General features: G+C 39.1%; 9 protein-coding genes and 1 long non-coding RNA gene across 30 annotated transcripts; 4 read left to right on the top strand and 6 right to left on the bottom strand.

Annotated features, from left to right (window-relative positions):
• Positions 1 to 2,608: 2,608 nt before the first annotated feature.
• mydgf (myeloid-derived growth factor) lies at positions 2,609 to 12,154 on the bottom strand. The gene is made up of 6 exons (XM_042417779.1): positions 11,761 to 12,154; positions 10,175 to 10,225; positions 10,019 to 10,080; positions 9,635 to 9,716; positions 6,363 to 6,435; positions 2,609 to 4,311 (listed from the first exon to the last, which is right to left on the bottom strand). The coding sequence occupies exons 1-6, from the start codon at positions 11,920 to 11,922 to the stop codon at positions 4,232 to 4,234; spliced, it is 510 nt and encodes a 169-aa protein (XP_042273713.1). The 5' UTR covers positions 11,923 to 12,154; the 3' UTR covers positions 2,609 to 4,231.
• Positions 12,155 to 18,506: 6,352 nt separating this feature from the next.
• On the bottom strand, positions 18,507 to 24,285 carry loxl5a (lysyl oxidase-like 5a). Its single transcript, XM_042417171.1, has 7 exons — positions 22,627 to 24,285; positions 21,636 to 21,744; positions 20,476 to 20,613; positions 19,648 to 19,804; positions 19,387 to 19,482; positions 19,096 to 19,211; positions 18,507 to 18,993 (listed from the first exon to the last, which is right to left on the bottom strand). Exons 1-7 carry the CDS (start codon positions 23,597 to 23,599, stop codon positions 18,987 to 18,989), a joined length of 1,596 nt encoding a protein of 531 aa, XP_042273105.1. The 5' UTR covers positions 23,600 to 24,285; the 3' UTR covers positions 18,507 to 18,986.
• Positions 24,286 to 32,667: 8,382 nt separating this feature from the next.
• On the bottom strand, positions 32,668 to 36,522 carry LOC121900393 (muscle-specific beta 1 integrin binding protein). Of its 3 annotated transcripts, none has more exons than XM_042416692.1 (8): positions 36,303 to 36,522; positions 35,392 to 35,482; positions 34,753 to 34,801; positions 34,315 to 34,489; positions 33,678 to 33,749; positions 33,428 to 33,534; positions 33,135 to 33,220; positions 32,668 to 32,949 (listed from the first exon to the last, which is right to left on the bottom strand). In XM_042416692.1, the coding sequence occupies exons 1-7, from the start codon at positions 36,326 to 36,328 to the stop codon at positions 33,135 to 33,137; spliced, it is 606 nt and encodes a 201-aa protein (XP_042272626.1). In that variant the 5' UTR covers positions 36,329 to 36,522; the 3' UTR covers positions 32,668 to 32,949. The 3 variants fall into 3 exon arrangements, with proteins under 3 accessions (XP_042272626.1, XP_042272625.1, XP_042272627.1); XM_042416691.1 differs by having other exon boundaries at positions 32,668 to 32,952; positions 36,303 to 36,520; XM_042416693.1 differs by lacking the exons at positions 34,753 to 34,801; positions 36,303 to 36,522 and having other exon boundaries at positions 32,668 to 32,952; positions 35,392 to 35,477.
• A 6,636-nt stretch (positions 36,523 to 43,158) lies between these two features.
• Positions 43,159 to 55,820, bottom strand: atcaya (ATCAY kinesin light chain interacting caytaxin a). Of its 2 annotated transcripts, XM_042417881.1 has the most exons (13): positions 54,133 to 55,820; positions 52,360 to 52,460; positions 50,404 to 50,462; positions 50,045 to 50,293; positions 49,401 to 49,574; positions 49,181 to 49,283; positions 48,934 to 49,065; positions 48,078 to 48,164; positions 47,532 to 47,630; positions 45,870 to 45,905; positions 45,681 to 45,731; positions 45,492 to 45,547; positions 43,159 to 43,825 (listed from the first exon to the last, which is right to left on the bottom strand). In XM_042417881.1, the coding sequence occupies exons 2-12, from the start codon at positions 52,434 to 52,436 to the stop codon at positions 45,514 to 45,516; spliced, it is 1,101 nt and encodes a 366-aa protein (XP_042273815.1). In that variant the 5' UTR covers positions 52,437 to 52,460; positions 54,133 to 55,820; the 3' UTR covers positions 43,159 to 43,825; positions 45,492 to 45,513. The 2 variants fall into 2 exon arrangements, with proteins under 2 accessions (XP_042273815.1, XP_042273816.1); XM_042417882.1 differs by lacking the exons at positions 52,360 to 52,460; positions 54,133 to 55,820 and adding an exon at positions 51,427 to 51,743.
• A 749-nt stretch (positions 55,821 to 56,569) lies between these two features.
• zfr2 (zinc finger RNA binding protein 2) lies at positions 56,570 to 77,638 on the top strand. Of its 10 annotated transcripts, none has more exons than XM_042417878.1 (19): positions 56,570 to 56,690; positions 59,468 to 59,723; positions 60,706 to 60,820; positions 61,965 to 62,189; positions 63,787 to 64,121; positions 64,378 to 64,566; positions 64,795 to 65,035; positions 65,400 to 65,578; positions 66,119 to 66,238; positions 66,940 to 67,085; positions 67,944 to 68,070; positions 68,212 to 68,417; positions 68,767 to 68,935; positions 70,297 to 70,471; positions 74,061 to 74,149; positions 75,162 to 75,257; positions 75,425 to 75,536; positions 75,680 to 75,777; positions 75,880 to 77,638. In XM_042417878.1, the coding sequence occupies exons 1-19, from the start codon at positions 56,638 to 56,640 to the stop codon at positions 76,051 to 76,053; spliced, it is 3,105 nt and encodes a 1,034-aa protein (XP_042273812.1). In that variant the 5' UTR covers positions 56,570 to 56,637; the 3' UTR covers positions 76,054 to 77,638. The 10 variants fall into 10 exon arrangements, with proteins under 10 accessions (XP_042273812.1, XP_042273811.1, XP_042273809.1 ...); XM_042417877.1 differs by having other exon boundaries at positions 60,703 to 60,820; positions 61,962 to 62,189; XM_042417875.1 differs by having other exon boundaries at positions 56,571 to 56,690; positions 59,468 to 59,708; positions 61,962 to 62,189; positions 67,917 to 68,070; positions 75,425 to 75,551.
• A 166-nt stretch (positions 77,639 to 77,804) lies between these two features.
• On the top strand, positions 77,805 to 87,376 carry matk (megakaryocyte-associated tyrosine kinase). The gene is made up of 13 exons (XM_042417880.1): positions 77,805 to 78,022; positions 78,249 to 78,291; positions 79,568 to 79,681; positions 79,779 to 79,894; positions 80,265 to 80,484; positions 81,641 to 81,734; positions 81,924 to 81,989; positions 82,147 to 82,246; positions 82,454 to 82,538; positions 83,082 to 83,155; positions 83,462 to 83,654; positions 83,982 to 84,068; positions 85,959 to 87,376. The coding sequence occupies exons 3-13, from the start codon at positions 79,568 to 79,570 to the stop codon at positions 86,160 to 86,162; spliced, it is 1,353 nt and encodes a 450-aa protein (XP_042273814.1). The 5' UTR covers positions 77,805 to 78,022; positions 78,249 to 78,291; the 3' UTR covers positions 86,163 to 87,376.
• LOC121901165 lies at positions 81,794 to 103,303 on the bottom strand. 7 transcript variants are annotated; one of them, XR_006097188.1, is made up of 5 exons: positions 100,430 to 103,303; positions 90,864 to 90,951; positions 87,981 to 88,088; positions 83,487 to 83,642; positions 83,085 to 83,153 (listed from the first exon to the last, which is right to left on the bottom strand). XR_006097188.1 is itself a non-coding variant. In XM_042417885.1 (3 exons), exons 1-2 carry the CDS (start codon positions 102,408 to 102,410, stop codon positions 101,427 to 101,429), a joined length of 804 nt encoding a protein of 267 aa, XP_042273819.1. In that variant the 5' UTR covers positions 102,411 to 103,303; the 3' UTR covers positions 96,524 to 97,466; positions 100,430 to 101,426. The 7 variants fall into 7 exon arrangements, 2 of the variants coding, with proteins under 2 accessions (XP_042273819.1, XP_042273818.1); XR_006097189.1 differs by having other exon boundaries at positions 87,981 to 88,078; XR_006097187.1 differs by lacking the exon at positions 87,981 to 88,088 and having other exon boundaries at positions 100,430 to 101,917; positions 102,124 to 103,303.
• On the top strand, positions 97,473 to 109,396 carry rx1 (retinal homeobox gene 1). Its single transcript, XM_042417883.1, has 3 exons — positions 97,473 to 98,934; positions 105,307 to 105,560; positions 106,612 to 109,396. Exons 1-3 carry the CDS (start codon positions 98,631 to 98,633, stop codon positions 107,107 to 107,109), a joined length of 1,056 nt encoding a protein of 351 aa, XP_042273817.1. The 5' UTR covers positions 97,473 to 98,630; the 3' UTR covers positions 107,110 to 109,396.
• A 7,494-nt stretch (positions 109,397 to 116,890) lies between these two features.
• Positions 116,891 to 123,545, top strand: LOC121900388 (fizzy-related protein homolog). Of its 2 annotated transcripts, none has more exons than XM_042416683.1 (14): positions 116,891 to 117,018; positions 117,687 to 117,804; positions 117,906 to 118,034; positions 118,244 to 118,307; positions 118,556 to 118,683; positions 118,889 to 118,971; positions 119,084 to 119,267; positions 119,380 to 119,445; positions 119,537 to 119,639; positions 119,817 to 120,001; positions 120,090 to 120,323; positions 121,151 to 121,255; positions 122,644 to 122,736; positions 122,820 to 123,545. In XM_042416683.1, the coding sequence occupies exons 2-14, from the start codon at positions 117,736 to 117,738 to the stop codon at positions 122,859 to 122,861; spliced, it is 1,485 nt and encodes a 494-aa protein (XP_042272617.1). In that variant the 5' UTR covers positions 116,891 to 117,018; positions 117,687 to 117,735; the 3' UTR covers positions 122,862 to 123,545. The 2 variants fall into 2 exon arrangements, with proteins under 2 accessions (XP_042272617.1, XP_042272616.1); XM_042416682.1 differs by having other exon boundaries at positions 116,892 to 117,018; positions 118,553 to 118,683.
• Positions 123,546 to 124,186: 641 nt separating this feature from the next.
• On the bottom strand, positions 124,187 to 129,419 carry LOC121900767. Of its 2 annotated transcripts, none has more exons than XR_006097056.1 (4): positions 129,293 to 129,419; positions 128,247 to 128,346; positions 127,938 to 128,045; positions 124,187 to 124,476 (listed from the first exon to the last, which is right to left on the bottom strand). It is a non-coding gene; the product is annotated as an uncharacterized LOC121900767 (long non-coding RNA). The 2 variants fall into 2 exon arrangements; XR_006097057.1 differs by lacking the exon at positions 124,187 to 124,476 and adding an exon at positions 124,909 to 127,856.
• Positions 129,420 to 129,758: the final 339 nt, after the last annotated feature.

The raw sequence follows: 129,758 nt of genomic DNA, 5'->3' as shown, positions 1-129,758 counted from the left end.
TGAAGAAGTAAATCTTTAAAAGAAAAAGTCTCACAAATCTGTAGTTTCATTTTTAGAACAGCAGTAATTTTCTAAAACAGCAGGACACTAGAGGAGGAAATAGTGCGTTTGGCGGTGAATAAAATATTAATAAACGATGGAAGACTGAGCTATCAGGCTTTTGATACCAAGAAAATACTCGTTGGTGTTTGTCTTTTTGTGGGATTTGTTGACATTAAGAAAAATATAGAACATCACAGTTTTCTGCTTAAACATGAGTCTACAGCTCTGTGCAGCTGTAAGGCACAGAGGTGCTTTGAGGTAAATGCTAACGTCAGCATGCTAAAATGCTCACCATGACAATGTTTAACATTAATGATGTTTAACTTGCTAGTTTGTTTACTATGTTAAGCACCTAAGTTTAGGGTGTTACATAGCATGCAAACATTTGCTAATCAGCACCTACCACACAAAGTACGGCTGAGGCTGATGGGAATGTCATTAGTGTTGCATCAACCAAAGTATTGGACAAAGTCAGAAGGAATAGTCTGAGGATTATTGAGTTATTACACAGTAAAAATCACTGGGTCAAAACTTTACCCAGTTTGGGTCAATTAAGCACCAGTACAACATTACAACATAATACAACAAGGTTTACCCAAAAGTAATAAGTTATTTTGACCCAGTACACACAACAAACATTAGCCTAAAACTGTTACAAATGTATTGTTTCATATAATTTTAAGTTATTATCAATCAATAACAAACCATGACATGTAAATTTAAGTAAAGTAGATTATTTAGTTTGTGTAAATAACCCAACAGTAAATTAAGATAGCACTAAAACACCAGGTGCTCAAGCAGTAAAGACTGATAATTACACCTTGAGGTGGATGGGCAGAACATGCCTTTACTTGAAGAGTTTGCCAACATTTACGTAAACAGTGTCACGGCTCTTGATATTGTTGTATTTGTCGTCAGTGGCTTTCTGGGTAATATTAACCCAGTTTTGTGTTGGTGCTTGTCCCAAATTGAGTAAATTTTGACCCAGTGATTTTTAGTGTGTACAAACCCTCCTGTGGTGAACATGAATTTCTGTACCAACTTTCATGGCAATCCATCAAATAGTTGTCAAGACTTCACTCAAAACCTGCTGGCTGGTTGCACGAGATGAAAAGTCAGTGGATCACCAAAATCAGTAGGATTCATCATCTTGGGACCATAAATGTGTACAAAACTTCATGCTAATCTATCTATTATTTTTAAAAGAATATCTTTATTGAAAGTATGACATGAATACATTATCATAGGAGAGTAAAGACTATATGTTTTTCCCCCCAGAACCCTCCCGTGTTCATCTCTTCTCCCTCCAAATCCATCTGAGAGTTGTTGACATTGTTCTGTACCAAAGTGGTGAACCGACCAATGAATGAAATGGCGTCCCCTACTACAGCGCTAGTGTGATTAAAAGTGTTTCTTTATTTAATGCACGCCATCATAATCTAAGCCAGTGTTTGGCAGCATCAAGTGTACATATTTTCCTGATGCTTGTACTGTAGATGAAAAGTTGAAAGTAAACATCTCTACTGGTTCCAGATGGTAAACAGTAGTGACATATGGGCACAGAGGCAGCTCTGAGTCTCAGAGACAGAGTGAACTGGTGCTGAATAAAGAGCTATTGTGCTTCAGAGACTCATTACTCAACGGAACAACCATCTTATGAGAAAAGTGTCAATTCTTCTTTCCCCACAAGGCCACAAACAGAGTTTGTTATAGTCACAGCTTTGCTATAAGATGCTTTACTTACAAGTAGGAGACTCTGTGGGAGTTTTTTGGCACGGCCTGTCATGTACATGATGTTGTTGTTGAAACTCAGCTCTTCCAAAGTGCTACTAACACAATAGAGTCTGTCAACATGAAATCCTGACGTTTCATAGTTACAGTCATGGCTATATTTTACATTTAAGTACTGGTAAACCGCATGGTTTCAATAAAACATGGCAGTTCCTCTATCATAAAATTCAAACCAACTGATGCCAATTTGAGGACAATCAAGATTACTGATTTTCTTTTGGCTTAACATAAAATGAATAAATCCCTCCTGACTCTATATCTCTATAAGCCAACAAAGATCAAAGCCCTATACATTCCCATATGCGCCGCTGGATTTAGTAGATCCTCACTGCAAAGCCTTTTCCCCCCAGAAATTAAGAAGAAACAATGGAAACTCTTTATCTCATGGAAACATTTATCCGAGGACAATATATGGTAATTGAGTACGTTTACAGAATACATTTTCTTCATAATGCCTATTTTAATATATAAGTTTCATATGAGGTCTCATTTGTATGCTGAGAAACTGGCTTTTTTATATGCTGCATAAAAACTGAGTTTAAATTAAGAATATATTAGTGCTGGTGCTAAAATTGCTGTTACTTTGGACAGATATGACAGGGGCATATAAATGCTCTCCGCATGTTCACTGTGGCCCGGCGGTGACAGTGCTCAGAATATTTAATGTGTCTTCGCTGGCACTCAAATTTCTCCTTACTTTTCATGTTTACCCTTTAACAAGGCTGTGGGAGGTTCAATCAGATTATGACTGACATAACAAACCAGAAACAGTGAGTTATCTCCAGAACACTGACAACGCGTCTTTATTGAAACATCCATCACGTATCATCATGAATCAGAAACCATCAAGAAAGTAGAAAAAAAAAAAAAGAAAAGAAAATAAGTAACATCTTGTGTGTTTTTTTTCTATTCTGGCTCAGCATCTGGACGTGGTTATTTCCTGTTGTGTGACCCCAGAGGGAGCTTCGTCGGTGACAAAAGGGACACAGACGTCCCTGCTGAGCATTTCCTCGAGCCATGACGATCACCTCTAGACAGATGAGAGAAACCGAACCCAGACCCAAACAAAGGTACGAGTCTCACAAGTAATCCCACCACAGAAACAAATCAGCAAAATCCTCAAATCTGAAATCAATCCACCAGAACTCGTCCTGTGGACACTTGTGCGGATCTAAAGAGGGCTGGATCAATGTCAGGAAGATAAAGGCAATCCTACTCGCTACATAAGAGAGCAGAGACAGCGGGGAGACGAGCAGGACGCGTAATAATGATGTACTTCAGAAACCTGCGCAGGATCCTCGCTGATCCACACATGTGGCACTGAAGGATGAAAGCAAAGGGTTCAATAAGGGCTCAGGAATACGTGATGGCATCTATACCAGCCAAATGTGTGTGCGCACTCTATATTTGAGTATTTTTGGGTTAAAGCTCAAACAACGTTAGCGTGAAGTCATTGAAATACTTTAAAATTAGAAAGGAGAATATTACAAATAAGGGATAGGTGCAGCACCTGCTACTCGTGTCTAATTAAAATGATCACAATTTAGGTAATTTTCACTAAAATAAAAAACATTTATTCCCATTACTTTGTCATATTTTCTAAACTTGGGAATTTTACAATGAATTCACATTTACACTGTTTAAGATTTATCAAAAAAATTGCAAAAATACAGTCATCATGTGTATATCTTTCTCTTAATACCATGTTATGAAGCTGCTATCTGCTGTATTACAAGTATCCCTTCTGGCCAAATACATAACAAAAACCTATCACAAGTAGTACTCATTGATGATCGAGGGCGAGGGGGGGGGGGATCAAATGCGCTGCTTATAGTTATCTGGAGCAGATGAAGATAAACAGAAAGATGAAGAAACAGACCGAGGTTTTTCTCCTCAACAGCGGCTCAGAACAGGGAGAGAGATTGAGGAACATGTAATTGTTTATGTGTGTGCGATGATATTGGGGATTACACAAGATGGATAAATCCCTCCCTACTCTAAATATGTTATCTATACTCTATAAGCCCCCAGTCTCCAATCCTCTATATACATTCACTACATCACCAGTGGATCAGAACAGATTTATTCTCTGTAAGTCTTATAGCTTCAGAATCAACTACTGTATGGAAGCACTTTCTCTTATGGCAGAATTTAAAGTAGGACTATTTTTTTGAGGGTAAATCCGGTGTTGTAAGAACATACCAGGTGATTAATGTACTGACATACAAAGCGTTTCCAAGACAATATCATCATCCAACTTCAATTTTTTTGGTTGTTACTCAGGAAGAACTCCAAATCCATCCTTCATTGAGCTGTGACGCACAGGCTCAAGTCAGAGCTCCCTCGAGTGCTCTGATTGGTCAAAACACGACCAAAGCCAAGTCAGACTCCCGACCAATCACAGCTCATCGTGTCGTGTCCGTCCGATGGCAGTCAGTTTCGAGAGTTGAGCGTTGAACTTTCCGCTTGTGTGGGTCACTAGAAGTCAGAGAGGAGGGAAAATTACCATCAGAGACGACGTTAAAAACAAAAAAAAGGACACACAGAGTCACTAATGCAACCTAATGAACCTGAAACCCGCCGGCATCGTCGTCCAACTGCACAAGCAGCAGTTTCAGACCTGCAGTTCCAGTCAAACCTGCACGGCCCATTGGCAAGGAAAGTTACCGCAGCAGGAGATGTAGATGTGCTCCATCTACAGGTAAACATAGTAGCAGCTGCTGCACTTTCAACACTCGTAACACCTGCAGGCAATTAGTGCTTTTTGTGGCTGCTGCATGTGTGTGTTTGAACTTTACACATTAAACCTGAAATGGGTAATAATTTTGTTAATTGGAGCATTGCTAAATTCTGATCATTACTTTTTATTTGTCCAAAGAAAAAGAAAGATCAAAGGAAACAATGAAAGAATAAAAGAAAAATAGTTACTCAGGTTGACTAAATTCTGTCTTTACTTGATATGATGATACTTGAACTATAAACTGAGGTTTTAGTAAATTAATTCAATATTTGTTGTTTATTAGTAGAAAAAATATTTTTTTCTTGATTGGTTACTGTTTTTACAGTCAAAGGGCACTTAGACTTCTGTCTGATGTCTGAAAATGTGAAGTTGAGCTCACAGATGAACAGAAAGGAAATAAAAAGTACTTTCAGTAACACAATCTTAACATTTGTGTTTTACAGCCAAAAGCTGAACTGCATTTATATTTGTGTGTCTGGTGGATGTTTGTGCAACAGAATTATGTTTCTATATACAAATAATTTTTATTTTAGCAAACAGGTGGTGCCTGTGTTGAATGTTAAACCTCAAAAACACACAAAAAGCTAACAAGAGCAATAAACCTGCAACACTCACTGCTACTATGCAGCACAAATGTTAAAAATGCAACTACTGTCAAAATGTCAACTACTAGCAGCGTATTGCTGCCACCATTACAAAAAAAGTGTCATTTCTTGTTATAACAAGAAACTTTCCTCATTTGAACACAATTCTTTTCATGTTGCAACAAGATAGTTTCATGTTGTAATGACCAATTTTTCTCATAATTACTAGCTGCATTATTCTGTTTTAACAAGAAACGTTTCTTGTGGTAACAACACACAACTTCATCTTGTTATATCACTAAATGTTCTCATAATTCTTGTAATTGACTTTTTCTAGCTGATGTAGGCAACAGTATCATCTCTCTAGGCGCTGACTGTCTTGTATTAACAACATATGGAAGTTTCTTGTTATGACAGTTATAACAAAAAGTTTGCTTTAATGAGATACATTCATTTTATGAAATGAGAAAGTTTATATAGCGATATAACAAGATAGGTGGTAGTGGTAAGTTGTTATTTCAAGAAAAGTTTCTTGTTAAAACTGAATAATTTGGCATCTAATAATAATGAGAAAAGCACGTCATTATAATTTGAAACTATCTTGCTAAAACGTGAAAAGGATCTCATTAAAATGAGAAAAGTTTCTTGTTATAACAAGACACTGAGTAAATATTTTTTGTCATGGTGGCAGCAGTACTAGTGGCTCCCCCTTGTGGAGAATCCGCAGCCTGCGAACGTGCAGGTTTGTGAGTGAGTTACAAGCCGGTTCATTGATTTTCGTTACATCTAAAAAGCCATTTACCTTCTGTGGTTAAGGAGTCTATCGCTAGAAGTCATGACTGGAAGTGTTTTCCACAGATGGGATTATCTTTAAGTCTGTGATAGTCTCTGAGTTTTGGAGTCTGTGAGTGTCTAATTGCTGTTCAGTGTGTCTTGTCAAATCCTGCTAATCACAGTCCGGAACTGAAGCCACGGTGGGGATTTGTGCAGAAACTGAATAACAATAAATAATGCTACAGGGACGAACAGCATCCCACTCACAGCTGGAGCGTACGCTTTAGAGGGAGATCAGTGGGAAACTCGCAACGTGATGGAGGGAGGCAGAGAGAGAGGGAGAGAGAGAGAGGGAGAGAGAGGGAGAGAGACATTGACATGACAAGCAGAGGGAGCTGATTGAACACTAGGAAATTCAATCAATTTCTCACCTGTTGATTCTCCTACGGTAAATTCCTCCGGCTTCAAAGGCACGTCACTCTGTCCCGCCGCCGCTGTCTGCGACTGGAGACAGCAGAAGTGATGAAGAGGAGGGGGGGAGGAGGAGGAGGACAGGGAGGAAGACAGGAAAAAAAAAAACAAGGAGAAAAATAAACAAAACAGGATGAGAACTGTCTGTTGCGACGAAATTGCAACCCGGGGGAAGTGGGAGGGTGTTGACGACAAGGTCAAGGAGATGTTGTGTGGGGGGTGGGTGGCGGGAGTGTTTGTTTGTTTGTGTGTGTGTGAGGTTATTTTTATCCCAGTCATTTAGCGAAGTTACTTTCTGTGCGTTTGTCTTCTACTTGCAGGGCACGGAGCCAGAGCGGGAGGAGGAAACGTGCGCTCTCACTAATGACAGTGTGTCAGGACTGTCCTTGCTGGGGGAAGGAGGCGTGTCAAGGTGTGCTTCACTTCACCGACGACCACATCAGACACGGCAGACCTCCGCTAAGTGACTGAGCTCAGAGAAGAGTCTGGACATTAACCTTCCACGAAACATTATACGCAAAGACACGACTCTCAGTTTGACTTCAAGAACAGAATAAAGTTTCAGTGTCACTTTTTCTCTGCCTGCGGTTAGTTTGTCAAAGATGATGCAGGCTTGGATGTACAGTAGTTCAAACCATCATTCATGGATCTAAAAATGTACAGGTAAATGTGGAGCAAATTATTGGTTTCCATGGAGACATAAGTATTAGCGGAGTTGATGTAGACAGCAGATTGCAAGTGATTGCATGCTTTGTTCAGTTGTACTCAGGACTGTGTGGTCAAGCACATTCTGCACTGCTCCGTCTCTCGGAAGATGACAATTAATGTTGTGTAGCCAGATTTCTGAAAGCTAACGGAGGTCTAAAGAAAATCTCGTCACAATAATTTCAGAAAACTAAACTTTAAAAAAATCTTGAAGCAACGTTATTGGCCATGAGTTTAGTATAAGCAGTGTATGAAACCAGCAAACAGGTTCTTCGAAGCATAATTTCAACAGATGAAGTAAAACGAATTTCTAACTCACATTTGTGCTTCACGAGACGGAAACAAGAGAAAAGTCTGTCTGGTTGAGTTCGGTGACGCCTGATTCTGTTTGTGAATCATAAAACATTTTAAATGACTACAGACTGTCCAGAACCAAGAGACACGATCACATCACACCTGTTTCAGCCTCTTTACATCGGCTCCCTGTTTGTTTTAGGACTGATTTTAAGATTGATGACCTTTAAGGCTCTTCATGACCTGGCTCCAGATTATAGTTTAGACCTTTTAATCCCTTATGAACCTTTGTGTAGTTTAAGATCCTCGGGCAGAGGTCTTCTGTCTCTTCCAGAGACCAGAATGAAAACTAAAGAGTCTTTGCCATCAGGGCCCCGAGGATCTGAAATGACCTGCCCGAGGAAATAAGGCTGTCTGCTTATTTTACTGGATTTTGTTTTTAATTTCATGTTTATTATTTTCAATTTTGCGTTTTACTCCCTTTGTGTTTTATAATGTGTTTATTTTTTTATAGCTTTTAGTTTGTTTTAATCTCTGTGTTTTAAATGTTTTTATTGTAAGCACTTGTAACTGTTTTGAAAGGTGCTATATAAATAAAGTTTTTTATTATTATTATTATTATTATTATTAAATGTTCTTTATTTTTCGTACTGTAAACAGCTATAATAAAAAAGATAAACAACACCTGAGTCTGTATCTTAATACATTCTGACTTTCGTTTTTAAGATATTTTCATTTTAGAAAAAGGCTCAAAAGTTTCCTAAAAGAACTGGGAACTGTAGTTTTTAGTAAATAATGTATTTGTTGGGGATGATTTTCACCTACAGATTTGTTGCACCTGTGTGTGTTTCCAGCTGCTTTTAATATTTTTTGGACAATAATGGACGTCTATGATGAAGAAGAATAGGCTTCATCAGGTTTTGGCTACACATGCAATATTTGTTAGTGATCAATTTATTTTTGGCTTTGTTCTTTTCGTGGTGTAAGTAAAATACAGAATAGCACCAGACTTATCCTTTAAGCTGTACCCTAACACGCTCTATTGGGGCTGCAACTAATGATTATTTTCATTGTCGATTAATCTGCTGATTATTTTTCTTGATTAACTGTTTAGTCTATGAGTTGTCAGAAAATAGTGAAAAATATGCATTATAATTTCCCACAGCTCAAGGTGATTTATTAAAATGTCTTGTTTTGTCCGACCAACAGTCAAGATATATTTGGTTTACTGTCATGTAAGACACATAAAAGCAACAAAACTTCAAATTTGAGAAGTTGGAAGTAGATTTTTTTTCTGCACTCTTGTTTAAAAAATGACTAAAATGATTATTCAATTATCAAAATAGATGATTAATTTTCTGTTGATCTAACTAACTAATCAATTAATTGACTAATCATTGCAGCTCTTTATTGCATACAGATACACTGTATTACATGCATATTATATTCATGTGTGTTATTTTACATGTAAAACAGATTTTTTTTTATCTGTAGTTTCAGAAGCAGCAGAATCCATCTCACACAAACACTCTAGAAAGGTAAAGTTAAGCCTGACAAAGTGTTGCTGTTCTGCTGGTGTATAGGTGGATCGTTTATTATTTGCAGGCAATGCAAAAATGGTCATCAACTGTGTTTTGCCTCGATTTTCTGACACTTGTGCAGACTCTGTAATTTCTAAACTCTGAAACGATTTTTAGGCACAGGAGAAGCTTTAATCTCAACACTGACGGGGTGCCTGACACATCCCAGGTAATATCAAGGAAACGCTCTCATTACAGTTTGTCTTTGTTAGGCAGTAATGTCCTGTGAGCTCTCTGCTGTCCGACACAAGCTCAACTCCAACTAATCACACAGCAGGAGAAAAGCTGAGGAGCTAAAACTGAGAAGAAAGTTGATCATGTGTTCCACCTGCAGTGTTATAACTAGAGCCTGCAGGTTGTGGTGCAATTTGTCTTCCAACAAATTACAACAGTGAGGACCTCGGCTGTGCATTGATCAGTTTAAAGAAAGACATGCATTTAATTAATTTCATTTTGTTTATGTCTGAACAACATCGAAACAACAGTGCTGCCTTTCAAACTGACACACAAGCTCTAAGATATAATTGGCTGATATATAGGCCACATTGTATGTGGTTACCTTAACACAAGAGTTTTAAAAAAAGAGTTTCTGTGGTGTTATATGAAACCCAGCAGCTACAAAAGAAGAGCACCAGTGTTTCTTTTATACTTACGTATGCATTGGCATATTCGATTTTGGTTCCCTTCAGTTCTGCTTTGAACTGAGTGAAAAACAGGTATGATTTCCCCTGAGGCCTGACAGGAATGAAAAAGGAATATTTGTTATCAACATTAAGTTATTTGCATACATTCATACACTTATTAAGTCAGACATGAATAACTTAAACCATATTGTTAGAAATTGTTGTGTTATTTCTCTTCTCGTCTCTTCTGTGACTGTCACGATGAGCTAAAAATCAAAGAATGACTCAGTGGAAACAGAGACAGGCGAGACAGATTGTTACTGATGACACGCTGGTCGTCAGGGTCACTGAGCTGAAGCTGAGACTCTGTATCCTGTGTGTGTGTGTGTGTGTGTGTGTGTGTGGTAACCTCACCTCCACACAGAGCAGGAAAACAGTCTGTCGTCATCACTCAGACCAACACTCATCAGCCATTGCTGTTTGGCACAAAAACAGAAGAATATTTAAGCACAATACTCGCTGTAATTAAATATCAATAACGTGATGCTGGACAGAAACAGAGACACTCACCTCATTGGTTCCTCCTTGTGAGGCGTACGTGAATGAGCATTCATATTCCTGCTGTAAGAAGACAGCGTGTTAACTTTAGTTTTAATCAGAGCTACAAAAAAGTATTTAAATGACAATTTCCATTAATCGTGTGTGTTTGTGTTTTGGTTTAAGTGTCAGCGTATGAAGGAGAAATGTTTTTGAGCTATTTTCTATTTAAAAGGGATCAGTATGCTTCGAATGAGGGGCTCATCAGATCATCTAACAGCATCTAAAACTCCCTTTTTTGAAGGCGGTATAAGTCAGCTGCATCTAATAGACAATCTAACAATAATGCCCCCTTGTGCAGAGATTGTCCAGGCATGTGGAGGTGAGAAAGCAGGCAGAACTTCTCTCTCACACTCTCTTTTTTCATTCTTCGCACAACTGCTTCTGTCAGTTTTCGTGTGTATAAATTGTCAAAATGTGTGCGCTGTTATATCCATGTTATGAACCACAAAGACACACTTTCATGCAAGTTTCTGACTTTGAATGAGGCCATTTGGAACAGGTATAATAGGCATATTTAGACACGTTTGGATGACAGATTTAGTCAGATGAAGTAGTTTAATTGTTAAAATGCAACTAGTGTTAACTAATTTGTTGATTAACCAATTAGCTGATCCAAAGAAAAGTCATTGATTTGATTTCTTTTAATGCTCAATTCATTGTGTTTGTCATTTTTCAAGCAAATATTATTACTAAAGATAATTAACATTTTGCAGTTTCAGGGAAATATCTGTACTTCAGATTATTTTACATTAATTGGACATCACTTTGTGCTCTGACACAGAGGCATTAAAAAGTATTATTAACTTTATTAATGGCTGCATATCATGAAAGTGTGCCAGCTCAAGGGCTTTAGTGTGAGGGCTCAACCCAGTAAGCCACAGCAGGTTTGCTGGGTTATTTAAATGGGCAGAGCTGTCATTACATCTGTTGCACCTGTGTGTTTCCTGCGATGACAAGTCAAAATGACTGTTGTGTAAAACTATTGTGATGGTTGTTTGTTACTATTTTTGCCTATTTTATGGACTGATTAATTAATGGACAAAAATAATCAATGGACAATAATAAAGCGTTTAGTTGATTTTTTTTAAGTTATTTTGTTATTTTAAATTTTTTCTTTAGTTTTAAACAATACAAACCAGTGTGTCAGTATGTGAAGCTCTCAGCCAATCAGAGGAGCCGTTGTGGCAGCGACGCACAGCGACGTGGCAGCTGCTCAGAGGCTGTGTCGTCATCACGCTCAGACGCTCAGTATGTAGTTTTTTCACTTATGTTGTTTTAATTAGCAAATATGTTGAATCTGACACCGATTAATGAATGAGACGCACCGTTTAAACATACAGTGAAGCTCCTCGTGTGTTTATTTGGTGTTATTAGTCGGTTAACTGTTGATTAATAAGGAACAATGGAGTGAGTTAGCCTCCACGCACATTTACAGACTCATGTAAACGTTTAGATGTGTTTTAACTGTCGCTATGTATCCGGGGGAGTTTGAAAATGAAAAAATGCAAAAGCAAACTGTATGAAATGACAGATAATAGTTAAATACAGTCACTTACAATGCCCTGGCTGAACGTGTGCACCACTCCTCCCGGTTTCACGTTGAACTCCACCGTCTTCGTCCGTTCAGCTGACGCGCTGACCGGGACACAGGCTGATATCAGCACGAAGACCAACAGAGCTGCTAAATTCACAGCACAAAAGTTATTCGGGCTCTCCATCTCTTCCTCCTCGGATTTGGGTACCCCGGGTTACCTGGTGTCCCGTCGACGGTCAGTGTCGTCACACCAGGAAATCACAAAAACCAACCGAAAACTGTCGTGTCTAGACGGTAACCCTGGATTGACGAAACTCTCCCGCTTAAAGCTATTCTTGTCTCGCTGTTTATGATGTGACAGTTCTGTGGTTAAGGTCTGGTTATGTTTAGGCACAAAGGACACTTGGTTAGGGTTAGGGAAAGATCATGGTTTGGATTAAATGATCACTTGAAATGTGGTGAGGGTTAAAGTTTCTACTTTCACACAAATCTCGCGAGAATTCGCGCGAATCTAGGGTTACCACTTAGACACGATCAAAAACGTAAACTGAGGTCTAAACCATAAAAAACAAATTTTCACTTATTTGTCCATGTATGTATTCCAAAATACTTTGGATTGATATTTCTATCAAGAAAACCAGTCAAGTGGTCATGCTTTATGGTAGTTATATTTTAATTTTTTTTTAAAATAACTCAATGGACTAATCCAGTTGTTTATAATTTTAGGCCAATTCCATATACATAAAATGAAAGGGACCAATAGAAAACCGATCGAGATATGAAATTGAAACTGCAGATCATCAGTTTTTCCTTTGTATGTACTCTGTGACACTCTACTTGCTCCTCTCACGAGAGAAAATATTGTGTTTGGTATTAACATGAAGGACATTAAGACAAACTTGATATTGAACAACCTGTTTCTGTTTTTAAAAGGCACCTTGTGGACGATCGTCTCAGTGCTTTGAGACTAATGAAAAGAAAACATGAAGTCTCTCCTCAGAGCTTATGAAAAACTGAACATATATAATGACCTCTAGAGCAACTATGGAAGAGTGCAGACATATTATTATTATTAATTTATTTTTAAATTGTATTTATTCTCTATTATTATTTACATTATCATATTATTATTTTATATAATTTAAGTTATCTTTCTGATCTGATGTGCCTTGTATATTAAGAGGTGTTTGTTATGGCTTCTCTGCCTTGATCTGTGTATATGAATCCTTTTTGATTAAAAAAAATATTTATTTTTTATTACTTATTTACTAATTTATTCTCCTTAATTCTCTCGTATCTGGTATATCTAGAGTTACACCTACCAGAACCATTGCTTCTGCACATACTTTGCACAACTTTTCTATTTTTACATCCCACAAGTCTGGTCATGTAGCCTAAGTACTGTAATGTTTATAATGTTTATAATGTACATAGACTAAATTCCATTTACTTTACTTTTTATTTAGTTGTGTTTGTTACTCCTAGTCCTTATCTGTTACCTTGTTATCTGCACTGCTGGAAGATGCGAATTTCCACTCTGGGCATCAATAAAGTTTTATCACACTACCGTTCATGGCCACACAGTGTCGCCCTCATTCAACCAAATTTACACTGTGTGTGTGTGTGTGTGTGTGTGTGTGTGTGTGTGTGTGTGTGTGTGTGTGTGTGTGTGTGTGTGTGTGTGTGTGTGTGTGTGTGAGTGTGTGTTCATGCCATTAACGGGACTATTAATAAACTAAACTTGGATTTATATGAGAGCACTTCAGTAAAATCACAGACCATAAAAGTGTAAAAATATTTAGTCTCAGTGCACATTTAAGTTCATTCTTGAACTTAAAAAAAAAAAAAATCCCAACTGGAGGCTCACTGAGCTCACACATTAACAGATCCATCGTCCATCCATGCCAATTGAGCAAACTACATCCACTGATGAAGAAAATATGATGCAGCTTAAAGCCCAGAAAAAGCTAGTAAGTGGACCTTGAGTAGTTTTTTCAAACCACAGTAACGACACAAACTATTTAAAGCATCTGACATCAAGAGGAGAAACTCTATAGGTTTTTGTTTGAGGTTTAGGTCTGTGTCTGTTTGTTTAAGTCATGTCTGAGAACTTCTTCCTATAGACGGAGGGCTGTCGGGATACTATAGACCCTCTCACACATGCACACACACACACACACACACACTCTGGTTAAATCTGTGTCTCTGTGTTTTTACTGCCTGGCTGCAACCCAGGAAGTCATATGCAGGTGTAAAGGGGAGAGGGCAGAGTGCACATCTCGTCTCCCCACATTTATGAGGTGCATTAACATGCCACTGAAGTTTCTTGTCTCATTATGAGGTACTTCAATCAGTTATTCTTCACCGAGAGTGGTATCGAAAGTAATATCTTCCTACATTATGATTAAAATGGAAACAGACAAATGGAGGCTATTTAAAGAGCTCATCATAATGTCCCTGACGTCTGATTCTTCATCAGAGAGTGTCGAGGTTTTTTTCTTCACCCTCAGCTGCCTGGTTAAATCTGCCGTGTCATTTTGATGAATAAATATGCATTCACAATCAAAGCTGGTAGAGGTTATCACCTACATACAGAACACCAACCATTTAAGAGCTGTCTAGTAGGATCCAGGAAATAACAGCACAGCAAGTAACAGAGGAGAACTTTTGGTACAAATAAGTATGAAGTTTGAGTCAGAAAAAATATTTAAAAATTGCAATGATTTAGAGAGACGCATTTGAATTTATTTCAGTGTAGTGTAGTCAGTGAAAATGAAAGCAAATAGAAATCCTTTCAAGCACTTAAATTGATATAATTGAGCTCATCATGTTTTGTATCTTTTACTCTACAAAATAACTGTGATAAGCCTTGAAGGAATGAGCAGTTCTGAATATTTGTGCCTCTTACTCCTTGTAAATTTTTTTTCTACTGCACAAAACATGTAATATATTTTCCTTGTCTACAACGGCTCCTGTACATGTACATTCCTTCCTCTTTTCACAGTAGAACAACATTTTGTACTACAGGAGACATGAACAGTCTCATGTCTGCATGTCTCCATGTATGTGTGTGTGTGTGTGTGTGTGTGTGTGTGTGTGTGTATGTTTACATGTATGTCTCTGGAGCCATAAAGCGTTTTTCTCGTGAAGTGTGACACATGAACAGATGTTTGGTATGAACGGAAACACCCCGACATTGGCTGACACCCATGTGCAAAACCCATAAAACAATACGAGCATTTAGAAACTAAATCCAGACCAAAAATAACTAGATGGTTTCACTTGAATAACCTGAACGCCCCCTTCTCCTCTTCACCATCACCTCCTCCTCCTCCTCCTCCTCCTCTGTTCGCAGCCTCATCTGGTTGGCCTCCCTTCCCATTCCCTCTTCCTGGCCCAAAAATAATACAATAACAGGATTAATAACAGCATGCATTCACTCCTACAACCTGTGGAGTATTTTGATATTTACACAGCAGCTCTGAGGGGAAAAGCACAGAGGTCGTTAAGCATACATTCTTCTATTTCAAACAGGGAAAATCTGTAATGATGAGTATATGGTCAGACTTGAGGAGTCCTTTTCCTGCCCAGGTAAACATTGTTCCCTCTTTCAGTGGGTCAGACACTTAGCCATTTAATACCATGAAGAGAGAAATATATTCAGTCATTTCCACTGTGTGTGCACACAAACAGCTTTTTCTCTTTGCTATAAACAAACAATCCCGGATAAATAAATACAGACCACATTTTCAGACAGAAAACGGAGCATTAGCACTGAGTTGGCGTCAAAAATCTTTTCACTAATGATGCATACTCATATTCCAGACACGCTAGAGAGTGTTAAAAATCAACAGTTCAGTGAGTCAGTGGTTATATATCTGTAGATTTATACACACCAGAGTAAATTTAATGCTTTTAATAGATTTGAACAGCTGCTACAGAGTTAAATTAGCTCTGTGGGTGGAAAAACAACTTTCCAATCTGTCTCCATCGACTCAAAATTCCTCTGTACCTAGCTGATCAGCACATTAGCTTTATGCAGTTGAATGATTTGTCACAGATGAGAAATGATGATTGAACTGATATTAAGAGTTCATACCTACCTGAAACAATGCTGATTTATATCAACACAGGCATAATGTTTATTACACTGTCTGAGTTGGATTAACCTCCTCATCCCCAGTGACTCTTCAGCAAGACCATAAATTAAAGTTTCCACTAATATAAAATGCATAAAGTAAAATATTTGACACAAAAAATGTCTAAAATGCAATGAAATGCTATAACCATAAAACAAACCATACAGTATCAATATTTTTATATTAACAATGGATCAAATGACGATGTGTAGATGAAAAAGGTCACTCATAGTGAGAAACCCACACACTCTCGACTGTGCAGTTCCCTTCAGCTCTACGACACATTTTAGCCTGTCTAAGCGAACTGTTTTGATTTTCCAGCCCACAAACTCTCATCAACCCCGTTTACAGACTCTGAGGAGAGCAGTGAAAAAGCTCTAAAAACCCACGGTGCACTATTTGTCCAGCAGCAAACAAACAGACAGACAAAATTAGCAACTAGCTGGTGAACACAGTGGTGCATTTCACCACTAAAGAGCAGATATTTCCCTCAGGAGGTGGTGGAGACCAAAACAGAGCTAAAAAGCAGAGTTAATATTGGACTGACATTCTCCACATGGACATAAACATGACTCCAAATGAATATTAATGTCACACTGTGCCTGCTGGATGTGTAAACAGATTTTTTTTGTTAACATAATCATTATAGTAACTTTATAAGGTGATATTATGTCAATATTGTGTTTTCAGTTTGTTCCGCTGCCCCCAAATGGCCACGAATGCAGCTTTAATATAATTGTAATATAGTTTAGGTGAAGTGGTAAAACAAGAAGATACAGAATAATTGGATTACTATGTGAGAAGATATATAAAAAATCTATTCAAAGGCACATTTAATTGGAACATCAGGAGAATAAAGGTTTAACGGGTCAGTATTGACAGTTGTGCAGGACGAGGAACAAACTGACCGCCATCATGTGTCACTGCAGTCTCGCCTGTTGGCTCTGACACTTGTTGACTGAGAGTCTCATTCAGGCCTCTGGGCACAGCCTCACAGACACTGAGCTCAAGATAAGGATGGTTTAGACGGGGTGCTGCTTATGTCAGCAGTTTGCAGTCAGGTTTTCCTGGCCATCTGCAGATCTGTGGAATTTCTCTCCTCCCTGCCATCTCCAGCGGGTGCAGCTCTGCCCATCCTGCACGCCCTGCAGGCTTAGCACGTCGGCCTGCCCTGAGCAAACAGCACCTGGAGTGGCGGAGGAGGCTCTGCCCTGACCCTCTGTCACACTCAAATTCACATCAGTGGCTCACCTCGAGGGCTCTCTGACCAAAGATGGTTTGGGCTCGACAGAAAAGCCATGTTTGGATAAGAGGATGAGTGAAATCTGGGGTTTTTTTGAAATGGGTTCAAGCCCAGTGTGATGTGGATTTATGTGGTGTATGTGTTTAAGAGAGATTTTTCCTCATCTCTGACACTTTCACATCTTTTACAGCCTCGAAACCTTTGACAATTTGTTCAACGCTCCTTCTGTCCCTAATTTGTGTGAAATAAGAGGTGTAAATCATCAACACTAAGAACCTTTCCCAGCAAACAAGCACAAACTTACACAGCAACTGAGAAACCCACAGTTCATGCTGCCTACATATCTGTAGTTAAGTGAGTCAGTTGAGCAAGTCAAGAACAGTAATAGATGCTTTAAAGTGTTTGAGAGAACAAGCTCCATGACTTCAGCTTCCACCTCCCTGCGTTTTCATCTCATAAACATCCTGAAATTGTTTCTTTGTTGTGTCGTGCATGAAAGTTGCCGATTATCTTCCACTTCATGAAGTGGAAAGACCACAAAAAAGGTTCCTGTTGAGCCACAGATCTCTCAGGTCAAATTGTTTTATTTCCACCTCGTCAACGACAAAAGTTAACTCGAATAGAAGCGTTTCTCAGTTTCATACAGAATGATGGGAGCTATCGTCTTATACAGAGTAAGAGAAAAGTAAGAAGCGAGAGTCCAAAGCCTTAAAACTTCTTACCTTTATGCTATAAATTTGACATTATAAGACTATGCGGTCGTATATTTGTGCTGGACTGGAAAGACTTCTGTTAAAAAAAGAGCAAAAAGCATGACTTGTGTTAAGAATAGTTGTGGTGATTATTTATACATTTCCACTCACCAGTCAGACAGTGTTCTTAATAAATCTGGTGACAAAGTGCAAACAGAGCGAGACATTCCTCGACACCTCACACGGAGTTATTGCCAGGTGAATAAATGTTTTCTCACTCACCTCCTGTAACACAACATGACAGACACGCACAGCAACAGGCTCCTGGTGTGAAGCCGTGTTTCTTTTGCTAAGTGGAATCCTTTCAGATATTTCTCCGAGGTGTGTTATTCCAAAAGCATTTAAGAAATTTACCACTCGGCACACTTATGGCCCTCAGCTCAGTTCATACGTATATATATAAAACAGGCAGACTGTGTGGAATGACTTCATGTTGTTAAATATTTGCTCACGTTACCACGTCATTTTTGATCACGAGGATGTTAAGAGAAAAAGCTAAGAAACAGTCTTCAATGGTTCTTTTGTTTCCAGAAATTCAAAAACTCCTTTATTAAAAAATATAATAAAAATTCAGAACATTCAAATACACTTTCACTTAAATGTAAAAGAACAGACTAAAAATTTGTGCTCGGGTAATATGTAAAAATGCATTAAATCATGCATGCAACATTACAAGAAACACATACATGAGTATCTGTTCTTTATATTTTAAAAGGCGTCATACATTGTTCACTTTGATACATATTTTGTCAAAAGTAGGTATATTTTCTCTGCCAAGGCAAAATGCAAATAAATTTCAGGGGAGAAGAGCGCCACTGTTTTCTGTGAAATAAGCACCATTTCAGTTGTGCAATCTGATTGAAGGGATTTAAAACAGCTTGTTTAAGACTTTTTTTTTTTACATTGTTATTTATGATGACAAGTTTTCCTCAAGGTTACAGCACACATACAGCCAATAGTACAGCCATGCATTGCTTAAAAATCCATTGATAACTTAAGATAACTTAACATCTAGTCCAGCCTGGCTGTAGCTACAATATATCATAAATACAAAAGGATTCATTTAGCTGCAGTTAGCAAGAAATGATTGACTTATTTATTCTCTTCGGTCAGGTCAGCTTCTGTGAAACAAAGAACAAACATCAGTGATGAGCTCTTCTTTTTGTTTCTGTTTTTAGTTTTTCAGTTTTTAAGGAGTGATACGACTAATGAGTTCGACTTACACATGGATCCTGCAGTTTCTTGCTTGTACGTAGCTTCCTGTGTATCTAATGTCGCACCGCACCTCATTATTGGAGAAATCTGACTCCTGGACAAGCTGAGAGGGGTTCACTGTCACCTGAGAAATATGGAAAAGACATGAGTCTAAATAAATAAATTGCAGCGTTGCTCACTGCTACTCAGTTCTTTTAAATTCAATTTGACTTCAGTTGTATGAAAAAGTGCTGTTGTCTCATCATTAATCAGCTGCTTATATATCTTGTCCGATTCATTAATCAGCTCTAAACTCCCACCTTGAGTATGTAGTTTCCTGGCGGTACGTCAGTGATGTCAATCCACTGACAGTCGATGTTGGCATGATACGTATCATAGCAACCAGGACCAAGCCCCTGAGGGAAAGCCAATTTTATCATCTGATGACTTAAAGAATGAATCTGTATTTAAAATGTATCCATGGCATAAATTCATTCCACATTTAACAAATCAAACAACCAAACAAACATGGAAGGACGGTTGGTTGGTTCAAAGGACATAAATAAACCAAACAGACCAACCTGTGTGTGGGCAGTGCAGGCGAAGCGCCGTCGTACCCCCGGGTCACATGATGTGTCCTCCAGACAGAAACTGGCCTTGTGTCCCTCAGCCACCTTCTGTCCAGTGGAGACGTCCAGCAGGTCATAGTTACTAAAAGCCTCCATACTGTGGTAGTGCCTGAGGACAGAGAGAAGAAAGAAATATATATATAATCATCATAAGCTCATCAGTACCAACAAAATACACAAAGCAGGGATGCTTGACAGACTCTTCAATAATAAAATATAGGATGAGTTCTTCAGAAATTATTTATCTCCTAAATATCTTTCATTATTTGCAGGTGGATTAAGGAAGGATTAAAGACAGCCATACTTATTTCACTGGAAAGGTGACGAGCAGTGACTCAATTTAAGAGACATATTCAAGTGGAATAAGCTACTACAAGCTCAGGCTCGCAATTGATAAATATGATTAAAAAAAGACACTGAAGAGTTAACGAATAAGTGAAAGACTGTCAACAAAACTGTAGTGTGAGTTAGTGTTTCTCATTGCTGTGTGTAAATGTTTGATTTCCTTGTAGATTTGTTTTCACTTTATTATTTTATTCACATTTTGACTTTGCTTTACATTTGATTTCTCTTTGTGAGGACTGACTGCTAATATGGATCCTAATAAAACAAAGAATAATAAGCAAAAGTAGACGAACACTGGACAAAACTAAATCATTAAACTACATGAATTATGATCACCTGTCTGTTGCAGTAAAACCTGGGACTCCAGGTAAGTCTACAACGCTGTACAGGGACTCTGTGGTGTGTTTATATATATGTATGTAACAGTGAACTCACTGATGACAGCTGTGCCATTCCCACTCATGTCTGGGCTTCACTGGAAGGAAGTCTGCTGTTCCTTGGTTCTTGACACGCTGTGGGAACCGCAGCAGGACTCTGTAGTCCAGATCTCTCACACTTGGATGGTATGCAGACCTGGAGGGAAGAGAAATGACAGTCAAGTTTAACTTAAGCATCTTTACTATGAGCTGACAGAGAGAAAACCTATAAAAGAGTTTATAGCTGTGACTCTCTAATATCATTATTTGTTTGTGGCATCTTTATGTCACATTATAATTAACATATTCTTCATATTTTACTGCACACTGAACCTCATCTTCTTCTCACTGACCAGGTGACATAATTTTATGATTTACTGTTGAAGTGACAGAGGTGGTTTCTGGTCTTGCCTCAGGAGGTTTTTGCATTCACCTACGGAATCCTTTGCTTTTCATTTCAAAGCTTATTTTACTTGGCAAAGTGGTTGCTCAGATCAGAGGAGAGAACCTCAAGTGGTTGCCAGGTTTGAGTCCAGCGGCTCTGTCACTCAACTGTAACTTCCAAACAGGACTCAGGCCAGCACACATCCTAATGTGGCAGCCTCAAAGGAATCCTCAACAGTTATCATTATATTTTTTTCTTTATTTACACATGTGTACCCCATTGATTTTTGTGTTTAAAGTTGTCTAGAGCAGCGGGTCTCAACCTTGGGTCCAGGGACCCCCAGGGGTCCTTGAGGGGTTTCCAGGGGGTCCGCAGAGAAATGGGGAATATTTAACTATTATTTCATTGACTAGAAGTTAGTCCAATGAGAGAATGTATAAGAATTACTATTCTGTTCATAGGTTTCACTGTTAATCTGCCAATCTACAGTCTAGACAGTTATTGAATAATTAAATCTTATCAGATGGACTAAGACTACATTTATTAAAGACTATTAAAGACGGGTCCACTGCCTGATGTGTATCAATTTGGGGTCCTTGACACCAAAAAGTTGAGAACTACTGGTCTAGAGGAGCTGCTGAGTTATAAAAATTCACTCATACCAAAGACAAAGTGCACTGTATAAGAGGAAAGATTAAATTATTTACTTACAGAAATCTTTTTCTCTGATTAATTAATCAGTCCTACTTGACTGGCAGATTTATGCAGTGTAATGATAAATAAAAAAAGTGCACCTGGACAGACAGTTCTCCTCACCCGCACAGCGGAGTGAGTACATCTGCGCTCTCTGGATGTAAGAGGCAGCCTGGATGTAGTAAGGGTCAGGAACCAGGTCTGGGAGACCTGCAGAGAAGATCAATCAACAAGGTTCATACACAAAAGGACTCAGTCATAAATGTAGGGTCATTTACTTTTGGTTAAAAGTTTTGTAAAATTTGGGTTTTAATCAGTTAAATGAGTCTTTAATCTACAGTGGAGAAGAGGTGGAAGCTTTTCAGTTCTACTCTCCACTGAAATGGGAGTATTAAACATAACAATGTGGTATAATCAACAGAAATGTATCATTGTTATCATCAGAACATGTATCTTACCTGTATCTATAGTAAGAGATCTACATCTATCTCCTGATTTGATATACAAATGTAGAAAATAATACTAAAAGATAATTAATAACAACAACCCTAATTTTACTTTAGATACATGAGTGCTTTTGATATCAAACATGTATAATATGCATCTACTTGAACAGATTATTGAATAGAGAACTTGGATACTTACACTGCCATAAATTATAGAGATAATTTCCCCACCACTGCTGACTAACTACTAATGACTTGTTCCCAGTCTATCAATCAAACATTTAATTTAAATTTTGCTCAGAGCTTCTCATAAATGAGACATTACTTTTGTCAGAGGGGAGCATTAACTCTCACTATCATTAAAAATGCATTTAAATGTGTGTTAGAAAAAAAGAGAATTAAATTTTGAACATTAAAACGGGCACAGGGCATCTAGTATGTAGCTTTACGCAGCGTTTCAACTATAAACGAGTCGTGATTGATGAGGCGTGCTGATTATTTAGATTATTCAAATGGTTTAGGGTGTTAACATTTAAGAAATATTTTTTATAACGTCCAAACTTTTTGTGTTAGGCTGACTACTTTTCATACACTTTAATTTAAGTTACACTTTAGCTCAAGTTTTAATCTCTCTTGTCTGCCGTACCATTGTGGAAGAACCTGGTGCCGTAGCCAGTCCCTGGCGGAGGGCGCGAAGGGACCCTGTTCCTGCGGTCGGGCGGGTAAACTTCATAGAAAACTGAGTTCCTGTGATGAATACTATGTGGATTCCGTGGGTCACTCGTCTCCGTCCATGTTGTATCCGGCCTTGGACGAGGAAAGTGTACTTCTACCGCGTTACTGGACAGCGCTGTGGGATTTGTCCTTGGTGTGGCTCTGGTTAATGAATTCGCTCTGTAAGGTCTGCGAGCGTCTCCCAAACTGGTTTGCTGCGGGATGGGACGTCCATTCCCCGCATCCTCGGCCATGGTGACCAATCCAGTTGTGGCAGGTGACCGGGGTGTTGAATCCCAGTTCTCTGGTCTTGTCCGGCCGCCTCCGCCGTGCGTAAAGTCCGGAGATCTTACCGGTGCCTCAGTGGTTTGTTGTGCTCCAGTGACATCTCCAGGTGTGCTCCGGCCTCCTCTTGGGATTCCGCTGCCGGAGAACTCCTGCATGGTGGGGGAAGCGGGGGCGCTGGCGACAGTATCTGCAGTGGTTGCGGTTCGCGGTGGGGACTGATTGTGTGTCCCGGGTCGTCCAGAGGGGAGCAAATACTGACCTGCTTCAGCACCAAGAGACAACGCATCCATTTGTCTGAGGTCGTTACGTTTGGAGTGAACTCCGGCTGCCTCCTCGAGGTCTCCAGATCTGGTTCTTGTGGATCTACTGAGCGCAACAGGAGGGTGAGGTCGGTTAAAATGGTTTTTTGTTGTCAATAAGAGCTGAGGGCGTCTTCTGGTCTGCGTGGGTGAGCGATATTGAGTCCCCGTGCTCAGTAAACTGTACACCTGACCGTTATTCTCCCACTGAATCCGGTGTCTCCACGGTCCCTCACGTGTCCGTAAATGTTGCTGTCCGGTACCAAAACACACCAGAACATCAAGAAGGCAAATTAATAAAAACGCAAACTTCTCCATTGCTCAAATTGTTGTTTTCTTTATCTGAAGGGTTCCAGAGAGGCTCCTGAGACCATTAACGATGAACATGTGAATTTGATCTGGGTGATGAGTTGCTGTTTTGAACACTTGACTCCGTCACGCAGTTACGCACAGCATCAAGACAGAGAGAGTTTGTGTTGAGACGTCTTCAAGTGTCTGTAATGTGAGTTTCTCGCAGAAAAAAAAAGCTTTTATCCTCCCAAGTAGAGCAAGGAGCACTACTCACTCTGTCTTGTCACAATTTAACCATTTCACCACCATTAACGGGATGGGCTTCACACCAGAAACTCAACTGACTAAAATTAAATCCTCAAGGTGAGAAATAGCGGCCTTTTCACCACTATGAGATTGTTTCAAATGTTCCTTTATGACACTCAGTGCGTCCTGACGCTTATTTAATTCAACAATCATAGTTCTAGTGGTTATACGTGATTCCTTAAAGGCATGATTACATTTACAGGCTATTCTTCAATAGAAAATACCCATAGAAGTGCACTTCAGTGTGGCCTCTGTTTTTTTACATAAACTGAAAGTGCATCATTGACCAGAAGGGAGGCACAATGAGCAGTGTTTTCTGGAAAGAAATGAGGCCACGTTAATATCAATATCTTGGCTCATACACTACAGATACAGTAGGTGGTGTCGGTAACATACAGTATAGGACCATCCTGGCCTCCATTCAACCTGCTTCATTAACACACTGAAGCAAGGTCGACTTATTCACCACATGATGGCAGTGAAGGCTTACAGAAAGTCAGAGCTATTTTTTACCAAGGACTCGTGACTTTTGCAGGTGTCACCACGTCACAGCTCGTTTTTCTATAGCTCTGAATATGAATAGAGATAAGACAAAGATGAGAAGTGACTAGAAAGTTCTGCTCAGTAATTTAGAATTAAAGATAAACTGATAAACTTCTCGCTGTAGTTAAAAATAACTTGTATTCATGATTCTCTGAAGGGTAAAACCTGTGTGAACTTGTAATTAAGATACACAATACCAGTCTTATCTCCCCAAAGATGTCTGCACGTCATGTCTTAACATAGGCTGTGTGACACTCTTCAAACCCAGGTTAAATTTATATTTATAGCCCTTTATCACTGCTGCATGTTTAAAGGCCTTCACATCCTTCATGGCTTATATGCAACACTGTCTGCTAGAAATTACATATTCATATGCGACCTAAACTCTTTTTAAACTTGTTTCCAAATGTATACGGTATGTGTAATATATGTGACATATCAGGGAGCTCTTTACATCTTATGGTAGACATATCTAACCATGCAGTTTGGGTCTAACATCAGTCTAGTTTGGGATATTTAAACTGTATGAATCCCATGTTTTGTTTATACAATTGGACTGTATGAGCTCCTGATTTAAAGGGATCCGCTTTGGATTTATAATAACGAATTATTTGATTTATTTTATTTTATTTTATTTGAGAAGACCATAAGATCAAATCCACTGAGTCTGGATTTGATCTCATTGTCTTCTCAAAATAATCTTGTTTTTGGTTTGACATGCTTGCGTTGTTTATTCCTGGTTGACATTGTGGGTGTAGGTGATGTGCTGTTGTGTGTGGCTTTGTATTTTGTGTAGTGTATCCTGTGTGTTTTTTGCTTTGTGCTGTTTGTTATTGTGCTGTTAGATGTTTTAATTGTAAGGGACAGCAGATGAAAATTAGCTTGAAGCTAAATCTGGCATAAATGGATAAATAAATACAATAACAATAACGTAGTTAATGTTGTAAAGCAGTAACATGAAGATAATGCCTGGATCTGGGTTGTTGGTTGATGTTTTTCCATCATGATATCTCCTCTACAGACTTTTCAAGGTCTTGATTGTTGAAATGTAAAGACTCTGAGTCATGTTTGGTGGTGAGACATGACAGTTGTTTATTTATTACTCATAATCTTACTGGGTGACAGGTCAGTAAAGGCACCACTGACATGACTGTTGTATCAGGATGAAAATATTGATCTTTTAGGACAGACAGAGTGACGGAGGGCAGAAACATGCTGAAAGCAAAATAAAATACTTCCATTGAGGTCTATTAATTTTCCAAAACTTGTATTGTCTTATTGTATTTTGATCAAATCTGCAAACTTTTTTTTGCAGATCTCATTCTTGTATCCCACAGCAAACAGCAACTGTCAGGCATTTGTGGTAGATTTCCATGAAGTTGTCTCCACCTTCACTTTCACTGTTTGCACACATAATAAAGACGCTGCAGATTGTCTTACAGTGAGTGCGAAGGAAAAACCTTTCACCCTCTTTTGCTCCACTCATCCTCTGCAACAGCATTTGTGTCTGTAAGGACGTGCAGGCAGACTGGTGGTCAGGAGCATGGTGCCAGTCCCGAGGGCATAGTGACGAATACGGCCAGCACAATGAGGATTAGAGGAGGTCAGAGTGTATTAAACCTCTCATATCTGCTCCTGCAGCAACACCACAAGAACCTCTCGCTAAATATATCCACACACCGTGGCAGGCACTCAGAGCCTTTCAGCAATCTGTGTGAGTATAAATCCATGAGTGAGTGTGAGAAACAGGAGTAGGGAAGTGCGTGTGTGTGTGTGTGTGTGTGTGTGTGTGTGTGTGTGTTTGATCACGGGGTCCAGGCAGGCCAGGTCTAGTTGGCTCAGACAAGCTTTAACTGGATGACTGTCATTCCTTCAGTATGTCTGCTGGTCTCTCAGTGTAAGCACTTAAGGTTTCTCAGTCGGTGCCACACCTCCGTCTCCTAACTTGTTGACACACATGATTTAAACCACCACCTCCTCTGGCTCTAACGTCACACATGCGGGACCTGATACCATCAATGAACACTGGCTTTAGTTTCCTTAAAAACCGCTTTGGAGGTTAAAGAGGCAGAACTATTTTACTGGAGGTCTGTTTGTGAAAAATTACCAGATGAGATGTAATAAAAATACATCGAGTCAGTTTACATGTGCACGAATATTCTGGTTTTGAGTCTTATCCTGGTTTGGATCATATGAAGGATGTGGCGTTTACATGGAACATGAGAAAGTTGGTTATTCATATTCCTGAAACCTGAATACATAACAGCTTCCACAGCTTTCTCTTTATTTCAGTGTGTTGACTGTCATTACATCATTTCCCATCATATTACTTGTTTTACTGACTAACTACGATGAACCTTGAGTTGATGATGCACCTACAAATATGGCAGAAAATGACCAGAAACCTGGATGAAGTGTTTACATGCTGCAGTATCCTGGTTTCTATCAGACTAGTCCAGCTTGCATATCCAGGTTTCTCAAAGCCAAAATAAAAAAAAAATCCAAATCCAGGTTTCTGAAACCAAGAAAAAGTGTTTACATGTGTAACATGAAACCATGATGCTCCAAAATACTGGATCATAACCTGGATAGTAATGTGCATGAAAACACACTGACTCACGTACTGTACTTTAAGGATAGGCTCACAACTGTTCAAGTCTGTCTTAAAACAACAGTCAGGTCAGCTCATATGAACAGTGAAAGAGGTTTTCCTTGCTGTTATCATTCCTCCTGTTCATACCAGATATTAAAAGATCATTCAAATGCGCTTTCAATGTAAGTGATCGGGAACAAAATCCACAGTGTGTCCACACAGTCACAAAACGCATATAAACGTTTTTCTGAAGCTTATATGAGGCTTCAGCAGTCTGAGTTAGTCATATCAAGTGGATATCTGCCACATTTTTAGTCTTTTTAGCATCAGTGTTTTCCTGCTGAGCTGTGGTGGAAGTATAGTAACAAAAAGAGGGACTTTGGCACTAAAAAGACTGTAAGATAGTTGAAAAGATATCTTCTGTTGTATCAGGTTGTCAAGTGTTGATCTTGTTGGACAGACAGAGTCTCAGAGGGCAGAGACATGCTGAAAACAGAATGAAATACTTCCATTGAAGTCTATTCATTTTCCAAAACTTGTTTTGCCTTATTTTATGTTCCTCAAATCTGCAACCCTTTTTGCAGATCTCATTCCTGTCCACCAGATGCTCCTGGACTTTCTTGCCTTATTCCCACACCTACCTGCTCACCTGTTGCCACTCCCCAGTTATCTTCACCTGCTGCTCATTACCTCATAAGTCCCAGAAGCTTAAATATTGGTCCATTTGCCACCAGATCACCAATGTTGCTTTGTTGTATACTTGCGTTCCAGCCTCCTGTTCCTGCCTTTACCTCCAAGTGGTTCTGACCTGCCCGCTTTGCCCTCTGGACACGTTTGCCTGTTTGGACTACCTTTTCATTGCTGACCTGTTAACCTGTTTTTTCAGCATTCACTTATTAAAGCCTCTTTCATTCAACCTGTCCTGCACTGGTGTCTGCATTTGGATCCTCCTCCTGTTTGCTTTGTTACCTCGTACCAACAATGGTGACAATATTTCATGAACGGGTCATAAGTTTGGTATGTAAACTCTTAATCCCCAGTGGTGACATTCCACCTCTGGTTCTGAATGTGAACATGTGGATGATAAACTAAAGTTTAAATGTGACAACAGTGAGTGACAGTTTTTCCATGCAGGTAATAAACCTCAGTGTCCCATGACGCAAGTTTAGAATCCAATTGTGAATCCAATTCAAATGTCACTTACTCATTTATCCAAATTTAAAACTTCAATATAAAGTCAACTAAAAGACTGAAGGTAAATTTTTTGACCTTTTAAACAGCTTGACAAAAATCCAATTTACCTTTTTGTTTCTGCAGCTTTCAACCACATCAAACTCCAACAACCACGTCTCCATTTGCTGAGGAAGGCCATGAGATGTGGTGGAAAGCAATTTGTACATTGTGCTGTGACATTTCATCCAAACCATTATGTAATGTTTCAGAGCAACGTTGATTGACCTCATGCACATGTTAAATTATTGTAACCATGTGAAGAAGCCATTCATCACAGTCCTCTATTCCAAAAAGGCATTTAAGAGATAAAAGTAAGGATGGTTTGATTCCTGACATGCACACAAACTAACACAATAATGTACTGTATGTGCATACATACATCATTAAAAAGAGAAAGCAGTCTACATGCTCAGCGTAACCTTGATAGTTCATCTCTCCATGACGTGTATTTAGCCTCAACATGCTGCAGTTACACTCTGCTCTTGGGCAGAATTGTGTGTGTGTGTACCTGATATATAACTGACGTCAGAAAGGCCCCACTGGTGACGGACATGTTTCAGTCACATGGTTCACCTGAGCTGTGGAGTAATGAGGTCAGGTTTGTCCAGGAAAATGTCTAGACTGGATTTGTTTTCACCGTAAGGCAGCTCAAGGGTAACGTGGCCACTGTTTTTGTGGTGAAATGTGCATTAGTTGACATGTGCATCTGTTGTTGTAAACATTTTGATGATATGTTTGTAGAAAGTGCTTTGAAACAGAAATCTTATCATCTTTTCTCTTGTTTGTCTTCGGTGAACAGATCCACCTGAGTGCATGCCTCCACAGCCGACACACACTGATGTCATTTTTAGCACTGGGAGTCCAGGCCAGTGTGGTTTCATCCACATCCACCTGTTAGAGCGTCACAACAATCACCTTGTCACTTCACTTCCACAAGACACACACATGATAGATTACGTACACTTGCAGCTGATGTCATTGAGGAGCTGAAAGACCGGTTGTTACTGTAATAGGTGTTAATGAAACATGGGTTTAATGGGGTTTATCAGAAACCTTTATGAATGTGAGGCTGAGGAAGATTAGCTCTCCACATAGAGGAAAATGTGCTCATACTTTTAATAGTTTATGACACACAATAACAACACAATGTAGTTTAGTAATAAAATGAACAGTATTTGTCTTATGAAGACATATTTTACATTTTTACAATGTTTTACTATCTACTAACTGAATCTGTTTATACATTAATAAATATCTGCCACCTATATTAGTGTTATGAAATGTTTAATTGTTTATATACTGCTTATAAATGCTGAATTAGGGGACTTAAAGTGTTACCATCAGATGCTCTTCCAGCATTTAAAACACTGACGGGTTCCTGAAGTTAAATGTTGCCGTTTGATCATTTCTAACTTTATTATTCCTCAACTGGGACTCAAAATGACCCAAATAACTTCTGCCGGCTCACTGAGCAGTCACATACCTGAGAGGAAAACCCCAACACACATGAAAGCCGACTAATGAAAGAACTGTTGGTTTTCAATCCACTTTTGAAATGTGGTTCCCTAAAATACATGCACCTACCTGACCTTGGTCTTTATTTAGCAGTGGTATGATAAGCTGAAGTTCACACTGACTGCTCTGCTACTACTATATTCCCTCTCAGGGGGGAAACGAGAAATTATTGTGGCCTATTTTTACATGTGGAAACATAGGTGATATCAGCACGTGACGTGGGGCCTCATGCGCCTTAAATCCAGCGCTAATGGCCTAAATCTCATGGTTAGTCTGTGACCTACTCAGGCATCTACTTGTGGCGAGGCAGGTCAGTTATTTCAGAGCTAATATTGAAAAACCCCAGGGACAGATATGGATGTTCGACAGAGCCTTTCCTGCTCCGACAATATGTGGATGTAGTTCATATGGATTGTTTTATATCCTCTGTAGTGGTGGAAGAAGAATCCTTTATTTAAGTAAAAGTAACAATACAGCAATATAAAAATACTCCATTACAGGTAAAAGTCCTGCATGAAAACTACTTAAGTAAAAGTACACAAGTATTAACAGTAAAATGTACTTAAAGTATTAAAGTTAAAGTACTCATTTTTATTATATATGACATTAGATTATTAATACTGAAGCATCAATGTGTAAGCAGCATGTTACTGTTGTAGCTGCTGGAGGAGGAGCTAGTTTGGGCTACTTTATATAAAGTTAGCTAGTTTAGGCCAGTGGTTCCCAACCTAGGGGTTGGGTCCCTCCAAAGGGTCATCAGATAAATCTGAGGGGTCGTGAGGTGATTAATGGAAGAGGAAAGAAGAAAAAACAAAGTTCTGATACACAAAACTGTTTTCAGTTTTTGGACTTTTTCTCTAATCTTTGATATTTGGTTGAAATGAAACAATGTGAGAAGTTTAGAGGGAAAAATCTATTTTGTGGAGCTCATAGACATCTGTGGCCGTATTCACAAACAGGAGAGCTCCTGACTTAGCCTAAACATTTCTAACAAGGAGTCCTCGTTAAGGGGTGATTTAGGAAAATTATCAGAGCAACTCTGAGCAACTTTTACCTTGGTGAGGAGGTGTTGTTGACCCTGTTGCTACGTATGATTCATTCTTTTAAAAGGTGTGATTGGTTGATCCAAAAAAAAAGGAAAAGAAAAATGAAAGGCACTCTTAGTGATAATGGGCATAGAATGGACAGTGAAATCGATAGACCTTATCATAGAATTTAGTCCCTATTAAAACATGGTGTAATTATAAATACTATTGTATGTAATGAACAAACTTTAAAAGTAGCTTATGAAATGTTTGAAAACACAGGCCTGCTTGTGCAGTAGCCTGTTCACATGCTGATAGTTGTTATTTATTTTCTTATGTTTATTTACCATATTGGTCATTATAGTACTTCTATCTATTTGATATTAACAGGTGGAAATGGCTCAGCTTTCATCAGTTTCTGTGATTGCTGGTCAGTTTATAAGTAGCAGTGTTGGTTGGCATGTAAATCTTTTTTTCCAGCTGCCAAATATCTTCGTGTTGTGATCACTTTCATCTCTGGCGTTATAGTTATTGGGTCATTGGATGCGACATGTGAGCGTATCTCTATTGAGATCGACCACAAACATTATCCCTGAATGATTTAATCTGCAGTGTTTAATGAACTGTCATTCAGCGTTTGGGGAATGTTTCTCCCTCCTCTTTGTCTTTCCGCCATTTTCTCCTAAGAGTTTTTCATCATAGGAGCTCTCTTAAGGGCTAAGATGCTTTGTGAATAAATGTTATCTTTACCAGGATCTAGTCTTCACTGTAATTCTAAGGACTCTCTAAGAATTTCATTACTAGGAGCAACTCTTTGTACCAGGAAGCTTTATGAACGTAAGCCCGACTACAGCTTTTTGTAAAATGTCAAAAGCCAAAAAGGCTGGAAACACTGGTTTCATCTTTTACAATATTTTGTATTTTATAAGTTTGTTATATTATCCATTGTGTCAAATCCTCATCTGAAGGTGTATCTGAGTAACTAAAGATGTCAGATAAATGTAGTGGAGTAGAAAGTACAATATTTCCCTCTGAAATGTAGTGAAGTGGAAGTAAAAAAATAAAAAAATAAAGCAGCATAAAATTAAAATACTATCAATCAGAATTGTACTCTGGTACAGTATTTGAGTAAATGTACTAAGTTACTTTCCACCAATGACTCTGTGTCCAGACAATGACATTAAAACTATTAAATTTAACACCAGTTAAATCAAGTTTAGCATGTCCAGTTGAAACTGAGCTACATGAAATCCAGAATGGCCCAGTTTCTTCATCTATAGTCCAAAAACAGGCTCTGGTCTCCCTCTGCACAAGTTACCAATCTTTTTGGTTTGAGCCACTTTAAAGCCAATCAATGTCTACTCACGACCTCCAAGGTCACTTACAGTAACCAGAGTGATGTTAGCCTCTAAAATGGTCTCTACTTAAGTTTTTAGAGGCCAGATGAGTAAAAACTAGAAGGAAAATCATGTTTTTCCTTTTCCATTTTCTTAATTATCTTGCAACCACTTAGATTTTTGATAATCCTCGACATAAATTCTAATTAATGTAGTTGACACATTACAGCTTTAATTATCCAAAAGAATTGTTAATTTAAATCGGTCTCAAAGCTATTTGTCTGTTTAGATAACAAATATTTTGTCTGTCAAATAAAATGAATTCAACAGCTGCAGTGAGTTCAAACCCAACTATGGTGGCTTATGTTGGTTTTACACCACTGCATACAGTAACAGTTAAGGTTATCAGTATTTAAGATTATAAAACCAACATGTTTTTGGTACTACTAATCTGTGAGCTAATAATGTAGCTCAGTATAACAAAGATCACAAAATCCAACACTCACATTATGTAATCTGCAAAAAACACAAAGATGCTTGATGTTCTGTGTCTCAAACAGCAACTAATGTATTTATTTGTAGAAGTAAACGATTGGTAGACAAAAAGTCAAGCACAAGTCATAACTGTAACATAGTAAATCAGTTCTACGATCACTTTTAGGCCAAAACAAAAATATTGATCATCTGAAGATGATAAAAAGACAATTATAAGTTAATGTTGCTTTGTTCTATTTACAAAAAAAAGAATAAAATTACAAAAACGTCATAAAAAAAGAATCCTCGGGACTATTTACAAAATCTGTACAGGGATGAAGAGGAGTCTTCCTGCTGCAAAAAACAGAAGAATATAATGTTAGACAGTGTTGTGCACATAATTTCATACACAAAGAAATATCTACTTTTTTTATTAAGTACATGACTTTTCATCTCTCCAACAACAAAACACAAAAAGGAAGTGAGTAATCATGCTAGAATAACAGATGTTTCAGAGAGTTTTCTTTCCATCTCACCTATAAACGATTGAGCAGACTGTTCTGAATGTCCTCATACACCTTGTTGTAGATCTGCTCTTTGGATTTCAAACCATCCAGGTACTCTGCAACACACAAAAAGTTGATGAGTTGATCAGATGTATAAAAAAAAAAAAAAAAAAAAAAAAAAAAAAAAAAGGTCAACATTTCCCCAGAACAGATTACACTGAATTTCCCAAATAAATATGATATAATAGTGAACTTAGACCCTGATCTGACAAATCTGCACCTACATAAAACCAACTGGATAAAGCATCTCAGCTGTAACATACCGATATGCAAGCCGCTGTTCTCCATCTCTCTTCTGTGCTTAAGGTACATCGGCCAAACGTGGCCGTCAAACAGGCCGGGAGGGTCTGGTACAGTGTATTGTCTTGTACTGAAAATTATAAAAACAAAGTTTGAGAATTTGCACTTGCCATAACAGAAAAATGGGAAAAACTATGACACCAAAGGTGAGTCTGAGAACGTATACGGAAAAAGAAAACAAACAAAATAACTGCACTGTTTGTGTCCACTCACCTTCTCCTTCTCTTGCACTCCTCGTAGGGAATCGAGATGTAATAGGACTTGTCAAAAACTTCCAGCAGGTCCCTAGAGGAGAGATGAAAAAAGGGGTGGACAAGGTCGACACTGATGTTTTGTCTTCAGCTACACCAAAAACACAGAAGTACAGTCATGCAAGTCCTCTTATCTACATCTCTGCAGTGTGCTTGACATTCATCTCCAGCACACAAAGTACTCATCTGCCAGCTGTAAGGACAACTAAGACAGCCTCTTTCTGCTGAAACCCTTATCTCTGACTGCAGGACCCTCCCAAATCTGCCTGCAGGAGTCCATGTGTATGTACCAATGGTAAGCGTGAAATGATCATGTGACACTTGAATAACACCGCCCATCCAATGTTTGTTGTCATGAATTTCTAAGAATTTACAAGAAACAAAATGGCTGTTCCCCTTCACGTGGTGACTGGAGGTTCAGTGTTATTAAAGGGATTATATAAGGCTTACTTATTCTATTTGGATCCAGTTTTAATAAAAAGCACCACATGATCTTCCACAAAATAAGTAAATGTCCAAACACAGTTCAAATAAACTGGAAAGCAAACCAATAAGAGCAGTTTCTTCAGACTGGCACCCTATGAATCAAGATAACTTACGAGTAATTGTAGAGCAGGAAGCCCTCGACGATCAGGATGTGGATCTGCTCATCAGAGTTTGCCACGTCGGGGGTAGAAGACAGAGGGACACCGTGTGAACGGGCGAACTTGACTGGGTTCTCCATCCAGCCTTTTATCGTGTTGGTCATGGCCTCCATATCCAGAGCTGTGATCACTGTAGAGCAAGATTGGCAGAAAGGAAGGTGATAGAAATAGAAAATTAGAATGGACACAAACCAAGAATGTAAAAAAAAAGGGAAAATGAATGTTGGATTTTCCAGATTACTGGAAGTTATTATAAGTTTAATGTTAATAAAATGGTGTGTGTGTTGAAAGGCTATGATATGTAATTTTGGATGGGGTGTATTACATTGAAGGGTCGGGTATGTGTATCAGGTAAACAATGAGTCAATATGGCAGTCTCCAGTGAAGTCTTACCATCCCATTGTCTAAAGCCGTCCTCCCCGACTTCTATCTGATCGGGTTTCTGAAATAACAGTCACCAATAAAACATTGCTGCAACCGTACAGCGATCTGAACACTTGCAGATCCCACTCACATGCCAGAGTGAAACACACAGAAGAAAAGAGGAAAACATGCACCACGAAGGAAAAGCACGAAAATAACCCGAGTGACAGACAAAAGTAGAGTGCTTGAGTTGTTAAACATTAGATAATGTAAAAGCTCTAATGGAGAAGAAGGAGAAAATGGATGTCTGGCCATATTAGAAAACTTGATTGTTTTAGAAAGACTGTTTGAATCAAAGTGCATTAGACAGCTATATCAGGGATCTGTATATAAGGACAATTGCTAAAAGGTATTCAAGGGATGCGGGGGTGGAAAAATACTGAAGCGGTAAGAGGAGATAAGCAGATAAAGGAACTACTGCATAGACATCAAGGACATTTCCATATCTACTGCGGAGAACAAAGTGAGGGGGCGGGAAGTAAACTTACTCATGGCAATAACCACAACTGTGCTTACATGCAATGCTCATGCAGTGTTCATTTAAGGAAAAAAGGAGGAAAACGACAATCAAAAATAAACCTGATTCACTTTCAACTTGCTAAAGCTCACCTTGAAAAAGTCATCTTGGTGCACAACACAGCAGTTGGGCAACGTCTTGATCAACTTATTTGTCAGGGTGGTTTTCCCACCATTAGTGACTCTGTAAACAAAAGGGCAAAAAATGACACAATGGACATCACTAATATGTTTGCCAGCTAAGAATATGGTTTAAAACTAAGTTATTTTGATTTGAAAGAAATCAGATGTGCAAATTTTAAACCAGCAGTTATGTGGCGCCCTTTGTTTATATTTTATATTTAGTAAGTTTATTTCATACACATGACATGACAAAAAATGTTACATATGGCTAAAACTCTGCAAAATGTAATAAAATATGGTGTAATTTAAAGCTGCACCGTTTTAGTATAACACATGGCGCCTAATAAAACAAATTGTTATGTTCATAAATCAGCTAAAATAAACAATAATTATGTCATTGCCTCATTTTAAAAATTATACACAAGTAGTTTAATAAGTTTGAACTGTTTTTAGTTTGTGTCAACACTGATGTTAACTCTCCCTCCACTTTTCTGAATCAGTCTGGCGGTGAATTTTCAAATGTCCCGCCACACCGGACATGGCTTTAAACCGGTTTAGCAGTCCGGCTCTAACGTTACCGCTTTCTGGCGGGTTGCTGATAAAACATGTGGTCAGAAGGACGTTAACTATCAACCAGAAGCTAGTTATTAAGACAAAAACTAATAACTTTATCTAAACGCTTGTTTGACTGACGACACATCCACAAACAACAACATAACAGTTACACGAGGGATTGTTTGGGTCTCATATTAACTATGTAACTCCACTCAACTTTCTGTTAATTTCACCAACTCAACGCTTCGTTATTTTAGATATAAAGAGATTTAATATATGCATTAAAAGCTAGCAAAGAACGAGCTGTTTGATTTAAAACAACTTACCCGCCAATTCCTATAATGTATTTCATCCTTTCGTCTGTTCTCGGCAGTTCTACTGAACGTCAGCTGAAGAAATACTCAAGAGTACTTTTTTATCGAAGGCGAGATTAAAAATCCAACGAATAAAACGCTTCAAAAAGTATTAAATTTAAAGTTTTTCTCAGCCGTTGTTTCTTTCTTTAGGTCTCCATTGACTGTGAGTGCGAGGCACTGCAGTTTATATTCAACGGGCAACGTGTTACGTCACTGCACACGCAGGCATGGGGCGTGACACGCTCGTGCTCTTCTCCACGCGCTCCTACGTACCTCTTCACAGCAGCCAATCAGTTGCAGCAGAGCTCTGGACACCAGCCAATCACAGCCGGCGAATCTTCACACATTTACATATCACAACGACGGATGATCAGCAGCAGCAGCACAGAGGAAAACTACCATTGATGGAGCCTCACGTATATTAAAATAACAGCTGCATCCTGTTATGAAATGATGTTCACCTGTAAACTGACTCTTTGACATTATTATTAGATACAAGAAAACTACAGAAGTCACGCCAACACATATGACAAGAGGAAAAAAACATTAAATAGATATAAATATAAAGTGGCTCAAGCCAAGAAGTTTGGTATCCACTCGTGTGGAGAGGTTACCAGAGCCTGTATCTGGACTATAGATGAAGAAACTGGGTCATTCTGGATTTTATGTTGCTTAGTTCCAACTAGACATGCTAAACTTAATCTAACTGGTGTTAAAGTTTATAGTTTTAATGTCATTTCTGGATACTGGGTCAGTGGTGGAAAGTAATAGTAGTAAAGTACATTTACGCAAATATTGTACTGAACTACAATTTTGAGGTACTTGTGCTTTACTTGAGTATTTCCATTTTATGCTGCTTTATACGTCCAGTTCACTGCATTTCAGAGGGAAACATTGCACTTTTTACTCCATTTCACGGCTTTAGTTACTTTTCAGATGAAGATTTGACACAATAGATAATATAATAAGCTTTTAAAATACAACACATTGTTAAAGATGTAACCAGTGGTTTCCAACCTTTTGGGCTTTTGACGTTTTACAAAAAGCAGTGTGTAGTCGGGTTGCATTTCAGATGTCTATGAGTTGTTGACAGCTCCACCAAATAGTGATTTTTCCCTCTAAACTTCTCACATGGTTTTGCCTCAAAAAATGTTCAAGTGATCCAATATTTCACCAAAAATCAAAGATTAGAGAAAAAGTCCAAAAACTGAGAACAGATTTGTGTATCAGAACTTTGTTTTTTCTTCTTTTCTCTCTCATTAATCATCTCATGAGATTTATCTTGTGACCCTTCGGAGGGACCCGACCCCTTGGTTGGGAACTACTGGACTAAACTAGCAAACTGTATATAAAGTAGTTCAAACTAGCTCCTCCTCCAGCAGCTACAACAGTAACATGCTGCTCTAACACTGATGCTTCAGTATTAATAATATAATGATGTCACATATAATAATATATCAGTCAGAAGGATCAAACCACTACTTTGTACATTTTACTGCTAATACGTATGTACTTTTATATTGCTGTATTGGTGCTTTTACTTAAATAAAGGATCTGAATTCTTCTTCCACCACTACAGAGGATATAAAACAATCCATATGAACTACATCTGCATATTGTCGGAGCAGGAAAGGCTCTGTCGAACATCCATATCTGTCCCTGGGGTTTTTCAACATTAGCTCTGAAATAACTGATCTGCATCGCTTCAAGTAGATGCCTGAGTAGGTCACAGACTAACCATGAGATTAAGGCCAGGCTTGGTGAAAAGGCAGCATAAATGCAACAGGTATTAAAACTGTAGAAGAATTCAAAATTATGGTTTTAAAATATATCATTTTTACATAAAGAAAGAATGGAGAATATAGGGAATGATGAATATAGTGTGCAATATATATATATATATATATGTACTATATGTGTGTGTGTGTGTGTGTGTGTGTGTGTGTGTAAAAAAAAATGAAAAGATGTGATGAGTAAAGGCAACAGTGGTGCCAGTGGTAATTTGAGCACTGGGGGCTGTGACCCACAAACTGGGAGAGTGGCTCCAGCAGATTCCAGGTACAACATCTGAGGTCTCTGTCCAGAAGAGCGTAGTCCTAGGAACAGCTAAGATACTGCGCAGAACCCTCAAACTCCCAGGCCTCTGGTAGAGGACCCGAGCTTGAGGAAGACATCCCCCCCCCCCACCCCCCACCCCCCCATGGGAGGGGGTTGAGAGGGAGATTTTTATATATATATATATATATATAGTGCTGTAGTAGTGCAAGAGGAACACAGAGCATATAAAGAATACAAAAGATCTAACAGCCAGCAGTAATAAATAATCACAAAGGTCTTAATACTCCAGCAAATCATTGAAAAGCTTAACTGCAGCAACAAATCAGTTAGAGGAAAAATATCTTAACTGTAATTACCAGACTGGCGATAAGCATTTCTGGAATATAATAGTTAAAATTAATTTACAAAATAAGTAAAACAATGAGCGTACATCCTTTTTGTTTAAATGGTAAGGGTTTTTTTGAGGAGCACAGACCATATTTAATGCAAATATTTTATATTTCCCTCTGATATGTAGTAGAGGCAGAATAGAGGACACATAAAATGGAATACAATGGCAGCAATGTTGACTTTAACAAGGTTACATTTAGGTCATCCCTAAACAACAGTCAGGACTCCTTTATACATATATGCTCATAAGCATATGATTTACCGGTGTAACATATACTCACATCATGCTGTAGATTGTCTTTCATGTGTTTGGCTTGTCAGGAGTGTGAGAGCTCTGTGACATCAGCTTAACTGGTACAGATGTCATATGTCACGTGTGAGTCAGAACGATGCTTGATGTTTTATTACTTTCCAAAAATGTTCCAGCTGAAGCAATATCTGAAGTGAACAATGCTTTAATTTTGCTTTATATACTGCAAATCAGTCACACCTTGTAAGTTTTCATAGACTCTCTTTCCCTGATGGCGTGTGTGACGAACATGTTTCTATTTGTGTGTCTGTGTGCAAGGTGAATCCTGTCACAGCTGTCGGGGGTCAGGAGTCGACAGTCAGGGTCTCTCTTTCAGTAAGAGAGAAGGGTGTGAAGGGTGTGAAGGGTGACTCATGTGACGATCTTATGTCACAGGACTACCTTCATCCGAGAAAAGACAGTCACATTTCTCGGGAACCTTATCCGGACTCTGTGCAGTCTAGAGCCAAACCTGTCAGCCAGCCAAGTCTGGGCATGTAGGGCCGTCCCCTGAAGAAGTGACATCACACTGAAAAGGCTTCATCTAAAGTAAGATGAGATGTCCTCAACCACCTGTAACCTCAATAATAAATATAAAATAGGATTATCACCTTTCTTACAATGTCAACAAACAATGAAAATGAATAAGCCTCATAAACGTAGAATTTATGGCAGAGCCGTTGTATTTGATTACATTAGATTACACACGTGTTCCTAATAAAGTGCTCGATGAGTGTAAGTGGAAGAGCAAAATTTGTGATTTGATTAGAAGCACAAATTATTGACGAATTTATCAATGGTTCCAAATCTTCTTCTGTTATGACCACATTTGAAAATGCCCCTGCATGCTTGAACTGATTGTATTTGGATCAAGTGGTAACAATATTGGGAAGACTAGTGAGAAAGCGGAATTTTATTAAAATGATATTATCAAAAGTGTTTTAGTTTTTACACACAAAACACACACGGTTCCATCGTCATATCGACAGTAAACTCAAGACCAAGAGTGGTTTCATGATATTTTGGATTTGACCGACATGTTTGCTTGATGAGCAGCATCTTCCTTGTCAAAAGACTGTTATTCTTGTACTTGACATGTTGTTTTGGTATATATTTGGTGTATGTATATTTTTGTTAAACTTGAAACTTGATAGCTTCACTAGGATCAAAACACTTCTTTCTTGTTTTTGCTCCCAAATGAAGCAAAACCTTTTTTTACAGCAGACATTTTGACTTGTCACAGAGAGAAAAGCACAGCTGGAACTAATGACAATGGCTCAGATTCAGTATTCATTATTGCACTGAATTGAAATAATTGCTGTGAAAAAGTTTATCCAGCCCAGCAGAGCCCACTGTTGTATATTATTATACAGCTATAGTATTTACTGGAGCTTTATGTACACACAGACACACAATCTTCATCATATGCTTAAATGCACTTTTGAGATACTGAAAAAAACAAAAAACCTTGAGCAACATGGTTGTACATAATAATAAATTTGTGATCACATTGTGGCTTCCTCAGGTTTAAAAGAATCAGACAGACTTGCCTTGACTCACAGCTACAACATTTTAATAACAAACTTTCAATACTACAAAGATTTGGTGGCATTTCAGATGCATCTGCCTCACATGTCCTTCAAGAGTCATGATTTTTTCTCTCTGTGAATAATATCAATAACTTTATATATACAGCACTTTTTAAAACACGTTATGGGTATATACTATATATATATGGATAAAATACTAACATATACTAACTATCCTAACATATAGGATAATATACACACATACAATTACAAGAATATATACATACCTAAATACATGCATATACTGTACACATGCCTGATACATAGACAAGAAATAAGCACATGACCAAGATAATCAAAACTAACAGTGAACAGAGTTATAAATTCATAAAAAGGCAACCTATAGAAATCAGTTGATGACATGTGCATGACGTATTGACTTTCTGAAATACTTTGTGTTAACAGTGCACACAATTTTAAAAAAAAACTATTCAGGAAGTAGCACTGAAACTGGTCATTTTCCATATCATGCACCACCTCCACCCGCAGAGAGAGGCTGCGAAGCACCGAGACTGTTTACACAACATTCAGGTACTGAGAAAAGGTGTGTCACCTTTTTTTTCTGCACATTGTTGTCTGAAAATGGCCTCACCCAACACCATCAGGCCCATTAGCATGTCGCTAAGGCTTTGCTAAAGGCCAAGTGTAGAAAATGAACCAGGAATTTAAGTAAATATCACAGATTTATAATTTCACTGAGATACTTATTTTTTGTTTCCATATTCTGTGGCCTACACTGGACAAATGTCATGTCATGTAAGTTTCTAAGTAAACTCTGTATCTGAAGGCTAGAAATGACAAATGGAAACCAGAAACACAATGGATTTTTTGGGAGGAACAATTTATTCAGTCATATTTACAAGTCAGACACAATCATAGCAATCTAAAGACACCAGAACAATGAATAATAGATCATGTTTCCCATCATAATCTGAGCAAACATTGTACAGCAGACAAATGGTAAGCCAATGCTTTGTGATGATATATTGTGCTTTTATAGTCCAAATGAAAATTTTGGAAAGGTCACATCAGCAATTAGTCTGCAGAACCTACTGTTTATGCCCTAATAAGTAAGAATTCAGTGGTTATGCTTCACATTCCTTCACCTTTTCTGGATTACTTTTAATCATTTGGTTGAAAAAGAGGCACTCGGTACAGCCAACCAACCTCAAACAGGATGACAAACCGCGGTTACTGAGCTGAGACTTTTCCATCAAGCTTGATACATATTTGATGGGACCGCTCAGGTTTGGTTCATCAGTGTGAAAACAGCCTTACAGACTGAAAAGAATAGAAAAAGTTAAACCTTTCCTTTGACATTCCTGCACTATAAAGGCAAAAGAGAAAAATAGAAATGAGATGGCACTTTAGAAACTTCATGAGTCTTATTTTCTGTACCAAAGAAAGATAAGCACGTCCATGCCCTACTGTCACATACACAACTGCATGACATTAGTCATGCTACTTAACAACAACACAAAAATGCATTTTAGGGTCATCACCTCCTTAACATAAATCAATCACATTCTACGCTGAGACCATTCAAACCAAATGCAATAGTGCAAAACAATATCAATAGAATACAGGAAATACAATTATGCAGTTCTTTACAAAAATAAAACTTCTTACTCCTTTGCACTCCTGCTACCATAAGTTGAGTGACTATTGTACAAAAGGAAGACATGAGAGAAAACCTGATCGGTAATGCATCAGGATGTTCGCGAAATGTTTAAACTGCTGTTAAATATGAAAGTTTCTCAACTGTTCATCAGAAACAACCACACAGAAATGTAAGAGGATGATGTCATAAACTTAAACTCCACCTACTGTAAGATAATTTGACTTTTATCGATCTGAAATAAGTTCTGTCTCTCCTCTTAGAAACTGTTTAATATTATCATGACATGTTTTCATGCTCCCATATGAAAAAAAATCTATAAGAATAATAGAAATTGGCAAATTCAAACCTTAAAATGCAAATATATAAACAATATTTGTGTATTTTGTCTTGATCATGATCACTTTGATACAGATATCACACATTCTTAATGCTGGGTTAGTATAATATTTATAGTATGTGATATGCACAATATATACTCTGAATATTATGTACTGAATGTAAAGCATATTAGTGTTGAATGAAATCTATATGTGGCCATAACCATGTTGCACAAAATAGACAAATATTACCTGCCATTTACTAAAATATTACATATGATTCTTATAGATTTTCTCATTTGGGGTTTTTTCAGGCCACAAAATGTAAATAGTGATCATGTTCCTGCATTTTACACACAAGAAGACCGAGGCACATCATAACATAAGGTAAGGTACAGATGAAGGGCACAATTGAAGAGTAAACAATCAAATGATCCCTACGTCACTGAATGTTAGTACATCTGGATATTTTCAAAAGTCAGTACAGCAACAGAGAGAGAGAGAGCTTGAAAAGGCCTTATGATACAGCAGTTATGAGGCAAAAAATAAAGACAAAGGCATCTGATGCGTTGGAAAACCATCGTTATTTACATCTGATACACGTTATTGACCAGTTCAATGAAGTTGTTGTTACACATCTCTGGTCCTGTCAAGTGTCACAACAGAAATCACTATTTTCTCTGCTGTCCATTATCTCCAATTCCTTTCAGAAAAACACTTTGGATGTTGGATTAACGATTATGTATTTTCCTATTACTAACATGAAGATTTGTAGAATTTTATCACCAACATAAAAGCCTGAAATTTTCAACTGAATGGAGAAATATGTTGCTTGTTTTTACTTTTCCAGTTAATTTTGTGTCACATTTTTGAGCTTGATGCTCTTCCAACGTCCCAATGAGCCTCATGATGATGCAACATTTCGATATGAGCCACACAGTAGAGCCACACAATAAATCAACAAACTGAGCCACAGTTTCTATAATGTAACAGTTCTTCCAAACTAGTCCAACAGACATTTTCTTTTTCAAGTTGCGATATAAACCCCTCTGGGAAAAAAGGGAGAGGTGGGGCAGATATGAGACGGAGCGTTTGCCATCTTGATCGGAGAATGATGGCACAGATCATCAGCAGGCTGGATGTTGATAAAACGAGGAAGCGTATGTAGACTTGTTGGACCTCCTCTTAGAGGTGTAAATCAAAAGGTGTCATGCTCCACATGTCACACGCTGCATAAAAAGAAGATGATGGATGATGGCACAACAAGACCATTTCAAAAACATTTTGCTGCTCTTGTTAAGCTTAAAGAAATGATGTCAGGATATTTTACCATACAGTGTTACTATGCTGTATTTTAACTCTTGTCTTTTGTGAAGAATCCCTCCTGTAGAACGTTTACTGTTTTAAATCAACTCTATTTATTTTTATAATTGCTGTTTTAGTCTCATGACCTTTATCAGAGTAACATGACAGACAGTTACAGCATATTACTGTATATATCCTTGAGCCAGCTGGTCTCAACCGGCTCATAGTGTTTGTACCTCATTAACACTCTGAAGGTGGCTGTGGACGTGACTTACTTATGGTTGTTGTTTATTCTGCAGACATTCTCTGATAAAAATAATCCTCTTTCTTGATTTGCAGCCTTTGTTCTAGACTGCACAGATGGGATTTATACTATCATGATACTTTGTATTGGGTTTTATGAAGACATCTGTACTCCCCATGTGTTAAATTGAATTGTATTAAACATTTCAATCCCAATGTTGTGCTGCCATGAGATATAGCATGAACTCATGTTTTGCAAACAAACACTCTTTACACCCATAGAACTTTGTTTTCAATACTGGCGGAGATCTCGGAGTTTCCAAAGATAACATTAGGCTGAAATTTGGGCAAAATGATGCACAAGATATCTCCATTTGATTGGAGGATGCAGCTATAAAAACATGAAGTCTTGAGCTTCAGATTTCATCGCATAGCTTCAATAAGGAGCTAGAATAAGTGAATAAAGGAGATGTGTGGGGTAAGATGATGATTAAAGGGGAATTTAAGGATGTGAAGGGGAACACAGTTAGAGGAAATCTTGGTTGGTTGCTAAAATCAATCCGAGGATGAAGCCTACATCATAATCGACATGAATTTGTATAATCAGGCAAGAAGAGAAGAAAAGAAGCTCAAAAACAAGTTCATACAACAACAGAGCATCAGTGTTAAAAAATCTGAAAAACATTACCAACTACAGGCAGACATCCCCCCTAACAATGAAGGTTAAAAAAGACAACAGCTACGCTCTCTACATGTGCCAACTCACACTCTGTACAAATCCTCCACCTCCACATCCACCCTGCCTGCACCTCTGCCCTACGACAGACGCTCCACATAAACTGAGCATCAAAACGACCAGAGTTTTTTCTCCACAGGCCGTTGTGTTCATACAAATGTGATGACTCTCTGAAATCAAGTTGCCCCCTGAACAACAGATGCACATAATCATCCAGTTATTGTAATGAAATATTATATTCACACACCTACAATATTTAATTTCTCAAGTACATTTAAACTCAATTTTAATTTTCGATGCTGTATAGATATTCTTTGTTATTTATTAACCATTCACGCAATTACTATTTCCTAATGGATAAATACCTGATTACTTCAACATGTAAATAATGAACGCAATCTAATACAATTAAGAACTTATTTTGTTTTCTTGATATGTACTAAAATATCTGACACTGACGTTATTCTAACAATATTGAAATATATAAACTGCATCATGCTGGAGTGTGTAATCAATGGTCATTATTTAGAGACTTGTGTGGAAATACAATGAGTCATGCGGTGGAGCCACCCTGTGTTTAGTACAAGAAATACAACAGTGATTTTTATTACCTTCACCTGGAGAGCTCCGTCCTCATAAACCTTGATCTACAATCATTGACTTTGGCCTGGAATGAAAGAAAAAGATGCACTGAGAACTTTAAAAAAGTTGGAAGCACAACAATACACCCTAAACTGATAAATGTCACAACTAATGTCCAATGTGAAAATACGATTTCAAAATACAGTGAGGACCAGTACCTCTCAGACTTTTTAATTGGTTCCTGTGGGACTGACTGTTCCTGCTCCATCCTACACACACACAGACACACACACACACAGAGTTATTGTGGGTACTCACAGTTAATTTCAAGAGCAATTCAGTAGGAGCAATATGTATGTTGTGTTTCAAAATTAGATTAAAAAAAAGACAGTGACAAAGGATTTTACCTTTCCCTCCGTGCTTTAATCCTCTCCTCGTCAAATCTGAAAATAATTAACAGTTATATCCTCACTGCACACAGTAAAACCTGCCATCATTTTCCAGAACTAGAGTACTAATATTATGTTAAATCCCGGCACACTGAAATGTAAAGAGCGAACGACACATTTCGCCTGTAGCTTCTTCAGGTTCGCGCAGTACAACTGCTGAGTACTCACAGGTGTGATAAATACATTTGAGTCACATGACTAATTATCACAGTCTTCATTTTCTCAAAGTGAACATTTTACAAAGGGCATGAAAATGAAAATATACATATTACAAAAAACATGACATGATTAATGTTGCACAAAGTTACAAGAATTACACCATTTTATGTAATTAAACTTCATTACATCCCGTAAACAGCTGACTGAATAGGATGGGTAAAATTCCCTAAGCAGAATGGACTACAGGTCCTACAGCTGTGCCTCTACATCACTAAATGGAAAGGGTGAGTGCCAGGGGACCTAGTGGCTCATCTCTCCCTAAGAGTCCAAATAGCCTGTGGAGAGAAATACAAGTTAATATTTACATATCTCAGACGAAAACTCAAATCCTGTGTTTCATAAAGTTAACTTAAAGTTTACTCATTTCACAGAAAAGAGCTCAAATACTATGTATCATATGTTTAACATTTTCATATCACAAAAAAGAACTCAAATCCTGTGTTTCATTAAGTACATAAGGTTCAATAGTATTCAATTCATAAATCCAAAATGCCTCCCTTCTTAAGAGCTGGTTAATCAAGTTACCACCTCTTGGATTGGACTCTTTCAGTGCCGATAAATTTAAGGGACGTAGCTGACCCATGGTTTTTCTCCTTGTAGTGTCTAGCAATGGCATAATCCATATTACCATTTCTAATGGCAGCCTTATGTTCAGCAACTCTTAGTTTGAGATGGCGCTTTGTTTGGCCTACATACATTAAGCCACATGGACATTTCAAGATGTATATGACATGTGTAGAGAGACAGTTAATGAATTCTTTTATGTCATATTTCTTTCCTGTATGAGGGTGATTAAATGTCTTGGTATCAAATGTGTTTGAACAGTATGCACATTTTCCACATCTATAATTTCCATACACTTGTTGAGAAAGTCAAGTAGTTTGTGTAGGTTCCTTATACATAGAACTGACAACAGTATCTCTGACATTTCTGCCTCTTTTGAAGCAGAAACGAGGTGCAACATTAATCACGTCATGTTTTTTGTAATATGTATATTTTCATTTTCGTGCCTTTTGTAAAGACTGTGATAATTAGTCATGAGACTTAAATGTATTTATCACACCTGTGAGTACTCAGCAGTTGTACTGAGCGAACCTGAAGAAGCTACAGGCGTAATGCGTTGTTCGCTCTTAATAAAGTCACAGTAAAGTCATTACAGTGTGTGGTGGTTAATTTTGATTTTCACCTTATATGTTCCTGCGACCGACCAGCACCTGTCTGAAAATATTGGCTGTGCATGGGGAGTTCTGTCCTTTTATTATTTTAAATCCATTAAAATCAGAGCAAATTAGACTTGTTTTCTGTTAGATTTATATTAAGTAATCATTTAAAAAAGGACAAGACAGGTTAGGAGTCACTGCTGCGGCTCTTTCTCTCCATCTAGTGGTCGGAGATACTCACTGCACCACACACTCGGGGACATGGACATGCTCCATAGGGACGATCTCTGCCAGTTCATCCAGGCTGTGGACATACTGGATCTTATTCATGAACTTCACACTGCAAAGACAACAGGACGACAACACAGCCGCAGTTACAGGTAATGCATTACTGATGTTACAGTTACAAAATACTCTGTTTCCATCTTGATATACAGCATCCGCTCAATAATATTTTACTGTGTTTTCTTTTGAAGACAAAATCACAAGATAGACTACATAAAGTTCTTAGAGTAAAATGCACACATGCCTTTTGGAATTAATAAACAGCAGAACTAACACTATTATTGTATTCTTAAATAGGCTATGCAATAATTTTGAGTGAAAAATATCCAAGGTATCCAAAATTTCGTCTATTTCATACAGCAGTGATAAGTTAAAAACATGGTCTGCCCTTCAGTTGTGAACCTTTTTAGTACTGAAAATGGATTTAAAGTCTGTGAATCAGGTTTGATACATTTCTCATTTTGAAATATGAATTTCAGTTGTTGGTTTGTGTGTGTCTCACCTGATAAAGGGCCTAGATATAGCCAGGACAGTTCGTATGAACCAAGTGGGATGAGCGATGACCAGAGACTTCAAGTTCTTCCTCAATCTGCCATCATAACACACAAAAAAAGTCAAAAGTTAAAGTTGCCCTCCAGACATGTTTTAAGATGTATGTAAAATACTCTACTTTGAATAGTAATTTGTGTCTAATGTGGTTTTTCTTTCTTTCTAATGTGGATGTCTCCTTCTTCACCGAAAAGTCCATTTCTCAGTATATGTGTACTGGAGGTTTTAAGTTTTCACATAAAACTTGTGTAAGTTGAATACTGGACCACGATTGGCTCCAAACTATTTGTGATGCCACAAATCACACTCGTGGGTATGCACCTTAAACTCTGATTTTAACTTAGCACAGAGAAACTTTCCACTTTCAGCAGATGAATGTGAAAACATCCTTCTAGTGTCAAACTCTGCACAGTGAACCTCAAACATTCAACTGAAGTCACAAGAAGAAAAACACATTTTTGAGTGGAGGGGGACGCTTCTGTTTAAATTGATATATAGCTGTAAAGTAACACAAGATATTCAAAATATAACACTGCTTTTCACATGTTGCCCAGACAGAGCTTTTCTCTAAATAGAGTCTCGCTGTAAATGCAGCCTGTGATTCATCTTCAGTTTACTGACTGACAGCAAGTGACAACTTCCATTTCTCTCCCTTTCTCATCTGTCAGTATCAGTGTCATCTGTATATTGATGGTGAACAGTAGCTATGAACAGCAAAGTACGCCTTCTTTTATTTCAGTTCAGAAACGTTATTTTTTAATGTAACTATGAACGTCTTAATATAGAGGATATCAATCAATGTTTCCCACCTTCTGTCAATCATCTGGTAACATTTCTTGAGCCAGCTGATCCCAGGCATCTTACTCCGAGGAGTGGCTCCGTTCATGTAGATGATCAGGTAGTCTTCAGCCACAAGCATCTCAAGACTGCTCACCACATACCTGGAGGAGCAGGGAGACGTGTTTTTTTTTTTTTTTCATTGGAAATACAGCAGAACAGTTGTATGTAAGAGTAAAACATCAATACTGAAAAAGCAGTTAGCCATAGCAGACTCACAGGAAGAGGTTTTCCATGATGTAGTGGTAATCTGGACAGCTGCTGTCAGGCAGGTAGCAGGCGGAGAACACAATGATGGCGTTCAGGCCTTCACCATAATAACCTGAAGAGAGAGTTTTAGTTCTTTACCCACAGGTTCTGTAAATTTAACATTACTGACATTTTCCAAAGCTTTCAATGAGTTTTCAGATTTATTTCTGTCGCTGTTGCTGTCACTGACCTCCATGTGTGATGACCCGCAGGTAGGGTCTGATGACCTGCATGTCAATACGGTGCTCCTGTTCGCCGATGATCACCGTCCTCCAGAGGCGTCCGTTGTTGGTATTCCCGTCCTCGCCCGCTTCTCCTGAACTACCACCAGGACCTGCTTTGGCCGTAGCTACCGGTGTGTCATCTGAACAGACACAGAGCCAGACTCTGTACTTTATTCTGCACAAAAGTATGTACTACAGAAAGATAAACACTAATATGTGTCTCTGTGTGTGTGAGGTTCTTTTAAGTGAATTTGTTCTGATTGGTTCTTCTTCAAAAAACATTTTCAGTTAGGGTTAACAATCGTAATATCCATCCCTACCTACTTTTTCATCTGTATTATGGTCCAAGGATTAAGGTTAACATTAGTTTAAGACTATGATTAAGATTTAAGGTGACATTTCTAAATAGGTTCAGTTAAAAGGCTTCAGCTTAAATCTTGTAGGATTCTGATTTAGCTAAAAAGTGACTTTAGGTCAGATAAAGTTATGATGTTCATGTTGTTTAATGATTGGAGGTTTGAGGTCAGAGTTAAGGTTAAACATAGTAATAATAAAACAGTCAAAACAGCAGACAGTCATCAGGTGTGCATGTACAACCTTAACCCCTCACCTTCCCACTCCAGTTCATTGCCATTAGTGATGAACTCCAGCGAGTCCGTCTCATCCGGCGTGTCGATGTCATCGATGTTGATGTCCAGGTCATCAGGTGTATCCAGGAGGTCATCTGACAGCAAAGACCCCTCACTATGATCCAGGGATAGGTTCATCTCCGGGGCAACCAGCGTACGGCGTTTACGGCGGGCTGAAGACACACCTCCTCCTCCTCCAGGTGGGCTCACGTTCAGGGTGTTAGGAGGAGCTACAGCGAGACCAGGAGAGGAGAAGAAAGACGGATTGGTAAGTGTAACTGATGACATATAGCAGAAGTCAGTGACCAGTCAGAGATCTTCGTTCCCCGGTGTTACTTACAGGCTCTGTCATCTGTGAGACCACAGGAGGAATCCATGTCTCCGTACTCTGGTAGTGGTCTGGGAGAAAACACACACACATGTAGGAAACCAGTACTGTGCTTGTTGAGTGTAAAATGTGACATAATAACTCAGGATTGGCACTAAGACTCTTGAATAAAAGCACCCTTATAAAATGTAAGATTGTGATTAGTATGTCATTAGTGGACTAGTTGAGGGTGTTGTCACTAATCTGGCTAAGCACTAAAAAAGAGGAGCAAGCAGAAGAAGCAGAGACGGTAATTAACTTCTCTCTGGGGAGAGATGAGGATTGCAGGCCTGCCAGGCCGGGTGTGAGGCAGAGCAGAGAGGGATGGGAGGAGAAATGGAGAAGAAAAGGGGAGGAATAGAGGACAGAGAATGAGAGAGAAGTAAGATTAAGGCCAGTAAACCCCCCTCTCTGTGTCTTTGTTTCACTTTATGCCGCATGTTAATTACTGGTGACACCCTGTGCAGAAAGAGGAGCAGACAGGAGGTCGAAATCTGGCACTGCATATGTTTGTGTAGTAAGCAAAACTATCCACCTTAAGGGTTTTTTTTGCATATCAGCAACAACACCCACTGCAACTAAGGGTCTGAAAACAAGACTGTACAGCTAAACAAGAGCTGCAGAGAGCTGCAGCGCAGCGTTGTTCAGCATGCTCCACATGCTGCATTCTTGGGAAAGCGAACGTGTTTCATTGTCCTATCTACAGGAGGACAGTGTGTGACAGTGTGTGCTCCTCCTCAGCCAACAACACCGGCTTTAGCCCAGAGAAACAGGCACTGACGAACGGTCCGACACTATTCCCCGGGGACCCCTGCAGTGATTAGACTGATGCTTCCATTGTCAGAAAAGAAGCCCTTTCTATAAACATGGTCACAGATTTATGGGGAAAGGGATTTCCTTTTAACAAAAGCACAATAATCTCCTTTCTATGGCTGCGTTCTCCCTTCAGCTACGACAGCTCAAACATCAAAATCAGGATGAACCGATGATGCTTACCTTCTGGAGGGGCTGCTTTTTGTCAAATGAGCTTTTTGACTTCACACACCTTTATGCTCAGTGTGCTTACTCATTCCCTGTCGTCTCAGTCGATAATAAACAGTTTAGGGCAGAACATCTCTCACAGGCTGCCTTAATGATGCGTTTGCTGTTTGCTGGCTCTTCCTCCTTCTCTTTCTCTCCTTTAACCAAAACCTGCCACCATTTTCCTGGCGATGCTGTGTTGTTGATCAGTAGCTGCTGTTGCGTCACATGACGTAGCCTGAGACCATTTACAGAGAGAGCTGCACCTGCTCCTTGGCTTCCTGCCTCCCCATCTGACAGAGGAGGGAGGAGGGAAGAGGGAAGAGGGAGGAGGAGGAGAAGGAGGAGGAGGAGGAGGAGGGAGCCCAGTACTGACCTCTCTTTTTATGCCTATCAAGCTTTCACAGCATCAATTTCCCACACTTTCTAAACCCCACTAGACTTGTCTTTCTTTTCTTGTTTGTGTCTGTTTCTTCTACTGTGGGAAGTCATTGATCAGCCGACTTATTTTAGTGCCACTTATTGTGAATATGAAGTCTAAATGTCACATTTTTGTTAAAATCCTGCAAATCATTTCACATCGAGAGAATAATTATTAAAACTGTCAGCTACAATAACACACCGCCAGCTCCACTGATGCTAAAACAGCAGAATAGAAACAAGGCAAAGCTATCATAAAGATGAATAATCTCTATAAAATAAACAAGTATCATTATTACAAAACTACAAATTAACATAAATAGCAAAGCTTGTAAGTAGATTAAATGTAAAACTAAGCGCTTCTGTGAGAGCTTGTTAGCTCCGGTGTCCCATATTATTAGTAAAGCGCCAACTAATCAGCCATATTTGACATTACAACAACAGGACAGATGAATAGATGATGACCAGTAGAAGGTAAAGGGGTCTCACCTGGGGAAGTCTTCATCCTGCCACTCGTCTTTCACTTCCATGTTCTCCATTCGCAGAGTTGCCTCTGTTGTGCCCATCCCTCAGAGAGGAGAGCAGAGGGCCTGTAGGTGTGAAGAGAAATAATTAATAATGAGCATTGTTTACAATAACACATGAAAACTGTCACTTAAAATGAATGAACTGACTAGACAATCGGCTGCATGGCCACACGTTTGATTTAAATGGCAGAGGGGAAAGCTGGCATTGTGGAGGGGGGATTTCATCCAAATAATTTAGTCTCTATCATTACAATTTAGGGGCTGAAACCACTGTTGGTCACATGGTTTTTATCCCCCCTGCCCACAGGAGCACATGTGAGAGGCATGTGACTGACTCGGACAGAGCCCATTTTCTGAACTCAGCTCTCCTCAAAGTCAAATATTACGTACGAATCTCCTCCTGGGTGGAATTCAAGAGGCCACGGCTGAGGACGACATGCAGACTTAATCCTCCCTCACTGCTCCCTAATCCTACTTCACTGATGTGACTGCTACTTTTTTGTTTCTTCGTTCACACTGCATCTTTATGGTGCAGTTGGTGTAGCAGCATTAATCAAAAAACTTTGTTTCACATCTCATATTCTCCATTTGTGCTCAAAAGTAATTCATAAACTGATAAATGCTGCACACAGTTAGTACAACACCGTGACTGCACACTGACTACATGATCAATGGTGGCATCAGGAAGCCCACTGAAAGCCAGATGCATCATCACAGCACATTAGTGACACATAAATTACAGCAGCACAGGTCTGTTTTGGTTGATGAGGTGCATGAGAGGAGCACAGTGGATATTTAATTGAACCAAAAGTCCTGGTCTCTTTGTCGTTCTCCACTCATGTATGAAATCCACAGTGCCTGCAGCTTCTGCTGAGTGACAGAGGATTGGAAACATACTCCGAGGAAAGGCATAAATGCTTGTTTGGGTGTCATTAATGCAGTTCAGAGCATGTTTAGTGACTATAGTGCAACAAAAATACTGTGAGTGAGAATCCAAGAAATGACATCCTTGTCAGCGGTGTATTAGGATGACGGTAATGAAAAATAATGCAACATGGGTTCCCGTGAGATAATTACAGGGAGAAGTGGAGTGGTTTTGGTGGTTTTGGCAGTGACACTCGTGGCTGAGTGTCAACTGGAAGACAGCCATGTCTCACACTGAGGAAATCATTCATTTTCACAGGTCCTGCATTACACACGAGGAACAAAGCAAAAATGATTTCACAATGAAGACAAATCCACCACATTCTTGTTTGTAGCAGGTCAAAGTCATCTATAATCAAATGTGACAACACCCAAGGAGAAGAAGAGAGTGGGGGTGAGCGGTACAAGCTGTCAGTTTAGCAAGAAAACACCAGAAAAACTGGAAAACTTATGACATTTTAATGCAATTCCAAGTGAAAATATTCCAATAACCATTTAAGATTTCTATAAAAGGCTGAATGGAAAAATTGAACCATAACTGAAGATTATAAAATATGAACAAAATGAAAAAAATGACTATATGTATCCTAATACTATGTTACTTAAATGACAATTTTGCTTGGAAATATCCAACAAAATAATAAATATTACTACACAATGAATCACCACCAAATGTGCAGCACATCACGATGACTGAATAAGATGGCCCCCACAGCTTTTCTAGGTCATCCTACATGGAGCAAATGGATTTGATGTGATGTCAGTGCAAGGTGTAGAAAGTGGAGGGCATTGTGTCATTGACTATACTCACATGAGATGTGCGAGATCCCCTAAAAACCCCTCACTGGCTCGTGGCTGTGTGTCCTCCTCCTCCTCTGTTAGAGATGTAAAGATTCAAGCGGAGAAAGTCCTGATCCTCCACACCAACAGAAATGCATGGACCAGGCTGCAATTTCTCCTCAATCTCTCTCTCCCTCTCTCTCTCTTTGACTAATTCACATGCATAAACACATGCTCATGCACAGACACAGTCATACAGTGTCCTCGATGTCAACCACTAGCCAGCAGCAGGTGTCTGAAGACAGGGGGCACCTCTGTGCTGGACTCACCCCCCTCCTCTCCTCCGCCTCTGTCCACCTTTGTTGGGGGAAGACTGGCTGTGAAGAGCGAGCTGACAGGCTGCCTCTCAGCTCCACCGTGCACACCACCGAGACACAAAATTTTCTTTAATTAGAATGCATCTGCTCTGGCATCATGATCTCTCTTTCTTTATCTCCTTCTTTTCTCCGCTTGTGGCTCCAAATACCTTTAGAGAATATCTTTTCCAACCCTGCAAAATATCAATTCAAACCCCTCTTTGATTTCCGTCTGTATCCAAATCCCTCCATGGAAGCAGCTTATTTATCTCTACAGCAACTTGGGGAAAATGAGCACCAGTCTCTGTGTCCCTTTACTCCATTAGATAATCCTGCTGTTGTGTTCAGTGGTCCTCTATGTGGCTGCTGTTCCCTGGCAACAGCATCTCTCTCTCCATCCATAGCTTCTCCCCTCCCTATCTGTCTACTCACCCCCAGTCTCTTTCATACCCACTATACCCAAACTCTCAACTCCCCTCCACACACATTAATTATTCAGTCCCTTACTTCACTTGCACCCAACCAATCATATCACCCCTGGCCAGTTTCCCTGCACAGTAACTCTAACAGGCCTATAATTTGAGGCTTCTGGTTGTATTGGTCCTACAAGCATTAAGAATAATTATGTGTACATTACATCTGTATTCCTCTACAGATGTATACCATCTGTTTAACCTCTGTCCTCAATTTTGTGCTGCACCTGAAGTGATGCATTTAACACCCAAGGTCATTTTGCCCTATTAGCCATTTGGAAGATCTCCAGGCGGTTTGACTATGACCCTGATGGAGGATCTGAATATGATGGACTGTTGAAACATTTCTGGACTATTGACTCACTGCCTGGTAGCTTGTTGTGTTGACTTTAGATTGTGTCGTTATGATCAGTGAAAGCGTGACAGACACAAGCGACAGTCGGCACAGCAGACGCCGCAGCAGGAGAAACAACTGAAGCGAGAGGAGTCACTGTAGCGCACTTCCGGCTACGCCCTGAGCAACCAGCACCTCCTCACAGATCTTTTGTTTTGAGGGTTTCATGCAGGCTAATGTTTGCCCACGAAAATATTTTTGTTCTTTTAACTAACCAATTCAAGACAGATAGCAGGCATACCTATATAACTGAGTAAAAAATGTGCTTTTTCTATGTATCAAGGATGAATGAATTGATTGATTAACTGATTAATTAACCGGCTATGGTCTGTTTGCTACCACCAGTATTAGGGCCACATTCAGATTTTTTTTTTTTTTTTTGAGATTACGAGAATAAAGTTGCAATTCTACGAGAAAAACGTTGATATATCAGATGTAACTAGCTTTGCAGTTGACCACTTCTAGTCATCTCCTCTTCCAGAAAAAGAGGAAAATTTCTTCCAAGTCCATGTGGTTCTTTCTTCGGAATAGACACAATCGTTTCAAAGTCCTGATATTCATAATAATCTGGTGCTCATGTGACAAAGGCTGAAGTATTTCTTTATTTCTGAAACCTATACTAAAGTATAACTTCATAAGATCCACATTCCTCATTTTAACACACGCGACAGACATTTTTCTTGTAATAAGAGTTTACTCTCATAAAATTACGACTTTTTTTTCATAAAATTACTCCTTTATTCTCATAATATTATGACTTTTTCTCAAAATCTTTTTTTTCCACTCAGTGTGGCCCTAATACTCCATCATAGTTTGCTGCATTTAACATGATGAATGAAACATCTTCCCAACCGGAATAATAGCAAAAATAGGCAATATTCTATTGCCATTATTGGCAAAATCTTTCTTTCTTTCTTTACCTTTTCATTTGATACTAAACTTCTCTCTAGTGTTCCTGTAACTCATATCACCGTGCTTTATTCACCTTTGTCAGCAATAAACCGCTTTTCGGAGATTTTTTTAGATTATTTGACACGCATGCCTAGCACAATGAGAAGATTACATGACTAAAACTTATGATGAAAATACACTAATGAGTTAGCAGAAATAGTGAATCAGATAAACACTGTCTCGCTGTATATTTATTGATAACGTACTGGCTGTGTGTGTAAGATAACTTGTTGTCTACGCAGTTCCGGTGTAGCAGAGCGGTGTTCCCACCGGCTGCAGCAGGGGGGGGTGAACTATCTTGTCGGCCAGTTTCAGGGTCTCTCTGCTGTCTGTCAGCGCTGTACTGTACTGGGGATGCCAAGATGGCTGCAAGCAATTATTTCGGCTTCACACATGGTGCCGGTCCGCAATACAGGTAATTCAAGTTGATGCAGCTTCATGTCAGCGCGACTTTTAAGTCACATTAGCAAGTCGTCGGTGTTTGTCGGTCACCGGCGGGATTTGGCTGCGTGGCGGCGCAGAGACGAGCTAGCTTGAAACGCTAGTTGAGTTAGCTAACGTTAGGCCAACGCTTCCAGACACGCTGCTCCACTTTAGGTGAATCCCAGTAAAGTAAAGTCATCCTCTACTGATGGTTTAACACCGCCGATGTACTTTACTGACACACTGATGTCCTGGTTAGTGTCTGGCAGCCGGTTAACCGAGCTGACTTCAGCTGTGACGGTGAGATTTTGGCAGCGGTTAGGATTAGGGAGAGCTAACTCTGGTCTGGTTTTACTGAGGGTTTATTATCTCACAAGCGGTTCATTTATTATAGATGATTGATCAATAGAATCATGCTGCCAGAGAGGAAAAAACTAGATAGATAGATGCTTGTGTTAGAGGTAGAAAACTAAGTCAAACCCTCGCAGTATGGATGGTTGTTTGGCAAGTTGGTCTAACAGGTTAAATTATTTTATATCACTTTGACAGGTGACCATATTAAATTGACATTTGACTCACTGCGGTCAGTGAAGTGTGAGGATTTCATGCTTCTGGTTGGTTTAACAAACCAAACCTGGCAAACAGAAGTGATGTTGCTTTCCCTGCACCATAGCACACACAACATGCATCCTTCTTCACGTCTATTTAGTTATCAGATTATGAATAATCCTTGTTAACAGACCTGCAGTCAGTGCTGCCTTTATGAAGGTTAAAATGTTCAGTTTTTGATTAAACTGTTGTAGAGAGGTGTTGTTTCAAATTTAGGTTATTTTAGAGGCTGTTTTTGTGGTTCTGTTGAGTTTTACTGCATAATACTGAGGGGTGTCACATGTTTAGTCAACCCCATTAGGGCTGATAAGGATATTATCTAGATTAATCATTTAGTCTTTGAAATGTCAAAAAAAGGGAAAAAACTCCCATTTTAGTCTAAGATAACATCTTCAAATCTCTTGTTTTTTCCGACCAACAGTCCAAACCCTGAAGCTATTTAATTTACAATAAACATTAAACAGAGGAAAGCTGCAGTTGCTCACATTTGAGAGGCTTGAACTAACTAAAAAGTGACTGTAATGATTAATCGATTATCAAAATAGTTGCTGTTTAATTTCCATTTGGTTAATCAACTTATCGCTGCAGCTTTAAACCCCATTTATTATCAATCAGTGTAGACTAAATATTAGTCACATCTGTCAGTGTATCATACAAATACAACCAAGAACAGATTAGACTGTGTTAGTTTTAGCTATGTGTGCCTAATGTTTGTACGTTTCCTTCAGTCTGAGCTACTTCCCCTGATTTTAATTAACTGATGACCTGTCTTAAAGGTTCAGTCCTATTTCCAGATTGAGCTCCAACTTCTACAGCTTCAATTTAGATGTAAGGTTTTTGTCTCCGTGTGATGCTGACTTACTGCAGATAAGGTAACAGTGTCTGTAGTATTTACAGTCGTAGTATAGTATTAGTTCCATAAGCATTGAGTGAGTATTAAGGTTTACTCTCCATTGGGAAACAGCTGTATCCTGTGTCCAAAATGTAAAATATTTAAAAGATAAGACATTCGGATTTCTGAGCTTTGGTAGCAGGAATCGGCCAGAACACAAAAGTAGGTCAACAGCCGAATGTTTAACTAAATTTATCGATTTGTTTTCCGTTTTATTTGTACTGCTGAAATATCTGGAACGGTGTCAGACTTGAATGTTTAGATGTGTGTCACTGCAAAGTATGTGACACTTTTGTAATCTAAATATTAGATCTTGGAAATTTGCAGTTCGTGCTTCTTCAGTATTTTAAGGCTAAGATAATGAAAATACAGAGCAACTATTAAGATACTCGACATCAGCTACAGACTAGTCAGTCTTGGAAAAAATTATTTTTCCCTTCTTGGTGGTCTTTGCATGGAAGTAAAAGTTTCCTGTGCAACTTCTCAGTGTTTCCACACTGTCCAGCATTTATTTATAAGATAAATTTAAGATCACTCTTATAGCACGTTTACCCTGTGCGTTCTTGTATGACCTTAAGGCGTCATTTAATTTTAGCCTTCTCACGTTCTTGTCCATCCTGTCAGTGAAAGCTTAATAGAGATGCTGAGGCTTCAGTTACAGATGTCGTTGCCAGTAACCGCTCTCTGCGTCCCGAATCACTGTCACAATTCAAATCTCACAAGAGATTAACGAGAGGTCGGTGCAGGTCTGTTCAGTGAATCATATATTATTTGAGCTTCTGCAATTAAATCATCCCGATCAGGTGTGATGTTTACGTGTTACGTGTTGGTAGTTTCTGTCATTTAAAGTGCAGTAAAATTATACTGTTACTAAAGATGAATGAATAAAACTCACCTGCCTGCACTGTACAACAATCCTGCTATTCTGTAAAGCTTTAGTTGTTTTCATGTAAAACTCACCTGGGATTAATTTACATGATCACAGACAAGGACGCAAAATATTCTGAGCAGATAAGTTGTTACACCAGACAAGATGGATCCTGTAGTGAATGCAGTTCAAAATTCAATTTAAATTGCTGTGATTAAAAAAAGGTTTTGCTCTGAATGTAAAAATATCTGCCGGTATTTGACTTTTTTATTAAAGAAAACACATGCACTTTAAATGTGATCTGATCTCAGGTTTCCGTCAGGATAAAGACTGAAGTGAATGTTTTCCCAAAGTTTCATAATTTGAAGTCTAACTCCCCCTCTCCTCTCCTCCTCTTCAGTACCCAGCCTCCCCAGGCCTACTCCCACCCCTCTACAGCCAGTTACAGCGTCCAGCAGGCTCCTGCTGTGGCTCATGCAGTGACCGCATCCTACTCTCCAGCCCCAGTCCAGGCAGCCCGGCCTGTGGTCTCTGCCCCTTACCCTACCTATCAGAGCCACCAAGCCCCCCCAGACTATGCCTACAGACAGCCAGATCCCCCAGCTCCTCCGCAGCCCACTACCACCCCACAGACGTACCAGGTATACTCGGACACGGTCAGTCTCTTTCTGCTTCCCTTATGATTTCTGCTTTCCAGTGTCTCACTGCATGACGTGGTCATTTTGGATGTTGTATAATGCAGTTTTTGTAATTTTAAAAGTATTTTTTAAAGCCACTGTGTGTAGAATTTAAAAAATGTCCTTTAGTGCTCTCACAATGTCAATATAAAAAAGACGGTTTACATTATCGTGGGAAATCTTCAGATGGGCCAATAAATCTTCAGGTCACCCACAACGTAGCATTAAACTCAAAACTTTTAAGAGAAAGACTCAAAAAAATACACTTGAAGCTGGTAGAGTTCAATGTGAATAGGTTTACTGTGCATAAGGACCGATACAAGCAAACCGAGGCCTCGATCCCGGGAACCTAATGCAAAATCATAAAACATCATATTATAAACCCTCTTTACCCCTCCTAATGTGGAGCTTATTTTCTAGTCTCCACCTCGTTTTTTAATCATATTCAAATCTATTTTGGCATTATTGCTGAGTTCATTAGTGATCTTGACGCTTGGTAATGATCCAAGTATGATTCATCTTAGAAGCAATGGTGTCTCAGACTTCTCTAAACTTTATCAGTTGCACCTGGTTTTGGAGATAATAATGTCTCAACATCTTCCACAGGCCAAGTGACCTTTAATCACCTCACAGAGAACCAAAATATTATATTACTTATTAGCCTTCTAATGAACTTCCCTGGGTACCGTCTCTTATTGACATAAATGCTGTCTTTGCACATTCACATCCGTTTGATCAAGGGAAGGCAGCCTCCACCGCAGCATTTCTCCACAAACAAAATCTTAAGCCATTAGAATAATTTGATAATCAAACACTAATTCTACACGTTGTGGCTTTAATGTCGTTTTATGATATCTGTGCATTTTGTTGTTGATAAAACAAAAATAGTTATTAAGCTATGCTGCAGTTTTAAGATGCTGCGTTCACATTGGATTGAAAGCTCTCTTGTAAACTTCAGCAGGACAACTACAGCTACGGACGGCCCGCTGCCGTGACGACCTACGACAATAAACAGTACTATCAGACAAGTATAGCCCCAGCTCAGAGGACTCCCACAGAGAATTACTACCAGACTGGTGAGTCAGTTTACTTTTATTTTTAAATTGTCTGGAGTTGTTGTTTTTTTTAAAGTCATTTTAAGGGCTGGATGGTGAAACTGCAGTACAAATACATGATGTGTACATTGGATTTTTCAACTGTAAAATGTCATACTCTGTATCTTTGTCTCAGTTCTTTAATGACCAAATTCAGAGGATTTGTATCAGAGATGTCTGCTGGACTCAGATTTTTTAAAACTCTCAAATATGAGTATCGGCTCTGGCCTCAGACATCCAGCATTAGTTGGGCTCTACTCGACAAGAATCCCAAATCAAGATATTGTAGTTTAGTTTTCATGTCCTAATGAATAATAATTTAAATACGATTAACAAAAATTGGTCACAGTTTGAGAGCACATGTAAATACATGATACTTTTGACTTTGTAATTTTGAATCCTGTGATGGAGATTTACTTAAAATGTATGTAATTGCTGAATCACTGTATGTAGATACATCTTGAATAAGGAGCATTAACCTTTGAAACATTAAGGATGAGTCTTGCGCTCCTCTTTATGTGAGTGTGTATTGGGAAAACTGGTGACTAGATGACTATGGGAGCCGAATACGTAATTCTTTATAACCTTGTTTTCTGTCTTGTGGTATAAAGTGAGTGTTTTGGTGTAGAGCTCTAAGCAAACTGTATGCAAGACACCCTGTTTGTTTTGCCTTCTGGTACCAGAATGAAAGAATACATTCAATAAGGCAACAAAGACCAGCGAGTTATCATTTTATTCACCAAAAATACTTGAGCACAGTTTTCACCACAATGTTGACTTTCATATAATCAGTGTTTCAGGTCTAATTAACAGCGTAGAACTCGGATAAACACTCCTCACTTGGCTTGCTGTGGGAATAGTCGCTCATCTGTCATTACGGTGTTCGTGTTGTTTACTTTGCACTTTTCGAGGGTTATATGATACATGTGGAATGTGTCTGGTGCTCATTTAGTAGTGCAATGAGGATCCTGTCCGCCTTGCCAAAAACTCTTGACAGGCCATCCCAGAGGATGTGTCGGATGCGTCGGATCTCTTTTGCTCTCCGCTGCTGACCTTCTTTTCCACCTCTTCTCTCCTCTCTCCCCTTTGCTCCATCACTCCCGCGACTCCCTTCCTGTTTCAGTAGGAGTGAAGAGCGCTTACAGTCCAGCCCCCACCACTGTGTACAGCCAGCCTCCTCCACCCCAGAGGCAGGTAACAGCCCTGAAACCACTGGCCCCCTCCAGCTCTGTGTCCACTAGCTACAACATCTACCCAGTATCCACCAGTGTCCAGCAGCCTCCCACACCCATCTCCTCCTACACCCTCGGCTCCACGTTCAGCTCCTCTGTCTCAGCCACGTCCTACTCAGGTAAGATAAGAGATGGGATTTACCCAACATGTTGGCTGTACAAAGTAAAATAAATACAGCGTAGCATAAATATACTTTATATTTACACATAGTAAAGAAATAAATACATATGAAGTTAAACCTGCATACCAGATTTTTTTGGCCACAAGGAGGCAGCAGAAACACAAGCTGTAAACACAACACTGACACATTGTCTCTGAACTTGGCAAACATTTGCCTATCACACATTCGGCAAATACGGAGCAACATTAACCACTGGCCACCTGTTGAAAGATTTACTCTCCTGGTCGCTGTTTTTGGTCTACATCAACCACTAAGGGAAATATCCGGCTCTGGAAATGAACATCAAATACATAAAAAAGGTCTGTCTGAAGACATTTATTAGTTTCTGACTCTGAGAAAGTGGGAAAAACAGTAAAATTCCCCAAAACTACTGTATCTCTGAACTATCTCTTTAACCGGATCACACACATTTAGGCTATTCTACGTGACCTCCTTTTGATAACTAATGTAATATTTTTTCACTTCTATCACTGAGCCTCCCCTGAAACTGTTTGGAGCCCCCCTGGTGAGGCCCGCCTCCCACTTTGAAAACCTCTGGTTTAGTCAAACCTCACGAAGGATGCAGCAATGCTCGACATGACACTCTACACACTGAATGAACATAAACAGTATAAACCCAAACATCAAACACAAAGCAATAATATTCATATATTTGAGCGAAACATTTTTATAATCCACCAAAAGTCTCTCACAGTCTCTCTAAAGAACAATAAAATAACAAAAATACTGCGACTCAAAAATCCATTTCTGGTTTTCTCTTTCAAATATAATTCAGTTCAGTTCTGGTTGTTTCCAATAAAATGAAAAATGTCATTGATGATTACCTGTGAGTTTATCACTTCACGCAATCCCCTTCACATAAAAGTGGTCATGTGATCCATCGCTATAATAAAGATATTGATCATAACTGCTAAAATAAAGGTGCAATGACTGACTGAAAGGATTATTGTGTCAAAAACGATATGCAATGAAAACAGTTTTCAAAAAGGTGAGTCTATTGTATGTTGTGATATTATTAATTATGTAAAAAACAATGCAAGTCATCCAACTCAGCTACAGTAAAAACATAAGTGAGAGCTTAATGTGACGTTATTTACTGGCACAGAAGAGCTGATATGTTTCTTCTTTGTTGTGTCCAGCTTTAGTGAGTGACTGTGTTTTCAGTGCAGGTTGTTTCATAAGATTGCGTCGTATCCACTGTGTGTTGCAGTGGATAAGAATAAAGACCAAGTAAGCCAAGAGTGTCTTTGATGCTGAACAAAAGCCTGAGCTGATTGTTAGCAGCTGAGACAGGTGTATACAATTATTTTTATCTTGTTAATTAAAGGTTGAAGTCGGGATTTCTTTGTACATTTTTAATACCTATCAAAGGCGACTGCGATCCTTCTTGATCTTTAGTTGGCCTTGATGCAGCCTCTGGTGAAATTAAAATATATCTTACTTATTGCCAGCGTGACTGGTGGCTGTTCATGTGTGACCCAAATCCCGCTTTTCTCTGCTCTCACTCTCTCTGCTCCTGCTCTCTCACCCTTAGGCATTAGCTACTCCAGTTATGATTCAACCGGCTACACCTCCACATCCACCCCCTCCTATTACCAGCCAGCCCAGCAGACTCTCTCCCAGCCGCAGCCTCCTCCCCAGCAGCCACAGCAGCCCCAACAGCCCCAGCCCCCCATCCAGCCGCCCCCCAAGCAACTCACAAGCTCTTCCTGGAGCAACTCGGGCAGCAACATGGTGACAGCTCCGGCCGGAAACACTTACAAGAAACCCACGTTTCACCAGAACAAGCTGCAGAAGCCTAAAGGGCCTCCGAAGCAACCCCAGCTCCATTACTGTGAAATTTGCAAGATCAGCTGTGCGGGCCCGCAGGTAGGAGTTTATAATGGCAAGATTTTGTTCATAAGCTTTCAATATAAAGCCCTCTCTCTGTGGTGCAGTGAATACAAAAAATAAAACAAATATGTTACATTATTAAGATGTGAGACTAGAGAACATTAGTTTCATTCTCTCTTGAGTTTATTTTGTGAAATCCAGTGAAAAAGTAACAAATTTGACTTTTTTTCTTTATGTGTAATTTATGGTTTCATGCTTCCATTCGACTAACTGGTATGTTTTACTGAATCAGACGTACCGGGAGCATCTAGAGGGCCAGAAGCATAAGAAAAAGGAGGCAGCCCTGAAGTCTGGGGGGCAGACGGGGGCCAGCAACGGGCCCAGAGGGGTCCAGACCCAGTTACGCTGTGAGTTATGTGACGTCTCCTGCACTGGAGTGGACGCCTACGCCGCCCATATCCGCGGGGCCAAACACCAGAAGGTTAGCACAGCTGTGATGCTTTTGTCTTTGAGTTTTCGTAGTTCTTTCAGAAGACTCAACACAACATGCTTTCATTATTGGACACGACTGTGGTGTACTCATGTGATGTTCCCTCCGAGCTGCCAAGTCTCAGAACAAAACCTCCCCCAGGGATCTGTGATGGGATTAAGTATCAGCGGCCTTAAATGGTTGTATCTCACTCTGTCTCTCTTTGTCAACCTTGGAAAGGTGGTGAAACTTCACACCAAGCTGGGCAAACCTATACCTTCAACGGAGCCGGTGTTGGTGAATTCTGCTCCGGTTATCACAACCTCGACAGCTGGGAAACCTCCAGCCTCCACCTCCGCTCCTGCCTCGGTCTCAACCACTTCATCTCCTGCTGCTACACCCAAACAGATGGCTGTAAACGCCACGGCTAAAACAACAGCACCAGTCAAGAAACCAGCTCCTTCCAAAATAACTGTCATTTGTAAGTTTGTCAACTTAGAGCACTTTAATATCTAGTCCCAATCTGATGTTTATGATTTCCTACCCACTTCCCATCCCCTAGTGACCTACCATTTAAAGGTTTAAATCAAAACTCATATGGGTTTTGAAAGAAACTCACACTTCAACAGAGTTTTTAAACCTTGAAGTGTGAACCTATATTGAACAATTTTCCCCTCAAAGTCATTTATTAGCATTTGAAGTAGAACCCTTCAATATAAGTATTAATTTAAGTGTAATACAAATGTTTTTTTCCCCAACAAAGGTACATATGGTATTGGTATATATCATGTATTTGTTATATCATAATTAGTGCTTTAAACTGCGACATCTTGCCTGCTTCACAGCCAATAAGCCAGCCAGCGCTCCGGTAGCAGCAGCATCAGCGGTGGTGGTAGCAGCGAAGGTGGAGGAGCCGATGCAACAGTCAGTTCAGAAGATGGAGTCTCAGAGTGACGATGAGGACAACGACAGAGCCGGGGGCCAGGGAGACATTCAGCCAGTCGGACACGACTATGTAGAGGAGGTAAGCAGGAAATGAAAATAAAAATTATCCTGATATCACTCATAAATGTATCCTAACCAGTGCAGTATATCTGAGGAGTAATAATGGTCACAGCTGGTGTGTCATAGGTACATCGGTTTCAAGTAATATGTTGATTAATATGCACATTTTTAAAGAAGTTACTGTACATTGTAAAGTAAAAATTGCTTTAGATTATTTTAGAAACAGTTTTATTATTATATAATTTGTGCAGCTTTCTGTGTTGTTCACAGGACTTTACAACATGAACACAAAAGCAACACTTGGAACACAAACGTCAGGGTCTTATTATTAATACTTGGCCAATATTTTCATTAAAGAATTTGTGCTTCCAAATATCAGTTCTGGCTCCAGAAACAAAAAAACATTTTTAGTCAAGCTTCAGTTGTGATGATGTTGGGAAATATATATAATACAGTATATTTATATGTAATTCTAATAACAGTTACATTGTACTTTAATTTTGAGATACTATATACTAATATACTACTTGTATATTCATCTAAACTTTCTGTCTTTCAGGTTCGTAACGATGACGGCAAAGTTATCCGATTCCACTGTAAATTGTGTGAATGTAGCTTCAACGACCCAAACGCTAAAGACATGCACCTGAAGGGAAGAAGACACAGACTGCAGTACAAAGTAAGAAAGTTAGAGCATCACTATTGATTCCTGTCTGACTGGTTATCCACAATCAGACAGGAATCAGCTCCAGTTATCACAACCACAGACGCATAATGAGCAACCTTCATCTGTAAAGTTGAGAAAAAGGCTTTCAGTGTTTCTGGTATTATATAACTGAGACTCTCAAACTTGGTTCCATACACAGAAGTGTTTTCAGGTAGTTTTCCAAACTGTCTCTATCCACACTGAAACACTAACACCGTGGGTAAACTGTAATCTCTTCCTTCTTCTCCTTCCTTCTTCCTTCAAAGAAAAAACAAAAATTTCAACCATTATCTGATAAGGAGTTGGGTAGAACGGATAAACTAGTCTGACAGATTTACAGCCTTTAACCCAGGCTTAAACTAATCCCCGGAAAACTCTTTTTTAAATATGTCGACAATGACATTATTGTGTGAACGCCTGTTTTGATGCACGAAATGAGCAATCGCAGAGAGATCTGGAGGTGTGAAAAAACTGGCCTTTTTAATGTTTCTTGCCTTGTCTTTGAAGGTTTTCATTCTGCAGAGCTCAGATTGAATTTTCACTTTATTTTTTATTCTGTCTGTATTGTATGTAAATGTGGGAATCGCCTGACAAAGTGCAGGCTCACATGTGTCCCGACTCTCTGGCTGCATTCCCCTTACATTTCTTCTGTCGTCCTCTGGCTCGCTCTGTAGAAGAAAGTGAATCCAGAGCTTCCTGTGGAAATCAAGCCCAGTAACCGGGCCAGGAAGCTGCAGGAGAGCAAACTGAAGAAGCAGAAGCAGAAGGCGGTGCTGAAGAGACAGAGAGACGATGAGCAGCGCTGGCACATGGAGATGAGGTAGGACTTCCAGACAAAAATAAAGCCTGAATCCAAATGTCCACACTTCACTTCTCTTAAAAGACTTAGGTTCCTGAGAAGTCTGTGAGTAGCAAAATAAACTGATCATTAATAAGTTACACAATTTATAAGCCATAGTGATATTTATCTTTGAAGACATCTGGTCCTCTAAGTTTACTGATGTTGGGAGGTTTATTTTGCATAATTTGCCAATATCAGTACAGTTAAGAACCGTTCAGAAATTTTATTCCCGTTGTGGCCTGGTGCCCTCACAGACTTCATGTGATGATGGTGAACAGTCACAAGGGTTCAGTTCACAAGTCTTGAGGTTGGACATTTAGATTCAGTCAGAGATCTAAATTTATGTACTCTTAAGTTTCCCATGTTTGCACAGAACAGACAGAAAAAGAAAATATAAATTCATCCAGGTAATACCAGTGAAGGGGAAGTGCTTAAGTTAATCAGCTGACTGTAAGACTGACGCATGTAGATGTGGACAAAAAAGGGAATTTCTTACAGTATTTTTATAGACGCTTCCTATTCTCTCGACTCTCTCTGACACTGGTCAATCATATGATCTCTCTTGCATGTATAATAAGATACTGTAAGTTGTTGCCATTGAATTAGATTTTATCATAAATGGCACTTTTAGGGGCCACCTCATAAAGTTTCTTAATTTACCAGGCTTATTGTTTTGTTATAAGAGGAATTAGATCACAGTAGAGCTTTTGGTAAAGTTTTTTTTAAATGCTTTTAAATGTTTTTATTGACTACTGTTTTTGGCAGCCATGACCATTGCCCTCTGGAAATAAGTGACTTTTTCTGCTCTAGTGACACATCCGTCCCCCTCTCCTGCAGGAGATATGAGGAGGACATGTATTGGAGAAGGATGGAGGAGGAGCAGATGTACTGGGGGGAGCAGAGACGCAGGATGGCTCCTCCACCACTGATGAGTCGCCCGGGTATGCCTGTCCCCCCTCTACTGGTGAGCTTCGCGATTGCTTTGTTGTGCTTTCACTTCAAAAAATAAAAATTGGCTCAAATCTACTGTAGAAGCTTTTATTTTATTCCCGTTCCCCTCAGTTTTGTAGTGTGATGAATTATTTTATTCACCCACTTCCTTCAGACGTGTGTGCGGCGGCCTGACTCCCCGGACGACCGCCACATCATGGCTAAACACTCCACCATTTACCCGGTGGAGGAGGAGCTGCAGGCTGTTCAGAGGATTGTCTCCCACTCTGAGAGAGCCCTAAAACTGGTGTCCGACTCCCTGCTGGAGAAGGAGACACCAGAAATTACTACTGCTGCTACTGAAAGTGGAGACGAAAAGGGGTAAAACGTCAATTTTGGCAGATTATTTTTTATTTTTTGCTGACACGTTTGGGAAAAAAAGCACCTAAAAGCACTTTTATTGATTTGAGCTACGGAAATGCAAAAGTATCAGTGAGTATCTGTGATCTGGTGAATATAGAAGCCATCAACAATAAAAGTTGCTGTAAATGTTACCACTTTAGCTTTAAGTTAAGCATGTATCTGATCCAACAGACATATATATATAGATAGATAAAGATATATATCTAATAGAGATCGACACAGGTTCTGTTGAGGCTTTGTGTTTATAATACGTGTGTAAAACCTGCTCTTAAAGTCTCTATCTTGGCCTTTTTCCCTCTCCTGACAGTACTGAGAACTCAGGACGGCTGCTAAAAGGCGTGATGAGGGTGGGCATCCTGGCCAAAGGCCTGCTGCTTCGTGGAGACAGAAATGTTGAACTCATCCTGCTGACCGCTAAGAAACCCACCATCACTTTACTGAAGAACATCGCTAAGCAGTTGCCCAAGGAACTGGCGGTAAGAAAACCTCACCAGTAAACTAAAGGGAAATGAAAGACTTCCCATGCTGTGCATGAGGCTGAAGGAGGGAAGGATTGAGGAATTCACAACATTAATATTCTTACAGTTTAGGTTTTACCTTAAATATTATAGGTGGGTATGGGATCATATAGGAGGACTGTAGAGACAAATCTGACAAAAAAGGCGTACTGTGCTGGTTTTCCCAGTAGTTTTCTAAATATGTGAAGTGCAGCGTATTTTTAAAACGAGGAAGTTATATTTGTCAGGTGGACTACACTGCCTTATGACTTGTCATAAGAGCTGCATCCTGAGGGACTGAATGACTTTTACGTTATATAAATAGAATGGGAACCACAGGATTTCCCTTTGTCTTTTTGTTGTAGAGCAAGGGAACAACAAAGATAATTGAAAACGTTGTGATGTAATGATGTCAGTAAACTCACATATTTTTAGATACAAGACACAAAAACCCAGAAAACTTCAACTGCAAAGACTCCCTTCATCCTAGATGGGTTTTTCTCATATTCCAGAGGAGTTCATGTTTCATTAGTGAACATGTACAACTATCTCCCACAGCCAGAAACACAATGATTATAAACTTCTAAGCTGTAAAAGAGAAATCAGTAGAGTTACAGTAACTACCACTCTGTAAAGGTAACGTTTATAACTCCATTAAGTCTGTTTCTCATTCGTTGTTGTTACAGCACATCTGGGCTGTTTATCCTTTTAATATGACATCTTAGGGAATACCGTGTGGATTCTGGCTTTGGGAGGAATTTTTCCATGTTCAAAAATGACTAAACTTCCCTCAGGCTAAAGAGAAAATCCCATGTGAATTACTTAATTTAATGGCATTTCCATTTAAGGCCCACAAGACAGAGGATTGCTACCAAATACAGCTATGATGACAACCTGAAGGTTGTGATGTGTTGTAATTGCTCACTCTTCCTCCCTCCTACTCTAGCTGTAACGAGTGTCTCATTAAAGGAGCTTTTCACTGATCTTTAGATTCACTGCCTGGTTATGACACCTGAATCCTACAGAGTGAGATGGGGTTTTTCTTCTTAAACCGCCTGATTTCCTTTCCTATATATCATTATTATCATTATTATTATTATTATTACAAAGATATTGCTGATGACTAATTGTTGAGAGATATTTTTGTTCATGCCACTAACCCTGCTTAAAAAAAGGGAACTGTAATCTCAATAGCCTTGAAAAAAAAAAAAAATTGCACAACCTGAGGTTAAAAACATTACAGCATTGCCCTGTAACCTTGCCAGACAAGGCTACTCTTTGCCCCCCGACACCCCTCCTCCTCTGTAGTGAGTAATCCCAAGTGTCCTTTTAACCGGCAGACATTTTCTGAAGATCAGTATGAGGTGCAGGCTCACCCCGAGGAGGCGAACATCGTGATATTATCAAGCAAGGAGCCCAAAATGCAGGTGACCATTTCTCTCACCTCGCCGCTGATGAGGGAGGACCCTGCTGCTGAGAAGGACAAGCAGGCAGGAGGAAAAGCGGCTGAGAAAGGTTAGAGAAGCCAAAAGCTTTCAGTACCAACCAAATGTTAGCGCTGTGTGTAATACACTTATATACCCCCCCACTCCCCCCCACCCCCCGCTCCACCCTTCCACCTGGTAGCAGCCTAAAATTTTAGGCTGAAAAGCTCTTAAATTACTGAATGAGAGGTGGGACTTTAACCAAGCCCACATTCAAGTTGTTGTTTTTTTTCTTTAACTCCTAAAATAAGAATTAACTCTCACATTCATTTGTCCCACTCTTTTCATTTCCCCCATTTTTTGCAGTTACACTAGACCCCCAATTTCTTTATTTCTTTTCCACAACATGGGAATCTAAAGCCGGGCTCTCCGACCTTTCTGTGCCACTAGGGTGTGTGTTTATCTTGTGAACACACGCTCAGATAAAAACCTTTTGGGAAACTATAAGAGAAAAGCGATGATCACTGTTCAGATAATGCCCAGGGATGAAAATGCATCAAACGGTGACACTATTCAATAAATATTGTTAGTTTTGAGGCTTGATTTTTAAAAAAAAAAAAAAAAAAAAAAAAAAAGTTTTGCTTCTTGTTGCATTTTGGTGATGATACTATGAGGGGGATTTTGAGGTCCAGTGACTTCTCATTCCCTTTTCTCTCATCCCTGCATCATATTTGCGGCATTATCGATGATAAGGTGTTGGAGTGTCATTTTATCGCCTCACAATGATCCGTGTTTAAATAATAATCAGACAGCATTAGTAAATCCGTTGTCATTGAGCTAATTTTCAAGATCATTGTGTTGCAAACACTCCTCCACCTGCTCCAACAACTGTCAGCATTGTAATGTGTTTTTCCCATTTGGAAAACATGTTAGAAATGTTTTCTGTGGCCGCTGTCTTTTATTTATTATTATTTTTTATTTTACTTTTGTTTGGGTTTGTTGATCAGTGCCCCTAATTCTGTATCAGCAGACCTAGACAAGCTAATGGCTAATCCTGAAGACCACACTTGTACACATACCACTAAGAACGGTAAAATGAAAAGACACCAGGTCGCCCATGTTTATTAAGCTTTTCAGAGTAGGAAAACCCTCTCAGCTGTCATCAGAGGGGCTCAGCTGCTGCTAAATCCAGACTCTAAGAGGCCTGATAAATATGGGTCGTGATTCTAAGTGGTATGCTAGTGTAGACTTCAAAAAAGAAAAAGTGGCTTTGTTTTTGTTTTGTATTTCCCCTGTAAGAAAGCTAATGTCCTCTGTTGTTGCTACAGTTCTAGTGAACATGGAAGTGTGGAAAGCCCGACGGCTGCTGTCACGAAATATTTCTTCATGGCAGTCATCAGTAACCACATTGAATGTTTTAGAGAGAGCTGGACTTTGTCATTTTTTAGGTGACCAGTCTTGTAAATGTGTCTTTTAAATTTGTCCTCAAATTCTGTCCACACACGTTTTATTATTTCATAGATTCAACACAGACAAAAGCTTTTTTTTTTTTTTTTTTAAAAAAACAAACATAACTTTGTATTCTCCCATTTTTAGCACTACTAATTTAGTTAATCTCTGGCTTTGTCATATTGTGTTTAATAGATTTGACTTAAATTGGTTTGATTTTTGATGTTGTTACCTTTTTAAAATATGGAGGCATGAAGGGAAAGAAGTATCTTCGCTCTTGTGCCTTTATCTGCAAGAGAAACTTCCTTTGAAACATAATCAACCTTTTTCACAGCAGATATTTGATGTGACAAAGCAAGGAAAGTACATGTACATTTCATAACATTAATGATGGCTGAATAGTGTTTCCAAATTATTGAACCTGGTAAAGTTACACCAGTATAACTTCCTTTAATAGAATTGAGCCATCGTTAATGTTATCATGTTCAACTGTGCTTTTCCTGCTATGACAAGTCAAAATGTCTGCTGTGAGAAAGGTCCGTTGTAGACGAGTAATGGAAGCCAGACTAAAAACATTTGGTATAAAATGAGAACAAAACACACATCTCATTTCCAAATACCCGTCTCCAAGGAGATAAAAGTCCATGTTTCAGTTGTTAAATGCTCTAAAGTGACATTTTTTGATCTAACATGTCTGTGACAGTCAGGCACTCATGCAAAGCTGATGATCCAGTGCAAGAAAAGAGGAAATCCAAAACACTCTGTTTGAGTTTAGTGAAGGAAGTTTTTAAAAGAAGTTGAAACAACTTAAAAAATCTTTTTACCTATTAATAATTCTCTTAGAAAATAATTGGAAATTTTCCACGCAAAGGGAGCAATTGGCAGTAAAGTGAAGAAAACTGATTTTGACATTTGGTGAATGAATGAAAAGATGCAGATTCATGGCTAGTTCTTGAACAACTGAAAAATGTAATTTACGAGTTGTTGATATTGATGAGACTTCATGATCAGGAGAAGTAGCTGTATATCTGAAATTAGTTAAATGACAGAAAAATCTGTCTTTAATGCACCTTTCTTGTAGAGACATTTGGACTTGTTAAAGCAGGAAAAGCACAGGTGTAATTAATAACATTAACGATGGCTCTGCACCAGTTTAAAGTGGCTCAGTACCATCACCCACGGCACTGATGCACCTGAATGCAACGTGGACGTTATTAATACTTGAATTCCTTCACTACCAGTCGGTCTGCGTCCCAACCATCACCCACGGTCGCGAGCTTTGAGTAGTGACTGAAAGAATGAGATCACGGATACAAGCGGCCGAAATGAGTTTCCTCCGGAGAGTCTCTGGGCTTAGACTGAGAGATAGTGTGAGGAGCTCCGACATCCGGGGGGAGCTCAGAGTAGAGCCGCTGCTCCTTCGCATCAAAAGGAGCCAGCTGAGGTGGTTTGGGCACCTGGGCCTCCCTCTTCACGTGTTCCAGGCATGTCCAACTGGTAGGAGACCCCAGGGCAGACCCAGAACATGCTGGAGGGACTACATATCTCCTCTGGCCTGGGAATGCCTTGGGATCCCCCCAGGAGGAGCTAGAGGGCGTTGCCGGGGTGAAGGATGTCTGGGTTTCCTTACTCAGTCTGATGCCACAGCGACCCGTTCCCAGATAAGCGTCAGAAGATGGATGAATGGACATTATTAATGTTATTGGTTACACTTGTGTTTCACGAGTCAAAATGTCTTTCTAGAGAAAGGAGTACTCTGGCTGATGATAATTGGATCCAAATTAATTATAAAATTAGTGGAGTAGGCAACAAATTCACAAAATTAACTAAAGATTAAACAAAAACCCACCTGTCTTCTCTCTGAATGCCTTGGATTTCCGTCTTTGTTTGCATGTGTCTGTCACCCTCCGCTCTACTTTTTTGCTCTTTCTTCCACTCAGAATATTTGTAAAACATATAAACACACACAAGTCTTCCGTATTTGATGGTCAAATTTCTTGCTTTGTTCTTATATATTATATAATTTTCTCACCAAACAAACTGAAACAAAACAGTTTTTAAGGATTCATGGAAATGTCTGGTCACATCAGATAAATGTTTCCAGTGTTTTTGTAATTCCGTCCCTGGTTCGGCGACTGTACATCAGCAGTAACAGGTTGTGACTTATTGTCTGTGATCTTCTGGGTCTTGCATTAGTTTTGCTGTAAGTCCGTACGTATTATCTCCATCAGGTGTGGCTGAGAAGGACCCTCCTGATCTTCTGAATAAGAAGAAATGTCTGGAATACCTGGCTGCTCTCCGTCACGCCAAATGGTTTCAGGTAAACGCATCACAAACACTTCATCATCATTTGCAGTAGTGTATCCTGCTGCCATCATTTCTGGTTACTGTTTCAGTCCCTGCTGGAATTTGTTATTGTTTTATTCACAAGAATAGACCTTTTTCACAGTTTTGACTCATTGTTTGACTTATTTTGCTCATAGTCGGTGTAATTAATAAATAATATCTGTTATTAATGTTTTTTTAATTAGCTACACCAGTGTTTTTCCTATTATGACACGTCAAATTGTCTGCTGTGGAAAAGGTCTTCATCAAATTCCAAATTTTTTACAGCAGATGAAAACTTCGACTTGTCAAACACAGGTTTAACTAATAACCTTAATAATGACTTCTTTCCATCTAGCTGTGAGAGGGCCTTGTTATTACGGGTGCAGCTAAATGGAATGACGCCATCATCGATGTTAAGCAATATAGTAAATAGAGTTGTATGTTGTAAGCAGACATTACTTTGTGTGTTCTCTGGCACTACAGAAGAAAAACCACATTGGTTTACTGGCATTCAAGTTAATTCCTGTTCTGTTATTTCTTGTGGGGCTGCTTGTTCTGTGATTTTTTTTTTTTTTTTTTTGTTCGTTTTGGTTTTTTTTGTTCATTTACTGTTAAAATGTTGTTTCTGACCTCCTGTTGTTCTTATAACTTTGGATAAAATCTCAATGCAGAAGCCTCCCATTATAACCAGAAAACCTTCCCACTATAATAAAGACAGTGTTTTATTTCAATAACATCTAATTTGTAGATTTATTTTCCTATTTTAACAAGTTACTGTGACTGTGTCACTACTATGGGACGGATTTTAGCTGTTTGTTAACAATCTCTAAGAGCAATTTGAAGTTTAGAGTAGAATCATACATCCTTATTTAAAACTTACATTTTACAGTCACCAGTTAAATTTACAATGGTGTCGTCAGAAGTTCAATTTATCTAATATTGATCACAATGTTAAGTTTATTTTTATTTATTTTCTTTTTTGTTTTTTGTCTTAATCTCTAAAGGCTCGCGCCAACGGGCTGCAGTCCTGTGTGATCATCATTCGGGTGCTGAGAGATTTATGTCAGCGGGTGCCCACCTGGGGGAAGATGCCCGGCTGGGTAAGTGACCTCACCTGTCCCTTATCATGTTTGCTGAAAACATTTACATTAATACTTTTGGCACACTTTGTAATGTGTATATCATATAATATCATATAAGGTGTGAGAGATGTGACAGTGACAGGAAGAGGTGTATCAATAAGCAAAAATTGTATTTCTTTCTCCAGGCAATGGAGCTACTGGTGGAGAAGGTCATCAGCAGCGCTACAGGCCCACTCAGCCCGGGGGAGGCCATGCGCAGGGTGCTGGAGTGCATCTCCACAGGCATCCTGCTGCCAGGTCCGACAGATATACGTATGTTATACGAATAAGTAGAGTTCAGAAAATCTCTCCAGTTGATAAACGCCACCACACCTTGATGATTCATTATTTCTCATCTCTTCTGTCACATTAATATTTCTCGTTTCCCTCCCCTTACTCAGACGGACCAGGTTTGCTCGACCCCTGTGAGAAAGAGCCGACAGACGCTTTGGAAAGCATGATGCTTCAAGCCAGAGAGGACATCACCGCCAGTGCGCAGGTACGTTCCCAAAGCTCCCATTCAGTGTTTATTGAGCATCTCAAAGCACATCAGCAGTTTTGTTTAAAACCTACATTTCTTTTCTCTCTTCTTCGGTTCCAGCATGCACTACGGCTGCTCGCTTTCCGTCAGATCCACAAGGTTCTGGGCATGGAGTCCCTGCCTGCGTCCAAAGCCAACGCTCGCAACCGCAAGCGGCGACGGGACGTCAGCGACACAGGCGAAGGGGAGGGGGAGGGCAAAAAAGACAAGAAGGAGGAAGCAGCGAGCGCTTGACCTCTGCCCTCAGAGTGGGGGCGTTTGCTAGTTTAGAGACTGGTAGAATGTCACAACTTTAAACTTTTTCTTATCTCGAAAACAATCTTAACACGCAGCTATACACATATGAATATAACTGACTTTACATGTTACATGTCTACCCTTGAATTAAGAGGAATAACATGTCGAGGAGGAGACTGAAAGTTTGAGAATCTGTACTGCAAATCCTTCTCCCATGTAGCGATTTCCTGCAGATTTAGTGTACTTTTTAAAGTGTGCAAAGTAAATTGGCTCAGTAAAAAAAAAAAATCATGAAAGTTACTGATTGCATCATTCCATTTCAGTATAATTGCACACTAACTACTGACCACCCCTCCATGTTCATTCACAATAGTTAAACCGCCACTGTCGCCCACAGTTGTATTGTTTATGTATTAGAGGTGCTCTGATATGAACGCCTCCAGTACAGTTTAAACATCAGCACCTTGCGCTTTATTTTCTCTTTAAAAAAGAGACTGAACCTTTCTGCTTTTCAGGCCAGTTCAATTTTACCATCCGACTCACGGAGCTAACATAGGTGCATGACGTTTGTACACTCTAATGTGTTTTTCAGTCTATGTTAAAAAAAGATGAGGTTTATGTTGAGGCTTTGAAACTGTGAGAGAGATCAGAGAAGACTGACTGTACTGTGATGTTCATTGTGCCTAAAAAACCCCGACACATTAGTAATAAAATAGTGTGGCGCCATTGAGAGAACCCTCACAGGTCCTTCCTGAACTCTTCAAGCCCTTTTTGCTCCCTCTTGAGTCTCCTGTAAAGCGACATTTCCCTCTAATACGTTTTGAAAATCAGAGGAAGCCAGGAAAAAAGAGTTTTAAAATCCAACCAAAGGCCCTGCACCACACGTTCAAAACGAGACAAAAATAACCCCCCCCCCCCCTTGAATACGTCATGAAGATTTGTCAAGAACCCACAAACTTGATGGGAGGTTGGGAGGTCCCCATGAAGCTCTCTGCGGAGAGGAAGTCTTTGATGAGAGACGTCATATGTTGCACAGTCTGTAGCATGCTGAGGGAATGAAGCACTTACGAAATGACAATTACTGTATGCAGCCATAATTTTATCATTTAAATATGCCTAGTAATCTTTTTTCTTCCAGAGTATGGTTAGCAGAAGAGAGAAGCTTTAGTCAGAAAAAAAAATGTAAGACTGAATATCTACTGTAATGATCAAGTGGTTACTAGTCCTTTGACTTTCTTCCTTGTGCCTGCATCATGTTGTGTATTACAGAAGACAAAGGGGAACATTTATGAGTTGTTTTGTCAGGTAATGATCTTACTTCACAGAGATGTAGGACAGGGAAGGGACAATTGCACAACTCTTTGGCTTAAAAGTTAAATGTGAGAGAATTATTGTGCAGTTTTAGTTAGATTTCATTTACCAAGAGCATCATATAGGTATTGCTTATTTTATTTCTGAAGGATGTTGCAATCTATTTTGTATTGTTGAAACGGAAAAGTGTGAACGTTGCTGTCCTATTATTTGAATGTCTTTGTAGTGTTGCCTAAAATTAAGGTGGAGATATTAAAACACTTTTAAGCCATTTTTGTCACCTTTGGATTTTGTTGTTTTTGTATTTTTGCACATTTAAGCAGTCAAACATTGTGTAGAAACAGAAGAACAAAATAACTTATTGCGTCACCTTGTTACACTTGAACTACAATTGCCTAAATATTGAGGAAGTGCTCAGACAGACACATCAGCTCTCAGAGAACAGCCGCAGCACGTCTGGGGTGTGAATAATCTACAGCGTCGCTTCTGCTAAGTTGTTAAAAAAACACGAAAATTAATGTCACAGCTGGATGAGACAAACGTGGACGACTTCTGCTGAGGATTTCCTGTCGTTATGGTTGTGTTTTCCCTCTGTTTACTGAGCCAGCAGCAGTCCTGAAGAAAAGGCTGTTAGCATCTGTCCACCGAGCCGCAGGTACTGAAACATTCAAGCTGTTCACTTTTAATTTATTCAACAGGAGCTGCCACTATCCTCCTACCCGCTGATGTCCTATTTGTGCTTTATAGTGCTTCAATACATCCCCATTATTAATTTAATCGACAGCAGCTACTTTTAAGGTCCATGTTTAGTCGTTCAGTATTCAGTATGATCAGTATTTTATGTTATGTAGTCGTTAGAGACATTTTTTTCTTTTTGACAGGTGACAACACAGAATTAGACCTCCTGCCCCGCACTTGGCAGAGGTGAGTACCGCAGCTCTGATCGGCAAATAAAGTCGTTTATGATTGATATAAGTTAATGTCAGACGCTGAAACAAGTCCCCTCTGTTCTCTGAGAAACATATTTTGGACTGATGTGTTAATCTTCTGTTAATAATACAATAAATTAAAAAACGTCATCTGTGACATTAAAAGTTTGAATACATTTTAACAGACAGATCATTCTGTTAAGAGGAGCTTTTATATTTATTACATGTGTATGCAATGTAGAAAGTGAAGTCACTGGTTAAACATGTAACCCTTATTTCAGGGTTTCTCGTCTTTTTTTGCCTGTAACGCTGTTTTTAGATACCAAAATTTGAGTGTCACAAACATTTGTATTTTATTCTTAAAATCATGAAGAGAGCACCCATCGATTATATTACACATCTGTATTTCAAACCTACCCAACATAAAATTTTTAGAGCAGAAATCAATACATACAGTACATGTTAGAAATCTTCCAAAATACCATCTTCTTATCAACTAACCCATCTGACCCAAAAGTTGAGAAACTCTGCTGTGTATACAAAGAAGGATAAAACCAATATAATGGCTAATGACTAATATATAGTCATTTCCTTTACTCAAAAGTCTGACTTCATTATTTCAGACAGGCTGAGAGATGTTAAAGGACAGGTTCATAATTTTTCAAGTCTGTCTTTAAACAACAGTCATGTGCCCAAATGAACATTGACACATGTTTTTCTTGGCATAATCATTCCTCTTGTTTATTCTGACTGTTAAGAGGTCCCTTCATAATGCACTTACAATGTAAGTGATGGGGGACAAAATCCACCCTTCTTTCTGTGGAGAAATGTATTTAAAGTCAGATCAAGTAGATGTCTTTCAACGTTACATCTTTTTATAGCCAAAGTTCCTCTTTTTGTCACTATACTTCCACAGCAGCTCAACAGGGAAACACTGTCTGAGGAGACACAAAGAGGAAATGTTATGTTAAAAAGACCGTAAATATGGCAGATATCCACTTAATATGACTAACTCAGACTGCTGAAGCCTCATATAAGCTTCAGATAAACTTTTAAATATATTTTTGCTTAAAATGCTTCCGCATTTTGTCCCCCATCACTTAAAATAATTTGGAAGGGATCTTCTAATGGTCAGTATGAACAGGAAGAATGATTACAGCAAGAAAAACCTGTTTCAATGTTCATTTGGGCACCTCACAGATTTGAAATTTGTGAACCTTTCCTTTAAAAGGGCCAACGTCTCTCTTATTATTATTCCTCTGCTCCTGCAGATGAGCTGGGCTGCTGGTACACAGTGTGTCGCCAAGGGAGACCACAGGAAGCCCAAACCTGGGGAACTGGCGTACCACAAAGGAGACATCCTCACTATTGTTGGCACGAGCATGGTACTGTCACACTTTACAGACGCTTCAAATGTCGGTTAGAGCAAAGCTATTTCTTGCCACCATTTGATGCAAGCAGACTTTGAATTCTCCTTTCTAGAAGAAAGGATACTACGAGGCCAGGCACAACACCACAGGAGAAGAAGGACTCGTTAACGCCACTAATGTGCGTGAGAGAGAAGCTCTGCGTGTGGATCCCAGCCTCAGCCTCATGCCGTATGTCTCCTCTTCTTCTGTATTTTACACTTTTTCTTGAGAACTGCTCACAGAAAAACTCAGCTATGTGTCATTGTTTTCTCACTTCAGTAGGACACATAGTTCACAAGTGGTATAACTGTGAAATACAGACACTCTTGTCTCTAACTTTAGCTGAAGTGTTGATCAACCTTCAAACACATCTTGTGACCTCATTGTGTGGGCTGATGATGGACGTGCACACTAACATTGCCTCAGGATTAATCATTTCAGCTTCCTTTTTTGTTGCGTTAACCACCCTCCTGACTGTTACAAAAATGGGAGTCATTTGGGATGCCAAATGGATCGTGTATCAGTATGAATACACTATCTTTGTGCTGTCTTTAACTAGCTGGTTTCATGGTAAGATCTCCGGCCCAGAGGCAGTGTCTAAGCTGCAGCCGGCCGAGGATGGCCTGTTCCTGGTGCGAGAGTCCATCCGCCATCCTGGTGACTACGTCCTGTGCGTCAGTGTCTCCAGAGAGGTCATCCACTACCGAGTGATTTATCAGGACAACAAGCTGACCATCGACAACGTGGAGTATTTCTACAACCTTATTGACATGATAGAGGTGAGAGAAAATGTACTGTTGTTATTTAATGGGTTTGTATTGTGATTATAAATGTTTGCAGCCTTGACAAAATCCAGCACCAATGTGCATAAAAACTCTGAGGAATAACTCATTCAGAATTCATCCATAAAATAGCATCATAAGTAATCAGTTCATCAGTTCAATTCAGCTACTTCTTCCATGCAAAGCCAGTGGTTTACAACCTGGGAGTCAGGACAAGATCAATCAGAGGGGTCATAAAAATATTGGATTATTTCACCTCTTGGGCCTCTAAAAATGCTTCAAATAAAACAACCTGAGTAGAAAGAAAACACTCTCATGTCTATACTGAGGCCATTACCTGTGACAATGTGGAGAACCACTTTCCTGTGCACAAATATATATAACCCTGTAAACCCATCAGCGGAACTGACACTAGTGTAAAAATATATACATCATGTGTCACCACAAGGAAACTTGTGAAAGCAGCCCTTTTATGGTTTATCTATATTGGGCCTGTGTCTGTGTGAGGGTGCACTGAAGGCTCTCGCACAGCAGCATCTTATCAGCGAACAGCAGACAGCTTCAGACGTGAGTCAGACCATCTGACTTAATCCTGCGAGGAAACAGAAGGAGGAGGTTCCAGAGGCGGATTTGGGCTGAATCATGTTATAAGTGCTTCAAAACCGAGCATTGATGTGTCACTTTAGATGAGTGTTTAATTCACATAGATCACTTTAAATGATGCAATTCAACTGCAGCCCCTTGATTCTTTATCACTGACACTGCAGAGTATTTAGGCAAATGTTCTGTGGTATAGCTTATATAATTGTTAATTATAACTATTGGTTTGCATTATGCTCTCACTTTTGTAGGTGAGCCACAGTGCTGACCGCAATCTTCAAAGGGCTTCCTGATTTCTAAGGGGGCTGTCTTTGCAGGGCTCGAACTACAGTATATGTGTCAAAGTGCCAATAAGATCAGTGTTGACTCCAAGAGCTCGAGAAAATAATAATGTATACTGTGAAATAAGACAAAGAAGTCTTATCATACATAGAATAAACAAGGATTCAGAGCCAAAAGAATGAATCAGAAGAAATTATAGATACCAAAGATGAAATACGATCTACTATAAATATATCCCTTTGAACGGTGAACAGTGTTTCCATCTTTGCAGTTCTATTCAAAGAACAAAGGCTCCATTGCTACGACTCTTCTGAAGCCCAAACAAAAACATGGAACCAAGTCAGCTGAGTTGGAGCTGTCTAAAGGTAAGTTTGATGTCCAGATTTATTCAGTAGAGCTGAAAAAAACATTAAAAGATCAAGGCTTCTTTGTAAAAATGATTTTAATGAATCATTGGTGGTCATTTTTACTATATAAAATGTTGATAGTAATGATCATAAAGCATGTAAGAGGTGGCAAGTTGTTCACAGTGTTCACGTCTCTCTCCTCTCCAGCTGGATGGTTGCTGGACATCACGAAGCTCAAACTAGGAGAGAATATTGGAGAAGGGGAGTTTGGCGGTGAGTTTTCCTTTATTTTGTCCACTCTTCTTGTTTTTATCAGCCTCTTTGTACCCTCACAATATTTCAAACGTACAACATGAAAACCAAAAAAAGTAAAGTGTTGTCTTAGTTATTCAATGTAGTCTAATGGGTGAATTATGTGTGTGATCCTCAGCTGTTTATGAAGGGGACTATATGGGCCAGAGGGTGGCAGTAAAGATCATTAAATGTGATGTCACAGCTCAGGCCTTCCTGCAGGAGACCACCGTAATGACGTGAGTCTGAAGACGTCCTCGTTATGAATGTTTCCCCCTTTATCTGTGAAAGCATTGAACAATTTGAGAAAGCTGTGTTTTTCAAAGTTTGCTCAATGAAAAATTAACTAATTGTGATCATATCAGTGAAAATATCTGTGCAACCCGTCAGTATTTATTTTCTGCTGGTGGTCCTGACTTTGTTTTACGTCGATTCACTTTTACCAGGAAGCTCCAGCATAAAAACCTGGTGCGATTGTTTGGGGTCATCCTTCACAAAGGGCTTCACATCGTCACAGAGCTCATGACTAAGGTGCAGCTACATACAGTCATTTATCTGCAGTTCACAATTTCAATTATAAAACATTATTTTATACCAAGAACAGGTAACATAATAAAAGAGTAAATAACAAAATAACAGAAATAGGTAAAAAAATACAAGCCTTGCTACATTACACAATGAAGCAGAAATGAATCTTGTTTGATGAAAATAATCGGTCCGTGGTGGGAAATCTGCTCGATGTAGTTTCTCCTAAACTGCAGCAAGGGAGTCCTCTTTGTAACTGAAAGCTAGACTCAATGGACCCTGCTGCAAAATAGTTTTTCTGCAGATTCACCACCAGCAGCTAATGAGAAAACAGTCATAAACATTTAATTAGTTTGCTGAGGTTGTTTGACTTAAATTCTGGGTAATCAAGTCCAAACAATCCAAACAATTACAGAATTGTTTCCTGGTTCTCTGGTTAATGAAATAAGGCCAAAAATCCAGAAGCTCATTGTGGTGGCTTGTCATCATGCGTGCCAATATTAACTTGTTATTTTGTTGTTTTATCTTTCATGTATGTGTGTGTTGCAGGGAAATCTTGTGAACTTTCTCAGGACAAGAGGACGTTCAGTTTTAAACTCTGTCCAGCTGCTTCGCTTTGCACTGTAAGTTGAAACATCAAAGAACAACTTTAATGGTTTGAATGTTTTGTACAGAAGAAACTGTGTGCAGAGTGGTTCGTTGTGATTGTGATTGTGATTCAAATAAGGAAAAACTCCTAAAAAAAACATTTAATGGTGCAAAAAAGGAAGAAATCTCAGCAAGAGCAACAGAGGGAGGGATTCCTCCTCCAGGACGGACAGACGTGCAGTAGATGTGTGTATAGAATAGAAGAAGAAAGAAAAAGTGTGTGTGTGATCAATCGTGTACTGTACAAAATGAAAATGAGACTCGTTTGCGTGTGTTCGCAGTGATGTGTGTGAGGGGATGGAGTACCTGGAGTCTAAAAAGCTGGTTCACAGAGACTTAGCAGCTCGTAACATCCTCATCTCTGACGACAGTGTGGCCAAGGTCAGCGACTTTGGCCTGACGAAGGACTTGAAGATGTCAGATAACGCCAAACTGCCGGTAAAATGGACCGCCCCCGAAGCTCTAAAGAAAGAGGTCAGTTTGATTGGATTTATTTCTATATGGTTACGTCTCTCTACACCCTGTTTTGATTTTATTTTAGGAAGCTACAAGTCAGTGTGTTCCTTCGGGTACTTCTAATAAAAAAAAGGTTTTTAAGTTTTAATAATGGCTCTGTTCATGGTTAATAAATCATTTATTAATGCCTTTAAGATCTGTAATAATCCATTTTTTTGTATTTCTAGTTTGGTTGGTGTATCTTACTCTAACATTAACTTCTTTGTCTTTTCATTTTGCTCTTTATTTAGCTCTTATTGTTAAATTCTACATTTTATACATGTATATACATTTGTTCCCATGTAGAAATTCTCCACCAAGTCAGATGTTTGGAGTTACGGTGTTCTTCTGTGGGAGATCTTCTCTTATGGTCGTCAACCCTACCCTAAGATGGTATGTAGCACCGGCCCATTAATTACATTAATTCATTATTATGTCACTATTGTGTTGATGCTAATCAACTGCATCAGCTGCTAATCAGTTACCTAAATACTTTTTGAAATAAGCATCCATTACTTACATTACGATATTGTGGTGAGCAGCACGCAATGAGCGGCAGGAAGCAGCTCTCAGCAATGTCAAACTTTTATAAACATACAACACTGGGGAACAAGAGCTTAAAAACACAGCAGCAAATACAGCTTTGGTCAAGAAATGTAACAGCCACCACACTCATGGTTAAAACTGGTTTCTTTTCTGTTTATGCACCTGTTTGTAATGTAGCGACGGCCCTTATTTCCCATCATGCCTAGTGCTGGACTGGGTAGTTTGCTAAGTTTGCTGTTTTATGTTCCAAAATTGTTTGTGTCTGTTCAGAACATGGTGGTTTATGTTGGTAATTGTCGTTTTTTGTGCTGGTTTATAGTTTTAACCATGAGCGAGGTGGCTGTTACATTTCTTGACCACAGCTGTATTTGATACTGTGTTTTTAAGATCCTGTCTCCTGTGAGTTGATAATAATATTGCTGAAACTTGCCTCCTGTCTCTCATTCTTCACCACTTGCCACAATATATATAACTAACATGTACAAGGAATCACCAAGGGTTGTCAGTACCTTAATGCGTTACTTCTCAGTAGGTAACATTGTTACGTGACAAATTATTTTTCAATAGCAGTAATGTTGTAAAGTAACAAGTTCATTTTAAAAGTCATGTTACGCAAACTCTGGTCATGTCAGGACTCAAATCTGTGTCATGTAGTAGACATGTCAGTGGAAAGCTGCCAGATCAAGTGGTCACATTCGTCACTATGCCGTCATCTCTGGATCGACTTACTGCGTCTGAGCAGGAAACCACTTCAGGTCCCAGAGTTCATACGTCAGTGAGGACAGAGATTTAGCAGAGATCTCTCTACTTTTACCGCACATTGTTACAGAACAACACAGTGATAGTAGAAATAATCTTATTGTTTTCGATGAGTTACCTAATCTGCCTTATCTGTGTTGGTAGGAAGAAGAAGTTAATCTTTACCTGTTACATAGCCTGTGGGTGTAGTAGGTAGGTGTGGTAACAGGACAAAACATAGCAGAGGATGATGTCAGATCAAGGCCGGAGCATGTTAACACTATAATGGTGGAGACTATGCTACTTAAACGTAGCCCTGTTTGTCACACTAGTCTCTCTCAGGTAATCTCTGGTGATTTGCATCTTGGCCAGTGAGGACAGCAGGAAGGCTCATGTAAATCCCACGTAGGCCTGTGTTTCCATCGTGCCTGTGAAACATTACCCCACTGAATAAACTATACTGAAACTGACCCTTAAGTAGGATTTACTGTGTGAAGTCAGACGTTAAACTTCATTCCTTATAGTAAAACAGTATATTCAGTAAATGAAATAAAAGTTTCTAAAAGGAACTCTTCCTCTACATCATTTCAAATTTGTATTTACTTAATAACATTGCACAGTCCTACATTTTAGTTCAGGTAAAAAATATGTTTAATTCACTTATCAGTGTGCTCCAGAGTATGTATTGCAACGTTTCGACCCGCAAGGTCTTCGTCAGGCAAACAGTATGTGAGTAAGAAATAAGCTCAGGCAAAGAATGACACCCCTGTCTGTAGAGAAAACACCCAACTTGGCCCACGAAATACACTTTTTTCAATCATTGTTATTAGTTCTTGGCACCTTTTCCTTTGTTAATGCTTTTTGTCCTGCAGCTGTACCCAACTTATCAATGTGCTCAGTTTATCAACTTGTACTGCAAACTAATGTCACCACCCTTTCCTCTGCTCCCTCTTCATTCCCGCTGATCCTGCTTCCCTCCTTGTTGCTGCCATGTCACAGTCTCTTCAGGAGGTGAAGGAGAAAGTGGAGGTGGGCTATCGCATGGAGGCTCCAGAGGACTGTCCTGCTGGCGTTTATTCCCTGATGAGGATTTGCTGGGAGCAGGAGCCACGCAAAAGGCCTCCTTTCCACAAACTGAGGGAGAAACTCGAACGAGAGACGGGTAAACACAGCCCGGGCCTCAGGATCAGGCCTGGATACTGATAGCAGTTGAGAATCTCAAACTGAAAGAGTGTTTGCTCTTGGACAGTTTATCCACATATTGTTCCCCCTAAAGCACTCGGCACCACACGAGGGGTAAACGTTCTCTTACACTTAACACTTCCAGCAGGATTCCTCTAAACCAGCTGATGTGACGATGATCATGTGACTCTGGGCATCATGTGATGCCCGTGTGCAATTCATGGCTGGATCCATGAATATACTGAACTTTATTGTGATTGAGCTAAACCAAACTGGATGAAATAGACTGTGGCATCATCACTTTCAAAATCTGATTTTTTTTCTACTTCTTGAAAGATGACGTGGCTCTTAAATTGAACTCAGCTTATTAAAATATTAAAAAAAAAACATTTCAAATCAACTCATAGAAGAATGTATAGCTACTACTTGTGAAGTCTGTTGACACTATGCTTGCAGTGCCATACAGGGTCGCAGGGGGCTGGAGCCTGTTCCAGCATATCCCAGCATGCATTAGCTGAGAGGTATGATGCACCCTGGACAGGTTGCCAGTTTGTCACACATTAGATTAGGAATCTATAACAGTTATTTGTCTTAAAAAAGGAAACTTGGCCTTTGTCCGTTAGTTATGGTCAGCGTGCTTGAGGTGGACTTTGATTCAATTCGTTCAAATTTTAATTTCAAGATTAAATCTATGTGTAATATGGCATTTATTACTACTTTTTCTACCATCTTTACAAGGATTTTGAGATTAAATGAGCGACTTTGTGTTATCCACCGTCCTCATGGGATCTTCTGCTTTTTGCAGGTACAGAATGACTTTCCTAATCTTTGGATATAAAAGCTCTCAGACCACAGATGTTTGTTTTAGATACATAAGTATTCTATTTATTACAGTACATATACCACATGTTTCTACTGTGTGTGATTATGTGATTATCAGCTGCTTTTTTAAGTAGAAATGCAATAAAATGTTAATCTGTTTAATAATAGTAAAATATTTTCACTTCAAAACCCAAAGATGAAGCCTCTTTTTTTGTTGTCACGATATTAGACCAAATTGAAGATGTTATTAGATTTAAGTCGCTGTAAGCCCGGTATTTGTCTCTCTCCCAGGAGATGGACCCCAAATTGAGGCTTGATCCTCTGTCTCGTGTTATCGTACAGTGCGAGCGAGGGTCCTCCCCGATTTGTTCAATCTGCTCTGTGTTTTCCAGAAGCTCTCTAATGGGATAAGCAGCAATTTTCTACACAAGGATTTACAGAACCGTAAAAAAAATTATAATAAAAGATTTGCTGTCTTTATTGGGTGGAGGATTTTTTTTTTTATTCCTGAATATCAGCAGATGTTTCCTCGCTGTGTGTGTGGGTGTGTTTCTGTAGCACAGATGCAGGGATATCAAGACAAAGCCTTTATCCCGGTATCCATATGTTAATGGCTGAGCTCTCAAGACGTTTTTCCCAGAAGGTTTAATGCCTTCTAAGGTGTGCTTTCTACTAATTCTTAGTGAAGCGCTTATCCACTGAAGCGGTGGCATGGATTGGCAGACAATGAGCTGCCAGCTGTTCCTCAAGAGAGGAAAAACAATAGACCTCTTTCTAAAGCATTTTTACTTTTCAAAGCCGTAAAGAGACAGGTATAACTATTATCATTATTAATATAATGTTATTAGTTACACCTGAGCTTTTCATACTATGATGTGTCAAAATGTCGGCTGTGACGAAGGCAGATTTTGGCAGCCAATATGTAGTAGGACAGTGACACTTTGTTGTCTTGATCCCAACACATTGGATATGAAATTATGATTGTAAGGATAAGTGTTGACTTTCAGTTTTACTTACAGGTGATGCTGCACCTGGTGTTTGCATCTTCTTGTGAGTCGTCTATAATGCTGGTGTTGTCTTCACTGACGAGTCTTTGAGGCATGCAGAACTACATTCTGGAAAGTACTGAGAGTTGTAAAGTCTTGTTTATTCACTATTCAAATTATTCTTCTGTCACCCTCCACTACAGTGATGCTCTTAAATTCTGTAGGTGCATTTAGTAGATTTATTCAGATTTTTCAGCCTCATAATGGCCTTCTAGTTTGAGCAAGAACACCAGACTCTCAAATATCACACCAAGAATCAACTCCTTTTCTGCATAGACACACCTGCTGGAGAAACAGTTGTGGTGGTTAAAAAAACAACCACGTACCAACCAACCATGGGAACCATGTATAGAAAGTGCTAGAATTCCCACACCATTCATCTGATGTGGATGTAAACACCATCAAATTAAAGGTGAAAGTCATCGTGTCCTAAATTATAGACTACCTACCACTTTCAGACCGCACTATATATAGGACCTTTTTGGGCCTTTGTACAGGTTTAGTAACAATTATGTTGAGTCCAACACATGCATGCAAACACTAGCTTTTCATCTAATGTAGTTATTAGCTGCTTAGCATATTATGGCATAATACCTTTGATTTGTGTGCAAGATAAAAATGTGTCTTTTCCAGACCTAATGGTAACAGCAGTGCACCTGCAGCAGTGTTAATAGAGATGGTGCACACTAACCTAATGGGGCCTATCTTGGTTAGGTAAGGCCCATTTTATTACTGCAACCAACGATTATCTTGATTTTCTCAATTAATCGATTAGTCATTCGGTCTATAAAATATCAGAAAATGGTGAAAAATATTGATTGGTGTCCTTCAATGTCTTGTTTTGTCCTGAACAGTCCATAACCCAAAAATATTCAGTTTACTATCATAAATATTTTTTTTAAAAGTCCAAAATATTCATATTTAAGAAGCTGTAACAAAAAATGATTAAAAAGATTAATTGATTATCAAAACAGTTAGCGATTAATCATCTGTTGATCAACTAAGCAGCTGTGGTTCATTTAAGTTTTTGCTAAAATGATGAGATGATGAGCTTCCCAGCTACCGTAGCTAGCAGTGGTGACAGTGTTCACTACTGGTTTGATGTTGCTGACTGAAATGATTAAACAGCCTCTTGTGTGTACAATTCACTGTTAAAATAACCCCACTTTTAGTTTATAGGTGTATATCAGTTAAAAAAAAACATTGAAAATATACTATAAAAAACTATATAACTAAAAACATTTTATTGTTAACATTGACTAACATCACTGCCTATGACAGGCGAGAGAAAATATTTAAGACTTTTGCAAATGAAATTTAAGACTTATTCAAGGCCTTTTTTTGTTGAGAAAACTGAATTCAATGCTTTGAAGACGTTTCAAAACCATGTAGACATGAAATTTGCCACAGTCTTAAAGATTTCAGTGCCACAGGTGAAGTCAAAATGTCAACTTCAGTCATTCTTATCACCTTGACCATGAGAACTTTAAAGAGCTCAGATTACCAAAAATGCATGTATCATTCATGTCACACAGTTCTCATCAAAGTCAAAATGGTTTTCTGTTCCAAAACTATGTGTTTTGAGTTGGAGTCAGAGTCGTATATTTTGTGTTTATAACTTCATACCACAGATTCCAGCTATTCAAAGCAAATACATATCATGTCTCAATGTAACTGATAGACCTTCTTCTCAGGTTGATTATTTGAACACTTGAAAGAAGCAACACTGCCACACACATTTTGTCAACAACAGCAGTTTTCTACAGTTTGTTATTTTAAATGAGGTCAGTATTAGATGATGCCAGTTTGGGTCAATAGTTTGGCCAGGAATCAAGAGGTTAACCAATTAAAATGCCGTAAGACTTAACTGTGTGACATTTAGCCCACCACACACTGTACAATGGGTAAGTAAGTCCGGGGCTCAGCAAGGTCAATATGAGCCTTGTTGAGAAGGTCTAAGGTCAAGCAAAGCAGCAGCCCAGCTTTCTGAGCCGATATAGGTATTAGACACAGTTTTCTAAGAACAGCAACTTATATCATCTGTTCAGCGGGTCATCTATGAGAGCAGCTTCCATCTGCTTCAGCAGCAACAATAATACATTAAAACTGTTTGATGCCATCTCAAAGGTAAATTGTAGTATTTGTCAACCTGGGTATAATTCTCATATTTCGGTCCATTATGACTATTGGTCATGATAACATTTTACTCACTGACTCTGGTGAGGATGACAGTGATCAGGTCATGAACTTCAAGCCTCTTACAGCTTACTAGAAATGATCTCAGACAATCTGAAACAATGAGTCTTTGACCTGGACTCAACGTGAACCCAGAAGGTCAGCCATGGAAATGCCTCCAAAGTGAATGCTTATGGGTCCTAATGGTGGTGTAAACACCTGATGATAATAACAACCTAATGCTTTAGACTTGTCAAGACCAGGGCCGTGCAGAGACCTTTAGAGGGACAGGTGCTCAAAGTTAAAAAAGGGGCACATGGAACAAGATTTTAAAACACCATAAACCGATATAATTAATAATAATAATAAATGTCCGCAGATAGGGTGGATATTATATGTTTAACTGAGCTTAGAATGTAATTGAATCTGTTAAATTTTACTGTTTTTCCATCATGTGTCGCTATGGGGCGACACATGATGGAACAATCTTTTCCTTGTAGCAGCACAGCTGTGTCATTAGCTGGCAGCTAATGGCTACTTGCACTGTGAACATCGTGCATGGCAAATAAACACAAACAAGCAAGTTCACTTCATCTTGTAAAATACACCAAACAATGCTGAATACTATAAATATAATGTGATAATCAATCAAGTTATTATAAACACAAATGAAACTCACCATCTAAACGTTGCTGCTGAGCATCTGTCTGTGGCGGCGTCCCAGGGTTGCAGCTGCAACTCCGGCATGTCCCAGGTGACCTTTCAACCTGCCGCAGGTGAAAAGTCATCATGTGACATAAACTGAGTGACGGCAGCCAGGTAATTTTATTTATTACTAAATTATTATTAATTGTTAAATGTTCTTCTTGATAAGGGCCACAAAAAACAAAACAAAACAAAAAAACATAAAATACGCCTTGACAAAAGGGCTCGGGCGCCCTCAACCCCTTCTTCTCAGGTTGAGTACCTGAACACTTGAAAGAAGCAACGCTGCTACACACATTTTGTCAACAACAGCAGTCCTCTACAGTTAGTTTAACTGAGGTCAGTGTTACATGATGCCAGTTTGTATCAATAGTCTGGTCAACGGCTTCATTGCCTGAACTGACTGTGTGAAGTATGTTTTGATCAGCACACACTGTACAGTAGGTAAGTGAGTAAATCTGGCTCAGCAGAGTGTACATGAGCTCATCTATGTGTGGAATCACAACTCCAAAATGGGTTTTCTCATCGTCTATGTTTGTTTATTGCAGTCATTTGAATCTCTGACATTTTCCTCTGTTTATGTTTTTCGCTGTAATGATCACAGTAATAATGTCACCGCTCCTGTGAACACAATGGCCCCTCAAGTTTAAACGTTTTTAATAACATATTTGAAGTAGTGTAACCTAACTGCACATCATATATAACAGCTGTAAAATCTGCGAAGTTCAAACTGTGCGAAGACAAATATAACACATCTTTCAGCAGCAGGTATTACATACATGTTTTTCTGCTGGCAGTCATTGCATCAGTTAACACTGTAGAGACTAGACCTTAATATGTTGACAGTATTTATGGTGCCAAAGCGTCTCTACTGGTGGGATCAGCTGTAATGCAATTATGAAAATAAGGTTAAGAGGTTAAGAGCAGCCTTCTGTTGGTCAATATTTGACATCAGACGCTTACATGACGTGACGGACTTACTGACTGACGAATGCATACTAAATTAATAATCTTATTTTGTCACGTTATGAAATGATTGCATACATTTTTATTGTAAATGCCAACATATAGTTATAAAATAAATATATTAAATCTAATAATTAATATATATGTAAAACTTTAGTGGGTGTGCATTTCCTTCCCTCAAAGACTTTTGGTTGGAGGAGAAGTCAGTATTTATGATAGAAGAATTTGATTTGCTATGCACACGCTGTAATCAGCTGATTGGTTGAATACAGATAGCAGTCTGTAAAAGCAGTTAAATCTGTGTCGCTTCACCATGAACATACTGTTCGACTGGACATATGTAGCACTATATGAATAGTATTTTTTTAATCTAATTAATAAAATTTTCCCATGTCTGCCATGACACTTACAAGTTAGATGCACAAGGCTCAGATCATCATCACCAAATGAAGAATTCAGAGAGCAACTGTGTGTGTAAATTTTTTTTTTTTTTTAAATTAAAAAGAAAACTTGCCCTGAATATGGGTCAAACATACTTGACTCATGTCTTATGATTGCTGTGTCTCTTTGGCTTTAAATTCAGTAAAGCATTTTGATGCTCCTTAATATGACAGGCCTGACATCCACCTTAACAGACCAGCAAGGAAGATGTTTTGGTTTCGATCTTAAAGGTGCAGTGTGTGGAATTTAGTAGCATCTAGCAGAACAGACTTGGCAGAAATGAAAAATAAAATCCTACAAAAAGTCATTCTGCTTTTAGAAACCATGGTACATACCCGTATAGCTGAAATTTAAGGGGCCTGCTCACCATCACAGATGTTTTCACTTATTTTGTCTAATTATATTGAAGTTAGTTGGAGCTATGTTGGGAATTATGTGAAGTCACCAAACTACAGTGTGAAGAAAATATCAGTATCGAGGATAAGTTTTACAAATATAAAACCTCCATTGATCAAAAAATCATAGTAGGAAGAGTTACAATTGACCTTGTTTGCAGTTCGAGGTGTCCTGTCAACAGTTTTATTGATGTCTCTTTTACAATGGTGGTCTATGGGGAAAATGCTTTTTGGGCCGCAGGGGGATTTTTCGCTACAATACTGTGAGTGGCCACTGGGAAAAATTAGCTGCAATGCTGGGCAGTGTCGCCCTATCCAGCTCTTATTATACATCCATACCTCCAGCGCACAAACACTGAGAATAGACTTTGCAGTGACATAGGAGACATCTTTTGTCCAGCAGTTAAAACTTTAAATGTGAAAAAATTTGCATGTTCATAGATTCTGTATTTTCAATGAAGGATGAGGAGGAGATGTAATTTTAAGGATTTTAACAAAATAATTAAAAAATAAATAAATAAATAAAACATATCACACACAAATTATTATTATTTAATTATTAAGTAGGAGGGGATCTTTAAAATTTAACAGGCATAGCAACAGTAACTAAGGCGGGGGGGGGGGGGGGGGGGGGGGCTTAGTGAACAAACAGTTGTGTTCTATGGAAGCTCTTTGAATACAATGTAGCCTTGCTATTAGTGTCAGTAGAGAAGGAACTTGTGTTACCAAGGAAACAGTCTCAACAGTTTTATAGAATGTGGAAGTTCTAACCCAAACAGAAGAGCCAATCACAGGACAGCATTGTCCTGTGATTGGCTGTGTGTGTGTGTGTGTGTGTGAATGTGCCTGTTTCCACATTCATCTAGGGACTCACCTCCCTTTCACGTGAATCAATCATTTTGAGATGAAGATTTGGCTTAAAGTTAAGGTGAGTTCAGCATTATGCTAAGGTTGGGGTTAGGGTCAGGTAAAGGATGGATTAAGGCTGAGGACTTAGCTGCAGTGGCCTGGGGGTGTGCAGAACGTTGCTGTCTCCCCCTGCCTCCTTGGAAAAAGAGGAAGTGTCTAATGTAACTGTCTATGTTTTGTTATGGTGTGGAGTTAAGCCAAAATACTGTGCTTCTAACATAAAATCAGAAATTATTGTCAAAATCACTTAAAATATACAAGACAAACAAACCAAACTAAACTAAACTACTTGAGACTCACACAAAAAAATGATATATACAATATTTACAATATTTACAAACAGAACAAGAGACATTAAGAGACTCCAGGAAATTAATGTAAGTCAATGTAATGTCCTCTGAAGTGATGGAAACACGACTGTGTGTGTGTGTGTGTGTGTGTGTGTGTGTCTATGTGTGTTTTGCATGACAGACACACACACAGATCTAGAGAATCACATGCATTTGCCTTCCATGTCACACTTCACCCTTTCTCCTCCCTCCTCCTCTCTCCCTCCCTCTTTATCTCTCCACCTCCCTCAGTAAGCTGACACTGCGCATTTACACGTTAGCTGCTTTTACCTCTAATAGGATCAGGGGGACTTACATTGTCATCTGATAAAACTAAGCAGCTTGATAACTACACTGCTCCTTCTTAACCAATTTATGCTCAATTATGCAGAGAGACAGAGAAACAGTGGAAGGACAAAAATGCATTAACAAAATCATGAGGGGATAAACGAGCACCTTAGACTATCATTACCTCATAAGCTTGTTGGCAGTGAGAGTCATTTAACCAACAGACTGGTGACTCTAATGGAAATGAAAGACTGATGAGCCAAACTGATGTTATTGCGCTTTAGTCACTCTAGTTTTCTGCTCTGAAAAGTAAATAATTATTCATGATTTTAATAATTTAATTTGAGTCTTATATTTTAAAGATTTGATTATATTGTGTTACACTGACACAGATATTGATAGCTTCAGTACCTCAGTGATGGTATTTATCTCTCAGAAGATTGATGACAACCACTGGCCACATGGCCTTTTATTTTCTGCGTAAATGTGCACAAACAGACACACAAACACTGTTGTTTTGGGGTGATTCTTTTTTTTTTTTTACTGACCTTCATCAGGTTAAATATAAATAAAGTTGTTTATGGTTATTTAGTGTTTTTTATCACTGAATTTTTATATGCCAGAGGAGATTCTGACTTTCTGCTCCTCAGAAATGGTCCAGATAGTTCAAGATGCCCAATAAATATATCCCACTGCCTGAGTTTACTATCATAAACTTACTCTAAATGTCCTAACATTGTCACAGTGATGATGTCTCATCTTGAATCCTTGCTGGATACATTTTCATGGCAGTCAGTGTGGATGAAAGTGTTCCAGGATGTGGATTTGATAGCCAGGGTGATACAGTATGTGTGGTTAGATGGTGAGTCCAGGTGTTGTGCCCAGTATGATTGATTCAAATGATTGTTTTTCTAACAATATGTAAGTTACCATGTGTTTTTGTAGTTAAGTTAGTATAAAATAGAAAGTTTTCTGTGATTGAGTTTAATTTGTTGACATTCTTGCAACAGTTGTGTGTTCAGCTCAGACCTCTAACCTGTAATAGATTTAATGGAAACTGGCAGACAGGTGCAGTTCATAAAAGGGATGGATTTAACTGAACTGAGATAGACAAACAAGATGAATATAATTTTTTTTGCAGTATTTATCATTGAAAATGATATTTTTAAATATTAATATTATAATACATATTTTTAAACCAAATATGTATTTTCATATCTATTGCATTTTTATTCTCAGCAGGCTCTGTTTTATATATTTTGTCACATGCACATTCTCCCAGAAGTAAATGCTGAAACTGAATCAGCTGTCTGTTTTTAAATCATTCTTTCTCTAACTTTATCTTTAGATATGTTTGAGGTCACAGGAAATCTCTTTAGCGTCTTTAGAGTCATGGCTGATTTCTGCTACACTAAGCTGGGGTCAATTTAGAACTCCGAGGCCTCCGCTTATATTCAAAGCTGCCAGCAGATACTTTTGCGCTCCAGTACCCAAAAAAACACAACATCCATGTCACAAGCTGACCCTCTGACTTTGTTTTTATTAATTAATTAACTTGAACCTTCAGTTAACTTTAAGCATCACAACCTGCAGCCGTCTGTTTACTAGTGTCATCACAGCACTGTATCATCTTGTTGTCAAAATCTGTAGCTTTAAATCAAAGTAAAATGTTAAAATGTTTCCAGTTAGAAGCCTTGAAGAAAAACCCTTACTACGGGGGTTTTACTGCACTAGCTTCACTTACTGGGATGCTACTGGAGATTGCCTGTTGCATCACCTTTGGTATTTGACAGGAGGTATGACAGTGAAGGGATACCTGCCAGTAGTATATTAGGCTTCTCGTTGAAAGATGGTCTGTGTCAGCGAGTTTTCTCACTGAAAGAATGTTACATCCTATTAACTGGCCTTTCGTTAAATCAATAAAGTCAGTTCAGTATTGGCTGAAAAGTCTCATCTGGCACAAATAAAATGCTTCCAAAATGCTTTCAAACCCGGGAAATTTTTTTCATCACCAAAGCGTGACTGAAGCAACACATAACATCCATTTAAACTGTTCAAAAGGAACCAAATGCGATGTGATAAATCTCATATAATAGATTTTCACCTATCATGTGCACAACATAAGGTATTTAAATATAGAGATAGGTTTAAAAAAAAAAATATCCCTCAGATATGTTCACAGTTACTAAATTGATCGAGTTATTGTTGTCAAAAATTAATTCACATTCATGTAAAATAAAAAAAGAGAAATAGAGAAAGTAAACAGAATAAAAAAAATTTTTATTGGCATTCTGCAGTTCCTCCACACAAATTTAAACAAGCAGGTCTTATTGTACATTTCTTTAAAAACAACAACAAGTAGAAATATTTATAACAATTTCCTGTCTAGGAGTCATTATAGTTTACTGTAATGTATCTAAAAAAGCTACAATAACATATACAATTCAAGATTAATGTTATATTTTTTTAAATGATCAAGTCAGGCATTTTAAATAATGCATTTTACATTCATGTGTTTAAATACTGAATACCAGTTTATAATAAACATTTGTAGCAGCAGGACATATACTGCTTTTAAAAAAAATAACATTATTTGTTTTTGTGCCAGTATGACAGATTACACGGGGGATTAAACCAAAATAGTGTCACAGAAAGCTTTCAATTTTAGAAAGAGACGGTCTCAAATAACAATGCTTTTTAAGGTTTTAAATGAAATAATACCTTATTGTTTTGGTGCAATATTAGTGTCCTTATGAATCAGAAGTTCTAATATCACTGTCAGCTTGTTTTAAGAAGATATTCTGTTGCTGTATTAAATTTTACCTCATGTAATCTCAGAGTTTCCTTCTTTCATGAAGTTCCACATAATGGGGGCTGGGTGTACTTAGTGAAAACTTTCAGTGGGTCTTTTGTCTTTAAAACAATGAATTTATGAAAGAAAGTCTTGTCCGGGCTTCATTAGCCTGGGCCTCCTCCTGTGGCAGTGAATGGAATTGACATTTAATACAATTACTTGACCAGCAAACACTTGCCAATCACTCTTAAAGGGGAAGGATTCCAATTAATAACCCTCTCCTAATCCCCTCGTTTCACCTCCTACGCCCCCCCACCTCCTCTCCCTCTCTGTCTCTCTCCTCTTCCACTCTCCTCTCCGTGCTGGAGTGCATGGCGTCTGAGCTCAGTTGTTGAACGTGTTTGCACCGGGTGGTTTTATTTATAAACGCTTTATTGAGAATGGTTCTGTCAGGACTGTAAACAAATAGAGACATTTTTTTAGAGAGATGCAAGGTAAGCAAAGCCAGCTGAGTGGCTGCAAACGGTGTACATAGCGGATCTAAGAGGAGCGAAGTTGGAGAGTGAGCTGCTGGGAGGAACAGGTGGAATATTGGCATCAGCAACTTCAACAGTTCAACAGATTTACTTCCAAAAGGTAGGCTCTGCCGCTCATTTTACATCGCTCTCATGCTATTTACTGACACTGAGATTCAACTTACCTGTCATGTAAGTTATAGATATGAGCCTTTGTTTTTATTGCATAACAAAATATGAACAATAAGTGAAAGAACACAGGATCAATATTGCACAGAATCCTTTCATTTGGATATTTTGGGTTCACAAAATGTGCTTTACTTAGTCTACTTTATCTATATCTTACTTACATGTAAATGTGCCAGATTTAGTCAAAAGGCATGTTTTCATCTGCAGCCCCTTTCCCCCTTTTTGCAGAGTATCTTTTCCAACACGGGAATCTCAGTTGCTCTTCAGCAACATGTTTTACTTTTACTTTTATTCAAAGATTATATAACCTGTGTTATTAGTTGCTTTATAAAAAGCAGTCCATTACTGTACTTGTGGTTGCACGTAATGGTTTATTACTTGTACTCTTAGTACTTCTCTAACTCTCCAACATTGTATCGACAAAATTAATGTTAATTTTGTCAGGAGTTTGCATGTATGTAAAGCAGTTAAAAGCAATATTATCATTAGAATCAAAATAGGCCTCATACAGCTTTCATAACATTTACACTTTTCTATTCCATAAGACAGACTTAGACATACACACAGTTGTCAGTTTCAACTTTTGAATCAAATAACAATGAATTCATATTCATAAACAACTCTGTATGGCTATTTGTTAAAGTAAAGATAAGGATGTGACTAGTGTGCCATTGTGTGACTCTTTTATGTACTGTAGCAGTACATTAAAGTCTATAGTAGACCGGGAGTCTCTAAGGGATAGACTCTAGACACCCCTGCGACTCTGCACAGCTAAGCAAGTTTAGATGGATGGAAGAATGGTTGGAGAGCCATCTAAGCTAACCTGGTGATCTCTGACCTCCTATTTTACCTTATGTCCTTCACTTAAACATCCTTCCTCTGACCACAGGACCGTGTGTGTGCCCAGACGCTCGAATGCATTTATCATTGGATACCATGAGCATGGTGGACGACAGCTGCCTCTCACCCAGCAACTTCCACGAGATGGGGAAAGGTGGGGGCGTCGCTGCGGGGGGCCGCGTCCACAGCATTGATGTCATTCTAGGCTTCAGTAAAGACCAGGACTCCCTGCTCAGCCCTGCTGGGGCCCCGGGACCCCATAAAGTGGACATAGATGGCCTAGTGGAGCCGGGAAAGCAGCAGGAGCCCTCGTCACACCCGTCCTACAGCGGGCACCTTTCCTCTCTTAGAAACGGCAGCACAGAGCAGCAGTACCATGGTGAGTCAAGCTGCTGATGCTGGGGATGCTGGTTGTTCTCCACCCTGCAGAGCAGTGGTGCTCTGTAGTCATCTGTAACCTTAAAGACCACTAGTTTCACACCACGAGGTATTCGTTTTATTTTGGTTCCTTGTTCAGTGCAGATCAATTGCTTCAGAGTTTGAGTCTGTTATTGAGGGTAGAGTTTTTGCCTCAAAGCATAAAAGATGGACAAGGATATTGATTATACAGCAGCACCTCTACTCTTAGAGGGCTGGATTGGAATGAGCTGTGGGTTTAGTGTTTCATAGATTTGAATTAGATAAGATAAAATTGATTCTGCTGACGTTAGGATATTGATGCTCCTGAGCAAACATAATAAATCTTAAAACTATTTGACCACTGAGCATAAAGTTCTCTGGCCAAAACCACAGATTCAGTCTTTCATGGGCCAAACAAAACTTTCTCAAGAAGTAGAAAGAACTGGTCAAGATTAACAGTATATGCTCATATTTTTGGGCTTTGAAGTTCTTCACAAAAAGGATAAGGGAACATATCAAACAGCATGAGTAACGCAGTATGCAATAAAAAAGACTTGCTTTACAACGTATGGCTTAAACAAGAGCAGTTTCTGACAACAAAAGCATTCACAAAACATTTTAGATATTATATTAATTATCTGAAATTGACAAGAATGCACTGTAGGCCCATAATTTTACTTAGACTTTCAGGCCTGTTATTGATTTTGTTTTCACAGAGGTTTGAAAACTGCGATAGCAATGAAAAATTGTAATTAACCAAACAATGGAGCATAATTTCAGTACAAAATATCATGTTAATTATTTTACACTCAATGAACAGACAATGTGTTGGTAAATCAGTCCTATTCTTCTGTGTTTTTACAACAGCATGATTAAATGCAGTTTGATAGAGAGAGGCAACTGATAATTAAAAACCTGACCTATTTAAATAATGTTTGGTATGGGGTTTTAAATGCATATCTGTGCAGTTTCCATCTGAAAGCACTCACAGGCAGATTTAAAATCAATATGTTACATGCCATTGCCATGTAGAGCCTGTTGCATTAACTGTGGACTGTGTGGGCTGAGATTGAGAGATAAATCACAGAACAAGATGGTGCAAGGGGTTTATGTCCCCAAACCCAATCCCATCTCCCTGTGGAATTCCCCTAATCGTCTCTTCTGTGCAGATTAGATTGTACAGTAGTTCATTCGGGCGTTATTGTTATCGTTCTGTCTCAGAATCAAATTTAATCTGAAGCTATTTTCACATGCGGGTCTGACAGGTGGTTGAAAAAAAATGTCATTTCAAAAATGATTATAAGGACTCAAATTCAGTAACTGAATCCAGGGGGACATTAGTTTCTGTTGGATTAACGTATATCAACACCAATGACATCACTCTTTTGTATGTAAATGTAAATTTCACTGGTACTGGCACGTTTGAACCCCAAAGCACAACAAGGAGACAAAGTTGCAAGTAGAGTTCAGTTTACCTAGTCAACAGGCAGGGTCAAAACCAGGAGATGAGTCACTCAGGCACACCAATCTGACAAGGGGCAGGCACGCAATCCAAGGTCCAGAAAGCAGGCAAGCAGAGTCGAAACAGGCAGGTCAGGAAAAAATAAGAATGAAAGATGCTGGAAAGCTTGGCAAAACACACAAGTCAATCTGGCGGAAAACAAAGGGAAGTGGACTAGTATGTATGCTGAGTGACTACGAGGGAATGAGCTGCAGGTGAGAAGATGGGCAGGGAAAACAGGTGAAGGGAATGAGGTGATTGCATGGCAAGAGGGAGTGGCAGGATCTGAAATGATATGAGAGTTGGTGACCTGGCATGAGACCAAAAACCGGATGAAAATAACTAAGAGTTAGTGGGATGCGTGACAGTAACTGTCCTGTGAAGTCAGCTCCCTGTCACTGGGGAAGCCATGCAGGCAGAAATCATGTTGCAATATAATTTCAGCATTTTTTCTGGCAGTGGGTAATGGAATCAACTGGGCAGTCTTAGAAAATCGATCCACAATCGTGAGGATAACAGTGTTACCAGCAGAAGAGGCAGGCCAGTGACGAAGTCCAAATAGACGTGAGACTAGGGGTGACAAGGAACCAGAAGGGGATGAAGAAAGCTTATGTTGACAACAGTTCTGGCAGGTGGCGATGAATCCCTTGGTGTCCTCCTCCATAGAGGACCACCAGAAGCATTGTCACAGCAGTGCCAAGGTGTGTCTCACCCTGGGGTGACAAGCCAGGCGGGAGGAGTGACCCCAGGAGCAACCCTGGAGAACTTGAGAGTGGAGACTGGCAGTGACAAACAGGTGGTCATTAGGACAGGCACTGGGGGCAGGGTGCTTAGCATGGGAGCATTTTACCTTGTCCTCAACCTCCCAAGTCATCGCACTGATGATGCATGTCAGAAGAAGAATACCTTCAAGTTGTGGAGGAGTGCTTTCTTGTTGGAACTGATGGGACAAGGCATTGGGTTTGACATTGTTAGAGCATGGTTGGTAAGAGAGTTAAACAGTTAAAGAAGAGGGCACACCTGGCCTGACATGAATTCAGCCATTTAGCTGAATGGATGTACTCCAGATTTTTGTGATCCATCCAGACCACAAATGGCTGCTCCACCCCCTCCAACCAGTGCCTCCACTCCTCCAGTGCAAGCTTCTTCACCAACATTTCCAAGGGACATCTTCCAGGAGAAGAAGGCACACAGGTAAACCTTCTGATCCTCAGCAGGCCACTGAGAGAGCACTGCCCCCACTCTGATCCGTAAATGACCCGTGCTGCCAGGGAATCATAAATATTCTCCATAGTCTTGGTTTCAGGAGCAGACAAGGAGAAGAGCTGACCTTTAGGAGAAGCAATGCCTGGGAGGAGGTCAACAGCACAGTCATACAGGCAATGCAGTGGCAATAAGGTGGCCCGGGCCTTGTTGAATACATCCTTGAGGTCCAGGTACTCATTGTGAATTCCGGAAAGATCTGGAAACTCAGAGGGAACAGGCAGACTGTAAGCAGATGACACGGCAGATCTGAGACAGACAGCATGACAGTGAGCACTCCACTACAGAATAGTTCCTGAAGCCCAGTCTATGTGTGGGTTATGTCTCCTAAGCCAGGGTAACCCAAGATGACAAGCTCTTGTGGTGCATGCATAAGGTGAAAGGTGAGTGTTTCAATGTGGTTACCTGACATGCCCAGTTGGAGAGGAGTTGATCAATGGGTGACCTGCCAAAGGTGACGGCCATTGAGTGCAGTGGGGTCGATGGGCTTCACCAGAGCCTCCTGACCGATCCCAAGCTGAGAGGCAAAAGTCATATCCAACAGGTTGGCGTTGGTGACCATGTGGGTCTCTCCAGAACAGCGGAGCCTGTGGAACAGCTGACAGGACTCTCTTATGTTCGCTTATGTTCCCGAAGACAGCCATCAATACAGAGGCCGAGCATGACAAGCACATCAAGGTCTGCAATTGCATCAAGGTCCGCAGTCGGAGAGTCCATTGTAGAAGCTGTCAAAGAGTGAAGGAGTGTTCCAGTTGCTCTCTGCTGCCATGGTACAAAACTCAATGGAGTAGTTGGACATGGACCTTCCTCCCTGTGTCATGTTGAACAAACATCAAGCTGCCCCCCTCCCAGAAGTAATGTGATCAAAGACCTTCCATAGATCAGCCGAGAACAACTTGACCAACGAGTAGATGGAGGATTGCTTCTACCATTCGTCAGTTCCCCAGTCTTTGGCTCGGCCACCCGGGATCTCTCTGCAGGAAAGCCTGAAGGCTGCAGCTCAAAGGCAAGTGAACACTGCACGAGGAATAGCCATTAGGAACCAGAAGCACCAGAACAACATTCTGGTGGAGGTAAGCATGCATCCGAAGCTGGAGAAGATCAGACTGGAGTGCTGGGAGCCAGAGCAATAGCCAGTCCATGATCTGAAATGGAGAGTCTCTGGAGGTGTTTCTAGATGCTTCTTATACCTCTCTCATGGCGAGCCACCATCTCCTGCAGTCTCCCCGCCATGGAAGTAAGTTGCTGGTTGTGACGCTGTATGGCACTGGCCTGTGCCAACAGCTCCTCCTGGAGTGAGCCAGAGTCAGCTGGGTTCATTTTGGCATTTTTGTTCATTTTTGGTACTGGCAAGTTTGAACTCAAAAGCACAACAAGGACACAGACAAAGTTGCAAAGAGAGTACAGTGTACTTAGTCAACTGGCAAGGTCAAATTCAGGAGATCAGTCACTCAGGCAAACAAGTCCAACAAGGGGCAGGCAGGGAATCCAAAGTCCAGAAAGCAGGCAAGCAGTGTCAAAACAGGCAGTTCAGGAAAAAAACAGGAGAGAAGAATGGTGGAAAGCTTGGTGAAACACAAGTCAATCTGGTGAAGAACAAAGGCAAGTGGACTGGTATTTATGCTGAGAGACTAATGAGGGAATGAGCTGCAGGTGAGAAGATGGGCAGGGAAAACCAGGTGAAGGGAATGAGGTGATTGCATGGCAAGAGGGAGTAGAAGGATCTGAAATGACATTAGAGTTAGTGACCTGGCATGAGAACAAAAACCAGATGAACAATTCTAAGATTTAAAGTGGGATTCGTGACAGTAACTATCCTGTGAAGTCAGCCCAGTTCCCCCCGAATGAGCAACTTTTCTGTGTTCAGTGTCACCCCCCACCCCACCCCCCATGCTGAGATGCTGTGCTGGCCGATAAACAGTGGGCAGCCTTCAGACTGGTGGTTGTGATGGGCTGACAGGCCGAGAGCTGGTCACTGAACCAGACCTGACCTCTGCCTTTGTCAGAGCCTGGCCTTTGTCATAGCTGCTTAATGAGAGGTAAATAAATGAACCCCGAAATCCAGCTTTGCCTTTGCCTATGCTCCCGTTTGCCAGTTGAAAGAGCATAATGACCCCACCCCCCCACCACCCTTTATCTCCATCAACACGTCTCCTTCACAGACACAAGCACACATGTACATTACACATCCACTTGAATTTTTGGAGACCTTTTCAGCATTTATTGAACAGTGATATTGAGCAAATCTCGAATACAGACAACTGTAAACAAGAAAGTTAACATTCAAACGTATTGTTAGTGTGAAAGTTAATTTTTTACTATGGAAAGAGTTGTTTGATGTAAAAAATCTTAACTCAAGGTCCACTTATTAGCTTTTTCTGACAACTGAGCAAACTCTTCGCTGAGTTTGCAAGATGCAGTTGATGAAGGAAAAAGCAAGTTAGAGACCTAATAATTTATAGTTACAGCAGTTGTTACACTTTGTCTTTATTATGTTAAAAAACAAGAGAGATTTACTGTGGATGTACTGTTTAACACCAAATTCTAATTATATTTACTATTTGTGGGCTAAATCTGGGCCACACAATTGTTTTTATCTACTATGATACCAAATTTGCACTACATGTTGCATTGAGAGTTCTAGTACTTCTGCCAGGAAAGCATTTAAAGTCAATTTAACCTACTTTCTGTGATTTACAACTGAATCAGCACAACCTGAATGATGGATTTGACTCAGCTCTGCTCCTGGCAGACATAAACTGGAGTAGCTGCGCTCCACAAGACCAACTAATCTGATTGCCAGATCATCATCATCTTTGTTTAATTCAATTACTTGCTGGTTAAACTAATTCTAATGCAACTAATATTCGTGACAGTGTTCAAGACTTTATAATTCATGTAACGTTTTCTTTATTTTTCTGGTAATATACAAAGATATTAGCCTGTAGAGAGGGAGTAAAGAGCAGGAAGAACCTGTGAGAGGAAGGCCAAGTGGAACTGTTTGTTTGTTTTGAGGGATGAGGAGGAGGAAATGTGCAGTAAAAGCTTTGTAATTTCCATACAGCTTGCCAGTGGTTGGTGGTTTCAAATGCTGACAGGACTATTTTCAAATGCTATATCTCTTTGGGGAAACAACTAAGAGCAATTTTGTAGTCCACTGTTACTAATTACTGTTACAAAGCCTACTGTGTGTGATACAATGAAAAAAGGTCATGTGATTTACAGTTCAGTCTATGAAAATAGGAAAAACTTTTGCTTCCAAACATATTTTTTGAGGACAGTTTACTTTTGGAGAAGATAAACACTGGAAATAACTTTTCTAAATCCGATTAGGAATGTTTTCGAGCTTCATTGAAGTTCAGGGGATTGCTTGCTTCACTGATCTACAGTAGCCTATTGTTGCAGGTGTCAAACTGATGTCTGCTCTACTGGAAAGCGGGCACTACATTCTTCATTTCAACTTACTATTCTGCTTTTGTTTTTCTTTTGTCTTCCTACTTTTGTCACTTTTGTTACAGACTGAGCCTACATGTAAAATAACATAAAAACTGTTTTTAAAAAGTTGTATTTTTCTTGTGTGCTGAACAGATACTGGCTTATTCACAAACAAGTGTGAGGAGGAACTGAGTGAACCGAGGAAGGGTGTAGAAAGTGATGAAGACAAGTCTCCAGAGCCGTGCAAGGATGATCAGCCCAAGAAGAAACACAGGCGCAACCGCACCACTTTCACCACCTACCAGCTGCACGAGCTGGAGCGTGCCTTTGAGAAGTCCCACTACCCAGATGTGTACAGCCGTGAGGAGCTGGCCATGAAGGTGAACCTCCCTGAAGTCCGAGTTCAGGTATGACCCAAAACATCAGAGGCAACAACATGAGTCTGTCTGTCACTACATTATATTATATGGCAATAATCAGACAGTTATAGTTTATGTTATTTTTCTCTGACGTGTTGAAACTGCACTGACAGTTAGCTTTAAGAATTACACTGTTGGGGATCCAAATCTTGAGATACTCTTAAGGACAACAGACTCATGCCAAGCCTCTGGCTTTGCTGGTAGGCATTAAGGTGAGGAGTTGTTTTGGGCAGTTATGCAAGCAGGATATGACGTTCCAAACAGACGACATATTGAGTCTTAAGGAGAGGAAAGTTCAGACTTAAAACCTTCTTTAGAAGGACAAAGGGGCTAAACTTGAGACATAATGACACCTTAAAAGCTGGCAAGAGGCATTTTGATTCAGCAGTGGAAGGTTGAAGTTGAAGCAAATGGGAGCAATGAAGTTCTCAGCAAATATAGTGAAAAACAAACTATACCTGCAGTATAAGAAACTGGAGGTGCTTTTAGGTATTTAACTACAACTTTGTTTTTTTGGCTACATTTAACTTTGAATAACTTTAGCTCCTGCATTGTTTCTGCGAGTGTGTGGTTGAGATGCTGGTTATGTCACAATCTTGAAGGGCTGTGTTAATGGAGAATAATTCGGTATTTGGATGAACTTGAAATAATTGTCTGTTTTGCTAATGCTTTGCAACTTTAGCATCTCAGCTGGTACAAAACAATGTCAACTGAAAGTCATTAGCCTCACATTATATTTGGAGTTAATGAGAGGGTCACCATATACTTCAAGGAGCGTAATTATATGCACAGTACATGTAGGTGCAAACTATTACAAAATAGCATCCAGGAGAAGAGTAACACTTGCACGCAGTCTCCGAACAACAGAATTATTCAAATGGTTTTGATACAAGTTGGATCTTCATCACTTCTTTCAGGTCACCACATACTGACAATCCTTGTATGGCTCGTAGAAATTGATAAAGCAAACTGTCCAAGCAAGTAGGGTAAACGTGGATGATGTCTATCACATTCATGATAACATTATTTTGTCCTCCAGGTCTGGTTTCAGAACCGAAGAGCTAAATGGCGGCGACAGGAGAAAATGGATGCCAGCACCATGAAGCTCCACGACTCACCAATGCTGTCCTTCAACCGCCCAGCACCAGTTCACACCAGCATGGGTCCAATGACCAACTCCCTCCCGTTGGATCCCTGGCTGACCTCTCCTCTGTCCAGCGCTACACCGGTCCACAGCATCCCAGGATTCATGGGCCCAGCTCAAGGCCTCCAGCCCAGCTACCCCAGCCACAGCTTCCTCAACTCCACTCCTCATCCTCCTCATCCTCATCCTCATCCTCATCCTCATTCTCATCCACATCCGTCCATGGGCCAGGGGATGCAGAGTATGGCTCCTCCCCCTTACCAATGTGCAGCGCCGTACCCTGACAAATACCCTCTGGAGGACGTGGACCAGCGCAGTTCTAGTATCGCTGCACTGAGAATGAAAGCCAAGGAACACATCCAGTCTATGGACAAGACCTGGCAACCCATGTGACTAACAAACATGGCAGTCCATGTGAATGACACTGGGAAATGTGGGAGATGTTGAAGTCATTCCTTGGGTTCACATTGTTGAGCAGGGTGTTAGATTCTGTTATCCACAGAATCAAGCAATGGAAATGGATTTTGAACTGTGAAAACCGAGGATTTTTGGACTTTCTTTTGGACATTTTTTAAATTTTTTCTCATCTCAAGGACATGAAGCGGACAAGTGAAGTCTGCAGTGTTGTTAAATTGTTCATTTTAAACCACCAATCTCCCTCCATTTGCATCCTGATGGCTGCTGAACACAAATCTCTACCCCTTTTCTATCCCCAGCCACATGTTTCCCTTTAGTTAAATGCATTGATCTATCCATATTCAGCAGTATATTCATGAACAGTCCATCTACTGATATTGGCAGATGCTAAACAGACATACTTTCGCCACATACATAAGTAATGGCACAGTACCTTTTTCTATGCCATGTCATTGGACAACTTTTCATGAACATACACTGAAGCTAACATGAAATTCACCTAAATGAGGCATTTTTGTTTGTATTATTATTATTTCCATATTTGTTTTTACATTTTTTTGAGTCAACCATCAAAGTTGATTGAATCAGCCAAAACTTTTTACATTCTTCTGTTCATTCTTTACTTTTCCCATTTTCTTCATTCAGTTTGTGTTTTTACTAATTAATCCAATTGTCAAATTTTCATGGGTCAGCTAATGAGAGTCTCAGAGTACTTTGTGAATGAACGTCTCAGTTTAATGTGTGAGCAGCTTTTAAAATATAGACATGAAGACACATCACAGTGCCTCTGGCTGTGACTGTAAATGCACGTCTCACTAATCTGTCGATTTATAACAGCTGTGTGATTTTCAGTTAATCTCACACTTGAAAGTATGGTTTATGTTGCAGTACCCATAGGCTGCCCATTTTTCCGACAGCCGAGGCCTTTTGTCATTGTTTTAAATCTAAAACACGCTCAAAAACAGATAATAGTTTAGTGGGAAAGTGCACTAGAGTCAGAGTTATGATGGCACTTTCTACGTGGACCAGAGCTAAGAATATACCAAAAATAATTATGCATAGTTACTATTTTCTGATTTGTGCTGAGATGCTTTAATGAAGGAAGGAAGTAAAAAGGAAGCGAGGAAGACAGGCCAGTGAGCAAAATAACCCTCTTTTTGCTTGAGTGGCTGTTGGAGGAGAAAACCTGTTGGCAGCTCGGTGTTGGGTGGCTGCGTGTACGTGCAGGGCAGCAGAAAGAGCCCTGTGTGATGCGTCACCCCACATAGTTTAGTCTTTGTTCGGCACAATTGATCCAAGTGTATCCTCTTTGTCTGAAACTGAAGGGGGGGAAACGGTCTCAGGCTGCACTAAATAGGCCCTTGTAACCATTTTGTCATGGAAGGTTTTTTTTTCTCTCTCAATCAAAGGAGGAGAAACATTGATTGTAGCTGCTACGGTCATTAGTGACACAATATTGGTCTTTTACCATCTGTTACACAGTTAAGCTCTGATTGTCTTAAAGGTAAAAACACAATGTATTTCCACCAGGAAGATTAGTATTTGCTATTGAGGCTTTTATCGTAACAGCAGCTACAGGTATCATCTCACATAACTGAATATGTGCAGGCTGAGAAGTTAGACGGTACCTTTTGGACTTTGGTTATGGGACAAGAGGGAGAGAAAATCCATAATTTTAAAGTGCAATTTTTTTATTTGTATTTTTTTCTTAAAGGAGACTCATTTTTCATTGTATGGTTAATGTCCATTGTATGGTTATGATATTTCACTTTAATATGATGTGAAAGTTGGCACTTAGCTGCTAACAGTGAGTTAAAACAACAATTACAACATCAGTAAGAAGAACAACAGTATTAAGTCATTTCTGGTTCATTGTAAAATCCGGTGTCGTACTGTTCAGAGAGTAAAAAACACAGTGTTACATCTGCTGCTGGTCTGTCCTCATGTTGTATAGTGTTTTTATGTTGTTGCTTAGTGATGTTTAGACTCCCTATTGGACAATGCCAGGACCTCACACTATAGACAAAATGAGGATTACCTTGCACATTAAGAGCTTCTTTAAGATGCTACATAAATGTGATTTTGGACCAAGAATAAGCCAAAGGTTATGGACAAAACTGCACTAGATGTTTGACAGTTTTAGTTTGTTTTTTTTATCATGTGAAAATGCACAGGATACTTTTCCTGTTTGGCTGTTTTGTTTCTTAAATGTCCTAGTTATATCTGTCCTAGTGATATTGTTTTCTTTCTTCTATGATTTTGTCTGGAACATTGATGTCTGGAAAGAATGAAGATCTACTGAAAATAAATATAGTTTGATAGAATATATGTCCCCGCTTTCTCACTGTGGTGCTTTCATGTCGACCTGTGCACTCATTCCCACAGAGTCGCAGTATTCTTTTGCCTCAGTAAGTCTAAAGAGCAATCCAAGATTACTACAGTATAATCGTTATCATCTGACATACGAGGGCAGAGACATTTTCCTCTAACACTTGTGCTCCGTCTCTCTCTGTCATATAAGAGGCCCTTTCTCTCTTTTACCCCTCCCAATCCTCTCTGATGTTCCATGGTTTGGTGGCAGGGTGCCAGCCTGTTAGGAAGATGAGACTCCAATCAATCAGGGCTTCCCAGGGGGGCCTCTGACCACAGGGCCCGGCTCCCTAATTGCCCCCAGGCAGGCAGGCAGGCCGGCAGGCTCAGCCGCTGCAACACATGTTCACAGAGGGACTGGTGCCGCCGTGCTAGCTGGCCTCCTCAGTGTGTGAATCACTTTCTTGGACAGATGGGGGGCCATATGGGTAGGCCAGTGGATGTACAGAAACAAGGAAATGTTTGCATATTTTTTACATGTTCTTGAAGTGATTAGCTACTGCATTACACACCAGTGGTGTGTTGCTGGTTAGCCCCAGTGCCTTTCATGTATTACCATTACATTTGAGTCATTTGAGCTAAGTTACAGAGAAATAAATACTCTCTCTTCAAATCTTTGAAAAACCCAAAAGTTTTAACACTTATTGCTGTTCTGAAGGTATTTCCAAAATCCTCAAAGACTTGCCTAACCATCAGGATGAATAATTCCTCCTGCTGAATGATAATGTTTTTAAACCTATTTCACAAGTTGTGCCTCTTTTTCTTAATCCAAACAAATCATCCTGTTGCTCAATTTGTACAATGACATAGGGAATACAGCTGGAACTTGAGAAACTGGTTAAAAATCTTTTTTTACTGCTGAAGAGGCAGAATATTTTTTCATCCAGATGGTTAGAAGAGTCTTTGAGGATACTAGAAGTACCTTCAGAGCAGCAGTAAATGTTGTTAAATGACCCTTTTGTGTTTTTCAAAGATTGACGAATATTTATTTTTTTAAAAATCTGAAACTGAGTCTAGTTGTCAGTATGGAACAAAAAAAGAATCAGTTATGAATCATGTGACATAAGTTGATCTGTACAGAGAAACAAAAGAAAACCTCTTGAGTTCACAGAAAAAGAAAAGCTCACAGAAATAACATTTAACTTTATATGGAAGATAACAAGTAGACAGATCAGACTAAAGACATGTGTTGCACTTTCACTACTTTCTCATGCTGATGTTTGTTTGTGTGATCGGATCGCACTGGTGCTCTCAAAGAACGAGACAAACATACGCTGCTGCACAGATGAAAAAGCCAAAAAAAAAAAATGCTTCGGACAAGAAAAGATGAAAGGAGAGACAGAGAATGTGAGGAAGTCAGAGTGGGAGAAAGGAAAAAATGGAAACATTAAGAAAGAGATTAAGCAGGAGAAAAGTGTGGGAGTGAGAGAGAGGGAGAGGGAGTACGGGCGGAGAGGAGGAGAGAGAGCGAGAGGGGAGGGTGGGATGGCTGCTCATCAGAGTTAATGATGTAGAAAATCCCCCAATTAGAGCGTTTTCCTGTGTTACAGGATGAGTTCAGAGCGGGGTCCTCTGACAGCCCGGGGATTAGTACCCAGGCCGGGCCGAGCCGAGCCGGGCCTGAACAGACACTAACTAACTGCTGGACAGCTTGGCACTGCTCAGCTGGGGCCGGGTCGGGGCTATAGCCACAGCCAGGGGCCAGGGTAGGCATGCGTTGAGCCGGAGTGAGTGGCACAATGAAAAGCATGGGAAAAAGAGCAGCAGCAGATCAACATGGGACAAAAACGTTCTGGTGGAGAGTTCTTCAAAGCAAAATTTAAGTCAAAAGAGATTTTAGCTACTATTTTTGGAAGTTCTTCTATTCTCATCAGCACCTGAACTGCTTTAAAACGTGCTCATTTTTTTAAAAAAAATACTGAATATTTGTAGAAGATGAGTAAAAAGTACATGGGTTTAAATAAATATGTGTAAACAACTAAGTACAGCTTCCATAAGCAGTTCAACTGCACTCTAACATTTTCTCAGCTCAGTGCTCTTAACTGACACATCTATTGTGTTACAGCCTTATGTATATGCTCATCCAGAACATAACCTAATCTAATCTGGACCTTGGGATTGTAGAGAAAATCAATCTGTCCACATATTGCTTGATGTTAAAGAATAAGGAGGGCAAGTCCCGACCTGGTACTTGGGACATTAAATGTGAACATCAGTCTGTCTCTTTGCACAAAATGACACAATTACTGTTTAAACATTACTAATAAAGTGAATACCTTATGAAAGGTAAAAGATGTCTTTCATAAGGTATTCACCTGCAAGTAGGAGGAGCAAAAGGGTACACGTAAGCAGAGAGTAGAGACTTGCATGTCACAATAATAAGGACTTGAGACTTGAGGTTGGAGATTTATTCTTGACCTTGGGGACACATTATGTGTGGTAACTATTATAAGCACAAGGTCCACTAATGTAGCTGTTCCTGGAAGCAGCAAAGTGACCTTCTGCTGATACTTTACAGGCATGTAGATTCAACCCAACTTTGTTGTTGAAATATGTTTTTCTGTCAAAAAACATATATATTACAACATCAGTCATGACTAACTTGAGTTTTTAATCTTAGGACTTAAGTTAAACTCTACTAACACAGCTTATTCTAATGCATTTATTAGCAGCATGTAGATAAGCATAGAAGTTCTCATAGAAAGAGTTTGTTCTCTGCTTCACAAAATCTCAAAGTAATTCAAATGTTTGCCAAATGATAATTCAGCTGTTGTATCTCGAAGTTTCTCTGTTCTCTGCTCTCAGTTTTAGACTTGAAATTGTCTTGCAATTTGCTTTTAAAGACTTCAGATTTGACTTGAACTTTCCCCAAAAAATCTAAAAGCAACCCTGCAAATAAGTGAGGAACTATAGGAGCAAGAGCAACAGCATTACAAAGTATATGTTTCTCAGTAACAAAATAAAATCATAAATTGTAAAGGTAACTGTAAAGGTCACATAAATGAAGGCTTCAAAATTTGTTGACTAAATTGCAAAGAGGAAGACGAGTGATTTTGCGGAAGCCCTAACTCGCCTCTACTACAGTACACAGTTATTGTGTTCATTAAGAACTATTGTGCCCCTAATGACTAATTGATTAATTGTGCAGTCTATTATTTCGCTCCTGCACCCCAGTAGATCTGAAAGGGCCACGGCTGGAGTTAACAGTCTTATTGGAAAGACGCGTTCCTTGCAAAGGATAATAAGGGAAAATAGCGGAATTAATTGGGTTTGATTAAGAGAGCTTTTCAATGGGACACAGCTTTTTCGCATGACATAATAAGAGGTCAGTTAAGGGGGCGGATGGGGGGTGGGGGGGGTGGGGGATTTGCTTGTTGGCGCCAGTGTTTTGTGGGTGTGTCTGTGAGAGAGACAGATAGACAGACACAGTAAGAGAGAGAGAGAGAAGGAGGGGGGGATGCTTCCTTCATGCTTGTAGAACTATGTGTGTCTGATGTGGTAAATTTCTATAGGCTCACTCACCAGAAAACACACAGTGAAGTTCAGAGGGGGCCCTCTGTACACTCAGTGTGTCATTATTATCACTACACTTGCCAGCATTAAAGACACAGTGCTCGGCCTTTTGTTATAACAACGTGGTCATTAGCAGTGCATTCCAGAGACTACATTATTGTATAGAACAGGCTGGTGACAGAAGAAGAACACATACCGACCGTGTTTTTGGATAAAACGTATAAACAAACTGGAAACATTTATCAGATATGCACACATTCAAGCACACACACAGAGTATTAATGTGTAATCTTATTACAGTCTAATCTAAAGCAGGAGGGGGGCAAGCAAGCCCTCAGATCTAAAAATACCTCTGAAATGTCATGAACCAAAAGCGGGCTTCACACCTGATTAGATTATCAAATATTTCATCACAAGTCTGCATCTGCGTTTTTTTTTTGTTTTCAGTTTTAGTGGGATTTGAGCTCAAAACTGTTCAGTGGATCTTTAATCCCACAGACAGGAGCCACCCACCTTACTGAAGGGTCTTTGAGAAAGACATTTCACTACAAGCTACAGGAGAGATGTTCTGCACTGAACAATATGGTCTGACGAAGTGGAAGGACAGGTTCTCTTTTGGGGATCATAACATATTTGTTTTAAAACCTTCTATTTTTTTCCACGTGTCATTGTTATTGATGTCCTGAATTCAGGCCTGCAACTAATGATTATTTTCATTATCAATTAATCTGTCAATTATTTGCTTGATTAAGCGATTAGTCATTTGGTCTATAAAACGTCAGAAAATGGTGAAAAATGTTCGTCATTGTTTCCCAAAGCCCGAGGTGACGTCCACAACCCAAAGATATTCAGTTTACTGTCATACAGGACCAAAGAAACCAGAAAATATTCACATTTGAGAAGCTGGAATTAGAAAATTTGGAAATGTTAAAATTTTCTTTTAAAAATGACTCAAAACAATTAATCGATTATCAAAATAGTTGATGATTAATTTAATTCAATAGTTGGCAACTTATGGATTAATCGAGTATTCGTTGTAGCTACCTGAATTCACACAGAGACTCATGTTGTTCCCAGGCATGTTTTGATTGTAGTTTTATAAAAATGCATGCTTGTCTCATTGCAGGCAAATGTGTGTGGGATAAAGATGAGCAGAACACATTTTGACATTTTGACTTGTCAGAGTAGAAAAAGCACTTGTGTAAATAATAAAATCGATGATGTCTGACTTTTATTCAGCTGCTTCAGTTTCAGGGTCCTGGTGTTGTGCACACTGACTCACTGTCGCACTGCCACGGCTGACTGTGACACATCGTTAATGTTATTAGTAACACCTGTGTAGAGATGCAACAACTAGTTGCCAACTACTAAATTATTTACCAATTACTTTGATAATCGATTAATCATTCTGAGTCATTTTTGAGGAAAAAAATGTCCAAATTCTCTGATTCCAGCCTCTTAAATGTGAATATTTTCAGGTTTCTTTGGTCGTCTATGATAGTAAACTGAATATCTTTGGACTGTGGACTTTTGGTTGGGACAAAAGAAGACATTTGAGGACATCATCCTGGGCTTTAGGAAACAGTGATGAACATTTTTCACCATTTTCTGACATTTTATGGACCAAACAATTAAGTGATTAATCGAGAAAATAATCAACAGATTAATCAATAATGAAAATAACCATTAGTTGCTATGACAAGTCAAAATTTGTGCTGTAAAGCTATATTTTTTATTTAGCATTTATTAACAGTCTATAACCATTTAATAAATAGTTTATAACACACTAAAATGTAGTTGTATGCAGCTATAAGGATATTTTAAGTGCTTATTAACATATTATCTACAACTATATCTGAGGTGTCCATAACTGGACAAAATATAAATATAACACTGTTCTAATCATATAAAATACATATGTTGTCATTGGTTGAGTCTTGATTGTTGAATAATACTGTACGTTAAACAACATTTGAAATTGTCCTGATAGCTGCTTAAAACAACTTTAGTTGTAACCAAAACTGCCTTTTGGTTAAAATAAGTTAATTTAGAAAAAAAGGGGCGTAAACTGGTTCAGAACAGTACAGGCTACACAACATATACTGGTATCATTGATTGATGGGTTGGAGTGTCTTGAAAATTGATTTAGGTTAGGACGCCATCTATGTTTCAAACTTGGACATGACAAGGAACTGACATACACTAGTTCAGTTTAATTACATTTAATTCAAAGGGGCTTTATCGGCATAGGAAATATATGTTTACATTGCCAAAGTAAAATAAAAAATAATAAAACATACATAAGCAAAGATCTACTAGAACAAAGAAATGTGTAAATGAAATGTGTCACATTACAACATTATAGTCAAATATGTACGTAAGAAAAGGTAAAATTAACTTGAGATCACAAACAGAAGAATTGTGATTTTGTTGTATTTGCCAGTGTGTTCCAGGTTTACAAACTATTTTATGTAATTAAATGACCCTCAGTTTACTGCTTGTACCACAGTACCAGTTTGATCAACTCTAAACATTTTCTTAGAAGATTTAAGAATAATATTAATGTATTGTTTTGATTTTGTGTTGATTTTGCTCTGCACATCCTGAAACTGTCCCTCATTTATTTCAGCATTGTTATTAAACTAAAAGATTGTGGCAAGAGGTTCATTAATGTTACATTTATGTTTCCCACATTGTTAATTATGATCTTCCTCTGTGCCCTAAATTGTGTTTACTTGGTATATTTCCTGCAGTATGTAACATAAGTTGTGAGAAGAAAAAGATGGTATATATTTTTTTATCTTCATGCCAAATAAACAATTCCTGTGTGCTGGAAAAAGACACTAAAGCCATCCTTGAATCGATGGCTAAAAGGACTTTCAAGCTTGTTATTTATGGAAAACTAACATTTGAAATAAACGGAAAATTCAAGGATTTTGAAAAGATGAGGGCACCATTTATGGATTTCCTGAAAATGAGCCCTAACTGACTAAACTGTACATCATTCGGAGTTTGCCAATTTCCCTTTATTTATTTATTTATTTATTTATTGTTTTGTTTTTGTTGTCATTGTTGTTGTCTCCTTGATTATTGTGTTTTGTTTGTTTGACATATACATTAAAAACAGAATAAATATGTTGTTGTTTTTTAAATATCAAATTTATGGCTGATTTTGCTTTTTTGTATAAACATACTGTTTCAGTTACAACAGAAAGAATAGGAAACAAGCTTACATCATCAATCTTATAATCATGTTAGCTAAGTGTCATATTCATAAATGTAAGTTTGCCAACAAAACACCTCTGAATGTGAGCAGTATTTACAGACCATTAAATGTTACACTAATAAGAAGGCTGTAAAAACTGTTAATGAATGTATTGTTTTCATGTCTTTATTTAACTAGTCTGTTGTTTTATTTATTTTATATATTTATTCTTTATTCATTTTTTAAATTTTAAATCACTTAAGCGGACATTACATTGACTTACATTCATTTCCTGGAGACTTATCCTAATCTTAACATAACCCTAAACTTACCTTAACTTTAAACCAAGTCTTCACTGTGAAATTAATGATTTGATGTTAAGGGAACTTGCTTTTTGTTCCCATAAGAGAGGCGAGTCCCCACAACATGACTATGTAAACAGATTTACGTCCCCACAACATGAGGAATACCTTGAACACACACACACACACACACACACTCACACACACACACACACACACACACACACACACACACACACACTCAGAGACAGACATACACACACAGACACACACATACACCATGGATGTATCCATGACACACACACACACACACACACACACACAAACAAAACGTTGCATTTCCGTGTTTTGGTTTGAGAGACATACGTCACCGGGTTGCCAAATCTCCCACAATGCAATGTCATTTTCACCTCAGCTCAGCTAAACTGAATGACTTCAACACCTCTGACAGTGAAAAACTTCAAATTTACCTCCTGGATTCTTCTGAAATCTCCGGCAAGTTTCGCTTCTGCTGTTTGTTGTTTGTTTGTCGATGTTTAGAAACAGTTGTAAGTTTGTTGTCTGTAGCAGATATGAACAGTTTAGCCACTAGCTGAAGAAGCTAACGACAGTTTTGCCTTCTTTTAGCACAAACACGGCGTTAAAAATGCCAGTTTGATGACATTTATCTACGAACAAGGCACTTAAAATGCGTCTTTGGTTGCTTTGAACTGGTTGAAAATTGACTGTGCTACAGCTAAGTTAGCTTATCTGTCCCAACCAATATGTTAGCATGATGTTTGCATCAACTCAAAGTTTAAGACAAAACATGCTACAGTATTATGATTATTTACTTTAAAACACAAAGATCTTGAGAAAACTTCTCGAGTCAGGATTAGCAGGTGAACTGTTGGATAAATAATGTTTAAAATGTGATTTGAAATATCCTGTGACGTTTTTTTTCCTTTCGAAACATACAAGACTAAATAATGATAACAATTACAACAACAATAACAACCCTATTAATACTTAACATTTCGTTTTGCAGGCTCAAATCATCGTTATCAGGATGCTGCATAATCTTTTTGTTATTTTTATAATCCTGCATTAACAGTAACAATATAATGTAGAGTTCATTGTTATACAAGGTATTATGTATGTAATGTTTTTATTTAATTTATCAGGTCTCCATCCCTCCAGCCTGTGGCTGTGGGATCAGGATTACAACTAAAAATGGATCCAGGATGTGGACATCGCCTTCTCCGCCAAATCAACATTCAAAATGATAACTTGAGCCCTGTTGTAAGTTGTTTCACTGTTAGTTGTTCCAGTCAGACTATAATTAATCCATTGACAAATTATTGATGGTTAAAGTTAATACTCTACGTTTTTTGGTTATGCAGAAAATGACTCAGGCTCTGTATTGTCGGACACCCAGCGGCTCCCCGTTAACCTCACCCAGTAAGCTTGGAGACAGATTCATTCCAACCAGAGCGGGGGCCAACTGGAGTATCAACTTCCACAGGATCAATGTATGAACACGTTGTGAACCTGCTGTGAAATGTGTTTGTGTTTTTGTAAGAGAAAAGCAACATGTTTGTTACACATACTGTTTGTCTGAACATTTGAATTGTTACGTAGTGTGTGTGTGTGTGTGTGTGTGAAGTTAATTACGATATGAATGTTCTGTCTGTGAAAATGACTGAAATAAATGACAGTATCTTTCTGATTTTGAAAATAGGAAAATGAGAAGTCACCAAGTCAAAACAGAAAAACAAAAGATGCTTCTTCTGATAACATCAAAGGTAAATAACTTTTTTTTTATCCAACACAAACATTCAAATTAAAATAATTGAAAACTGAATCTAATTTCTGTTGTTGAGGTGCTTTCATAGACAAAATTTCAAAACTCGTGGTGACTTCAGCTATAAATGTTTTTTGTTTTGTTTTTTCAATAAAATCTGTTACTTGTCTGTGCCGTGAGGATTGTAGTTTTGTGCCTGTGTATACTTTTTGTCTAATAAATCAAACTATATTGTTGTGCATGCAGCAGATGGGCTGGCCTACTCTGCTTTACTGAAGAATGAGCTGCTGGGAGCAGGAATAGAAAAGATCCAGGACCCACAGACAGAAGACAGACGTCTACAGCCTTCGACCCCTGAGAAGAGGAGTCTCTTCACTGTATGAACATTTCATCTCAAACTTTGTATATATTGAATTATAAACACATTGATAAAACTAGCTCACACACATATACAGTATGCTCTCAGAGTCTTCAGTGTCGTTAAAAAAAAACACGTTTACAGTTTTTCTCTAATGGCTTATTTGTTATTTTAATGAAACTAGTGAAAGGTATGATGAATCTCCTCCTGTGTGCTCTTTGCAGTACTCACTTAATACCAAAAGGTCATCACCAGACGATGGCACCAACATCTCCCCGTACTCTCTATCACCTGTCAGCAACAAAAGGTAGAACATTTTGTATTTAAATCCCTTGTTGATGAAAATGCAAACAAGAAATTGTTATTAGATGTACATTTTTGCATCAGGGAGTCATAACGTCCGACCTTTCCTGTTGCAGTCAGAAGTTGTTGCGTTCACCGAGAAAGCCAACCCGTAAAATCTCCAAGATCCCCTTTAAAGTCTTGGATGCTCCAGAGCTGCAGGATGACTTTTATCTGAATTTGGTGGACTGGTCATCTCTGAATGTGCTCAGTGTCGGCCTGGGCACGTGTGTTTACCTCTGGAGTGCCTGCACCAGCCAGGTACTACATTCTCTGTGTGTGTATGTATATTTGTTAAAATATTTATATTTCCTGGCAGCATTCATTACTATGCTGCTCTACTGAACCACTTGCTGAACTGTCTTTTCTTCAGGTAACAAGGCTGTGTGATTTATCAGTGGAGGGAGACTCAGTCACATCAGTTGGGTGGTCTGAAAGGGTAAGAGCACATAACTCACTGCCTTCAGGAAACTGTCATGGTTTTTGTTTGAGTTAGTTTGTTAGTGAGAGGTTTCCTCACGTTTTTATAGGGTAACCTGGTGGCAGTGGGGACTCACAAAGGCTATGTTCAGATCTGGGACGCCGGTGCTGGGAAGAAACTCTTTTCCCTGGAAGGACACACAGCCAGAGTTGGTGAGAGGACTTGCTGTGTCAGTCAGTCTGCATTAAGTTGAATTAACGCTTGACAATCTCAACACTTGTCTCCTCACAGAAATAATGAATTTCAGACAAATGTTCAGAATGTTAAGTGACCACGCTTGAATTAAGCTTTACTTCATTCGAGCTTTACTTTACTCTGTCTGTCCACAGGAGCACTAGCCTGGAATGCAGACCAGTTGTCCTCAGGAAGCCGTGATCGTATGATTCTTCAAAGAGATGTACGGACTCCTCCGCTCCAGTCAGAGAGACGGCTACAGGGACACAGGCAGGAAGTGTGCGGCTTGAAGTGGAGCACTGACCATCAGCTGCTCGCCTCTGGTGGAAACGACAACAAGGTAGAGTTGTTATTCTTATTAAAGCTGCCTCTGTTTTTGTGTGTTTACTTGATGTATTCATTGATGAGAGTGTTATTTGTCCCCTCAGCTGCTGGTGTGGAACCACTCCTCACTGAACCCAGTGCAAATATACATGGATCACCTGGCTGCAGTGAAAGCCATTGCCTGGTCTCCCCACCAGCACGGCCTGCTGGCCTCTGGGGGCGGCACTGCCGACCGCTGTATTCGATTTTGGAACACCCTGACGTCTCAGCCACTGCAGTGTATGGACACCGGCTCACAGGTCTGCAACCTGGCCTGGTCCAAGCATGCTAATGAGCTGGTAAGTGACTCCAGAAACACACTGTGCACAGTTGATCTGTTGCTATACTTTCTAAAGTTATTAAGATGTGATTGTGATGATGAATAACACCTGCATTGAGAATAAGGTGCTATGTGTCATATTCTTAAGCATCAATACAATGCCTATAAAAATGTTAGCTGCTGTAGTGATGATTTAGGTGTATCAGAAATGTAACAAATAAATATGAGATGATTTGATGCCTTGATGATGAACAGGCAGGTGTGTGAGTACCTGAGATACTGTGTGGACGTTCCAGAGGACCTGGAGGGAAACTCAGAGGCCAGGTGTGAAACCAGTGTGATGTCTTTGGAAGACCAGGGAACTTGTCCCTGATCCTCCAAACATAGCAACTGGGGATGACAAGTCGGTTTCCCTGGCCTAAAGAGCCATGCTGAGATGAAATGTCTATAGGCAGCATAACGGTACTCCCGGTTGTCATCCCCAGGCTTCCTGGTTTGGCCAAATACCATAATGTCCTCCCAGTACCGCCTGTGAATGCATAAATAGCATTTTCAAGACAGTACTGGGAGAAGTGCGGTATTATTATTACACAATCTGCAGGGTACTGGCCACGGCATTTCCTCTCCAGGTCTGTAGGCATGTCTGACCTTCCTGTTTTATCCCTTTGGCAAACAAACAATGTAAATTCATTGTTAAGGTATAGAAGTCAGAAGAAGACAGTAGAGCTGTCCAACTACTGATGGTCTTGTTTGTTTGCAGTAATTTCATATTGAATGTGATAACAGTTTATTGATACTAAATGTTACACAGCATCTTTTGAATTATAACACTGACTCTTTTTCCAGGTGAGCACCCATGGCTACTCTCAGAACCAGATCTTGGTGTGGAAATATCCAGCGCTCACTCAAGTGGCCAAACTCACAGGACACTCGTACAGAGTGCTCTACCTGGTCAGTTAATGTATTTTCTTTTTGTTCTCAATGTGATTTTGGTGTTGTTTATGCTTTATCTCTCTCTCTCTCTCTCTCTCTCTCTCTCTCTCTCTCTCTCTCTCTCTCTCTCTCTCTCTCTCTCTCTCTCTATATATATATATATATATATATATAAATTGTGAATAAAAGTGGTCCTAGAATGGAACCCTGTGGCACACCTTTGTTAACACTCATAAAGCTGGACTAATAGCCATCAGCCACAACAGATATATTTGCAAACCAATTACATGACTTTTCATCCAATCCAATAGATTCCTGGCGTTTCAAAAGAATTTGACGTTGACAGTATCAAAAGCTTTAGATAAATCAATGAAAAAGGGCAACACAATCCTGCTTGTTATCTAATGCACAAGCAACATCATTCAAGACTTTGGATACTGCTGTCACAGTACTATGCCTGGCTCTAAATCCTGATTGATAAGATTTTAAAATGGAATGTTGAGATAAAAATGTTCTCACCTGATAATTTGCCATTTTCTCTAATACTTTAGCTAGACATGATAGTTAGATAGTTAGATAGATAGAGATTGGTTGATAATTATGTAGCTCATTGGACTGACCCCCATATGTAAAGGTAGGACGTAGGCTGTCTTCGGAAGGTCAGGAATGCATTCTGTTACCACAGTCAGATTAAAAATATAAGTTAAGCATTCAACTACTAATGGAGCTGCTAATAATAAAAGCCTCGACTCTAACTAATAATTAATTAATAGAACAAAGAGCATTAAATACTTCAAGATTCGTAAAAGGCTTCAATGAAAAGTTCTGAGTGCCTAATTTGTTTGCCCAGTAATGTGCACTATGATCAGAGACAGTGGGAGTAAATCCAGCATTTGAAATAAATAACCTGATGAAATAAAATGTCCATTGAATGCATCACATATTTTCTTTCCAACTGAGATAGTGGCAGAGCCTTGAACAATGTCATTGGGTAAGGATGAAGTAGGACTATGTGATAATGATTTAACCGTTTTCCAAAAACTTGCTGGCTTTCCTTTAATTTAAGATAGTGCAGAGACATAAAATGATAATTTAGCATTTTGAATAACAGTGAGACACCTATTATGTTGTTGACGAAAATATAGCCAACCAGAGGATGATTTAGTTGTTTTCACTCTGCGCCAGGAAGGATCCCTTTCATGTAATTTTAGCAATTTCTGAACAAAACCAAAGATTGTTCCTGTTTTTGACTCTGAATTTCCTGCATATTTGTCTGCAATGGAATTAAATGTTTTTATAAAGTAATCTAAGGCCAAGTGTGGATCAGGAATTGCCATTGATGTTAAAACCTGTACATTTGCTGAATATCTGGCAGCCTTATATTTAATCTTTTCTTTAAATTTTAGGCCATGTCCCCGGACGGTGAGGCGATAGTCACAGGAGCTGGAGATGAGACGCTCCGCTTCTGGAATGTATTCAGTAAAACAAGGTCGACAAAGGTGAGAAAGCACCGAGCACTTGGTAACAGACCCTCTAATATCTGCAAAATGATTAATTAAGTTATTTTATCTTTTTGTTTCAGGAATCCGTATCAGTTCTAAATCTCTTTACCAGGATACGGTGACTTTGAAAAGATAAAATAAGAACTCTATTGACTGATGAGCGTGACCACTGGACAGCTCATCAACATGGTGCTAAGGACAGACAGTACAATCTAAGGCGTCTCGTGACAGTTTTTCACAGAGGAAATGGCAGCGAGAACTACTAACAAGTTTTTTTTTTTTTCATGCAAACTATTTTTGGGAGGGAATTCTTTTGACTTGTGTGCTTTCGTTATGAATGTTTGGGCTTTTTTTACTTTTTAAAAAATATATAAGTGGGTTGATTTCCATTTGTTTTGCATTTTTTGTATTCACAACAAGAAATCATAAGCCTTACTTTAAGATGTATTACCATTTTTACTGTTGTGGAGAGATCATTTTAGTTTTTGTTTAACTCAGGTCTAATTTATTTAACGCACTTGTAATATGATAAAACATTGAAAGAGTTGTCTTTCATGGACATCTCTAGATTGTTTAGAGAAAAATGCCATTACATATGATTATTAAAACAATCACCTACTAAGGCCTTTACAATATGTACTCCATGTTTACTAAGATACTTAAAAACTAAGGCTGAAGAGTGGTAGGCTGAAATGATGCAGTATGTTTTTCTCCTGAGGACAGAAAGTCTAATGCTGTGCATCTAGACATCTACTACATGGTTGATTCTTTGTAGTAAAGGGAGAAATAAAAGATGTTGGCGGTGACATACAGTCTATTTCTTTTTTTTTCAACTACAAATACCATTACTATGTAATTATTGCATGTAGTTTAGTTACAGTTTTGTTGTTAGATTCATTTTATAATGCTGCATTTTAACAAAATGTTACAAATTACAACTTCAAAGGTATGATTGTATAAAGTTTAAGCAGCTCATCATCTATATAAGCAATATTTTTCATGGTCATTTAATATGTAGGTTAATTGACTACAAGCTTCTGTGGTCAGTTTGCTATTTTAGTTACTTCCATCCATTGTTTAATTTGAAATCTTCATTTATTATTAATAAACAGAACAGTGTATACATACAAACAAAACTGATCATAGAATATAAAAGTAAATATTTTTATTTTAATAAAATAATAAGTAAAATAAGTTGAATATTCAACTTATACAAGTATGATGGAGAAACTTGAAGCCTGCACAAACACTGAGAATAGACTTTTTAGTGAAGCAGGAGACATTTTGTGTTCAACAGTTGAACTTCAGAAATTAAATATATTTGCATATTCATAGATTCTATATTTTTTAATAAGAGAGAAGGAGTAAATGCCATTTTAAGGATTTTAAAGTGGTAATTTTACTTTTTTTGTGGAAAAAACTATCAGACACCCACTATTGTTCCAAGCAGAGTATATTTTATATGTCTCAATACATGTCTGGAGGGGATCTTTAAACTTACACCAGTGACTTTATGGCATGCAATTGCTATTTTATTTATTTTATTTTAAACGGTGCCTGTCTTTATCCTGGCTGAAACTCAGTCATCCAGGCTTCAAATTTTTCCAGGTAGGCAGCAGTGTGAGCATGAAGTCCTCCATTGTCAGTGGCATCTGCAGTTTATCTTCAGACAGAGCTCGGATCTCCTCAGGGCTCAGGTCTTTGATACGACGATGCATAGCCATCATGGATGCGTCCCTGATGTAAAGACAGGAGCAGAGATGGAGAGAGGAGCGAAAACTTGTTACTTATCTCCATAGTATTCAAACATATTCCACATAGTATTTCTACCATTTTGAATTCCGTATTTCTCCTGATAACAAGGATGGAGTCTTGCTTGTGATCACTAAGCCACATCTGGCTGAAATACTGCAGGCTACAGTCTGTGTGTGGGTGCTTCTCACATACATCCAAGGTTAGCAAAATGCAATCCGGTGAAGAGCAGATGCAACTAGAGCAACATAAATACCTGCCGTGCCCCTGCCAAGGACAGGATGACGACTACTAAAACTGCAACTTGAAATAATGTTAATGCTTCAGAACATAAATATATTCTGATGATCAGTGAATGAGTTTATAATAATCACTGCTGTGTTCTGTTTTCTGTATTCTAGAGCTCAACCTGTGTCAACAACCATCTACTTCACTATTTTAAAGACCGAGTTTGTGTATCCCAAAAGTGTATGTGAGCAAAAGTCACTAAAACAATCCTGACTGTTTGGAGAGACAGATACAGTACTGGTAAGAACACTGGTAGCATCAAGAAAAAAACAAACATTCAAGGACACATGAGTAAGAGACAAAGAAAGGGTTCTTATGCAGAATATGTACTGATGATCTAACAATCAAATAATCATTTATAAAACAGGCATTTCAGGTGCAGAAATTAACATTTTTAATATATTGGGTATTATTGGGTATAATATTGGGTTAAAACAAGCTTCCCTCTGACTCTTTCAGTGAACATTTTTTAGAGCTAGAAGTCCACAGAAAACAAAAACATGACAATAAACTGACTTACAACCTGAATTTTGATAATTTTTTGGTGTGCTCAGCAAATTCAACACAAACAAATAGAATATTGATCTCAACAGGAGACCCGCGCAGGTTGGTCTCCTGTTGAGATCAACCACTTTGGCCTGTGAAGGGGCTGAATGGCTCATACCAACAGATATGTGGCAATCACCCATAACATGCACCAGTACTTACAACTTCTAAACAAATGGGTTTGCAAACGAATTGGAGACAGATGCTGCTCCCTTCCAACATCCACCAAAACTAACTCCACAAAAGTAATTAAACAAGAACCTTGCATGGTGCTCCCAAAAATTTACAGTGCTAAATTCTCAAAATCACATCTGTTCTCATCTGCAATTTTAGCATTCACAAGCCACAATGGTCACGCAATGCATGATCATGCATGCATTTACTTTATTTTGCCAATGCAACAGTGATTTAAATGGTTTGCTAACAGCTTCCTCTGCATTAAACCCCTGTATATCAGCTTTCAAATACAATCAGAGGGCACTGTAAGCTGGCCACCAGAGGAGAGGCAATTAGGTTTATTTATAGGAATGAACTGCTGCAAACTCTGTGCGTCACTGATATCCATCTGAGACGAACAAGTAAGGATGCACAGCATTTAGATCCACAAGGCTGATAAACAGAGACAGCAGAAAGTGCTACATCTGCCCCAACGTGACTGAAAATCCACAGATCTGATTAAATTTACCAGTGAGAATTTAATTGTTCTCCTTTTGTAATTTATACTGTCATGCAAATAGAAAATAAAAATGTATATCTCTGTAATTGGTAAATCTAACTTTTGTACCTGTGTGTGTGTGTCTACATCACAGATATAGAAAGTAAATGCTTAAAACATGCTTATTCATGATTCTTCAGATCACTTTTTCATCATAGTGATGTGCAGTTTACTGTAATTAGTCCTGACATCATCACTTCTAATGTAAACAATTAAAATAAGGCAACTATTCCAGCTGTTCTGGAGTCTAAAAGCCACTGATAATGACTTGTGACCAACTTCTTTATACATCTGAAGTTACTGTGTCCCTGACGCTGGGACCACTGCTAGTTGTTAATACTCTTGTATGTGTACAAACAGCACTACTTAAGTGCTGATTCATGGAAGCTTGACAGAGAGCTAAAGCCAAAAAGCAATGTTGATTTGCATCTGTTTTGTCAGTGTGTTCAATGTAAATGTCAGAGCTGTACCTAATGGGAGGGAATATGCAGGCAAGAGCGAGCGTTCTGCATCATCATCACCTGATGAGCACAAGATGCAATCTGATATATGGAAATACGAAAGGCTGTTATTATAACTGGGCTCCACCATGAATGTAAATGAATTGCCTTCTGCTAAACTGTAGGTCCCCCGCTAGCACATTAACTTTCAGTTTACTTTGTCACTCTCGCTTTCTCATTCACCCACTGTGTGATCAGTTACATACATTTTGTTTAAATGTCAATAATATTAAACAAAAAGCACTACGCTGATTCAAATCCCTTTTGTAAACATCAAGACTGTCACTATCAATGCTGCTCTGATGTCTGACATTTCTGCATCTGGTGTGAGTCTGTTGCTATGGAGATAACAATAACCATGAGAGAATCTGGGACATGATCCATAAAATTTTTATAGAATTTTAGTGCATGAAAATACATATATCCTAATGTGTTTTATATTCCCTGCAAGATGGAGCACACAGAGTTTCAATAGACGCTGGTGGGATTGAACAGCAGGAGGGAGAGAGAGGACACGTGTGCAGGAGAGTGCAGCAGAGAACTGAAAAAAAAACAAAACAAAAGAAATGCATAAAACTCTGTACTAAATGTCACCTATAATGAAACAAATATACCAGCCTACCTATGTGCCGAAAAATATAAACTTGAAGTCTCTGTTTCCTATGACTAATTTATGAATCCTTCATTTTATTCCATTTTCGATTAACTGAAAAAAGGCCTCTGAATTTATTTAAACTGAGTGAAGAGTTCAATTATGTATGTGCACATCAGACAAATGAAAAGCACTGTGCTGCTGTAAAAAATGAGCAAGTATTGACCCTCACATGGTGCGCTTGAGGGGAAGAGGTCTCACATGATGAAGTTCATCCTTAGCTGGTAGAAAGGAAAATAAAACTCTGACTGGTCATTCGGCAGAGTCATATTGACACTGAGAGGCAACATTGCTGAGCAGGTCCTTAAACTAAAGATGGAAATAATGCAAACAAGCATTAACGTCTGTGTTTTAAGCAAAAGAACAGCTGGCTTGCACCAATATGTTAAAAGGCCCGCAGCTAAGCAGATTCATGGCTTCATTTGGTGATTCATTTGCTGCTGAAAATCATTTCTCTATTGATTTCTCGGTCATTAAAAAACAACACACTAACGAAATATACAGCTCAGAGTATGCATGAAAGCACATTTGTGTGTGTGTGTGTGTGTACATGTGTAACTTCCAAGGGCGACGAATGCCTTCGAAGAAGTCAGGCATCCACATGGGAAACACCATGGCTTCTCTCAGCAGCTTCTTAACATCCTCTAGATCAGCAATGTCATCTCTGCAGTTCAACCAGAGAATTCAGTCAGGCCAAAAACTGCCCTTGTAGCAAAACAGTAGTAGTCTGTGTATGCTTTCATACCAGCGAACATTGGGTTACGGGACAAAATATCTCTCTCCAGTGAGTCCACCAGGTCGCTGTCAAATCCTGTGCCATGAAACTTCTTCTGCTTTACATCCTCAGTTGAGTCTGAAGAGAGAAGAAGGAAAGTAGATCAAAAAAGGTTTTGACAGGAGCCACAGGGTAGTTGAGAGCACAGGGGTGTTACATTACATATTACTGATATTAATTCACACAAACTAATGGGTGATGGTCAGAACATCAGGGATAGATTGACTTATTTCTTATCTATCTGTCAAACCAATCATCAATCAACAGCTACTGTCAGACCTTCTCGTCTTTGGCTTTCGAGCCTCAGGTGAATCCCGGCTGGTCTGTACTGTTGAGACACTTCAATAAAACTATACCCATCAGTGATAGTAGGACACACCTGCAGAGAAAAACATCAAAGCCAATGAGGAAATGGTTTATTGAGTGGTAATAACTAATAACATAGTAGTCCTGTGTTTTATTCAAATCAAACCAGCTCTATCAGTTCTCTGTTGAGGTATTGCTGGGCATAAAAAGAAATCCAACATAGTTAGTGACACTGCACTGTAAGAGATGTAACAGATTATGCAAAATATGTCTCTGTAATTCAAAGTGCTTCCTCGTAGAGCTGTTTTGTTTCCCAGGCTTTCTGGGTAATATTAATAACGATACTCCTGGCCATTTCTGTCATTAATGTCCTTCAGAAAGTAGAGAGGTATCCTTGATCACAGTGGTACCCTGAGCAGGGGTCTGAAAATCAGGAATCCACACTGAAAGATGAAAAAACACCCACATGCTGCAGTCTTGTTCACAGCTCTTCTACTCTGCACAAATGAGGCAGCAGTGGACAGGTATCTTTTCAGCTTTCAGCGCATATTATCATACAGAATTTATGGACGGTTTCCATAAAAATGGCTTCTCGGAGATTGTTGAAATGATGAATCCCCAGTCAAAAATCAAATAGACTAGCTGTTGAGCCTAAGTTGTGTGACATAATATAAAATGATAACGTCAATATGAATAAAACGTTGAGGTATTTATCTTTCATTTAGCCCAAGTTTACCTTGATTAATGTCTCATAAAACATAGGAATTGGTAGAGCTCAGATATGCTGATAGAGTTCAACAAAAAGATTTCCCATCTGAGTCAGTCTCTTCAAAACTATAGTGTGACCTGCTCAAATACACTAAATAAATGTCAGCTTATGGTTTTAAACTCATACTTAAGCCAAAGTGTGTTTTTGCTAGTACAGACCTGTAGGGGGGAGTTTAAAAAAAGTTAAATTAAGCTTTATTTCATGGTGATGAACTCTGCATGGAGCACACAGCAGACAGAAACACACACACACTTATCTGTGTTCTGCAGGGGTGGGAGGTGGCCAGACTGATGGGTCCTCAGATGAGAGCCTCAGCCAACACAGCAGAGCAGTGGTTCTCAATGTGGGGTCTGGGGACCCCCAGGGGTCTTTGAGAGGCTTTCAGGGGGTCCCCAGCAAAAAGGAGAAGAATTTATTTTCACTATAATTTCATCCATGAGTAACACAGTGACAGAATGTGACTATTTTAGTCATGGGTTTCATACAATTTCTGTAATAAAACATCTAAAAGCAAAAATCTTATCAGATAGGGGTCCATGGTCTAATTTGTGTCAGTTTAAGGGTCTTTGACGTGAAAAAGTTTGAGAACCACTGTAGTAGAGGCTTGGACCTAGAAACAGTATGATCGGAAGGTCCATACCAGATATGTCAAGACTCTACAAACGGATAACCGGTTGTATTTTTTCCCAATATCATAACACAGCCTTTACTCATGT

The sequence above is a fragment of the Thunnus maccoyii genome, chromosome 7, assembly GCF_910596095.1.
Source record: "Thunnus maccoyii chromosome 7, fThuMac1.1, whole genome shotgun sequence".
Classification (NCBI taxonomy): Eukaryota; Metazoa; Chordata; class Actinopteri; order Scombriformes; family Scombridae; genus Thunnus; species Thunnus maccoyii.
Note: the sequence above shows the minus strand (reverse complement) of the source record. Positions and strands in the feature narration are given on the sequence as shown.

Excerpts from the sequence above, each read along its gene's own strand:
- loxl5a (XM_042417171.1), bottom strand. The coding sequence starts at position 23,599 with ATGGAGAAGTTTGCGTTTTTATTAATTTGCCTTCTTGATGTTCTGGTG. Across the intron at positions 21,745-22,626 it reads CACCAGGTTCTTCCACAATG|GTCTCCCAGACCTGGTTCCT; the intron begins GTACGGCAGACA and ends TCTTCTCTGCAG. Across the intron at positions 19,212-19,386 it reads CAGGAAACTACATACTCAAG|GTGACAGTGAACCCCTCTCA; the intron begins GTGGGAGTTTAG and ends CATATTTCTCAG.
- LOC121900388 (XM_042416682.1), top strand. The coding sequence starts at position 117,736 with ATGGATCCAGGATGTGGACATCGCCTTCTCCGCCAAATCAACATTCAA. Across the intron at positions 120,002-120,089 it reads CTGGTGGAAACGACAACAAG|CTGCTGGTGTGGAACCACTC; the intron begins GTAGAGTTGTTA and ends TTGTCCCCTCAG. Across the intron at positions 122,737-122,819 it reads GTAAAACAAGGTCGACAAAG|GAATCCGTATCAGTTCTAAA; the intron begins GTGAGAAAGCAC and ends TTTTTGTTTCAG.
- matk (XM_042417880.1), top strand. The coding sequence starts at position 79,568 with ATGAGCTGGGCTGCTGGTACACAGTGTGTCGCCAAGGGAGACCACAGG. Across the intron at positions 82,539-83,081 it reads TCACAGAGCTCATGACTAAG|GGAAATCTTGTGAACTTTCT; the intron begins GTGCAGCTACAT and ends TGTGTGTTGCAG. Across the intron at positions 84,069-85,958 it reads GTCAACCCTACCCTAAGATG|TCTCTTCAGGAGGTGAAGGA; the intron begins GTATGTAGCACC and ends GCCATGTCACAG.
- LOC121901165 (XM_042417885.1), bottom strand. The coding sequence starts at position 102,410 with ATGCAATTGCAGACCTTGATGTGCTTGTCATGCTCGGCCTCTGTATTG. Across the intron at positions 101,944-102,123 it reads TCTCCAACTGGGCATGTCAG|TCTGCCTGTTCCCTCTGAGT; the intron begins GTAACCACATTG and ends ATCTGCTTACAG.
- atcaya (XM_042417881.1), bottom strand. The coding sequence starts at position 52,436 with ATGGGCACAACAGAGGCAACTCTGCGAATGGAGAACATGGAAGTGAAA. Across the intron at positions 47,631-48,077 it reads ATATCTAGGCCCTTTATCAG|TGTGAAGTTCATGAATAAGA; the intron begins GTGAGACACACA and ends TTGTCTTTGCAG. Across the intron at positions 45,732-45,869 it reads ATTAAAGCACGGAGGGAAAG|GATGGAGCAGGAACAGTCAG; the intron begins GTAAAATCCTTT and ends GTGTGTGTGTAG.
- rx1 (XM_042417883.1), top strand. The coding sequence starts at position 98,631 with ATGCATTTATCATTGGATACCATGAGCATGGTGGACGACAGCTGCCTC. Across the intron at positions 98,935-105,306 it reads CACAGAGCAGCAGTACCATG|ATACTGGCTTATTCACAAAC; the intron begins GTGAGTCAAGCT and ends TGTGCTGAACAG. Across the intron at positions 105,561-106,611 it reads TCCCTGAAGTCCGAGTTCAG|GTCTGGTTTCAGAACCGAAG; the intron begins GTATGACCCAAA and ends TTTGTCCTCCAG.
- mydgf (XM_042417779.1), bottom strand. The coding sequence starts at position 11,922 with ATGGAGAGCCCGAATAACTTTTGTGCTGTGAATTTAGCAGCTCTGTTG. Across the intron at positions 6,436-9,634 it reads TCGAATATGCCAATGCATAC|TCGCAGACAGCGGCGGCGGG; the intron begins GTAAGTATAAAA and ends TGCTGTCTCCAG. Across the intron at positions 4,312-6,362 it reads TACCGTAGGAGAATCAACAG|TGACCCACACAAGCGGAAAG; the intron begins GTGAGAAATTGA and ends TCTGACTTCTAG.
- LOC121900393 (XM_042416692.1), bottom strand. The coding sequence starts at position 36,328 with ATGAAATACATTATAGGAATTGGCGG. Across the intron at positions 34,802-35,391 it reads ACCAAGATGACTTTTTCAAG|AAACCCGATCAGATAGAAGT; the intron begins GTGAGCTTTAGC and ends CTGTTATTTCAG. Across the intron at positions 34,490-34,752 it reads CGGCTTTAGACAATGGGATG|TGATCACAGCTCTGGATATG; the intron begins GTAAGACTTCAC and ends CTTGCTCTACAG.
- zfr2 (XM_042417869.1), top strand. The coding sequence starts at position 56,638 with ATGGCTGCAAGCAATTATTTCGGCTTCACACATGGTGCCGGTCCGCAA. Across the intron at positions 60,821-61,961 it reads AGAGAATTACTACCAGACTG|TAGGAGTGAAGAGCGCTTAC; the intron begins GTGAGTCAGTTT and ends TTCCTGTTTCAG. Across the intron at positions 75,552-75,679 it reads GCCAGGTCCGACAGATATAC|ACGGACCAGGTTTGCTCGAC; the intron begins GTATGTTATACG and ends CCCCTTACTCAG.